The sequence below is a fragment of the Phaethon aethereus genome (assembly GCF_964289735.1).
Source record: "Phaethon aethereus genome assembly, chromosome: 6".
Classification (NCBI taxonomy): Eukaryota; Metazoa; Chordata; class Aves; order Phaethontiformes; family Phaethontidae; genus Phaethon; species Phaethon aethereus.
Window position 1 is genome coordinate 10,888,536 of NC_138580.1, and position 121,896 is coordinate 11,010,431.

General features: G+C 44.5%; 6 protein-coding genes across 7 annotated transcripts in view; 4 read left to right on the top strand and 2 right to left on the bottom strand.

Moving 5' to 3' along the window:
- The window catches only part of STEAP3 (STEAP3 metalloreductase), a 23,208-nt gene extending 1,059 nt beyond the window's left edge, over positions 1 to 22,149 (top strand). The window contains 4 exon segments of the mRNA XM_082001480.1: positions 11,463 to 11,946; positions 12,358 to 12,885; positions 14,479 to 14,643; positions 20,988 to 22,149. Of these exon segments, the coding sequence (XP_081857606.1) occupies positions 11,463 to 11,946; positions 12,358 to 12,885; positions 14,479 to 14,643; positions 20,988 to 21,278 (1,468 nt within the window). The 3' untranslated portion in view covers positions 21,279 to 22,149.
- Positions 22,150 to 31,617: 9,468 nt separating this feature from the next.
- LOC309406362 (UPF0538 protein C2orf76 homolog) lies at positions 31,618 to 40,434 on the bottom strand (the record flags this gene model as incomplete). 2 transcript variants are annotated; one of them, XM_082001500.1, is made up of 5 exons in its annotated part: positions 31,618 to 31,727; positions 34,717 to 34,798; positions 34,928 to 34,965; positions 38,506 to 38,556; positions 40,302 to 40,434. In XM_082001500.1, 5 exons carry the CDS (start codon positions 40,432 to 40,434, stop codon positions 31,651 to 31,653), a joined length of 381 nt encoding a protein of 126 aa, XP_081857626.1. In that variant the 3' UTR covers positions 31,618 to 31,650. The 2 variants fall into 2 exon arrangements, with proteins under 2 accessions (XP_081857626.1, XP_081857627.1); XM_082001501.1 differs by lacking the exon at positions 38,506 to 38,556.
- A 2,431-nt stretch (positions 40,435 to 42,865) lies between these two features.
- DBI (diazepam binding inhibitor, acyl-CoA binding protein) lies at positions 42,866 to 45,903 on the top strand (the record flags this gene model as incomplete). Its single annotated transcript, XM_082001502.1, has 3 exons — positions 42,866 to 42,920; positions 44,792 to 44,854; positions 45,615 to 45,903. The coding sequence occupies 3 exons, from the start codon at positions 42,866 to 42,868 to the stop codon at positions 45,686 to 45,688; spliced, it is 192 nt and encodes a 63-aa protein (XP_081857628.1). The 3' UTR covers positions 45,689 to 45,903.
- A 12,598-nt stretch (positions 45,904 to 58,501) lies between these two features.
- TMEM37 (transmembrane protein 37) lies at positions 58,502 to 59,976 on the top strand (the record flags this gene model as incomplete). Its single annotated transcript, XM_082001168.1, has 2 exons — positions 58,502 to 58,522; positions 59,362 to 59,976. The coding sequence occupies 2 exons, from the start codon at positions 58,502 to 58,504 to the stop codon at positions 59,974 to 59,976; spliced, it is 636 nt and encodes a 211-aa protein (XP_081857294.1).
- Positions 59,977 to 67,080: 7,104 nt separating this feature from the next.
- SCTR (secretin receptor) lies at positions 67,081 to 88,328 on the bottom strand (the record flags this gene model as incomplete). Its single annotated transcript, XM_082001831.1, is given in 17 exon segments — positions 67,081 to 67,318; positions 68,337 to 68,378; positions 68,562 to 68,700; positions 68,796 to 68,887; positions 71,584 to 71,653; positions 72,197 to 72,257; positions 72,348 to 72,501; positions 73,721 to 73,853; positions 74,805 to 74,902; positions 75,175 to 75,278; positions 79,268 to 79,378; positions 84,041 to 84,167; positions 88,101 to 88,151; positions 88,155 to 88,202; positions 88,205 to 88,255; positions 88,257 to 88,286; positions 88,290 to 88,328. Coding segments are annotated over 17 exon segments (1,527 nt in total). The 3' UTR covers positions 67,081 to 67,141.
- Positions 88,329 to 88,566: 238 nt separating this feature from the next.
- Positions 88,567 to 117,607, top strand: CFAP221 (cilia and flagella associated protein 221; the record flags this gene model as incomplete). The annotated part of the gene is made up of 25 exons (XM_082001171.1): positions 88,567 to 88,832; positions 95,180 to 95,316; positions 95,765 to 95,865; positions 96,882 to 96,968; positions 97,074 to 97,169; positions 97,646 to 97,746; positions 99,995 to 100,098; positions 102,215 to 102,374; positions 102,902 to 103,025; positions 103,112 to 103,223; positions 103,438 to 103,543; positions 104,104 to 104,191; positions 105,907 to 105,996; positions 107,361 to 107,456; positions 108,928 to 109,018; positions 110,303 to 110,430; positions 110,876 to 110,956; positions 111,968 to 112,075; positions 112,219 to 112,395; positions 113,871 to 114,029; positions 114,442 to 114,536; positions 115,083 to 115,172; positions 115,367 to 115,486; positions 116,837 to 116,866; positions 117,484 to 117,607. The coding sequence occupies 25 exons, from the start codon at positions 88,567 to 88,569 to the stop codon at positions 117,605 to 117,607; spliced, it is 2,871 nt and encodes a 956-aa protein (XP_081857297.1).
- Between the last annotated feature and the right edge of the window lie 4,289 nt (positions 117,608 to 121,896).

The window sequence follows — 121,896 nt, forward strand, 5'->3', positions numbered from 1 at the left end:
CCCGCGGTCCGCTCCGCCCCTGGGCTCGGGCAGCGGGGTCCGGGCCGGCCACGGGAGCGGCCCCCACTCACTCAGGGCGGTCTCGGCCGTGGCCGCCTCAGTGCGAGTGTCGGGTTTGGGGCTGGAGCCAGCTCCCGGCCAGAAATTGCCGAGAGGGCCGGTGTGTCCGAAATCCGGGTGGTCCCTAGGAAGAGGCCGGTGGGATGCTCGTCCCCGGGAGTTCGGCGGGGCAGTGATGAGGGGTGTCGGCAGGAAGCGCTTTCCCGTGGCTGTCTGACACGTCCGTGCCAGTACGGGAAACCCCCTGGCATCGGGCACAAACCCGCCTGAACCGGGGCGGGTGTTGCTCTTCCGAGGAGACCCGTGGTGCGGGCCCCTGCGCGTGGCGGGGTGCAGGTGGGTGCAGCAGGCAGAGAGCAGTGTGCGCTTAGGTTTCACTTTTTCATTCTCGGCTCGCCACATGCTTTGAGGAAATGAGTGGCTTCTTCCAGCGAGGGAGTAATCAGCCCCGAGATATACCAAAATCTTGGGAAAAATCTTGGCCAGAGCCCACGGTCCCTCAGAGGCACGTGGGGAGCGGCCATTCCTCTACCGACGTGGGGGCTTATAAAGGGAATGAGGGTTGGATGCTCTATTGGGAAGGACTTCAGCATTTGATCCGTGCCGGAGTAACAAAGGATGAAAGCTGTGAAGGAATTGGAGAGTTGACTTTGTGGTAGGACCATCCGGCAGGTGTTGTGGCCTGGGGTGGGACTGTCCCTGTCCTGTGACCCTGGCTGGGGTGTAACCTCTGCCCGGGGGGTGCGTGTGGCCGTGATGGCCCCTTTGCTGAACAAGGGAGAGCTCGGGGGAGCGTTCGTGTTTGTAACGCCTGCACCCCGCTGAGCTGAGCGGAGGACGGGTGGGTACCGAGGAGCCCAGATCATTTCCTTGGTATATAAATAAAATGTCTAAATAAAACCAATGCACAGAAAAATGCCTCCCGTGGCAAGAAACCCAAATTGAGAGACCGCAGGAGAGGAAGGCTGTTGCCTACAGCATCAATGCTCCTGTGGGCTGAGGAGATGGAGGACTAACAAGATTTAAACATTGTATCAAGCTTAAGTTTTCTCTTTTGCAATCGCATTTGGTATGAAACAAATGCACAGTAATACAAGATCCCGTAGTCACTGCACATATTTGATTTCCTCTGTAACTGTAAAGAAGAAAATGTTGATGACTCAACAAGTCTTTGTTTTTTAAAAAACACACCAAACCCCAGGAAAACATGATTTTGAAAGCATAATAATTTTTTTTCTTTGTTTTGCTTTTTATTTTTGTTTTTGGTTTGTTTTGCTTTTTATTGTTAGGAACTGTGCTTTGACTGTGACCTTGTAACATGACACCCATAAATAGCAGCAGGTTTAGATTCAGGGGAAACACATTTCTTCCGATGGTGGAAGAAGTAGGCCAGCCACGCCAGCTCTCTCGAGAGGTGGGAAAGGTACTGGCAGCTGTGGTAAGAGATGTCACATACCAAGAATTAAACCCCACCAATTTGTTATCTATAAGTTTACCATCGCTGATTAGAATCAGCTTTCCTGTCAACCCCACAATGGAGGAAAATTCTAATTATTTCCAAATTCTACGTTACTGCTTCTTCATAGGGTTGTTTTCCCTGCAGCCCTACAGTGGATTAAGCACCTTCCCATCTTTGTCTAGGTTTAAGTGAAATGCAGCTTAGCTGAAAAGATAAAACATTTTGAAAGCATGTCAGTGGCGTGGGAGCTTACGTCTCGTTTCCAAAAGCCCTTAGGTAATTTGGGGCCTAAATCACTTGAACATTTTGAAAATTTTGCCCAGGGTTTAAGGAACTGAGACAGAATTTCCTCCCATCCTTTTTCCAGGTTCTTAGGTTTTCAGTGAGTCTTTCTGAAGCTTTGATTGTGGTAACACTTGCGTATGCGTTTCCATTTAGTTCGTATGAATATACCACGGTAGTCTTTGGAAAAGATGTCCTAAGAGCTCCCCATGGACTTCAAGAATTAGGGTCTGTTGGTAACGTGTCCACCACAAAAGTATTCACTGATCATGTACAAGCACTAATAGAACCAACATGCATCGCTTTGGGTACGTAGAATAAATTAACTTCTCACTGCGAGGGTGTCCTTGCCAAAGGTGGGTGCGGAAGGCAGCGCTCAGCAGAGCTGGCTTTAAAAAACACATTCAAGACTATCAAAGAGGGATCGCAGAAGGACAGAACTGACCAGGCAGACAGCGTCGGTTCCCTCTGCCGCAGCCAGCGTAGCTTGGCGCAGGATGGCCATCCTGAGCGCTGCTGAAATACGTGGTATTTGTACTCCTCCAGCACACGTGGGTCTTGCTAAGCCGTTGGGGTCCTTGGGGAAGGCATGTTGTGCATACGTGCGCTCACATGCACCAGACTTCCTTCGCCCTGGAGAAGGTACCCCTGAGTTGGAAGCTTCTGCTGCTGCTTTATACCGAGGTGTTCTCCTTCCCGGATACCCCTCCTGCCCACCACAGCCGCTCAGCACAGCGGGTATGTCCATGGCGTGCCTTGAGCACACCCCCAGGAATATAGTGCGCTCAGGCAAAGCAAGTGCTTTATTCACAAAGCAGAGTGACCACCACAGTCATCGTCCTTCTGTGGTCTTTTCCTGGTGAAGCCACCTGCTGCCTTCTCTTGCTTTTCCTCCAGCTCCTCACGGGTCAGTAACGCTCCCTCTTCTTCCTCCTTTCCTGTTGGTCTCATCACCTGCTTGAAGGAGTGAAGAAAAATAGAGAGAAGTGTAAAATAGGTGGCCAGAACAGCAGCCACACAGAGCAAGACGTTAGCAGCTTGGTGTCCCTCCACAGAAGGGACCAGATGAATTCGCCTCCCCGGGCTGACCAGTGACACCCCTGCCAGTGCGGGGGAAACAGTGAAGCGAGCTGGCTCTGCTCTGCGGGGTGTGGGGCCAAAGGCACGGTTCTGCGGGGCACCGGCAAGCGGCCGGGGTAGGAAGGGGAAGGCGGAGTGCTGTGGGGCCCCAGCACCTCAGGGCAGTGGGTTGACTTCCAGTGGAGAGTATCTCTCTCCCACCCATCTCCCACCCATCTGGATCCCAGAACAGGACCATCTGTCCAGCCAGTCACGTTTGCCCCACGTCTCCCAGTAGCTTCCCAGGAGCTGCTGGGAAAGGCAGACGAGGCCCTACACGACCTTCGTTGCCTTTCCTGGCTAGAGCACCCCGTTTTCAGGGCTGGCTCAGAGCTACCTCTGTGCACTCTGTGCCGTGCCTGTGCTCCGAGGGAGGAAAGCAAGAGATCAGCAGGAGCCGGGCTGACCCCATGCCATAGGTTGTGTCTTCCTTCCACCCCAACCCGCCTCCCGGGCCATCTTCTCCCCTCATGTGGTCCTGTGCATCCTCTGAGTCACCAGGAGAGGCAAAATCAGAAAGGCGAGGGAGTGCTGATCTTGGAGACCCTTCTAACAGGCACTGCAGCGTTGGAATAGCCAATCCAAATATTCTCCTGTGCACGCAGCACAATTCCTCTGCGTCTTTCCTGGAAAGAAATAAAGAGGTTTTAAAGAGCGGGACCCTGCCAGCTCCCTGCGGTGACTGCTGAAGTCAGGTCTCGACATCTCCAAAGACCTCGAGCTCCCAGCAGAACAGCACACACCACCCGGAGGAGAGCGGAAGAGATTTTCCCCAGCTCGTTTCAGGCAGGAGCACCTCCTCCCACCGTGTCTGGCTGCAGGGCAGTATTAGATCTACCTGAGAAGCCTCCAGCACCCAGGGTTTTGGCCGCTTCCTGCTCTCCCGCACTTTGGGGAGGGGAAGGGCTCAGAAATGGGTGAGTCACTGTGAGATAGTTGTTAACTTGGTAAAAGCAGCAAGCGAATTCAGACCCCGAAAGAAAGTAAGAGAAGCCACATAAGACTTAAGTGTAGCACCTGAACTTCTTGTAAACCATCCCTTTTGCCACTTAAGAACTGTGAGATGATGAGCGGGGAAAATAACCTTCTTATTCAGAGTCACATCAGTCAGATAAAGTCCTGTGTGCTATGTCAGCATCAGCACTGCTCTACCAAAACCCCGTCTTGCTTCAGGTCTGTGCTCTCCACCATCTTACCATGAAATGCCTGGGCTTTGCAGACTTTCCGATTCCCATTTTATGAAGTTTTATTCATAAAACTTCTCAGGCCTCTCATTACTCTATCAACACAGCAGGCGCAGGCAGCAAGGTCTTTTTGCAGAAGAGCAGAGGAAGCTCTTCAGACCAGGACTTTGCTGCAGAGAACTGGTAACTGCAAAGGCGGGACACCTGCCTTCGGAGACAAATTATGGCAGAACCTGTTGTTAGCTGTGCTTTAAAGTACATAGTTTTGATGAAAAGAGCTGGCCAAAAGTTTGTTTTCCAGTTCTATACCGTAGGCAGGTGATTTTTCTGCTCAGCATTAATGTTGCCTGTTTGACCTTGGGAAGAGAAATTGTCCCTGCAAAGTGACCACAGGCTGATGTTTTTCTATAGGAAAACTGTCTGAGCTTGTGTGGGAAAAGGAGACTATTTTGCCCCGGCAGCAAATTCTTGTAGCCCTTTCTTCTCCGCTTTCCCTTGTTTTGAAAGATGCTTTTGAATTTTGGTCACGGTGAAGAACATCCCGTGGTCAGGGACATTCCTTTGGCTTCATCACTGGCTTCCAAAAACAACATCCACAATATTTATCAATGTTTCAACCGGAGGGTGTACGGAGTGGGAAGGGTCAGAGCCTGTCAGCCCGTGTCTTCGTTAGCGGGTGATGGAGTAGGGAGGCACGTCCTTCATTTGTAGGTGACACTAAGCTGGGAAGGACTGGAAACGTTTTAGAGGAAAAGCTAAGAATTAAAGATTGTGACAAACTGGAGAGCTGGTCTGAAAAAACAGGGCAGGTGTTATGTCCTGTGTGGTAGGACCGACTGACCTTATGGACACCGGGTGAGCGACCGGCCAGGCAGTGGCTGTGGAGAGCCAGAGGACGGGGTGATGGGCACTGCGACCCATGAGTCAACAGTGTCACGCAGTTGTGCAAGAGCAAACAGCCTGCTGGGGCGTGGAAAAAGAAGTGGCACATTGGGGAAGCGGCGTCTCTGCTCCAGCCGGTGCCTTTTAGGGGCTCGATTGGAAAATGCAGTTCTGGGCATCCTCCAAGAAAAATGAGAGCAAGGAAGAGAGACTGAGTTGTCGGACTCCCAGCAAATAACAGCTCTGAGGAAAGAGTTGGGTTTCACTCGTGCAGGAAAAACAACGTGAAACGCGTTCTCAAAATGCAGAATGTGTCTGCAGAGAAGGAGGGGGCAGATCATTTGCCATGTCCTTTGGGGGGAAGAGAGGAAGCAGGGAAGTTAATTGGATCGAGGGAGAGAGGGGAGAAAGATGGGCTCTGCAGGAGCTTATGGAAGTGGTTTTAACGGATAAACACCTGATAAATGGGATAATCAGATAAACACCTGCCCTGGGCCAGGGGAAGGGATGAGGACCTGTGAATGCAGAGTGCTGTGGGGTGGAGAATGGTGGCAGGGGGACATGCAGCAACCCCAGGAGCCCATGTCAGGTCCGGATCACGGCAACCCCATAGGTCCCACAGCAGGTCTGGGGGCACAGCAACCCCGTGGGTCCTACAGCAGGTCTGTCCCCACCATATCGCAGGGGACAGCCTCAGCACTCAGCAATGCCTGCTCGGGGCAGGACCGCTTCCACCAGGGCAGGTCCCTGTCCCACCTCCCCGCCCTGGCAGTGCAGGCGTGGGGTGAACAGCCCCCCATTCCCCATCAGCGCTCCCTGCCCCATGGGTGAAGGGGCTGAAGGACGGCAGCGCGGGAGCCTGGCTCCCGGCGTTTCCTCATTCTGATGGCCTGGCTGGCATCCCGGGGAGGTTTGCAACATGGCTTTTCTGGCTGAAGTAATACCAATGGGTGATTTATTCCCTTTGCCAGTTCCTGGTTTGCGCCGTTGGGGAGTTAACTCTACCTTGGAAGGAGAAAGAGGGAAAGAGGCAGCAAGCCTGGTTTCCCCCCGCTCCTTCCCTCACCTGCAGAGCAGAGGGGTTGTTTCCCGTCAGTCTGGGCAGGACTGAAACGTCTCCTGGAATGTGCATCAGAGCTGGGGTTAAAGCAGCTTTGGATAAGCCCTTATTTAAATCTGTTCCAGCCCCAACAGGTACATGGTATTTGCTGTGCTCCTTGGAGGGACACTCTGGGTGTGGGAAAAAGACTTAAATGTTTTATTTTTCCTGGAAACAAAGCAGCTGTAGCCAAAAAGTGAGTATTTCTGCTCACAGCAAGACCTGAATGGAGACTTGAGGTGCTGAATGCTCCTCTCCAGCTGGGGCTTCCTGAGGGTTAATGCAGCAGGAGATGCCAGCAGGCATGGCACTGAGCAGAGGGCTCTGCAAACAGAAGCTGTAGGGCTTCAGCTTCATGGTTCAAAGGTCCCTCCATGCAGATTGAAAGTCCCTGGGGGCAGAGATCATCCCTGTCCCTCCAGTGTGTGTGTTTGTGGGACCATGCTCCATGGAGCTGGTGGCCAGCCGCAGCCAGCAGAGCCCAAAGGGAGCATCCTGGCACAGAAAGCAGGACGTTCCTCTGCAATGACTTGTCCAAGGTCTCTGCTGCATCATTTGAGTCCTCTTGTGGCTTGCTGGTCTTTCAACCCATGTGCTCATCAGGGGATGTAGATAATAATCATGTGTTTTATCTCCAATAATGCCCAACACAGAAGCTGAAGCACAGAGGAGGCCGTGTGATGACCTGCACCAGGTTGAATCCACAGCTACTCCAGACTCAGTTGTGGTCAGTCTAAACAAAGCATGACCTCGGGGGAAGACACAAAAGAGACTGTTTTAGCAGAAGTACTGCTGGCTTGGAGTCTGTACGTGAGGCTGGGCTCAGAGGTGAGCTTTTGTGCAAACAGGAACCAGTTTGGTTGCACTGGACAGGACCATTACTTGGAGCTCCTTATGAGATTGCTGCCGTGTTCTGCAGCACAGTTTGACTCAGCGATATGTTTAAGACCTTGCTGTTTTTCTTAGAGTTATTGTAAAACTAAGTTGTCTTTTATCTGATAAGTCGGAATACCAAGGCAGTGAAATGGGTCTTGATTTTTTTGGCCAGAACTGAAGTGGAGCTTGGTTCTCTGCCACCGCAGGTCCACCCTTCTTCAAGGTTTGCAACTCAAACACAGCCAGACTGCGAGTTACGGGAACCAGCTAGGTTATCCTCCCGTAGCAGAGTAAGTGAAAGGGGCCCAAAAAGATGGTCTCATTGTTAAAGACATGGTCAAGGATATCTGGGTCTTCCCAGGCAAACTTGCTGGAGTCCTGTTATCGTTAGTATCTCGGTCCCCCACGTCTGTCAAAATAGGATAACAACTGAGCTGGCTCCTCGTTAGCGGTGGGGGATAATCTGCTTGGCAGATTGACTGCTGTGAGCCCAGAGACACCTGAGCGGGCTCCTGCAGCCCAGCTCCGTCCAGAACGGCTGCAAAACCCGAGCGAGGCTGCTCAGTGTGGGCAGAGAGGCAGAAAAACCTTGTTTGCCTGGCACTGAGCCTAAGCTAACAGCCTCTGCCAAGCCTCAGGTGCAAAATACATGGAATTATCCATGTTTTTCTTCTGTGAGAGCCCCTCCCTCCCTCTGCCTGGGCAACAGAGATTTGACTGCTTCGTTTCACCCAGCTTTTGTCTGTCTGATCCCATTCTTTGGGGCAGGAGTGGCCTTCTGTCCAGTTTTGGTAGGGTGCCTGGCAGAGCGGGGCTCCCCATCTTGCTCGTTACCCATCACTGCTATTGTCCTGCAAATCATAGCGGTAACTGCAGTGCCGTCGGTGAACTGCACACAGGGGCAAGCGTGTCAGGCCTGGACACAGCATCCCCATGCAGTGATATAAGGGTGTCATTACTAGTCTAGCTGAAGGGCAGCTTTACATTGTATTAGATATTTTAATTAGGGAACTGCTTCCCGGTTAGGATTGAAGCTAGTTTATTTCCACTGGGCTGTGCTTTAAATTATCTTGCAGCTTCCTCGGTAAGAAACCCATCTCCTTGAATTGCACATGCTGTAACTCAGCAGGGGTGGGGTTTCCTTGATAGGGAAGATCAATAAATGAGGTTTATCTAAGGCTGCAGCATGCTCAAGATGTGTCTGAGCACTGTGGTGTTCACTCTTGGCCGCCTCTGCCTCCGGGTGACTCCGCAGCATCCCGGCCACGGCGCTTTGCACTGACTTTGGGTGGGTTGACCTTGTACATCTATCTTGCCATGAAGAAGTAGCTTTGGGAGGGAGACTTTTAAGCAGGTAACACATTGTTCATGGGTGCAGAAGAAGCAGCGTGGACACGGTAAGTCAGGGGTGGCGGCGGGAGCGAGGGGTCTGCGTGCTCCGCAGAGATACAGAAGTGAAGAAAACTGTTGCCTAATCAGACGCTCCATTTCCAGGCATCTGCTAGGCAGAGACCACAGCGGCGTTTGTCTCGGCAAAACGTGTTTGTGGTGAAAGAGGGATTTTCTCCTCCTTCCTTGGGAGGATTTCGGTGCGTGGCTTTGATGGCAGTGTCACCCGTGGTGGCAGACAGCAGCCGGTGGTGGGGACCGAGCTGCCCTCCCAGCAAGGGCTGTGCAGCGGGGATGGGTCCTGCTCCAGAGCCCCGACAGGCAGAGCACGACGGAAATAATCACACCAAAATCTACAGAAAACATTTTGAGGCTTCTTACTTTTTGACTACCCTGCTGACTTCAAAGGCCATTTAATTCTGTCATCCTTTTTAATCAAAATAACTGGAGACAGCGAAGCTGTTTATCTCCGAACATTGCCAACATCTCTCTGCATGTTCAGTGGCAGTTACAGGACAGAGAAAACGCACTACAAGAAAATTTGCTTGCAGCAAAATTCGCTTCCCTGTGGGAGCACGGCGAGAGCTTTTGAGGTGCTGTAGATTGATTACAAAATGAGCGTGCAGGTAACGACTGCTTTGTCACCCTGAATGTTGATTTCTCTCCACTTGGCTGAGAGCCAGAGATGCGTCTCTATTTCGGGATAACATGTTGTGCGTACAGGTGGTGGAAAAGGAGCGGGGGGGCTGTCGGAAAGAAAGCTGGTTAGGCTGAACAATAGCATTGGCCATGGAATAAATAGTTCTGGACGTGAATAAATTTAGGTGGAGCAAGGAGGCTTCTAAAAAGTAAAGCAGTGAGCTTTTGATAAAGTGTCTGGTAAGAAAGGGCCAGGAAAAAACTCAACATCTTTTCAGATAGAGCTGCTTGACTTCACACTAGGAGTTTTGCAGCACGGCTGGTTGTGGACAAAGAGGACTGGTGTTGCCACGTTGCTCTCCAGCATTCCCATTGACCTGAGCTCCACTTGTGAGGTTGCTCTTCACCTCAAGAACCCCAGCTGGTTCCTTCTCCCTCCTCACCCATGTGTTCCTTTTCCAAGCTGACAGCCCTTGTCAACCCTCTCACTCTTTCCCTACAGCCCTCCTCTAGGTTTATTCCCTTTTTATTGCAATAGAGTGAGCAGAACTGCAGCATGCTGTTCAATCTATGGGTTTATAGTGGTATAGAATAAGCAACACCATTTTCTGTGTTGTTTTGTATAAGTTTCCCACTAATTGCTGGATGAAACATCCTAGTGACTCTGATACACGTGGAATATACCTAAGGCAGGGGCGTGTACACAGGCAGCAGCCTGGGTTAACCCAGCTGACACAGCCAGCATCACCAAATCAACCCTGTGGCACACAAACTCTTCTGCAGGTCTGGAACAGAAGCAGAAGTCTTCAGAGTGCAGTATGAGTAATTCTGAGTTTAACAGGACTCTCTTACATACCCAGCGCGTGAAAGAAAGTCTGTGATGTGATATGTGGGGAATGGGAGAAAGGTGTTACTAAAGGGGAGAGGTCATCGCTTGCTACTTAGGCACTTTGAATGAGGAGATCCTCCTGCAGATTCTTCACAATAAAGACCGACTGTCCTAAACAGTCATCACCCACAAGCTCCCTCTTGTCAGTATTCGCTCCCTTTCCCAGATCACTTATGAGCATGTTGAACAACGCAGATCCTCAGGGAAATCCCTTGATAACCTATTCCCATTATGAAAATGATTTATTTCTTCTTACCCGTTGTTTCCCGTTGGTAACTATTGATGCAGAAGTGCCTCTTCCCCTTTTAATACAACTGCTCCAATCCCAGAAAAGCCTTGGCTGAAAGGCAACTCCAAAAGCCTATGGAAAACACAGCCTGCACCAGGGACCAGGTCACACCATCAGAGTGGGCACCTTCACTTTGAAAGAACTTGACTAGCTATAAGGCAAGACTACAGTCTTGCCAAAACTAAGTTGTCTTGGTCCCCAATATATCATGGGTTTGTTAATTATGGTCTTCATAAAAAAAAAAGTTTAAAAGTTTTTCATTCCTTAATTAGACTTTTAAAGGGCTCAGGAGATGGCCCAGGGAATTTACACACCAGGACATCTGGCTTTTGTATTGGGCACGCTGGTAGAGATTATAATTATATTATAGAGATTATAATAAAGGAATCTGCCATGCCTTAAGGGCAAATTTGCCATTCCTTAAGTCATGAGGCGGACTTGAGCTGCTGGTGGCACAGCCCGTGAGCAGCCTGGTAGTTCCCTGCCTGAGTTTTGTGTGACCTCCAGGTCTGGCTGGTGTGTTGCCTGTGAATTTATTGATCTGCTTAAAACCTCTCCGTGGCCTCAATATCTAATCTGTTACAGGGCAAAATTCATTAATGTTTGTACAGCTCATCAAGATCTTTCATGAGCAAATCCCATCATGTTTTAATGTTTTTTTTTAAATGTCACAAGTAAGTTCTCATTACTCATTGAAGAGCTGAAGCAAACAGCGCTTGCCAGACCCAAATACTGGAACAGGCAAAGGCTGCAACTCTCTTTGTTTGCCACTTTTAGGACACTTCCATTTCAGCTTAAACTCCCTGCCTTGATTCTGCTCCTGCACATCAGAAGGACTCCCCCGGCTTTTCCAAAAGTTGGCTCAGGGATCCCCATGGACCCTTGGCCCTGGGCTTTTAAAAAGATGCCTGGTAGCTCCACGGGGGTCTGAGAGTTGCTGGTCGTGGTCACTGTTAGTGACCCTGGCTTTGCAGTGTGAGATGCCAGCATGAAGAACACCAATGGATGGATGAGTGTATCCAGCAGGTGTTGGATCACACAAACCCAGGCAACCTTCCCAAAACCCTTCACCTTCCAACCCAGCGTGGTGTTTTGTCCCCCTCCAATGGTGCTTGTACATTACTGCACACCTGCTGGTGGGTTTGGCAGTCGGGTCCTGGGCTACTGTGACCAAAACCACGTGCACTTCTGTTCAAGTGGCCTAAGTGGCATTTTTCCCGATGATCTCACATGTGGTCTGGGCATCCGTGGGAGCTTCACAATGAACTTGCATTTCCCCTTGTTTTTCCTGCCAGGATGTCTGGAGGAGACATGGCCAAACCCCTCCTGGGCCATCGGAGCGTGGAGGGTGACCCCAGCGTCACGCCTGCGGCCGGCCGCACCGTCGGAGTGCTGGGAAGCGGGGACTTCGCGCGGTCGTTGGCCATCCGCCTGGTGTGCTCTGGGTTCAAGGTGGTGGTCGGCAGCCGCAACCCGAAGCGCAAAGCTGGCCTCTTCCCTTCTGCAGCAGAAGTCACCTTCCAAGCTGAGGCAGTGAAGAAGACAGATGTAATTTTCGTGGCGGTTTTCAGGGAACATTACTCCACCCTCTGTGACCTGGCTGATGTGCTGGTGGGCAAGATCCTGGTGGACGTTAGTAACAACACCGAGATCAACCACCACAAAAAATCCAACGCCGAGTACTTGGCTTCCCTGTTCCCAGCTTGCACCGTGGTCAAGGGGTTTAACGTGGTTTCTGCATGGACGCTGCAGTCAGGTGCCAGGGATGGAAATAAGCAGGTATTGTTTCCTTTTGACAGGGGCCAGATCCCAACTGCTTCAGCAGCTGAGGTCTGGCAGCATCAGCAAACGGCCTCAGTGGTGGCCATGGCATCCAGAGACCACCCTATAGCTTCTGTGTTTCTTTGCTCAGAAATGCAGTACCCTCACTACTTCACACTTTGGAGCCTTTGGAGCCTCTAAGTGAAGAGTGTTTTTTAATTGTCTGTTTATCTAAACACAGCCAGTGAAACAAACTGGTGGTGCACACGTGAAAGGAAACCTGTCGTGGTACATCCCCGTCAGTGCGCCTGCCGGGAAGCGTGATGCTCAGTGGATAACGCAGGCTCCTGTTAGCACAGCATCTCTCCCCGCACACTAGTTCCAAGCAGCCTGATCTCTGCCCTATGTGTATGTTTCTGTTCGTTGCAGGTTCTGATTTGCTCAGATAACCAAGAAGCCAAGCGTACCGTAGCAGAAATTGCTCAAGTCATGGGATTCACCCCTGTGGACATGGGCTGCATGTCGTCAGCCTGTGAGATTGAGAACATTCCCCTGCGCCTCTTGCCAGCCTGGAAAATCCCCATATTTTTGGCTCTGGGGCTCTTTCTTTGCTTCTTCACTTACAACGTGATCCGGCAGGTCATCCACCCTTACATCAGGGAGCAGAAGAACAAGTTGTACAAGATCCCCATCGAGGTGGTCAACACAACGCTGCCTTGCGTGGCCTACGTCATGCTGTCTCTCGTCTACCTGCCCGGGGTGCTGGCAGCTTGCTCGCAGCTCTACTACGGCACCAAATACAGGCGTTTTCCAGATTGGCTCGACCAGTGGCTCCAGCACCGGAAGCAGATTGGCCTCCTCAGCTTCTTCTGTGCGGCTTTGCATGCCGTGTACAGCCTCTGTCTGCCCATGCGCCGCTCCCACCGCTATCAGCTAATCGAGACGGCCGTCAAGCAGGTACTGTGGGTACTCCTCGGGTCGGCACCTGTAGTAATCGTGTACACATATCCAGATGTTGGGTAGTGGGCTTGATATCTTGACTTTTGCATTCACTTTCCAAAGCATGTGTGGGACGGTGGGAACAAGCTGTACCCATACAAGCACTTCTTCCACGAGGCAGCTGCCCACCGCGTACCAGGCACGCGCTCAGCCACGCCGAGGACCGGCCATCTTAGCGGGGTGCTGCCCGTGCATTTCCAGCCGGGGCTAGGATCCAACTCCCCCGTGCCGTTGCTCCCCAGAAGCACAGGCAAGCGGAAGCCAGCCTTGCCCGGCACATGGCGTGTCTGAGACTAGGGCCGAGGCAGGAAAAATGCCAGGAGAGGAGAAATCCAGCGGTGGAGGGGAGCAGAGTTCCCCTCAGCTTTTCTCCCTAGGTTTTGGGAGATCCTCGTTTGCTCACGCTGACGTTCACAGTAGGTGCGTGCTGGAGTGATCAAGTCATAACGCGGGGAGGGGGTTGTTTCGTAGGAGGTGTGTCCTCATCACAGTGTGCATCCAGGAGTTTAACAGAGTGACGGTGAAGAACTGGTCATAGTCTAAGAGAACGAGGAAATAGAAAAGGACTGTATTGCCTTCTTGAGACTCTCAGCAGTGTTTATCCAGCGTGAGATTGCTACCTTCAGGCAATTCAGCCAGCTCTGTAACTCGGCAATGCCTGGGAAAATGTGATCCTGCCTTTCTCCTGCACCCGGCTTCTCGCTGCTCCCCCCCGCTCCCTCCTGGGCTGGCACAAGCTTTCCACAGCTGGGTGGGGAGCCAGATTAAGGAATTGCCCCGTAACCAGTCTGCTTTCTGCACTGAGATATCTCCCCAGTGCTTCCAAATGCTTGTCCCAACAGAGGGGAGGGAAGGGGCCGTGGGGCGGCGGGGAGCAGGACGGCTGCTGTCGGCAGCAGTGCCTCTGCAAAGCATCCGCCAAACGGCATCCCCAGCCTCTCGGCTCCAGCCTCGAGCAGGTCCTTCTCCATTGCCAGTCACTCATTAATCTCAAGCGAGCATCCTGTGTTCATTTCCCCTCTACCTCCTGTTTTCTAGCAACATCTTTGTTTAGTAAATTAAACCCATTTAATGGGATAAAGAGGACGGTTCTAAATGTTGCTCTTTGCCATGCAGCATAAAACCCATCTTCCCTTCCATTAGCATGAACAATTTCCCCCCTAAATGCACTTAAAATGAAGGTTATTAGGAGACTACTGCATATTCAAGCATCTGTATTTGTTTTCATGGCTTTAAACTGACTTCTCATTCTAATTGTCTTTCCAAATGCAACTTTGGGGCTTGCTGCTGTGGTTACAGGCTGTGGGGGCTGAGAGCATTCAGCAGTTCTTCCCAGCAGGCTTCAAATCTGGTCTAGCTTGGCCAAACAGCAGTGGGATAAAAGAGCATTTTCACACCTCCCAAAACACAGGGCCAAATAGCTCTGGAGGTGTGAATAGGACCCAGTGTTCATCCAAGAAACTTGCTTCTAAAACCAAAACGAATACAGATAAAATTCAGTTCCTCTATTCCTAAGCGCTCCGTTTTAACAAACCTTCGTTGTCGTGCCAGGCTGTGGAGAAGAAGATGAATGTCTGGGTAGAGGAGGAAGTCTGGAGGATGGAGATTTATATCTCTGTTGGAATAATTGCCCTGGGCTTGCTGTCGTTACTTGCCATCACTTCACTTCCATCCATCGCAAACTCTCTCAACTGGAGGGAATTCAGTTTCATTCAGGTAAAGTTGACATTTGTGATGCCAGAGAGTGATTTTGCAGTTGGATCCAGGCCCTCACGCAGACCACAGAGGGCAGAGGTTGACCTGCCGTCCCAGCACATCCCTGCTCCGGCACGACCACCACAAGCTGCACACCGGTGTCAGGGACAAACCCTGCCACTCCGCACCCCCCCCGCACCCCGGAGCCGTGGACCCCCCATGCGGGGGCGGGGCAGCGGGATGTGGCGTGTCCCGGGGGGGCCGCGCTGCTCTCACGCGGGGCTCGCCCGGCCCACCAAGGGTGCTGCTGTCGCAGGGGACAGGGAGAAAGTAATGTGTCACGGGCATCCACGTGAGGATTAGCAGCAGGCTTTGCAGCAGGGAGTCTTTTATGTGTTGGCTGAAGTTCTTTCTCAGCCTGCATTTAGCATGTTTAGAGATCCTGAGAAAAAAACAGCCCGGGCTTTGCCCGCGTGCCACCCCCTGCAGTTTTCCTTTCCCCCTCCGTGCCCGGGAGCAGCGCTGCCGTTCACAGCTAAAAACCGCCTGAAGTCACACATGGTAGCAAGGCAGAAAGCCTTGTGGTCATTTTGAGAGCTCAGGGTTGTTCCCTTCCACGGGCAAGATGGTCCTTGGGGCCGGTCGCGTCTCAGTCATGCACGACGTGTCAGAGATGCTGCGGGGAGTTTGCCCCAGGCTGGGGAGGGCAGGCAGATAACCAACCCGCCATGGAGAGGGCTGGCTGGGGGACACAGATCTGCCCTTATATTTCAGGGAGAGTGAGCTCCTGAAAAGTTCACAGTTAGGAAAGCACCTGGGAGGAGAGTTGAGGGGAAGGTCAGGTTTGGCAGAGCTTGCATGCACCCAAATATTGAATAGACAGGTTCAAAAAGCCCTAGATTGGTCTACAAAAATGCCAGAGCTTAAGAAGCCCAGGCAGCTGTGTGGGACTTCAATGAAGAGTCCATGTCTAATTCTAAAAAGTGAATTAGCAGTGAAATTTTTCTTTCTCCAAAGTCATTCAGTGGTTTAGGAGCCTTCTTCCCACTTGCAGCGATGTCCAAGATCCCAAGGGCCAAATTCCCATAGTGACCTGAGTCCACCACCTGGGACATTCACAAACCCCAAACTCAGGGGCTGCAGCACTCTCAGGGACCTGCTTGGAGCCAGGCTTTGGGCTAACTAACGAGGATAGCAGGGAATGAACCTTCAAGTATTCCCCGTTCTTTAGAGCTCATTTTGAGGTCAAATTCCACTCACCATGTCACTGTCATATCCCATAACGCTAAAACCCCTTGTTACTTGTGTTCCTTCCACCGCTGCAGCAGCATGCACCGGGCTTCAAGTCCCGCTGCAGTGACCCACCTGGCACCCCGACACGCGTGACCCCCCGTGGCACCCCGTCCCCCCTTGCGGAGCCTTCCCGTGCATCACGCCGGTGCACACCTAACCCTTCAAAAGGGGAGGACGGGGTTCGAGGATGTGGAGGTGAATATCTGTCATCCAGGCTCTCCTGTTGAAACTCTTCAATGGCATATAAATAATTCAGTATTCATTAGAGCGGGAGTTTGAAGCCTGCTTCCCCCTGCCCCAATCACCAAACGAGCAAGTCGGTTTGTCTTTTCTCCTCTCTTGCTGTGGGCTAGCGAGTAATTATTTACAAGCCTCACCAGGAGAGCTTGATCCCAAGAGATCGTCCCCCAGGGAGAAGGGAGACCTGGCTTTAAACCTCTTTTTTGGATCAGACAACGGGAGCATATTAATTCACACCACCACGTCTCAGGGGAGGGCTGCAACCACTGGGACATTGGATAAATCGATCCCGGCTTAGGCATCTCATACTAGGAATCCCAAATGAAGGGCAATATTCCCTTGCAGCCTAGAAGGAGGCTTTGAAACCCCCCGCATTTCCCTTTGGCTCCCCAGGGCAGCCCTCCTGGAGGGTGCTGGCCATGTGGCATGCGATATATACGTTGTCACGGCAGGTAGTGCCACCCTCCGCTACCAGTGCACATAACAGGACTGTCGCACCCGCCCTTCGGGACCCCTTCCCGTGCCTTTCTAAGGGTATGTCAGCGCCGGGACCAGATGAATACATGACTCCAAAATAGCTCTTGGCTGCCCCATATGGGAACTGGCTGGCTTAGTTCATGGAAAGATACTTGCACCTATTTCTGTCCGGGTGGGATAAAGCACGACGGTGCGACGCAGCTGATCGCACGCAGGAGAGGCAGGGCTGGTATTGTGCCCTACTGTGGAAATGTCATGTGAAAAGAGCAGGTTACAGATCTCTTAGCATGTTAGCATCCATTTTTATCCTTTTTAATGAGGACTCATTTAAATTACTCTTCAGTAAGTCGCTGATGCCTTTCTTGAGGAAATTAAAAGCAGATACAGCTACCTCTCCCGGGGTCCAGAGGTTAACATTCACATAGCACAACGTGATCCTCCCTAAATTAATGCACAGCAGCACGATGTATGTGTGAAGCACAAGGCTGCTTTCTCAACTATTTGGGATGTCTAGCACTTGACCCTTTTACAGTGCATCAGCGGTATCGTGGCTTCCCGTACCCGGGAAACGTGAAAGAGAGGGAAAATGGGGAGCGCCGCTGCCCCAGCCGGACGTCTCCCAGAAAATGCGGCAGTCGTTGCCATCTCAGCTGAACTGGCTGGTGTGTTTGAGAGACACTGTACCAAAAGCCATATCTGAGAGAGGGCTGGGGCTTGTTACAAATCCAGGAGCTACTTTAGTCCCTTAGCCGGCGCTTCCCAAGTCTGACATTTTCCAGCATTTTCTAGTGCACCTGCATTAGTGTTATGGGATACTGCCACGCTCTTAAAATACACATCTATTGCCTGACAGGCTGAAAATGCCGTTTGGATTGTTGCTAAGGTTTTAGGAAAAAAACCCATTTAATAATAGTTCCTGCACATATACAAATTTCAATTAAATATAATTAAATAGGATACACAGTTCCCCTATATGTCTGGTTTTGATTAACAGGAAATGTACGGGATCTAGCCACTGGATAACAGGAATGATTCTTATGTAATTCAACTTATAGGAGACATTTTTAATGTTCCCCAGTGATTTACAAATCAACTCTAACTGGCTGAGAAGTAAAAATGTGTATGATTGCCTTTACCTTCCCACCCTGAGAAGTCCTCCTGGAATCTGAAGGTTGAATTGACCTGGTTTCTTTCTTAGCTCGTGTATCACAAGAGTCAAAGAATCTGTCATCAGACCTTTTCTAACCCTCCTGTCAATGAAGCGCAAGCCAGAGCCACTTTCATGGAGCTAATGACTGCATGGGACTGGCGGCAGCTGAAGTCAGAAACATCTTTGGGTCAGGAAGGGGCTGTTTGCTTTGGATGTTGCCCAGACATTTCTAAATGAGCCGCACGCAACTGAACCACCTTCACTGATGCGTTACAGGGAGCCTCACAGACACCAAGGAGATGAGGGAGATGGAAGAGTTAGTACAGAACGGAAGATATATGCAAAGCCTGCATTAGGAAGATACTATCTTCATATAACCGTCTTGCAGAGAGCTTTAACGCCTTACATGGGTGGTGGCCCCATATTCCCCGTGATGTGACAGTGGGGAAAAAAACCCTACTGTTTAAAACAAACAAACAAACCAAAACCCAAAAAAGCTTCATAGCCAGAAACTGCGTTGAGAGGATTAACGAGAGCAGAGCTTCAAAACTCAGCGGGCTATCAGGGGTAAGGACATTGGCAAATCAGCCCCAGTGGGGTGCTCGGCAGGCTCTGCCTTGTTCTATATGGAGTATATATTGAGCTGTATATCTATATTGCTGATTGCTAAGCTGCAGTCAGCAAAACTTTTGTTTTTCATGCACTTACAGATCAACCTCTTCCCCGCTGCCAGCTTGTCTGGCAGGTGCAGCCACGGGGCCCTGCTGACCCCAGACCCCTCAGCCAGCATCAGCACCGGGCCACGCGGGCGCCCCGCTCTGCCCAGCGCCCGGCTCTCACCAGACAGCCCCTTCTTTGTGGTACAAGCGGATCAGCCCATCGCTGCGGTCCGAGGAGCCGCCGCCGCCGTTTCCAGCCACGCATTTTTTTGCCAGTTAGCTTTTCTGTTTGATGTGCCCCGCCGTCCGCACGCAAAGGCGGGTGGCTGAGCGTCTGTGATGGTTTGTCGCCTTTTCTCCTACGGGTTTCCACTCCTGCTCTCCCCCAGTACTAGCAGCAGTTGAAAGAGGAGCCATAGAGAGAAACAAACTAATCTCCAGCTCCGACATCTCTGCCGTGCACACAGCCCTGCTTGGCCCGACTCCGAAAGCACCTTCCACCCAGGGCAGAAAGCATCTGCTGCCCTTGGACTTCACCCTGTCCCCTTTCCCCCACCCTGCTTTACATCTCTGCTCTGCCAGACGAGCCTCAAGCTGGTACTTCCAACCTTTCGCCACCCATGGGATTTTTTTTCCTGTTGGAGAGAAGCTCAGAGTCGATAAATGATGGATGAGCTATGGGTCCGGTCCTGCTGTTAGGTTCAGCTGTGTTCATGGCATATTCCAGCAAATTCCTCCTTAATTTTCCAAGTGAAGCCAATCTTGACCCCGTTTGGGTTTGCTGCTCGTTACCACTTTGGCTTACGAATTGGATGTGGCTTTTGGAAAGAAGGATGGCTGGCCCTAGAAGAAAGGACGGGTGCGGGGATGGACGCAGGGTTAAAGATCAGTTCACACGTCTGCTCCCGGCTCCTGGCACAGCCTTGAGTAATGCTCAGCTGCAACGGTCCCCTAACCTGGCTGGGTGTCGGACAGGTGAAATCTTGGCAGGACTGGGTGACACCCCCATGACTGCCCGATGGGTACCTAAATCTGGTAGCACATTTCAGAGCTCTCCTTCCCTGCCCAGTCCTCTCAGCTGCCTGAATGATTAGGTCTGAAGGCTAGAGGAATCTGGATCGAGTTTGTTGGCAACAACATGGTCCATTTTCAAAAGTTGTCTGGGTTTTTCAATAGTTGCCCAGCAATCAAAAGTAGGAAGGGATGCTTTGAATTGAGTAGTTTTCTAGCTGAGATTATTTTTTTCAAGAGAAAATTAGGAGCCTTTCCTCCTGTCTTGCCCTGGTCCCTTATTTCCCTGCTGTGTCCTCTTTCCTCGACATACCTTCAGGAGAGCGTATTTCTTGCTGATCTCTGACTAGCTGTACCAAGCGAGGTATTTTCATTTGTAAAGGCTTCCTTCACCAAGTTAGGTGAGGGGACCAGTTTAAAACCCCTCTTGAGAGCAACCCTCAGAAGGAGGTGGAAATATTGAGGCAGATATCGTCTCTGTGGGTGCTTGGTGTCGCAAATGGATAATTTAGGCTGCTTAAAGAAGCACTGCCAAAGATATCAGAAAGCAAATGATTTTAATATAAATTTGTGAAGAGCATGACTTAACAGAACTCGATGATGAGGTTCACTCTATTACATATTCAGCATGGAAAAGGTATAGAGAGAAACCAAATTACAATTAAATTGGAATGATTTACTCATGTATCGAATCGAGCTAATGTGTATGTATGTTGAGGAGAGAAAGCAGGAGAGACCCTCCCCTTGAGTCACAAGGTTCAGAGTGGACCGAAATCCATGCTTAGTCCCAGACTTGGTCAACGGTTTTTGACCAAGGTTAGGTAAGGAATGTAAAGGAATGCCCTCCTGTTGGTCACGAGGTTCCTTAGGCACGAGGTGCCTTAGTCCATCCTAAAGCCAGATAGTCTGGCTCACGAACCAACACAGATCTCTAGGAGAGAGCAGGAAACCCTTCAGGGCTGCTGCTCACCTCAGGCCAGAGCACTTCTGTCTCCACAATCTCATTTTCCTGTAGACGACAGCAGTTACCCGAAGGCGTCTTTGCTCTGCGCGAGGCCGCAGCTTCACCGACTTCTGATGGTGCCAACCGCTGCTCCTGAGCCGCGATGCTGGTGCTTCACCCCACCGGTCGGTGGCCTCTGGCCAGCCACGGACGGGCAGGCGGCGGAGCTGGCAGCGGCGGCTCGGGACGAGCGTTTGTGAGCTGCCTGCGGGTACGCGCTCAGCAGGGGCTGGGGGCTGCTGCTCCGCACGGAGGCAGGAGCCCACCCCTCAGCCAAGTTGGCAGCATCATCTAGGAAACTCCTGCTGAGTTTCTAATATCACGCTTAACCTCTGATTAGAAAAAGAAAAATGCGGTCTGGCACGCTACCCAGGAAAGGTTTCCAGTCACGTTTTATTCTGTCCAGGAAACGCAGGAACACTCATTGCTTTCTCTGTGCTACGTACGCTTCCAGAATAGAGTAAAAAAAATATAGGAAAATAGGCAGGCACGAGGTCCTCTGCTAACTGGCCTGTGTTTCTCTTCCTTTTAGTCCACCCTTGGATTTATTGCCTTGGTAATCAGCACTCTGCACACACTCACGTACGGCTGGTCCAGGGCCTTCGATGAGAACCAGTACAAATTCTACCTGCCTCCAACCTACACCCTCACCTTGCTCGTCCCATGTACTGTGATCCTAGCAAAAATCATCTTCAGTTTGCCCTGCATCCAGCAAAGACTTCTGCGAATCAGGAGGGGCTGGGAGAAGGGGAGATACGTGAAGTTTGTTCTGCCCAGTGCAACAGGGGAATATTCAAGCGGCGAGACCTCCAGCAATGTCTAACAGAGCCCCAGCGGTGACAGAGGATTTCAAAGCACTATCAACATTTCTATAAAGGTGTTTCTTTTTCTTAAATATATGTATGTTTTGGTATAATTGTATTGTGGGTAAATAATAAAATTTGGTGACTTTAGAAAATGGATGACCATGAAACTAGTTGAGACAGTAGTAGTTAAATTATATTGCTGATTTGCTAGGACAATTATTGCCTTAAAAATGACCATGAAAGCTGAGCTAGCAGCACTAATATACATGCGAAACTGTTGGACTCTGTCAAATCAGTCACTTGAGGTTCTGGCTGTCAGCTGCCCACACCAGTACTTCTCAGTTTCTTCCCCAGCTGCTCTCAGAAATTCCAATTTTTTTTTTTTTTTTTTTTTTTTTTAACATGAAGTAGCACAGATTTTCTGGGGTTTATGACAGCAAAGATATTCTGCCTCTTGAGTGTCTGGATCAGTCAAGGCAGTGAGGTTTAGAAATATGAATTGTCTCTGGTTTTGGTCTCCTCAATGAGCTCTACAGAGAGGTAAAACCAGCAATATCCATCTTATGTAGCATCTGCAGATTCTACTAAAAGCATCCAAACATGACAGCAAGTCCAAGTATCCCTGTTTTCTCAAACTCAGACAGCACTTCTGGTCCTGTAAGCTGTGCCTGGTGCACGTTTATCAGCTACAGAAATAAAGCACCTTTTCCAGCAGTATAAAAGCATTTCAGAGAGATGTCCCTAACATCACACGCCTGGTCTGCACTGCTGGCTCTGAGATGACAGCTGCTGCTGCTGCTGCACGTTCTCTGTTTTACTAAACCAAAGTCTCAAGCAGGATTTGATGGAAATAGAGCGAAGATAATTATTGGAAAGACCTGCTGCTTCACAAAATTATATGGAGAAAACCAAGGCCTTCCAGCTGGCCTTACATCAAATAATAGGGTGAAGCTTTCAGAAATCATTGTCACCTGAACACGCCCATTTACGCAGACAAAACAGCAGCTCTAAACCCATTGGTTTCACTAGCAATAAAAAGAACTACAAACAGTCTTGCAAAGGGATCAGCAAGTCTTGACGACAACAGGAAAATACAGCAGCTGTACATTTTGGGCCCAGTCCTTCATTGCCTTGCACCTTAAAAAGTCACTTGCTAGATCACAGAACAGGTACCAAATGCTTTTCTGAGTTCACACCCGCTAATATAAGTGGGGGAAAAAATTATCAACTTCAGGGCGCATAAGCCCTTCTACCAGCCAACATTACTTCTGTAACTTGGATGATTTCTACACAGACAGAGGATCTTAAGAATTCCTTGTTTAGCCTCAAATAACTACAGTGAGTAATATTCTCCAAACATTGCTCACAGTCCCAGTGATAATATTGAGGGATTTCAGTTCTTGCCTAAGGCTTACAGTAAGGTCTCCAAACACCACTTTTTTTCACCGAATAGAAAGAAATCAGCATGAGGGAAATGCCCAGATTTCACAAGCAGATGATTTTTTTGTTTTTCTTTTAGTAACACAGGGAAGTTACCATTCTTTCCCACTGTTCCCTTCAGAAAGCTGCGGTTATTCAGGTTTCCCCATCCACCTCCACAACCTAGTCCAGATCAAATCCCTCACCAAGCAGATTGATTACCCAGCACTGTTTATTTGTGGTTGAACGGTAGGTTAAGTTCCTGCAAGGATTTGAGACGGTTTCACCTGTGTATAATTCCACGTACTCCAGTTTAACTCACCCCTGAAGGAAAACTGGATTCAGTGAGCTTGTTCTTTTAGTCTCCTCTTCCATTGCATCATCAAGCAAAGTCAACATAAAAGCACCAGTTTACACATTTTCTGGTTACAACAGTGTATTCCAGTGTCTCTTTTCCCCACCTAAGCTTCTTTTCACATCTTTAGGTCAGGGAAGACTGCTGCCTGGTGGCAAAAAAAAAGGATTAGGAGGCAGGGAAAGAACGTTACACAAACTTGCTTTGTCTTCAAGGAGAAAGGTGTGGGTTTATTGCGAGTTGCTGCAAGGTTAGAGACTCACTCTTCTGCCCAGCAGGAGTAAGGTTTAGCACCTTTGCTTTGTTTACATGACTTTCACACCCACATACGCTTTCCCATCGATGGCAAGGGACAGTTTTCATGAGCAGAAGCACAGTCAGGCACCTGGACCTACCTAAGGAGGTGGCTCTAGTGAGTCAGCACGGTGCTCTTCAGCTGGACGCAAGCCCAGGTGGACAGACGAGCCAGCTCCAAATCCCCGGAGCAACCACAGCTCCACAACATCTAAAAAAAGGCCGGTCAAGTGTCTCCAGGTAATGCCTGTGCCAACATACTGTCCAGCCAGTCACCATCCCTTTTAAAGACTGAAACCAATTGCTGTAAATGCAGAACGGCATTTCCAGTGGGGCCCTCTGTAGGCGTCTGGTCCTTGGAACCTTTGACCAACGGTTTGAGTAATTTCTTCTGATGCTGGAACGCTGAAAAGCAGTTTGAGGAATTTTTCATTTGTCTTTTCCCTATGAATTTTTTGATGTGGATAGGGGGCTTAGTGAGGTTAGCTTAAAATTTACCAATTAACTGGTTTTGTACTTGGAGTTTCTCTCTCTGTATATATGTACACACACATATATATATTATTGCAGAATATATAGCTGGAACATAAATTCTTTAGATTTTTATTTTCTGTATTACCTACTACGTGCCTCTGGGATATGTAAGAACCAACTGAAAAGCTGTAAGAGTAAGGCCAGTTTTAATCACTGGCATCTGTAGTTACATAAAAGATATTCTGAACAGGTCTATGTAATTCTATCAGAACTCGTTTGGGTCTTTTTCCCCCTCCTTCCCCTAAACAATACCATTACTTTAATGGCAGTAGTAGAGAGCAGTGTGATTATCCAGAATTTAACCACTAGGAAATAAAACCCAGTACAGCCAGCAGCTGGTAGAGTCTCGTTATCACGACAGTAAGTGAAAATGCTCATTGCTGTGACCCAGTGCACCAGAGCCTCTATTACAGAGTTGCTATGCACTAGGAAGGCACAAGCATGTACAGACCCACGTTTCATTACAAGAGGCTAGTGATAGTACACATCAAACAAGCTGAATTCACTAAACAAAAAGTGCTGTTGATACAGAAGTCAAGGAAGGGGGAGTTCCAGATGAGGGTGTATGGGACTGGAAAGAAAAAGGGAGTTTTAATACTACCAATTTGGTCTCCGTTTCTGAAGTCACTTCTTAGAAGCAGCATGCCAGATCAACCAACTTCTGGATCTGCAGTGTTGCATTTTAATAAGCTAATTTGTAAGTTGGTTTTAATGAGTTCATTTAAATTCCTGTGCTGAAGATTAACCTCTGCAGGTACAGTTCTCTCACTCCTCCTGTTTTATAATACAAGGTTTTTAACAGTGCAATTGGTTTCTCGCTCTTCCGGGATTTACTTACAAAGTGATATATCAAACTACAATTAAATCTTTAGGGGGATGCACTTGTTGCACCTCTATGCAATATATTTCCTCCAGTCTCCAAGATGGCCAGTGCAGCTGCATGACCTGCTACAAACAGCAACAAAAGTCTAGTGTTATCCTTGAGCTCGAAATTTCACACACAGAGCTAGCGGGATCTGTGGACTGTGTCTAAGGTTTGAGGAATTAAATCTGTTACACTAGGACATTTTCTTTTATGTTTATTGTGCCTTAGTAAGCAGCATCAGTTTTGCAGAATTTCTGCACAAGGTTTTTCAGTGCAAGTCAGAACCATGCTTATTTTAAAGTTGAGCATGCAATACACAGCAGGAAGATACCATCTATACTTTGGGACAGTTCTTGTTAGCAGAGCGTGTGCAGGACTTTCATGATCAAAGACTAAAAATAACCGGTGTGTGTGGCCAGTCAGGAGGATCACGTATTACAAGCCATAGTATTACAGGAATCTTTCAAAGACCTCAAGTGGCACTACAGCACTCCTCCTAGGAAGATAATCTGCTTTAGATTTAAAAACCTCAGCAGTAGAGGATCCACTACAGCTGCTGCTCCACTGGTTAGTTACTCGTTAGCTGTCTTCTGTATCTGATGTGCACTGCTGCAGCAAGCCAGCCTGGGGGCTTACAGAGCTAGCTACAGTCAGATGTCTGTGTTGAAGTAGCTGTCTCATCCAGTGCTCTAGAAAACCAAGTGGCTGTGCAAGATCCAAGTCTGCTCTCCACAAAACCAGGTTTCTTTGCTTGGGAGGGGATGGGGCAGGGGAGTAGTGCGAAAAAATAGCCATGATACTAACTGCTAGGATGTAAGGCTTTCACTTCTAGATCGCTGCTTAGGCTCTAAAACCAACTGATGTCCTCCAGTTGGATGGGCACAAATACATGCATAAAGCCAAAAATGTGACCTCAAAGTAGTGTGAAAAACAGACTGATACCACACCTTCCATTTTAAAAATCTCAGTTCACTGAAGAGAAGGGGCTTCCCAAACTGGCCTTAAAGAATACGTTCCCTGGGCTTCAGGTTAGAAAGCAGAACTAAACCTTCCCAAGATGTGGAATGAGAGGAGACAGCATTAGTTCTTACAGTACTTGCTGACATTCCTGTACACAACACTAAGTCACCTTCCAAAGAGCAGACATGGACATAAAAAGGTAAATTCTTATATTAATCTGTCATACTGAGCTCTTGAATATATTCACTACCAACTGAAACTCACACGCTTCTGGGTAGCTGCTTTTGGCCCACTTCAAACGAAAGAATCTATTGCTATCAGAGAGAATATGCTAGCAAACGAAAGGTACAATCCATATTTCTCAAAAATACCGTATCTATAAGAAGATGAAAGTTCTATGTCCCATCTTCACACCCACTGCATCACCAGCCCAAACACCCACCTGCCCTCTCAGCTATCTGCCAGGCATGCCATGCTTCAAGAGGAGGTCCTGGTGCCCAGTGAAGCAGAACTGGGTGCTGTGCAGAAGATAGAGGAGTGAGACTGACTGCTTCCAAACAACCACCGCCGTGCCAACTGCACCCATGCACACAGCGTCCTTCCCCTACAGAGAGGGCAAGACTGCAGAGCTGCAACCTCTGCATCACCTCTGGATTGTGAAGAGTGTTTGAGGGGTATAGTGATAGTTTGGAATCCATTAACTGGTCTCATACACAGCAAGCTGTGGTAAACCCTTAGCATGACACCAGTGCTACGAGGCTAGAAGAAAGGAACTGGAGAAGCAGCCTGAAACAGAAGGAAGGAAGAATTTAGGTCACCCAAGGCTCTACCTGCCACTTTAACTTCCCTCTTTTCAATAGTCTCCCTGGCATCTGCAAGCTGCTGCAAGAGAAGTGACAAATCTCAGCAGAAAGCTCCGTTGCACCGTGTCCCTGTGGAACAACTCAAATCTACCCTTTTAACCAGGCAGCATCTATGCACACTTCAACCACTGACAGGATAAAGCTGTGTACGGTGCTTGGGTTTGGGCTCCAAAACTCATATCTGTCTCAGTTCATCACAGCTCAGAAAGCATGGCCTCGAGAACGCAGTGCCAGGTTCTCCTCAGCCCTTGCACTTTTCTTCACAAGGAAGAAAGAGTAGGAGCTTAGGGTCAGAAGCATGGAGGACACATTTGTTGTGTGTTTAAGCTGTGTTGCTGAAGATGATTTGCTCTGCTTTGCATGTGTGTCTCTTCTGGGTGGTTTTCCTTGTGTTTAAAAAAAAAAAAAAAAAGGCATACTTAAAGTCTACTTTACAAAACCTCAGCAAATTAAGACTGATCTTTTCCAGACAATTCTTCAAATGAATGTTCTGCAAATGCCTCCTCACAGCATGCAAAGATTTAGACACGCTGGAACTGGCTCTGCAAAGGATGCTCTCTAACAACAGGAATTTAAGCACTGATACCAGTTTAATTTGCCGCTTTTTGATTTTAATATAAAAAGAAATACTTTCTGCAAGAAAAGATTCAGCTTTCATCACCAGAACCATAGTACAGACTTTGCAGGCTAAACCAATTCAAATATAAGCACTTTTCATAAACATTACATACCTCTTGGCTCACACGGGTTCTGGAGAATGAAAGAACAAGCTGTGCTGACATCTGGTGGCTTTCTCTGCAGACAAAGACAGTTTATGGCAATAGGTCTTGGCTTTTCGCTGCATTTTTTTTTGCATTCCTGATGAAACTTCTCGTTTCCTTCCAAGATAGAAAGCATTATAGTGCTGTCCTATGCGAGTCCTCCTGTAAAGCAACCAAGGTCCTTCGTTGTGCACTATTAGGGACAGTGAGGAAAAGGTCTCCTCTTTATTTCAAAGCATATTATTTCTTCATGAATACAAAAAAAAAAAAGTACATTCACTGCCACAGGAAATGCTGTTGTTGCATAGCAGATGAGGTGCAAACCTAACTATTAAAGCACTGCAAATCAGCAGAGGTAGCAGCAAGACGCAAACGGAAGTGGCTGGGAAAACACACAAAGGTGTGTCTGTTTCTCTAATTCAACAGGAAAGGTAGTAAGAAAAAGTTAATATCCTGATAATATGAAAAGTAGCAAAGATGTCTACTGGGCATCACTGCTTGATTCATTAATCTTTTGCAAATCTGTGCCAAGTAGTACTACAAAAAGGAAGTCAGGGAAGGAGGATCAGGTGCCAACCAGCAAGACTGAGCTCAGCCCAAACTCTTCAAGAAGCGAAAGTGTGCACTTGCCTTAAGCGTTTGTAATGCCTCCAGCCGGCTGACGTTCCTCCAAAGCCAGGATTGTATCAGTCATATGAGGCAAAGAATGAATGAGTATCGCATGTTCTGATCTCTCACTCTTGATCTCTGGACACTCAAGGTTTCTGTGGCTATTGGCTTGCACAGACAGGACCACGGCTGTCCTGTCATGGCTGTGGTACCTCTTGGACTGTTACTTGCAGGCTCATTTTTAAGTAAATGATCTCTCAGGGGATGTGCTGAATACTCCCAGTGAGTGAAAGAGAAACACCACACCTTACAACTTATCTCTGGATCACCTCTAAGACAGAATGTTTACTTCAGATAAAGCAGTTCCCCCAACTTTAACAGAGGTGCATATCAGATCTTTGAGGACTCCTTTATGCCATTGGCAACTGTCAAGATTTAACTCAGGTATCTGTGTCAGCAGTTTTCTTAGCTCTTGCTTCTTCAAGAGGCAACATAACTACCTCTGGACAGAAAAATATACAAAAACTGTCACATGCAGAAAGTATAACGTGACAGGGCCTGAAAAAACAAAATGCCTATTCCAGCAATTTACAAGCTTAATTCCAAAAATTATTAAAATGCATCACTTTCATACCATTAGTGGTGGAAAAAGCAGCTGTACTCTAGTATTTCTGTGCCAGGAATGTTGTAAATTCAAGATTTTGTGTGCTTATTCAGTTACACTATTATCTCCTCTTCTTCTTGGTGACTCCTAATTTCCTCTCTTCTCCTTTAGTAGCTATTCTTCCACACCTCGTAGCAAAACCCCCTGCCTCTCTGAAGCAATTTTCTTTCTCCAAGAAACACCCAAGCCTCACACACTCCCTTGGCTTCTAGTTTGAGTGCCTTTCCCTGCCACAGTGCAATAACCCAGGAGAAACGGCCTCTTACGTCAGCGTCCACTCTGGATGCTGTTCTTTTTGTCGTTTGTTTGTTTTTTTTTTTTTTAAAAAAAAAAAAAAAGCCTGGTGGAAGGCTCCAAGGACATCATCCAGACAGATGAATCCTTATTAACACCACAATGACTAAGAACACTAGCAAAGCTATATGATTTACCCCACTACACATTATGGAGAAGCCACTTTGAATAACAGTAATTGTAAACCAATGCAGTTCATGACCTCTGCCAGGATAACAAACCATGGTACCAACTCTGTAGGTGGTTTCCTTCAATAGGAAGAAAATTTCATAACATGGGCAAAATCATCTCAGACTCTAGTAATTTATTACCCAGTGTTCACAAATTTCATTCAGTACTCAGCAACCCTGGTATCAAACCTACTTTGAGACAAGGCTTTACCATATCCCACCAAAAAATTTGGAACAGCATCTATCTTAACAAGTTGCCAGTTGTTATCTATGGTTTTGTGGGGTTTAGTTGAAAGAAGCATTATTAAAAGCCCAATTAAAAACCTACACAGTCGAAAAACACTTCGGGAAGAATCCAGTTTACAAGTACGGCCATTGAGAGCATTATAAAAGGCTCTACTGTGCTGCTGCAGCGAGGAGCCAGTAAAGTGCCATTGCCAGAGCTAACGGAGCTCACAAAGCAGTAGTTTAACTCTTCCCTTGGAAAGAGAAGCTAATCTGGAGTGCCAGACACATCATTCTTGAATATTTGCATTAAAACATTTACTGTTGTCTCATCAATGCTGTAGAATTGCTCTTTCACTGTGCCACACTCAATGTGACACTGAACTTTTGTAACTGTACTAGCCCAGAAAGGACAATTGTGAAAATGTGGTGAGACTCTTTCAAACACAAATGCCTGAGAGGAGAGAGATCACAAAAACAATCCATATCTGTCTGAAAGGGCTGGATACCAAATTCAAATCCCCAGAACAGGAGGAAGAGAATGATAGTGTTTGCTCACTTTGAGAGCCTGAGTGTGCTGACAGACGTCATCTACATGCCTTGGTAGGACAGTCTTGAGACATCGATCTCTCTGGTATGCCATCTACTTCTTACAAAGTTACCGTCATTATTGTAAATTTGGATGAACAAAACTGGTGTACTCCAAAGTGCAATGCATTAGCTTAAACTGTCTGTGAAGACAGGTACAAACTGGTATTAGCCAGATTAATCTGGCAAACATGACAGACCGTGTAAGAAGGTAGTTGGGACACGAGCCCATGTTTGGGGAGCAGGTACCAGCAACAGGAAGGCAGAGGCAAGTGGTAAGTTCTCTTCACAAATTCATCAGAGCATGCATAACAGCATCTAAATCCCAAGAGAACACAGGCGACTTCAGTGACACAGGACTCCTCCTTACAAGGTGAAGATACAACCACCCTTTTAATCGCAGATGACAAAGCAGTAGACTACTTTCACAAGAGAATAAAACTATGTTTGAAGCAAAGCTGTTGGTGAGTAACACCAGCTACCAAAACCAGCCTAAAACAGAGAGTTGTCAGGAAGGATGAAGAAAATGAGGTGGGAACAATACATAAGAGGTTTCTTTGGCCCTACATCTGAAGTAAAGAGAACTTTTATTTAGATACTTTGGAAATCACACATCTGCTTTCATTATCACATGTCAATTAAAAAAAAAAAATCAACAAAGCTCTAAGAAATGGTAAGCTTATTTCTCTGGAAAGTCAGAGCTGAGGGTAGATGTGCGGGTCTAAAGCTATTGCACATGAGGTCTCATTTGATTTAGCAGAGCCCATGCCCAAAAAGCCTGCTAAGTCAGAGAGCCAGCATCACTTCTATTTCAGTGAAGGAGTTTCATAAGCAGTGTCTATCTAAAGGTACTTTACTGGATGCACAATTATTTTTTCTTATTCTTGATTTGGTTAATGTACTAGGAAAGCCTGGAATTACCAAGAACTAACAGCAACAGAGTATTTGGCTCTTGGAAAGCAGGAAAGAATCAATTCCAGTCTTGAAGATATGTGGCTTGCAGACTGGGCCTCTCCTCGCAAAAATGCAATCATTCAGGTTTTATTCTTAAAACTGAAACCAAGAGCTTGACTTCATTTGGAAAAATGCCAGATTCCTACTTATGCACACTGATGTCGCGGCAGAACTCAGGTTGCTACCTCGTACGTGAAGGTGGCTTCATGAAGTAAAGCTAGAGACAGGCAAGCTGGTCGTTGAACACAAAAGCCTCCCAGCAGGCATTTGTACCTTTCAGCATGCTAAAGAGGGCTGGAAGAGAGTATAAAGGAAACTATTCACCAGTGAAAAGCATTAAAAACTTGCCAGTCTGCACCATTTAAACAAAAGAGACCAAACATAAAATGAGACATGTAAAGCTATGACTTGAAACAGAGAGATTCTCTTCTCAAGCTCTCTAAAATACACAGTAATTTGGTGACAAAACATTCCCATTTTCATTAGAAGTTAGTACTGTGATGGGATCTTACTGGGCATTGTGTAATCTCCATATGTAGCTAATGTCTGCTGTAGGATCACACCAAGAATGTCACAGGTCAGAGATTGCATTGCCTGGATCGTAAGAGGAAAGCAAAGGAAAAAGAAATGCAAGAAAAAAAAAGACATTTATGTCCCCCAGTTTTCCTTCTCTCAGTCTAAGCATATTAACAGGAATTAATTTCTATAGGAAGGGAATTGCACTGTTTGCAAAGCAACCCTCTAGGATTTATTGATCTTTAAGAAAAATCTCATTAAGCAGAATAAGGAAAATTTACAACAGGTATGGGAAAACAAAACAATCTCTTGGGATCTTCACCAGGCCGAAACAGGATTAGCTTTGTAGTTTCTGTAATCTTCCTCACAGAAGAATGCTAATTCGGTCTCATTTGCTAGAACGAATAAAAAATTAAATATTTAGCACATCAGTAAATGAACCACGCAACAGCCAGCTATTTAGAATCTTAGAAGACAACTGGCAACTTTTTGTTTAAAGACATTTATAAATCACCACACTTTTTTTCCCCCCTCACATTTTTGCAAAAAAGATTCCAGTATTAAAGATATTGTTTAAACTTGTTAAAAAAAACCCAACAAAACACAAGAACCTAGATATATAGAAGTAAATATGTACACAAGACCACTCAAGGTTTAACACAGCCTTCAGAACTGTTTGTATAAGCATTCAGCAAATTAAGTGACTGCATTTCTAACGCCTTCAAATGCTAGAAAAATAAGCATTATTTTCTCTTTTTTTTGTGCATTTTTCTGTTAGGAAAGGGAAAAAGAAACTATTTTTTCCATTAAATTAGCCTGTAGGTATAATAATTTAATACTTAGAGGATCAGTAGAATATTTTACAGATCACTTTACAGTCTCCCTTGTGACCCATCAAAATATGTGTCTGAAGAAGTTAATTTTTTGCCCTGCTGATGACTAATTCATGAGGCTTCAACAATATGCAAAGTGAAAGACACAAATTGGCTTCTCCAGCAATACCTTCAAATACCTCTAATTATTCACAGGGGATATGGCAGAGCTAAAGGACCCACAAAGGTTCAGAGCAGTCACAATTCTTTCAACCCAGTAGGTCAAGGACTTCCTCTTCTAAAACAATAAGTCAGCAACATTACTAATTCAGAACAGAGACAAATCTGATGGAAAGCCTTCACAATTATTAAACATGGAATTCTTTAAGGTGCTGAGCCAATAAGTTCCACATTCGTTTTTTAAATTAAACCTGAAGTTAATGAAGTCTGCCTGTGTTAAAAAAAAAAAAAAAAAGAGAGAGCAGAAGGGGTTTTAGAATCTCAACTAGAAAACAGACAAGACTGACTGCAATGAATACTGAACACTTTATTAACATACACCCTTGCTCTTAAAAAAAACAAGTAAGCATTAACTTTGCTGACTAGATAATAGCTGTAATAATAATCACTACCACAGAGACTTTCCTGAGGATACTTATCTAATGTCCTTGTAATTTATAACTCTCTAGCCCAACACTGTGAAGTGCCAAGGGCAATCAACTGCAGCTTAGAAAAAATGTTCTGTGTGTCTCAGAATTTCCCAGATTTTCTAATGGTAATTCTCTGTTCTATTCTAGTAATTCTTGTCAAGACTAGATATTAGAAAAACATAATATGTCAATAGGAAACTTCAAATATCAGTGATTGAAATTAAACTGTACAAAATGAGGACTAGTGGTATATGCTATCATACTTCCTTCATTTACACTTTTCCGTTTCTTGTTGAAGAAGGAGGGACTTCTTCAAGATTTTACTACAAAGACCCCACTCCTAACTTACCTAATTTTCATATCAAGATACGCTGGAACATATCAAAATTCAAAATGGTATAATGGCACGCTGTATTTTACAAAGCAAGAGTTTTTCTTTTCTGTCACAAATACCCACTACATACTAATGACTAACAGTTATTCGGGGGCGGGGGGGGAAGCAGCTTTAAATTATTTTCTGCCCCAAATAAGCCACCCTGGGTGAACAGGCTGGTCTATTGTGATTTCCTTTTGCTATAACATTTACTCTGATGTTTAGACACCTTTTTCAAGATCACATCCAACTGTTTCACTGTTGTAGCTACAAACCTAGTTTCAAAGATGGGCAATATACAAAAATATTTATCAGTACCTTTTTGAAAGAAGGCAGCTCTGGACAATATCATTTCTAACTCAACATTTGGCACTGTCATCAGTCCCTGTCCTGAACTGCATTGCCTCTTATGCCTTAGGTAAATAAAAAAATCATGCTTAAGTGAATCTTCTGCTAACTAAATTACAAATCTGTCAGACTTGAGTGCCAGTAATCCTCCTTCCTGAGGAACCTTTCCCCCCGCCTCCATATAAAAGACCTGGTTTAGTGCAAACAGCCAGAGAATAACCATCACTCATACCATAGGAACACCCAAAGATCTTTAGGAAAGGTATACTGAGACCAGCTGCAGTGCACTCGAGAGAAAAACATTAAAGAGACATCCCAAGTCACTTAAAACTGGGAAGTAAATGGCAGGAAACAAAAGAGCCAAGAACCCTCTGAGAAAGAAATCCCATTCACTAGCTGGGGAGCAATCAGAGGACATCAGGAACAGGACGGAGCTTTCTCTGCAACACCCCTGCACTTAGAGCGCAGGCAGTTATGCGTTCCAGCTAGGCAAATCAGATTCAAATGAGTGAATGTCCATACCAAGGTGGAATGCAACTACATCCCTTAAGTACCCTGCTGCCACAAAGCCATTCAGCCGCATTTATGAGAAGCCCAAAGGACATCCAGGGACCATCAATTTTATCATGACAGACATTTCTTTACATTATTACCAAAAGACATGCCCTATATGTAGTCTCCTGTCAAAATGTGAGAAATCAGGTCAAGTTTCAAGTCTTTGCTATGTTCAGCACATTCTCTAAATGGTACTGCTTGAGCTTTCCTGAGCAATCTGGCTATCAAGCACTGTATGCTGCACATTAAACAAATCTAATCTTATTTCATTATTCCATGCTGGTTCCACTACTTACATTTCTAACCAAAACATCAGTTTAAATGTTACTGATAAGACTAAGCAGACACGGTACTAATAACCTATCTGTCAATCATTTAAAATTACTCTCAGCAGAATTATAAGCATACCCTCTAAAAATCACAATTTGCATTCTGAACATTTGGAGTGCAGATACCCGCTGCCCTCAGTCCAATGATTTGAATGTACATTACCCCCCCTTCTCCCCTGAATAATTATCAAGTAGTGTAAAGAGCATCAGGAATAGCATTTACTTTTCAGCAGGCTATCCAAACATAATCAGCCAGTTATCAGTTTAATGACAACCACAATGAACAGCACCTTCAGTCAATACAAATGTACTCCTACCTACTCCAGCTGCTTTCAGCGTACTGTCTTCTTTCAAAATCAGTTTGTCATCATCTTCCAAACTCACTACAAGTTCACCAGTCTACAAATCAGAGAACCAGAATACAAAGATGAGAGTAAGAACTGTCTCTGCCCCAGCCTTCTCTGACAGTGCAGAGATATGCCTGCATTAAAGCATGTAGAAGGGGAAGAATACAGCTAACCACCATACCTTAGATTTGTGTGCTTGGTGAATAATCTTCATTGTATCTGAAAGAAAATACAATGTTTTCCTAAAATAAGGCTTAATAGGCAAGTAACACTGAAAGCTGTACTTGGGGAAGGAGAGACAAAGGGGTAAGGTTCAAAATCTTTCACTAACAACAATTTTGATTCAGTCTAAAAGAGGAAAAAATGTCTTAATTTTCCAGTCCTGCAGCCACAGTCTTAAACCAGTCAATGTAACAGTAAGGTACCACATCCTATTTGGCTTTCGTCTGCTGGCTGAATTACAATAACTAACTAATGACTATCCCAATTGTCAGTAAAAACACATCAATTTAAATGCCAGTTAGGGCAGGACAAACAGCAGTTAGGCACTGTCAACTACTACAACTAAGTTGATAGGCAGCAAGTGATGAAGATACAATAACCTGACTACTTCAGATCAGTCCTTGAGATTTTCCTTCTCAGGAAGAAAGCACCCATGTAGAAAGTGAGTTAAGTCCATTTTCCATGAACACATACAGCCTCTCCTCTTTTTAATGCTATAACCTCTTCAATACTAATTATCTCTGACATGTTTTCACAGTGTAGCACTTTAAGAAATTATACTATACAAAAAAAGAAATATTGTTTTCCTCTGGCAATGTGGGCAGGGCTTTGTTAACAGAAGTGAAAAACTGGGGAAAATAATGTGGTCACTAAAGCAACCAGCAGAGTGCAAAGATCCAGAGGGAACGGAAGTCAGACAACGCCCATGCAGCACTAAAAAAAAAAAAAAAAAAGCCTCAGTGTTTGAACAAATTCAGAATAACACATCAATCCCTTCCCAGCAACGAGGCAAAAAACTGTTCTGTTGTCCTGCTCATTTTCTGTTCTAGTTTGGTTTTGTGCATTAACTGAACACAACATCTTGAAATAGTCTCATAAGAGAAGGATGCACGAAAGTTAAATATATGCTAAAACAACTTTCAAACTACAGAGAGCAAGTATTCAGCTGTTCAGAATAGCAGAGATCACATTCCCATTCAGTAGTTTGCTTCCACACCACTCCGGCCCATTTTGAATGTTTTATTTAAAACATTACAGAAGGTCAAAACTACTCTGTATTCCCACTGCAGAGGTCACTGAAAAGGCAGTCTTGGCATGCTGTACTCAATTGCAGTATTAGAAGCAAGACACATTGCAGTTCCCAGATCCATCTTGCATAGAAGCATTGCAAAAAGACCAAGCAATCACAGCAAAATATATTGCAGTCATGAAACCTTTCTACCACAGCAAACACAATCCAGCCTCTGCCTGTTAGTTTTAAGCTTCTCCATCTACTTTGTCACATCCCCTTTTCCCTAGTCTTTGCTCAGTCATTCTCTGAACTATTGTCTCAATTTTACTTCTTCACAGCTCCAACACAGGCATCCAGCAGTTTACCATGTCTTCATCTGAGCTATTAGTTTCCCTAACTCTGTTACAGAGATGAAACTACAGTCTCTTCACATCCTACCTAAAAAGGCTTACATGTCCTCTCAATTGCCTTTGCTATTTCATCCCAATTTAGTCCCACTCAATCATATTCCCAGATTTGTTACCTTTCCTTTTCTGGTAATAGATCTTCTGTAACAACAGATAAGAAATCACTTTCTAAATCAGATTCTGTGAAGTATCTAGCATATTGCTCCACATTCATGGAAAAAATAAATAAATTGAGAAGCAGCTTATGAGACAAGTTGGCACCCAGGCTTCCATCATCAGTGAAAAGATGGCAATGACAAGTAGGAAGATGAGAAGATTGACTGAGAAGACTTCTAGACCAAGGACAAAAATGATGTGTACAGAGAAATGAAGAGAAAATGGAAGTCATAAGCTTTGAGATGTGAGTTAGAGCACCAAGCCAAGAGGAAAAATGTGATGGAATTATAGATGATACCAAGAGAACAAAGTGGTGCTGGATTCTGGAGAGAAGGATGCCAAAACAAACACAAGGTGAGAGACAGACAGGTCCAACTGAGATTTCTGGTGCTGCCAAACAAAGCATAAGGAAAAATCTCACTCTTACTAGCACTAATCATGCAGAAGTCTCACTGTGCTTTCATCACCAAAACATAAGAAAGACAGTAGAGCACATAAGAGATGCCAAAAACATGAACCTGGATGATTCACAGCCTGAGGGGAAGGTGAGGAACTTGGCTTTGATTCTTCTGCGTGAAAATTTCCAGACAGCTAGCACCATCCCACTAAAAGTACGCGCCCACTTAACTGGTGTAACAGGTTTTAAAGTTCTGCACTGTTTTTCACCCACATTATGCTCAGTCCTACACAGCATAATCAGGTGCTCAGCCACAACATATGCCTTGGAAAAAACTACACTGATCCTCTAAGTCATGAAAGAAACTAGCAGCAGGGATAGGCAGCACCAGGAATACAACTGATAGCAGCAGTCATCCATAGGGACCCCCTCATCTAGCCAAAGCCACAGATACTAGGAAGAGGAATGGCACCTTCAAATTCAAACTTGCAGTTACCTAGATTTTAAGACCTTAAGTATATACTAAAAAGAATAGTAAATTCAAGTCCTTGCCACTGATGCATCGTAAACCTTAATCCCTAACTCTTTTTTTCCCTGCTTTCATTTTACACTTTCTGTTTCACCATAAGCAAGAACACAGAATGAAATGCTTGGCGCTTTTTTTTTTTTTTTAATAGACAAATAGAGTCTATTACCATTCACATGTATTAAGTAAGTTCCTCATGCAATTCTTTGAATCACAGTAGTGGAAGGAGTTTGTCAACTCTAAGAACATGAGATGAAGAGGATCACTTGCAGCAAAACTCCAAGGGAACTTTCAGCATTGCCAAGTTTAGGAAAAGATACGCTACTGACATCCCAGTTAACAAACTCCAAGCAAGGAAGTAATTTAGTCTATTTTGAAAGTAAATTCTGTCCTAAACAGATGAATTGCACATGTTCAAATCTTCACAGAAAGGAAATATACACATAGCTTTACATTAGAGGATAAAGTCAGCCTGAATTTCACACCAGGCTATTCTATTGCATCAGCTTGTATTTAAGAGCTTTCGTATCTACTTTGAGCAAAGTTCTGCTGCTTCTCTTGTCGTGTAAATTATTTAAGTATGTAAGTCTTAAGCATTTTTCATTTATTGCCTTCAGCTCCCACCTCACCATTCTTTCTGACTTCACAATTAGTAAATAGATACTGAAATACATAAGCACATAAAGAACTACAATTTCAGATCACAAGCTGTTCACTAGAATAAAATCAGAGTTAAAAGGCACTTATAAAACTAATAAAAAATTGATACCAAAACCCATCAGTACCAATTAGTAAATAATGTATGTAGCCTAATTCAAAGATTAATACAGAACTTCAAAATAATGGTCAACTTCTGTAGACGTGATCCCAGTGGCATAACTCTGGCTACAAGAGCTGGATAGAGTTGCAAGTGTAGGCAAGCACTGTCACCAGCATGAGTATTCTAGAGCAGTTGTCTTCTACATTGTATAGAAACTGGTATAAAATATTATGTCTGTGTTTTACAGGAATTAAAACAAGGAAAAAACCAAACACATACCATAGTTGTAATTTTTGAAAGGAGGAGGAAGTCCTGTTCTTGAAGGCACATCTATTAAAATAAAAGCACCAAGTTAAAACAAAGTTGTCTTCCCCCCCCGTATTTTATTTTCCATTATTTCATGCATACATTCTGAGCATCCTTGACAGCAAAATAAATCCACAAGACAGGAGACTTGTTTGAGCATTGAATACTAAAACACAACCTTTGGCTCAGATTCTGTAGTTACTCCGTATCTGATTAACTTCACTTGAGCATGAAGTCCCCCTGAACAAAATGACACATGAGGACTGTGAGTCGATGCAATCAGGATATGATCACGGGAGTCTGATCCTTCAGAAATCTGCCAGGAACATCCTGTCAATGGTTTGCACAGCATCTCTTTCCACCTTACAAAAACAGCTGACAACTGTCATTCATAACTGAATTGTTCAGTAAGCACAACCATGTGAACCAGCCACAAAAAAGGAAGCCAAACTGTAGAAAATTAACTCTTTAGCCCCATGCAGGACACAGCCCATAAGCCGCTGCAAGAACAGTTACACCTTCCTTGGTGCCAGTGTTCCCAGTGACACCCAGGGATTTAACCAGGGCCTTGAAAGGCCCAGCCACTTGTAGGGTGCTCAGCAGCAAGACAGCTGAAACCATAATTTCATCAGTAGTTTAACAATTTGTCTCAAACTCCCCCTTCAAAACAGATTACAGTAAAGGAAGGAACCTCGCTGCTTTTGGACCAGGAACAGCACCATACATCCATGTGTGGAATGAAGGTTCCAAAAAGTCTTGTTCAAGACACTAGCATTGTCTCAAATAACAGTGAGTTGCAATACTGCATACATCAAAAGCAAGTTTCTTAGCATTGTTTTGTATTTTATTCTTCATAACAGCAGCTGTACCATATGTTCTGAAAATGCTTGTAGTATTTTAAAAGCATCCTAAGATCTTGCCATGCCTGTCACTGTCTAGAAGCATGGAAGTTGCTGAAAACACAATACAGCTGTTGAGGCCCTGGGCAATGTCCTAGGAGTTGCTCAAATATTATCAGCTGTAACAGTTTGAGACTTGTTTAAGCTGACCTCATGCAAAAAAATCAAATTATGTTATTCTGCACCCTTTGAATGTCTCCATTTAGGTGTGTAGAAATACCCCTGCAAGATTAGGGTAACACCCTAACTACTGAGTCCCTGCGTGGGCTGGTCTCCATTAATTAACTTTTAGATACACTGTCACTTTCAACCAGGCTTCTAAAACATAAAACCCATAGATGAGTAAATCTGCACCACAAAGCTCAAGAGGGAGACAGAAACTCAGAAGCAAACATGCACAGTGAGACCTCACAGTGTCCAAAACAATTTTTCAAGATCCTCTCTTCTCACAAATAACAGACTTGTGTTCCCACATTCCACATATTGGTGCAGTTCCTAAGGATCAAAGGCTCTCTAAATTCTATTAATTTACTCCTGTTAATTTATGAATAGCTGCCTGACAGCACCACTCAAGGAGCCCGAGGCACTAAGCCAAATGCAGCAATGCTCTGGTCTCTTTTTGACTAAACACAGGGATTTGGGCAGGGGGAGTAGTATTCCCAAATTTAGGCATGGCACATTGACCATGGAAGCCCTTATTAACTCCAGACCTCTCATCCAAGGGAGGAGAGCACACAGGGGAGGTAAACACAAATCTGGCATCTCTAACCAAAGCCACAGAATTCACATTCATTTGCTCCCCTCCACTTTCTTTTGCAGAGACAGCAACACATGGGACTGAAACGAATGAATAAGACAACGGCCCCTTACCCTTCTGCACAAAAGTAATGAACTGCTTTACTGTCTGATCCAAGTTAACGCCATGATACACCACAGGTCTGAAGTTCCGGTGTTCAAAAGAGCGAACAAGACGGACTGTGATGGTTGAGCTTTCTGCTGACATGAGAATTGATTCTGAATAACCTGGAAAACATTAAAGAGAGGAATTATTGCCTTTGTGTACAAGCACAGCTAGAAAACAAGGTGCAGCTGGGCCTCATGCAAAGATTAAAACACGGCAAGAAATTCAATAGCATTTTGTCTTTCGGGACTTCACTTTTAGTATTTCTATAGAAGCAGTAACAGGATCTCAAAACAAACAGGGTTACCTAGGATATTATTGATACTGCACCCCAAATAGTCCAGTATTTGTGCCTGTGCTGTGTACTACAGCACCAGACTCCATATTAAACACACAAAAATGTTATGGAGAAATGCAAGTATGCTGTTCGGGTTTTAAGTGACTGAAGACTTCACCTGCTGGGTGAGTGACCTTGTGCTCTAAAAGAATGTACTAACATGAACAAAACCTTTTTAATATACTTGTGTTGTAAAGAGCATAATACCCTGAAAAATGCCTAAGCTCTTAGACAATGCTCATTTTCACTTCCCTACAGAAAGTGGAAAAATGTCCCCCACATACACATGCAAATAATTCTCCTGGTATACTACTACATAATTAAGGGGTTTAATTTAATTTATAATAGTAGGTCTCTAGAATGGCTCAACAGGGCTTATAGTACTTTAACAGAGAGCAGAACCTACAATGGCATCGCCTTATCAAACCGAGCCCCTCTTCAAACAAGCCCAAGCATTGTGTCATTGGGTTCTTTCTCTCCACAGGAAAACGAGCTATTTCCTACCTTGGCAATCTTCTCTGTTTTTGGTGCTGGGTGTTCCTCAACAACGTTGCTTTCTGGTCACATGCTAAACCGCCATGGCTGCTGCAGCAATGCACAAAAATGGCAGTCTAAGTGCTACAACATCAGTCAGGGGCACAACCTCTACATCTCCTATCCCTTAGCAGCCACTCCAGTCACCACTTCCAGTCCTGCAAGGGATTCTCTTATTTATTCATCCCTTTACATTCTTTTCTTGGTGTCTTTTTCTTTTTTTTTTTTTGCCTTTCTTGCTGTGGGGTGAGATTATTTTAGTCCCCCACCATCATGCAGGTATCAAGGTACCTTCCAGTCTTTGCTCTATTTGTTCTAGCTGCATCCTGACAAAGTAAACCTGCAATATTTTCTTCGAATACTTTCTGCAGAATGGGGACACAGGCCTTCCACATCACAAGGCAACTTGCTTTTACATCCCCTTTGTTAATAATTCCGAGCTCTAATTCCATTTTCATTGTAAATAAGCTGTGATACACAAATAAAAGATGCCAATCAAGAAAAGCATACTCCTCTGCATCTGAAAATAACTAGATTTGTATTAAACGGAGAAGGCAGATTTCTTTTTTTTTATGCTATTCCACATGGGGTCAAGATCTAGAGGACATAGCGCAGAGTAAAGAAAGGGAACAGCGTTCAATTCACTTTCTCCTCAGCAGCATGGAAGAACATTGTAGGAATATAGATTTGGGAGCACTGACAATGAGAAATCGCCGTTTTTCCCATTTATTGTCCTGACCCAACAGACTGATCCCATCTAGGGCTCGGACAGGCGCTACCCAGCACCTCCTCAGGGACAACATGGCAGATTCTCCTCAGGGCCGGATCAGAGGTGCCGATGGTCACTATCTTTTGTGAAGAAAAACCTCCCCCGGGCCTGCCCGGCTCCTGCCTGCCGGCAGCAGCACCAGGACCCGCGGCGGAGCGTCGACACACCCCAGCACATCTCCCCAAGACCGAGCAGCCTCCCCTCAGCCCTCACACCGCCCCCGCCCCGCCCGAAAGGGACCGATAAGGGCCCTCAGCCTTACTACCGACTCCCCTGCCGACACTTCCGGGTCTTTCTCTCCTCGCCCCGCCTCACACAGCCTCACCAATCACGTCCTTTCGGTCCTACCTCCACCGCACCGACGGATTGGCTGACAGGCACCCTGTCCCCGCCCCCTCCTCACTCCTGGGGCAGGGCGGGGCTGCCCTGCCCCCAAGCCCTCACTTCATTGGGTAACGTCCAAGGCCCACCCCTCATGCTGACGAGCATCGAGCCCCTCCCCCCGAAACCCGCCCATCCCGCGCCGCCCTCTCATTGGTCTTTTGCCTGGCTTCTCCCCGCCTCCGGCAGGCGCCGATTGGCGCCGTGTTGCCCGTGACGCTGGGATTGGCCAGCGGGCGCTCTGGCGAGGGGTGAAGTGGCCGAGCGGCGGGGGTGGCGCGGCAGAGGCTAGTGGTGTCGCGATCGCCATCGTGCTGGGCTCGTCGCCATGTCTGAGGTACGGGCTGTGCTTGGGTGGGTGGGGCGGCTGTGGAGAACTGGGGGGTGGCGGGCATTTCCTTTCTGCGTGCTCACCCCCGGTCTGCCCGGGGTCTCCCCCTTCCCCCTAGGCCGCGTTCCAGAAGGCCGCCGAGGAGGTGAAGCAGCTCAAGACCCAACCCACGGACCAGGAGATGCTGGACGTTTACAGCCACTACAAACAGGCCACGGTGGGCGACGTGAACACGGGTGGGTACCGCCTCGGTCCCCCCCGCCGGGCGGGGAGGTGGTGGCGGCCGGGCAGCACCGCCCCGCTCGGGCCCTGCGCCCCCGGGGTGGGGGCGATGCGGTTGCGGCCTGAGGCTGAGCTGGAGGCACTTTGGAAGGCGAAACCTCTTCCCTGTTGCGTGCCTCGCTTCCTGCAATCCCGCAGTTTAGCAAAAATGACTCGGTACCGGCTTGGCATGGATTTATAGGCAGGCAGGCATAAGCCGACCTGATAAGAGTTTGTGCAACTTTGGGTTTTAGGTTAACCCAGTCTCAGTTGTCTAAATTGTGTAGCAACAGTCTGAGAATCCTTTGTGTTAGCTTTGTGCAAATATTGGGTTTGGGATTTTTGGAGACCTCTTGACCAAGTAGCAGCCTAGGTCAAGGGATGCTGCTTTAATGCAAGCACTTCTCAATTAAGCTGGCTTTAAAAGCAAGGCAAACTATACAAGTGTGGAATTGCAATACCTGGAGGGGACAGTTTAAACTGGATTGGCTGCTAAAAATAATATTGGAAAGCCAAAACAGAAGAAACCAATGCAGATGTGTGTAACAGGAAGAACTTTTATGACAGCTGTAATTATATATCATATCTTGGAAGGACTGTAGCAGAAACATCTCCATGGGTACACCATGCAAAATCTCTCCTGCTCCTTCTGTTGCTATACTGCTGTCACTGGCAGCTCAGCCTAGGAATAACATTGAGAATGAAGCTTGTCTCTGTTGACCTTGTGTAACATTTGAGTAACTAGAATTAGAAAGGAAAAAGGTCATTTGTTTTGAGTGCTGGCCTCCTGACCCAGTTGCTGGTGAAGTTTATTGGGTGTTGATTGGCTTCAAAGTTGGCAGTGAAGTGTATGGGGAATGGTAAGTATGGGTGCTTGCAGTTTCTCTTTCCCAAGATGGACAGCATTGAGGGAGAAAAGAATTGACTTTGCTTTTAAGAGATGATCTTTTGGTGTGGCTGGACCTTACCATTATTAATATTTGCCAAAGTGAAATGGTGCTATAGAGCTGTTAATATACCAACATTTCTGTAGGTCCCTGCATTCTTGTGAAGCAGTAGCTAACGGGAGTTGGCTAGAAAAGCAATCTGTGTAAGAGTGAGCTAATAGGGGTTTTTGTTGGAGAGAAGTGGAGCTGCCAACTAGCTCTGCAGGTCACAGTGCCATGTGAGTAGCGTAAGGGTATTTTTGTGGCTACTGTACAGGCAGCTGTCCAGTTCCATGTTAATCCTAAGAATTGTCCTTAAGGAGACAGAGAAGAAGTAAAAACACAGAGGGGGCTTCATGTGAAGAATAACCATAAACACATCCATATCTCATTCACTCTTCTCTCTTTGGCTACTATGTGGCCTGTAATGGAGTGAGTTAGAATTCAGTGCTTATACCTCTAGTGGCAGAACAAATGAAGAACTGTAAATTAGAAATATAACATTAACTTGATGATAATGAGTTCTAAGCTCTTCTGTTAACTTTTGGTTTCATGTCTCTGTGTGTAATGGACCTTAGGGCATTTCTGCTTTACTTCAGAGCTGATGTTCTTTAATCAGATAGCTCTCATGGAACAGCAGTCTCTTCAGAAAGTACAATAAAACCAAATCGTGCTATTTGGTGCTCTTCTGCTCAAATGCTGCTGTCTTAAGGGAACTTGACAGAGAATTGCCACTCTGTTGCCACTGACAGCATTCCAACATGCTCCCTTCAGCATCAGAGGTGATCTCTTGACTACGGGAGTAAGAGCTGCAGAGGTGAACCACTGTATTTTATTGTAGTTAAGAGATAAATAGCCTTCAGGAAAGGAGTAAGTATTACCACACAGACTAATTCTGCTGCTTATCCTTCCTCTCTCAGACCGCCCTGGTATGCTGGACTTTAAAGGCAAAGCAAAGTGGGATGCCTGGAATGCATTGAAAGGTAAGTGTCTAATTAAAACATAAAAATGAATTAATAAAACCACAGGCAAACTAGTAAGAAAAGCGCATGTGGTTCAGCAAGAAATAAAATAGCATTGCTGTATCAGACAAGAGTTCTAGGAGTTCAGAATGCCATGACAATAAACTCTTACTTTTGATTACCTCTGCAAGGCAGAAGTAATTGTGAAAAATGTAGCCTGTTGTGAAAGGCAATTAAGGTGCAAAATTCCCAGATGGCCCAAGATGTTACACAAAGGAGAGCTGTAGCAGCAGCGGAAACCGAAATCTGTTTTCTAGGTCCCAGCTTAGAGCCCCAGAGAATGAGCTTTCTCTTGAGTTGTATTTCCTCTAAAGTTTTCCTAACTGGAAGATGCAGCTGGGTTGTGCTTTAAATGAGGAGCCAAACAAGTGGTCCAATCTATGAAAATGGGTTTTTTCCTGGTGTTTTAAGGAGCCAGGAAAAATACATCTAAATGCAGTCTAAGTTGATTGAATGACTTTCCTGTAATAATGCTGAATGGGCTTAATAGAACTAATATACTATTTAGTTGCTGTTTATACAAATGTAACTTTTCTTCGAAACACTGTTTTCTCATGACTGCTGAACACATTTGTTTAAAACTTAATACTAGATTCACAGCCAAGTGACTTTCTTAGCTCTCTGGTCACATGTGGCTATGTACAAAGACTTGTGACTTTCATGCAAAAGGTATTTTAATCTGTAAAAGGTGTCTGACTGCTTCTTGTGCTATATCTTTCAGGAATGTCCAAAGAAGATGCAATGAAAGCTTACGTAGGAAAAGTGGAAGAACTAAAGGGCAAATACGGCATCTGAGGACTGGATATAGCAGCCACTCACACACCTGAAACATGCCTTATTTCTAATACTGTGGAAAACTGAGAATAATTTAAAATACTTAGTATATTATAGTCGGTTCTCCTCATGCCTGTAGTTCAGGGGGAGCAGTGTACCTGCCTAATGTACTGACATGTTACAAATTCCTTCTGGGAGCAAAATCTGGAACTCATTAAAGTGCATTTGGTACTTTAGCTGTTGTGATGGTCATCCCTTGGAGATTATTCTGAGCTCATCCCTTAATTGCCATGCTGCAGCTGTCAAACACTTCTTTGTAAGGTGCAAGCTGAGCTTTCCAGTCGTTGTGCCACTAGAGGGGGCTCAATAATCTGCATTTCGTGTGCTGCGGGCACCAAACCGGTGACACACGATGGTGCTTTGTGTCCTTTCTCATGTAGATAAATGGCAACCCACAGAAGCTGGAGCACCACAACGATTCTTGTGAAGAGGCTAGGTCTAACGCTGTGTATACTGAGAACAAGGTGCTTGATATTTGTTGCCTGGGCCTTTCAGAGACTTACTCAACAATTGTCAAATCATCTTTCATAAAGCACTTCTTGGAGATGTTATTCCCCAACAACGTCAGGGTTCTGGAGAGAAGGCAAGTGCTTGGCAGCTGAACACAAAACGTTCCCTGTGAAAGAAAAGGCTCTGCAGACAGCAGAGTTGTTAATGCCCTTGATACTTTATTGGTGTAAATACAGAGTGCTGGTGTTGCCATGTACTGAGGCTGCAGTGAGGGGTGAATCAAGTATAGACTGGCTTAACACTTACAAGGCTGTTCAAACAGGAAGACTTACAGTGATCATCAGCAAAAGCTTTATACAAAACACAGTTGTGACCATCTCTAGTAGGCCTTGAGCTATTTCAGTCTGCCTAGCATAGTCTGTTAAGAGTTGCTGAGACTAGAAAATGAGACTTTGCTTTTAAAATGTGGCGCTGAACTATTCCAGATGGGACTTCATTCTCGTATGCTCCAACCTTATATGGGGAATAAGGCATTCTAATTCCCGCTGTACTGGTTAGCATCTGAACAGGTGAGGACTTCAAATCAAATGGTCTTCAGACATCCTATTGATTTATAGAAATACGTAGGGATGAGACCTATCATTATGTATCTGTCTAGGTAAATACATAGTTCTGTACTAAGTTACAGGGGCTTTGCTGTGTATCTAACTTGTATTTTCTTATGCCACTGGTAAAAGGTAGGGATAACTTTACCTCACATGCTTTCAAAAACTGTAACTTCCCCCTTTGCTTTTGTAATGGAAAATGCTCTTGCAGCTAGTTGTTCACACTTTAAAATGTGTTAGGATGAAAAAGGGCTTGTTCCCTGTTTTCATAATGAAAAAGCTTGTTTATTCTTGTTCTTATGGGTAAGTAATATAAGCATTTGGGGTTTTTTACCTTTTCTTGTATCCTCAGTTAGTTACTTGAGATTGTTAATTACATTCACCTTGCAAAAGGGGCGTAAGAGCAGATGTTCAGCATAAGATATGGTTTTAGCTCTTTGCCAGCCATAAATCCCACAGCCAGCTCCATCTTCACAGCTATATTTTGTGAAGCTGGTTATTCTTGGAGGATTCTGGCAAGCTATAGCAGAATGTAGCTCATACTGGCAAATGCTCCCACTTCTGCTCTTATTTGCTGGAAGCTGATACACTGTGAGCATGCTGTGCTTTGCTAACATGCTTTCTGTCAAAACAGGTGTTTCCAGAATTTTTGACTGCCAGAGCAGTGGAATTGGATTCTGTCTAAAGAGCGGGCTGGGAATAGCAAGTTCTATATCCTAGTCCTCATTTGGCTTTATTTCCCCTGTGAGACTTAACTAATTGTTACAGTGCTGCTCTCTTTTCTTATACCTGTCTGACATTAGGAAAGCATCGCTGTGTACACAGTGTTTATCCCAGAGAGGGCTTGGCCAATCAGGCTTTTTTTTATTGCCTTTTAATTACAAATAGTGCCAGCCTGTACAAGTGACTGAGAAGTCTATGTTGGATGTCTTTATTTGGGTACTTCATTACCTTCCTGCTTGCAGCTTCACCTTCTTAGGAAAGTAACATCAGTGGTCTTACTATTTAGCTTGCCCTTTGAGAATGACTCTCCCCTTCAGAAATCAACTGTGCATTTTGGGACTAAGCTGAAAAATTCAAGTTGTGGAAGAGCTATGCAGTAAGAGATTGTACAAAAGGCACTAAGGCAGAAACAAAGGTACTGATGTCTGTGCACAGTGTTCGTGATGAAACAGTGACACAGAAGTTGGCTGCACAGCCATTAACTGTTGGTGTTACCACTGCAGGGAGAGTGTTGAAAAGGACTGGACTGAGTTGGGGGCTGGTTGCTCAGCAGCAGGGTGAATGTCTGTAAATGCATGGGATGTTGGGCGGTCTGAAAATGGTGCTGACTTACTGACCACATAATTCTTGCTGGTATAGAGTATGAGACTCCTGGGCTGCATAAATAATACTTAGGCAGTAGTGATGACAAAGCAGTGGTGGCTTAAGGACATCTACAAACAGATTTGTAGGTAGAGGTAATTGCTTTTATTAAACTAATAAAGTGGTAAAAATAGGCAACCATTAAGGTATATAGCCTTGAGATTTGAAACAGAAGCAGCAAGCCTTGAACTAAAATAACTTCAGAACCATTACACTGCCTGTAATAAGGTAGACTTGAGGAGGGAACAGATGCCTTTGATGGCTGGGCAGCGCTGCAAAACAGGGGATTGTTCTGATACCCGTTCAGGGAGTTGCTGCTATTTCCTCTGTGTTAGATCAAAGAAAGGCCAGCAACATCCTGAGCCTTGCAGTATTTGTGAAGGGAAAAAGACGTGCGCTGAAACAAGGCCAACGCGCAGGAGGTCAGAGGCCAGCTGGCACGCATGCACTTGGGTCTGGTTTGCTGAGTTTGCAGAGTGTGCAGGACGGAATCTGGACTTTGGATATGGCAATAATAAATGTTAACTTGCGTCTGTGATAAGACAATGTTCCTTCTATCGCACTTCTACTATTAGTTCTTGCAGAGAGAAACTAGTTGATTGGTACCCAGTGCAATTAGAGATAAGCTGGAAATGGGGTGTTGTTTTCCTTGTTTTTTTTCTTGTGGGTTTTGCTTGCTCTTAACAAACATATGTGAAGGTGCAACACCCCTAGCACAGATTTAACGAATCAGTATTGGTGTGCTGCTTAAGGCCCATAACAGAGTTTGCAACCCTGCGAAGTTAATTTTTCTGTTTGACTACAGGTAAATACATAGTTCTGTACTAAGAGGCTGACTGCAGTGTGCAACTGTCTTTCTGTCAAAATTCTTCTGTCCTCATCTGGAATGATCTTGTTTCACGATGCAAGTATTTTAACCTTTGAACTTATTTGACCCTGACGATACTGTTAAAATGAATGACAATTGTATTTGCTGCTGTTCAAAATATTTGCTCTGCCCCCCTGAGTGTTCAGAGCAAACAATATTGGGCAATATCAGTTTGGGGTGACTAGGCATGTGAACTGTCTTATGCGATTGGTGGGATTGATTATAAATCGGGGGAGACAAAAAAGAAAATGCATTTTGGCTTAAATAGGTTTAAGCTGTCAGCCAAAAAGGGTTATGCAGACTTCCAAGTTGTCAAAGATGCTTAGGGGTAAGACAAGTTGATATTACATAGACATAACACATTTGAGTGAGAGTCACAGTAATAAACTTGGAAGCGTCAAAGTTGGTAGAATAGAACAAAAGATAGAATCTGATTTTTTTCCCTTACCCACAAGTATATGAAGTATCTTCAGACTCGGATAACTGGTCTATAAATTAGCCAATCTTCAGCTGCTCATTTAAAGTGCAAATAACACCAATCCACTCTAGGCATGAATCTGTCTTAATTTACAGGATGAGCTTGCATTTCCTCTGGAATCAGCATATCTGTGAAAGTTAAACACAGCTTGGTTGGGTTATTCTAGAATAGAGAATTCATGTGGAGCTTGGCTGCAGTGGTCTTTCCACCCGTGGCTATTGGGTTTTTGGTTAGTCCCAGTACACATACATGTATTTTTCAAGGTAATGCTTGTTAGAGCTGATTCATCTCTTACAACTATCCTGCCATCCAGTGTAGTTTTAGAGCAATCCTTTGCTATCTCAGGAATACCTGGAGATGTACAGAGCTGTTCTCAAAATCATTCAGTATGTCTTGCCTCTAATGTTTGAAAGCCTTCCTGTACTTTAGACTGTCCAGAGTAATGGAGAAGCCATTCAAAAATTCAGTGTCATTAATGAGCATGGGCCTGGGGAGGAACAGCTGGTCAAAATACCTACAGCTTGGTAAGCTTATGAAAGAGGTGATACGAAAAACTGCCTGGAACTTGGTATCAGTGGCTCAACAAATCCTTCTGATCCTTGTGTTAGCGAGGATTACTTTAGCTCTTAAGCACCGCTACTGCAATGAGAAGCTCTTTATTGGTGTGTAAAAGAGCCCAAAACCCTGGCACACTGGGATATTTTATGATCTCTCTGCCCAGTGAGTTCTAAGCCAGGAGCTTGTTCTGTTTGCCCAGAACGCCTCGTGCAGGTGATTCCACACCCTGGAAAGAAAGAAAATTACATTATTTGGTTAATGCAGCCGGGGAGACACCTTGTTTGTCTCCACCAAATTGTGCAAAGACACTGACTTGTACTATGCTCCCCAAAAGGCTGAGACAGTGGTATGGCATCTCCTCCTAACAAACACTGCCCATGTCAATAAGTTCTGAATCTCTGAAAGGTAAGCTCACCAGTTTAATGTACTTAGTCTTTTTAAATCTGGGTATTTAGCTGCGTTGATCTGGGTATTTACTGAGAGAAGAAACATCTATGACAGCTGAGAAATCAAATAATGTGATTTTCCCCCAGCTTATATAGGATTGAAATATGCACCCAAATGTTTCTAGTAGTGCTAAAAGGGCAAAAGATTTCTGTATTGAATGTATATTTCAAAGCATCAATTTGTCACAATGGACAGATGCAAGTACTTCGAGGTATGTCCCAAGCCAGCGTAACTATTGCCAAAGTTCCCTGAAAAGGGCTGAATCCAAAGCAGAACAAGCGAGCACCCCGTGTTGGGTCTCTGCAATGTGAGGCTGAGGTAGGTCCAGAAACTGAGCAGGAGTGGAAAAAACAATTCTTTCCAGGACACAAAAGGTGTTCCTTTAAGCCTATCTTTCTGCTTACAGTCTCTCTTATTATTCTTAGAGTTAATTGCGGTGGGGGGTAAAGTCACTGTAACGAACTGGCATATTATCAGCATGTTTCTAACCCAGCCATGAGCGCCTTAACAGGTACTGTTTGATTCAGAGGAACAATAGGATCCCAGACCTTGGCAGCGGGTCTTCTGTCCATGTCTGGCAGTGAGTGGAAGAGCCTGGGGCTGCAGGGACACGTGGTAGCCTTCCAGTGTGTAGTCTGCCTTCCAGTGGCACAGGAGAGGTGTCCAGGCAGGAGGCAAAGTGGAAACCATCTGGCCCAGGAGCTTTCTCTTATTTATGTGCTTAACTGCATCTCTTCTACATGCTAGGATCAGGCTGTTTGCTTGGCTGCAGTAGCGTGCAGTGATGGGAGGAAAATCATGAGCTAAAGTAGTTGTGATAAGGGGCTGGTCTGAGCTGTGTGAGCCTTGGTAGAACCCAAAGCCCCCTCATGTTACATATGCTGCCTGGGGCCCTATTCTTTGAGGATGACAGTGCCCGTGTTCCCAGAAGCTGCCTGTCCTGAGGAGCTTGCCAGCAACTTGCTGACTTTTTGCTCCATTCCAGAAGCTCTGTTTCAGTCCAGCTAGGCTGAACACAGCCTGAGCTGAACACAGCTTCTTCAACTTGGATTTTCAATCTACTTCTGGGGAAAAAAAAAAAACACCAGCCACAAACCTGCGAAAGGACAGTGTCATGAGACAGCTAGTCTCTTCCTTCCTCATAATTTTCTATATGCTCACTTTTTTAGGAAGATGCAAAGAAAACCATTTTGTCCCTCATGCAGGCCTTGGGCATCTCCCAAAGTCTCAGTCTGCAAGATACTGAAGATCTATTCGTTTCCAAAAGCAGGTCAACTTCTGTCTGGAAAGACACCTTGAAATAGGGATGTGATAAAAATGGGAGGTTAAATAGCTAGCCAGATCAGTTGCTATGCCAAGAATTAAAGATGTGATCCAAAAGAACTTTATTCAACAGACAAATGCATTTACAGAAGTAACCAAATTTTTGAGACTAGATGAACCTGGACTGGTGGTGACTCAGTCACTTGTGTTCTGCTTTACCTCGAAGTGAAATACTTCATTGGGTAACTGTTCCCTAAGCCCCTGGTGATTCTCAGACTTCAATCCTGAACCTTCTCCAGGCTTCTGCAGGAGAAAAACTGGAATGGATTCTTCAGTGTTAAACTTCTCATGGTTTTAAATGAACCAGATGAAACTATTTCCATGTTTTACATCAGTCTCTGGTAATTTCCATTATTTATGAACACACTTCCCTGAAAACTTTCTCTCCAGGGATAGGATGTGAAATGCCCATTTAAACAATAGAGAAAAGGGACTTTCTAAACAAAATAATGAAACTGGCAATACACCAAGAACTCTACATTAACACAGCTGAACCAAAAATACATCTGAAGTTCTTCAAAGGTCATTTACCATGTTGTTTTCATGTAGGTAATGTATTTTTCAGGCAAAAAAAAAAAAATCTTATTTTTCCTTTTAAAGAACTGAGCTCTTTTTAAACGCTGCTTTCACACACGATTTTCCAAAATAATAATCTTGAGGCATTTTTCCACAATTTCTCTTTTCTTCAAGCAATTCTGTTATTTTTAAAAGACAGAATATATTTGGCTTGTTTTGTTATGAGACAACGAAGATAAACCCATTTTTTCACTTTTAAAAGGTGCACAGTTCTAGCAGGCTTAAGTCCAGACATCTTAACCAGAAGGTATCGCCAGCCAAGCAGCAGCAGAAACGAAGTGCTAATGAACTGTTAGTAACTGCTCTATTTACCTACCATCGTCCTGCCCTCTGTGACTTCAGTTAAGAGTGAATCTGAAGTGCTGATATTAATTACAGGTTAAATTTAATTCTGGTGTATATCTTATATTTGGGCAAACTAAATTAAATACAAAATAGTAAAGCAATTTTGTATTTGCAGCAAAAGTACTGTCCCCAAACAATCCTTTTCCTCAATGAACCAGCTTGGCAAATAACTCTGTAGCTACTGAAGGATCCAAGTATGACAGGGAGCAGTTTTGATTTCAAAAGTAACCACTTTTAAGTTTCTCATTCTACAAAGCTTTTTATGCACGTGTTTACTCATGTGAGCCATACCACAGACTTTTACAGGAAAACATTATGTTGTTCAGCACAATACACCTTTTTTTTTTTTTTTTTAATTGCTAAAGTCATTAGGATGACTCACATGTTTCAAAGGCAGATCTATGCTTAATAATTTTGCTAATTGGGGGCCAAATTGCCTAATGCTTTGCAGGACTGAGCCTATGTTACAGAAAGCGTAAGTCATGTGAGGCTTTTGCCAGATAAGCGTTGGTTATTTTGTCTGGCCTGAGCCTGCATTTGCTTAGTACGGTGCAAGCAGCGTTTGTTCAGTTCACGCAGAAAATGAGGCAACAAGACCTGCTTATGCTTTTTGAGCCAAAAATGCATAAATATTGTTAAATTTGGAGCTTAGAAACAGAAGGGTGTAACAGCAAATGCATGTGATCGGTCTGAACAGTGTGATAGAGAAATGCTGGTTAACCTGTGTAATAAATATTCCAATATGTTTTTATATGCATAAAATATATATATTATATCCAAAATATTCCAGTATATTTCAATACTGGTTCAGAGCCTGGTGTCACCAGCAGAATTTTGGGGGGTTTGATCATGGGTTAGTTTACATGATACCAAGCCTGCTGGTAACGGACAGGGTACACCTGTCTCAAAGAGGGAAAAGGATCTTTGCACAGGACTTAGCAGGGCTTATTGAAAGAACTTTAAACTAGATTTGAAGGGGGAAAGAGACAAAGCCAGGCTCGCTGAAGATTAAGCCTGGGGGTGGCTCGCCAATGTTTGAGGGACGGTGTGCTAAGCGAGGTCCTTCGGTTTGCCATGTCAGTGGAGGTAGGGGATGGAGATCCATGGGGCAGCAAAGATGCAAGGGTTATTGATGTGTTAGAAACCATGGAAGCAGCTGATGAATGGTCATGTAGGAATTAGGGCTTCTCCTAAAAAAAAAGGTGGCGGGATCAATAGCCCAGCTGAAGTGCATCTACACCAATGCACACAGCCTGGGCAAGAAAAACGAGGAGCTGGAAGCCGTTGCACAGCAGGAAAACTGTGATATAGTTGCCGTTACTGAAACACGGCGGGGTCACTTGTACAACTGTAGTGCTGCAATGGATGGCTGTGAAGTCTTCAGCAGGGATAGGCAAGGAAGGAGAGGCGGTGGGTTAGGCCTATATGTTAGGGAGTGTTTTGATTGTCTCGAGCTTAATGATGGTGATGATAGGGTTGTGTGTTTATGGGTAATAATCAGGGGGAAGGCCAACAAGGAAGATATCATGGTGGGAGTCTGTTATAGACCACCCAACCAGGATGAAGAGGCAGACAAAATATTCTATAAGCAGCTGGGAGAAGTCTCACAATTGCAAGTAGTTGCTCTTGCGGTGGACTTCAACTTACCAGATGTCTGCTGGAAATACAATACAGTGGAGAGGAAACAGTCTAGGAGGTTCCTGGAGTGTGTGGAAGAGAACTTCCTGACACAGCTGGAGCATGAGCAAACTAGGGAAGGCACCCCGCTGGACCTGTTGTTTGTGGACAGAGAAGGATTTGCGGGTGATGTGACAGCTGGAGGCTGTCTTGGGCATAGCAATCACAAGATGATAAAGTTTTCCATTCTTGGAGAAGTAGGGAGGGGGGTCAGCAGAACTGCTACCTTGGACTCTGGAGGGCAGACTTTGGCCTGTTTAGGAGACTGGTTGACAGAGTCCCTTGGGAGGCAGTCCTGAAGGGCAAAAGAGTCTGGGAAGGCTGAACATTCTTCAAGAAGGAAATCTTAAAAGCCCAGGAGCAGGCTGACCTCGTGCCGAAAGATGAGCTGGCAGGGAAGAAGACCGTCTTGGCTGAACAGAGAGCTTTGGCTGGAACTCATGAAAAAAGGGAGAGTTTATGACTTTTGGAAGAAGGGGCAGGCAACTCAGGTGACTACAAGGATGTCATGAGATTATGCAGGGAGAAAATTAGAAGGGCCAAAGCCCAGCTGGAACTTAATCTGGCTACTACCATAAAAGACAGTAAAAAATATTTCTATAAATACATTAGCAACAAAAGGAGGGCTAAGGAGAATCTCCATCCTTTATTGGATGCAGGGGAAAACAGTGACCAAGGATGAGGAAAAGGCTGAGGTATTCAATGCCTTCTTTGCATCAGCCTTTAATAGTAAGACCAGTTGTTCTCCAGGTACCCTGAGCTGGAAGACAGGGACAGGGAGCAGAATGAAGCCCCCACAATCCAAGGGGAAATGGTTAGCGACCCGCTACACCACTTGGACACACACAAGTCTATGGGGCTGGATGGGATCCACCCAAGAGTACAGAGGGAGCTGGCGGATGTGCTGACCAAGTCACTCGCCATCGTTTATCAGCAGTCCTGGCTAACCAGTGAAGTCCCAGTTGACTGGAAGTTAGCAAAGGTGACGCTCATCCACAGGAAGGGTCAGAAGGAGGATCCAGGCAGCTACAGGCCTGTCAGTCGGACCTCAGTGCTGAGGAAGGTTATGGAGCAGATCATCCTGAGTGCCATCACATGGCACGTACAGGACAACCAGGTGATCAGGCACAGTCAGCATGGTTTATAACAGGCAGGTCCTGCTTGACCAACATGATCTCCTTCTCTGACAAGGTGACCAGCTTAGTGGATGAGAGAAAGGCTGTGGGTATTGTCTATATGGACTTTAGTAAAGCCTTTGACACCATTTCTCACAGCATTCTCCTGGAGAAACTGGCTGCTCATGGCTTGGATGGGTGTACTCTTCACTGGGTAAATAACTGTCTGGACAGCTGGGCCCAAAGAGTTGCGGTGAATGGAGTTAAATCCAGTTGGCAGCCGGTCACAAGTAGTGTTCCCCAGGGCTCAGTACTGGGGCCAGTTCTGTTTAACATATTTATCAATGGTCTGGACTAGGTGATCAAGTGCACCCTCAGTAAGTTTGCAGACAACACCAAGCTGGGCAGGAGTGTTGATCTGTTTGAGGGAAGGAAAACTCTGCAGAGGGATCTGGGCCAGCTGGATTGATGGGCCAAGGCCAATCGTATGAGGGTCAACAAGGCCAAGTGCCAGGTCCTGCACTTGGGTCACCAAAAACCCTGTGCAACACTACAGGCTTGGGGAGGAGTGGCTGGGTTGCTGCCTGGCAGAAAAGGACCTGGGGGTGCTGGTTGGCAGCCGGCTGAACATGAGCCGGCAGCGTGCCCAGGTGGCCAAGAAGGCCAACAGCATCCTGGCCTGTATCAGAAATAGGGCGGCCAGCAGGAGCAGGGAAGTGATCGTGCCCCTGTACTTGGCAATGGTGAGGCCGCATCTTGAATACTGTGTTCAATTTTGGGCTCCTCACTCCAAGAAGGACGTTGAGGTGCTGGAACATGTCCAGAGAAAGGCAATGAAGCTGGTGAGGGGTCTGGAGAACAAGTCTTACAAGGAGCAGCTGAGGGAACTGGGGTTGTTTAGTCTAGAGAAAAGGAGGCTCAAGGGAGACCTTATTGCTCTCTTCAGCTGCCTAAAAGGAGGTTGTGGCGAGGTGGGTGTTGGTGTCTTCTCCCAAGTAACAAGCGATAGAATGAGAGGAAATGGCCTCAAGTTGTGCCAGGGGAGGTTTAGATCGGATATTAGGAAAAATTTCTTCACCAAAAGGGTTATTGAGCACTGGAACAGGCTGCCCAGGGAAGTGGTGGAGTCACCATCCCCGGAGGTATTTAAAAGATATGTAGATGTAGAGCTTAGGGACATGGTTTAGTGGTGGGCTTGTCAGTGCTAGGTTAACACTGGACTTGATGATCTTAAAGGTCTTTTCCAACCTAAATGATTCTATGATTCTATTTTATGAGTCTATAAATAACCCAGGATGTTCATAAAACTATTCTATCATGTGATGAACCTAAAACAAGAGGGATGTGGCAAGCATCAAGTCTGCAAGCTTGGATATCATGTTCAGAAAACAAAAAATGTTGCAGACCACAAACCCACAAAAGAAGTTTTAACAACAGACCTTGCCAAAATTTGCTGTGTTGCAAAAGCGGAAAATCCCAATTCAGTGTTTGATAGAAATATAATCTAATAATGTATACAACTTTGAAGAGAAACAATTCAACAAAAGTTTTTGCAGGAAGAGAGAAAGAAAAAGGTCAGAATTTATCACTAAAATGTGAAGTATGAAAACTGAAGTAAACATATTGTTCAGAACACTCACTCTTACTAGAAATAGTGTTACAGAAAGCACGTCCAGTTAAATCATAGCAGATCTAGATATATATGTATTTTTAAAGGAAACAGAAAGCCCTCGTATAACTGTGTAGATATTAAAATAAGGAGAAAATCTGTATGAACAACTGATTTATTCAGAAAGGGAAGCTGTTAGGAGGTTAAAGTTATGATAACTTCTACAGCCCCATAGTGGAGAAGGACACCCTTCCAACTCCCATCACTAGAAAGGGAATGGTCAAATTCTGCCCCCATCGCTGTATGAGGGAGGCCCAGGAACAAGGACCTGAGGAGTGCATCTGCTGGAGCCTGCGGAGTCACTGCAGACCTCTCCACTGGAATCTAAAGCAGAATTTGGCAGTAAAACAAGAGTTTTTGATGACACAGGAAAACCAGCTTCCTTGGGTTTTTAAGCCATTTCTGACACCCCCCCCAAAAAAAAAAAAAAAAAGAGTAAAGCAATCAGTAATTCATTAGAGGATGGCAAAACACGAGCAAGAAAAAGAGCAAGAGCATAAAACTTTATGAGCAGAGGTGTTTTTGCTGACGGCACAGGTAGAGATACATAAGGTTAAGTACGCTGGTAACAGATAAGAGTGCGCACGCAGCCCAAGGTGAGAGGCCGAATTCACAGCGGGCAACGCGGAGAGCCGATGTCCGAGCGGCTTTGGGAACGCAAACACCGGGAGCAGATATGGCTTGGCAGCTGCCGGGGAAGGGCAGGACGGGGTGTTAACTGTGTTCTGGGGCTGGGTATCGCTGTGCCCAGCTCTGCAACCCCAGAACTGTTCCCGGAGCCGTGCAGAAGGGCTCCTTTGCAACAGGCTTCTGGAGGAGCGCAGTACCCGCTGCCGAAAGGGCTGCGGTCCCCGGGGCTGGACGAGCAGGTCTCGGGCTTGTTCCCCGTCCCGCGAAGGCCCGGCGTCGGGGCCAGAAACGCCGCCCCGAGAAACTCAGCCCGGCCTTTCCGGCAGCCGGTGGTCCAGAGGCACACGGGGAGGGGATAGGTCTGCAGCGCGGCCGGAGGGACCGCTGCTGCCCGGCACGCCTTCCCTCAGGGCGGCCGTGCTCTCGACCGGGCCCGGACAAGCCCGTGTCCCGGTCCTTTCCCCGCCGGGCCGGGCCGGGGGTGGGAGGGGGCGCCCGGGCCGGCCCCACCCGTCGGGGCCGCGCTGCTGACTCAGCCGCGGGGGGGCCCGGAGGGCGCCCCGGCTCCGCGGGCGGGGCAGGCGGGGCGGGCGGGCTGCCCGCCGCCCTCCGGAGAGATAAAAAGCCGCGGCCGGAGCCCGCCCGCGTCTTTCGGCGCTGCCGGCACCATGACGGCCATCGGCGCGCAGGTACGTCGCCAACCGTTCCCACCGCCGGGCCGGGGCAGAGGGGGGACACATGCGGGGGAGGCTCCGGACACCGCGGCCGTGGGGCTGCCGCTTCAGACCCGCGGGGGGCCACCGGCCGGATGTCCCCCTCCGCGGGCGGGCCGGCCGGCAGCAGCATCCCCGGCTGCCTGACTCTCCCCTCCCCACCGGCGGGCCGCAGCCCCTTGCCCCGCCGAGCACCACCGCCTGCTGCGCAGGGCTGAGGGTGCTGCGGGGGGTTTAGCTTGCCTTTTAATTAAATTTCGGGTCGTCTTGGAGGGTTTCTGTGAGGAGGGATGTGCGTCGCCCGCGCTAGCCCGCGGGGGTTACAGCCAAAGACACTCCCCTAGCCCCGGGGAAGCCGAGCCGTGCCGGGTCCTGACCGCTGCTGCTGCTGCGGGCAAGAGGGGAGAGCCCGGCGGGCTGAAGCCCGGGAGTGCTGTGGGAAATGAAGGGCAGTGCTGGTAATGGGGTGTCCCCTGCCCCGCTTCTGCTGCCGCCTCCGTCCCAGCCGTCGGCCTTTAGCTTCCCAGGGGCCGACGGGTTCCTCCAGCTATGCCAGAGCCGGCGGTTGTGCCGTGGGGCAGAGATCCTGCTCAGCCCGGAGCCTTTGCAATCCCGAACCCAGGCCTTGATGTGGGAGTGTTGTTCGTGCAGCTGGGGAACTGGGAGAGCTTCACCTACCCTTCCTGTCTCCAGCGTACAGCCTGGAACTGCACTGCCTTCCCCTGTGAGAGGGGGTTTGATGTGCACAAGCAAATCCCTTCAAACACTGGAGTCCCACAGCTTTGTCCCTCTGGTTTCATTTCACCCTAGAGTAGCTGTTAACGCTGGGTTTTTTTCCCCCACCACTATCCCTTAAGGCGCAAAGGCTGCTGGCACACCGGAGACCACGGAAATCCTTCTTTGAGACGCTCATCAGGAGCCTGATCATCTTGTGCGTGGCGATAGCGGTGGTCTTGTCATCCATCTCTGTCTGCGATGGCCGCTGGCTCTTCACGAGGGGGCAGCTCTTTGGACTGTGGCACTTCTGCACCGTTAGCAATGGCAGCGTCCTGAAGTGTGTCACTGACCTCAGCCTGGCCAACGTGGAGGGGCTGAGCGTGGGGGTGATTCCCATAAGAAGCATGGTGTCCTTTGCCGTTGTGGTTGCTATATTTGGCCTGGAGCTCCTGATGGTGTCCCAAGTCTGCGAGGATGCCAATGCAAGACGGAAGTGGTCTATGGGCTCGATCCTCATCCTCAGCTCATTTTTGCTGTCGGCCACTGGGGTTCTGAGCTTCTCCATCCTTGTCAAGGATCACCTCACCTTCATGGGCTTCACACTGACGTACTGGTGTGAGTTTGTTGCTGCCTTTCTCTTCTTCCTTAATGGGATCAGTGGACTTCACATCAACAGCCTCACACAAGCCAGGAGCAGCATAGGCAAAATCTAGGTGCAAAGGGTGTAACTCTGCCTTTGTGTAATCAGCTTTGCCAATTAGACTGGAAAAAAGGGAGTCTAATGAAGTTTGAAAAGGACACCATGTCTTAAGTTGTGTGCAAAGAGGGGAAGCATGAGTCAGTCTTGATGCCTGTAAAAGACATACCCACCCACTGGTCAGCATGGAGGGCTGCGCAACACAAGCAAAGCAGAGTCTGGGACTGGCTGCCGCTGCAATGCATTTTTCTGGAGGAGTGGTTTAAAGAAGAGGGTGTCCTGTTAAACACACGGAGGGGTGGCAGGCCCTACACATGTGGGCTCAATTTTGAGGCTTACACAAAGCCTGTACTGCTGTGGGATTGATGTTGCTGGGCTTTTCCCCCATACTCTGGAGCCTGTGAAGAGTGTGACGCAACTTCGGTGTGTCTCATGGCTTTGCTCTGTCTCAGGGACAGATGATTTGTGCCTGGTCATGCTCACTGGCATGGAGTATTGAAAATCTTCACTGGATCTCACTCCTCCATTTCTCTTCCAAGAGAGAAGGCACAAAGATCTTGATCTGGTCACCAGTTTTATTTCCTGCTGGCACATTCTCCGTATCTGTTCTTTCCTTGTGAGTTTTTTGGGGACACCACTGACAGAGGCACAGGGAGATGTAGCTGCCTGTAGGACATGTGCCAGTAAGTCACCCAAACGGACTCCCTCACAGTTTTTGCAAAGTTCATTGTAATGGGGCATTGCTCTTCCTGGTTTTTTTTTTTGTCCTTTTGGGGCAAGAGGGACAAGCTCTGCAGCGGCTTTAGGTGGGCATTGTGGCTGGGCAGACCATGCTGAGACTACCACACCTTCTGGGGTGTGTTTTGGTTGTCAGAGTTTTCTGCTCGGGCAACGGGAAATCTGCTCATCCTGTAGCTGAGAGTCTGCTGTAGCGTTTCTTCTGGGAGGAGAAAGCTCTAGATTCTCTTGACCAGACCAAGTTCTTTTTCTTCCTCCCATTAACAATGTGCCTGGGAGGAGGAGAAACCCAAGATTGCCTAAGGAGGGGCTGATGGGGACAGCTCTAATCTGTCACAGCTGTTGGGCATCCAAAGAGACTTGGCCAAAATTATACTAAGGCTGGTCTTCCTCCTGCCAACTCCTGAGTCAAGATCTCTACAATTGCTGCAGCTTTGAAGTTCCCTGTGGTGTCTGATGTAAAATGAGAAAAGACCTCGGAGGCTGGGTTGCCCCCACGTGTATCCTCCCCACCCAACATACAGCACTCCATTGACCACAGATAAAAAAGTCTTCAGAATATTTTAGAGTCTCTGGTTTAATGTTTGTTTTTGTATCCTCTGGTAAGACTGCTTGTATTTTTGTGTTGGGACAAATGTTTCTGTATGTTTCATCTCTGTAGCTTGTCTGATAGCTGTTGAGCAAGGTTTTCATTTCCTGTGCAGCAAGTTTAACACAGTTTTTCACCTGAAACAAAAGCATCATAACACAAGGGCCGAGAAGGCTGTGTAGGTGAGCCACAAGTAAACAGCTTTGTCTTTGAAAGCTAAGAAGCCTTCCTGATTCTAAAAGGCTAAGTCCTGCCTAAGCATACATCCACACTCGCTGGATGTGCTCCTGTGGACTCACTTGCCTTCATGAGGACAGTCTCCATTCCTTCTCAGATTTCTGTAACTTTTTAAGACAGTGCTCCTAGGCCTGTTTTGTGAAGCATTTTCAGACCAGGCTTGCTCTGGACAGTGCCAGTTGTGCTTTTGCACAGGAATTTGACCATCTTTCTAGTGAGATCACGCACAAAGCTGTGCCAGCCAGCCAACTCATGAAGCTCTTGCAATGTTTGAGGGTCTGTCAGGGTTTCTTGACCTGCTCACTCTCAAGGACAAGGACTTGTGCCCTTAACCTGCCTCGGGAAAACCACACTGTGATCGTGTCTTTGTGAAGGTGCTTTTGATTTGCTGAATTGCACTGTTGAAGACATGCTAGTGGGCTGAACTTGCAGATGCTTTTGTGGACAGCGTTGGCTTTAGCAGAGCCATTTACCCCAGAGTTATTCTGCAAGGTCCAGTCCCAAACTGTTGCACTTTGGTGTTACCAGGTGATAGAGTGCCTTAACGAACCGATAAATCAGTTGTGGTGCCTAGGGGTGCCCATACCAGGCAGGACAGTTCCCCTACGTGAGGTCAAGGGTGTCCATGGCTTGTCTAGAAACATGGATGTAACCTCAGAGTGCCTTCTTAGTGACATTCAAAACTGGAAATCAATTCTGCATGTACTCCCCTTCGTGCTAGTGGAAGGCTGTGCCTCCAGCCCTTTCCCTGACGAAAGGTAGCCAGAGCCAGACTGAGTCCCAGGCTGGTGCTTCGCAGGCAGTAGACAATGGGCCACTGAGTTCATCCAAGACTTGGGGCAATTGTGAATGATTTTAGGATGCTCTCTGCTAGCTGAAGAACAGGCCTTTTGTTGGGGGTAGGGAATCCTCTAGGGAAAATGGAGTACCTTTTTTTTCCATCTGGCTTTGTATTGTACTGCTTGACTTAATGCTGGGAGAAGATGTGTTTTGATGTCTAAATACTACAGAAGAAGGTTGATTGTCACAGAGACATCCTTATATATAGCAACCTGTGCAGCAATGGGTAACTGTTCATTTTCTGAAACCTGTGGAAGTGTCAAGCAATATTCCTGAAGTTTGTTAAATAAATTTCTTTGAAATAAGATAACTGTAATTTTCGCTTTATATTTAGATGTTGGGGTGCAGATTTAAGGGATGAGTGGGGTTTATGTAATCTCCCAGGCGCCAATTCTGTGTGTTTACCCAGCTAGACCGATGAAGAAACGACTGCTTGGCACTTTGCTGAGCTCTGACCAAGGGAGCCGAAGCTGTTGCACACTCCCCTCTCCTTTCCCCTCCAACATGTCCCCACCAAACCAAGCAGCCAGCACCGCTTTCTTGTCTTGCAAAACAAGAGGGGCAGTCAGCTGTGCTGCTTCATGGGAATTGGAGATAACCTTCTAGGCTCTTAATGATTTCCTGCTGTTGCATGTGCTCTGTTTACCAGCTAAAGAGCTCTTTCCTGTGTCCTTCACCTCCCTTTTCCCACACTGCACCCTGCGTCTGAAGCATCCTTGCTTTTTTTCCCCGCTTGGCTTATTTGACCTGCAGAAGTGGTATCTGAGCATAAATGCATTTATAGAGTTTTTCCTCAAGCTCACTGTACTAACAGGTTTAGTTAAATGTCAGGGAAACAGATTTCCAGCTTTACCACTGAATTAAGCTTATGCAATCTCAAGTAAGTTAATTAGCACCTGGTGTTCTGATGGGAGAAGCCATTGGCCTGTCTCAGATGGTTTAATATCTCTTAAAAGCAGGATAGTGAACATCACCTCTTGTTAAGGAGCTGTTTAGATTTGCTCAATTACTAACTTTAGTTGGAAACCTGTGCACAAACCATTGCTTGTGGCTGAGAATAAGGGAATGCTGGTACAGGGCATGCTAACTAGGGAGATGTCCAGAACTGGTACTGGTATTTTGATTTTTTTTTAAGCCTACAGTACCTTCCTCAGCTGTGCTTGGAGGAGGGACACTGGGTTTGGGGGCTGAGCTTTGCTTGCTTTTGTGAATCAGGGGAAGGTGATTGCAGAAAGATGACTGTCCTCACCTGCCTTCTCTTTCCCTCTGCTGGGGCCTGTGGTAAGCAGGTGATGGCCCTTCTAAACCTTCTGCGTCAGCTTGCACGTGTAAGAAGGGCCTCTCTCTTTTCTGGGTGAAAGAAGCGTCTGCCCCGGGGGCTGTCCTGGAGGGGTGTTGGCTGGGTTCCTGGGGCCTCTCACCTTCACCTGGATCCAACCGCTCTGAACCAGCACCCCCCCCCTTCTGAAGCAGTTCACTTCAGCACCCCCTCGCCCAGCGAGGTGTTGCATAACGTCGTTATTCACTGCACAACAATACTGCCTTTGCTGGGAACTTCCTTGTTGCTGTGCTGGGAGAGAAAATCCATTAATCACTTCCTCTTAAATTCAGCCTTAGGTCTTAGACAGCCGATGTTCAGGCTGCTGGAGCCGCTGCCTGCACGGCTGGCTTGCAGGGCTGCAGCTGGCTTCGCAGGGGACCTGGAGTGAATGGCCAGAGGCTGTCACCAGTGTCCCAGAACAATAACAACTACTTGTCTGAAAGATGGTACTCAAGTCTTATTTACCGATAACAAACGCCTGCTTTACATTGAATATCGAGGATCAAGTATAGAGAAAGGGAAGTTGGTGAACCCTGAATATGGAGTTTTGTGTTCAGCCTGTGCCGGCAGTTTCAGGCCACTGACGGTGGAGTCCGCGTGCCTCGCACCCGTTCATCTCCTGCTTTTTGCATTGCTCGCTGAGATTTACTTCCCTGTTCCTCTTTGTCTGCTTTATAAACATGTCAGCGTTCCCAGAGCTAAGTAACCCTTTTCTTTAGTATTCTTCAGGACAGTTAATCAAGAGAGATCCCCAGCAGGGAAGGGTGCTTTTGCATCGCCTGTGCAGAAGGTGGGCGAGGTGAGAAGCCATCCCACTGTGGTGGTGTTTGGCAGCAGCTCTCTACCTCCAGGTCACAGCACCGTAAGGCCCTGGGGCCGCCTGCTCCTGGCACCCACCTGAGTGGGCTTGCTCTTCCCAAAAAGCCAAGGACTCCGAATGCCAGCTGACATCCGAGGGTTTTTAATGGAGCCTCAGCTCTTCATACAAACCAGGCCAGCTCTCGGTGCCTGAAGCAAATGTCTTTTTGGTTATTGCAGGCAGGTCAAATAAAACCAAAATGGCCATGTAAAACAATAACTTATGCTAGAACTTTTTTTTTTTTAAAATACAAAAACCATCAGAATTTTATTTTGGGGCATGTGATTTGCCCCTGTTTCAGCAGGACTCCTGTACAAATAGGTATCACACTCAGCCTAGGTCCTAGCCTACCTTGTGCCATCAGTGCTGGTCCTAACTACGCGCTGCAGGGCTGAGCTCTTACACTGGCTTGTGGGAGAGCAAATAATTGCATCAGATCTAATTAATTACATGTTATTGTATCTCTGAATCTATATTTCTTCATTTATGCCAAAAGGCGGCACTTGCATTTAAAACAAACAGCTGCTTTGGCTTGACTGATAAATGTTTCATTCTCAGGCAGGGAACACACAAGTTGTTTCACTCTTCTTGGTCTTGTTTGTAGGACAGGGAGAAAATGAGGCTAAGGGTTGTATTTTTTTTTTAAGTATCTGACTTGCTAAATGCGCTGGGACAAAGTGAACCCCCGTGAAGGTTGGAGGCTCTGCATGGCTTGGGTAAGTCAGCAAGAAGTGAGATCTTTCACCCAAACGTGCATGAAGAGGCTTTCACTTCTCCCTCGGTCACGAGACTGATCCCGCTTCTGCTCTTCCTTCTACTTGCTTTGGCTGAGTTTTAAAGGACAAAGTCGACTGAAAACCTTGCCATTTCCAAAAAATGTAAGTTTAAAATTAATTCCTGGAAATGCTTGCCAGTTCACTGCTTTATATTTGATTTTTTTTTTCCCTGTTTTTAAAGCGGTTCAACTCTCCTGCTGCTGGGTGACCTGCATCAGCAGGCAAAGCCAACTGGGCAGGGGAGGCCAGAGCGAAGGTGAAACCCTCCCTCTGGCTGAGGTGCCCTTCCTTGCCTGGCTGCCATCAGCAACGCCTGCTTCACCAGGGAGGATACAGGCTGTGCAGTCTGTCAGCACCAGCAGAGAAAAAAAAAGACATTTTTCCTGAATCTCAGAGTTTTAAACAGTGCTAATAGCACTCAAAAACCTGCTTCTGCACAGGTGATTTAACTTTGAAAGCATCCTTTGAATTTCTCTGCATGTCTGCCTTCTGGTAAAATGGCAGAAGTCTACCATGATGGCTTGGTGTGAATAAAAGCTTGTTAGAGCAGTTTTGGCAGAGCGAGTGGTTAATGCCGCTGCATCAGCATTTGACATACCATGCACATTTTGCCAATGTTTTGTAGGTGATCAGGAGGAGGGAGAAGTGCGATAAACGCCACTTGCTTTTGCTCAGTTATCTTTGCCCTTGAAATAAACCAGGCAAGAATTGTCCCAACTGGGGAAATGCAGATACAAAACCAAGTAGGAGGCTTGATTGCATTTGTCAGATGAATTCTTTTATCCCTTTTCCAACTCAAACCAGGGAAATTTGCTTAACAATTTTATCCTTAAGAATGTAAAGCTGTATTAGAAGCTCAAATACCTCGTGGCAGCATGTTACAGTGTGCAGTCTTTGCAGATTTCTAAAATTTTTCATATTGTAGACTCTAAACAGGTATTTGCCAGCCACTATGGTGGTGTTTTTCACAAGATACCTTGTACTGTCCAGTTCAGTTGAGTTTTAAATGTCTCAAGGGCTTTCATTGCTTCCCTTCGGAGACTAGCTGGACAAGTCTTAGAGGTACAGACACAATAGGAAAGAGCCATCTTAGGAATGGCTTTCTTGGCCACCCTTGGAATACGCAATAATGGCTTTTTTACCATTTCCAAAACACACAAAGATCCAAATTAGATCACTGTTATTTCTGAGGTCTCTACTGTTAGAAGAGGCAAAGGGACAAAACTGTCTGAACCTGCCACTGTCACGGGAGCATACCTGAGCAACGGATATGCAGTCAGAGGGGAAACAGGACCTCAGCTGTGCTTTATGTTCTCAGTGTCTATCATCCATCACCACAACAGAACAACTCTGAATCTTGATAAATTTTAGGGATGAATTAATTTTTCATTTCAAACCCATGGGCTGTGTTAAAGAATGGCACGTAACCTACATCGTACAAAATTGATTGTCCTCCCAGCTTCAGCAGCAGAAGAAATAGAGAACATCTAAAGCCCACTGGCCTGGCTTAGCCTGGAACGTGTTGGAGAGCCACATGGAAGATGAAAGTTCACATTTAATGGTAGAAATAGCAGCTGAAAGATATTGGTGCAGAAAGAAACACAAATGACTGTGGCCAGAAACCCAAGGAAGAGCATAATGTTTTGGCCCATTTTGCCTTGCAGAATAACTCTGGTGCTACACAGAATATAAATGAACAGATGTGCTTCAAGAACTGTTGATCTACAGCCAAGTCGTGCTTTTGGATAAAGGCTCCCAGCATGGTCCATGGGACTTAACCATGTGCATCTGAGCATGGAGGTATCCTTCAGGCGTACAGTGTTAAAGCACGCTTGATCTTTGGAGGGTTGCTCTCCTGTGCTCTGGTGGGCTCGACCTCACCATCTGCATCTCCTGAGTTAAGCCACTTCCTCCATTACTCGCTGAGGTGCTGAGATGCTGACGCAAGTGTTTGCTTAAATGCCACTGTCTCCATTTTCTCTGAACTTCCAGCTGAACCTAGGTAGAAAGGTCACAAAATACTTGGTTCAGCTAGTTTATCTTGGAGCCCTGCATTGCAGAGAGCACTATAACAGGAAAAGGAGAGTGGGTTACCTGTGCCAAGGTTTGGATTTGTTTATTTAACCCCCAGTTTAAGGGGTTAGGGTAGGGCCTGTTCCTTGTCACTTATAGTGATACTGTTGTTGCAGCTACACAATTTTCTGTTAACCTGTTTTTCTGTTTAATTGCAGATGAAACTGTTCACAGAGTCTAGCTGGTCTTAGTAAGTGTTTGGTTTAGGTGTTTCCAATATTTTTATTAGTTGTAAAAATGGGACATATTGGCACAAAAAAAATGCAGATTTTCCTTTGAAAACAACTTTTTCTGAACCCTGTTAAAGGATCAGTCAAAGAATTTCAAACATCTCCTCCATTTCAAAGTGACTTTTTCCTCCAGTGTTAGGCACTGAGGTTGGGGCTTTTTTCCTTTCAATAACCTCAGGATGTCCCAGGTTTGGATAAAGTTTCTCCCCATCTCTACCAGCAGCAGCAGCAGCATTTCAGAGTACAAGTTCTAGCCCAGAAGCCTGGGAGTTATCATATGACTACAAAGGAAACGGTCCCTCTTCCAAAAGCTTTACCTTATGAGAGTCCTAATAAACTTGGACTGGATACAGCTTCTGACAAATTCCCTCCCAAGGATCAAGCAAAGGAAACAGCCATGGGATGACAGATATATCAGAACCAGTTGATTATCAGTGTGACCATGTGCGGGATGGTACTCTCACTGTCTGTTCCCAGACAGTAATAATGCTATCATCTGATTTACCAAAGGACTGCAGCAGTTGAAAGGAGAAGTTTGCATCTGGCATATAATTACTTAGGTTTGCCAGGTCTAGGAGGAATTTCACGAGTGGCATTAGGTAGCTGGGAAGAAAACCCTCAGATAAGACATGTAATTCATTGGAGAACATACCCTACTGATTAATGAGGCATGCTTGAGCAATGAAAAAGAATGTTATATACACAAAACTCACCTCACCATTAAGAAAACAATAAAGTACAGCCACGACAAAGCCCTAAAAGATAAAAGAACCGTGGTCACAGAATTAGAACTGCAGTTTCAGCTTTTGAATGGGGATGAGGCATCTCGCGGGAAATCAGACAGCTTGGTTTTGCTGTTGGGCCTCTACTCTGTTGCGGAGTTATATGTTATATCTCTTATTATTATTTTAAAGAAATAATAGCTTGTCAAATATTACCTGGAATGATCCAAGAGCCAATTCAAAAAACAGCTGAATTTCCATTGTGCCGCTGCTTGCGTCTTCGGGGAAAAAAGCGAAGATGATGTAATGGACCCCAAAGAGAGGGATGAGAAGGAGCGTTGACTTTGCAAGTCTCCTGAGAATGAAAACAAAGGGGAAAGCCGGTGTAGAAGGAGCAAGAGGAGCTTGGGTGGGCTCATGTGGCATAAAGTCACAATGTAAGAGACATACTTGTATTGGTTGAAATCACTGCTCCGTCTTTCAGGCGAGCTGAGCTTCCTCATCAAGATTCTTAAAATGCTGACAAAAAGAATGAAATTAACCTGAAAAAAACGAAAGGAAGGCTGTGAAAAAAAACCACCAACAACAAAACCAAATGCCCAGTAACCACTCATGTAACTGCCAGGTTATCGGCAGAGCCAGTTTGGGGTGTTTTGGCTGAACAGGCAGAATAGAGGGGCTGGGGCTGGCGTGCCCATGTCCCTGTCCCCATCCCAGCCTCTGTCCCTGCCTCTCCAGCCCTCCTGGCCACCCTGGGCTTGGCTGCTGGCTGCTTTCCCCGTGGGTTTGCTGCAGCTTTAATTATGGGGACAATCGGGGTTTATTATCCGGGCAAATCCCCAAAGGGCAGGGAGACGGGGTGCATCGATAGGAGCCCTTCTGGCTGCGGGGTTCAGACAGCCTCTGCGCAGTCTGGCCCCACTTTGGATGCCAGCAAAGGGGCAGCACTGGAGCTAGTGCTTGCTAACTGGGACTGCAAATGCCATTTCCCTGCCAAAAGGCACAGCGTGGTTTGGGATGATGGAGGCAAAGCAGTTGAAAGTGGGGAATAGGAGAGTTGACACTGAAGTTCGTTTGCATTTTCCCCCTCTCCAAGGGTGTATATCAGATAAAAATGCTGATCTCCTCCTCAGTTTGGGCTAAGGTGAAGCCAATAGCTGTTCCTGCTCGTTTGACCCTCAGGCAAGGAGTGGGAGTCACAGGGGAGGCAGAGCTGGCCTGAGAGTGCCTCTCTCCCACTGCCAGCGTGTAGCGCTGGGGAGCGACCTCGGTTTTATCTGCCCTTCGCATCAGGGCTCCTCCTGCATCCACACATCCTGCTGACCGGCACCCACGGCCCTTTTGCAACACCCTGCACCGTGGCAGGCCCTTAACCCTTCCCAATGCCTGGAAACATCATCGCAACGGTGCATCCTCTTCACGGTGGCTTGTAGGTGCCTGTGGGTGTTGGAGCAGGGCTCTGAAGTGGTGGGTTTCCCCAAGAGAAGCGTGTCTGCTGTAGATGGGATAGACCCAGGATGTCCCTGCGTTGCCTAAATTATTGGATGAAGAGAGAGCAACTGTTTCTGCATAGCCTGGGCTGCTGAGGAGAGGGCTTTAAGTTTGGGGAGGGGTGAGGAAAGGAGCAGAGCTGGCAGGAGCTACAAGTGGGGAACATGAAGGAAAGACTGAAAGATTTTGGGGGCGTTGAGGAGGGAAAGGAGCTTCAGGTCTGGGGATTCTGGGTTTTTTAACCCACTAGGCGAGGCATGAGCAGTGTAAGCTGAGCAGGACTTTTTGCTGATGACAGCTACTGGAGAAGGGGGGATAGGATGGCGGGATTTCTGCTGGGAGGCATTGCAGGCCGGGCCGGAGCCTTCAGCCAAGGAGCACAAAGGAGTTTATCTGCCCTTTGAACCGCCAAGGGCTGTGTGCCCTGAGGAATAAGGAGATTAGATCTGATTTCTGAAGGACTGGCTGTTTGTTTGTGGCTATGGGCTTGAGAAAAGCCTCTTTTAGGAAAAGAGGCAGAGTCATGCAGGTGGTTCTTGCCTGAAGTGGCTAAGCTAGGTGTGATCAAGATTTTGAGGAAACTTGAAGTGAATAGTGGGTGGTGGCTGTCAAAAGAGAAGTTTAGATTTGTCCTTTTTGCCTTGCAGAATGCCTGGGCCTTGTTTCCATTTAAATATTGCCGAGTGGCTCCTGAAGCGTAATGGTTGTTTCTTTAAGAAAAATAAATGCCATGGCCTCATTACTAAGTCAATCCTGAATCATTTGTGTGGTCTTCTGCTTGTCTCATGGGGATGAAGAATTGCTCAGTGATCAATGGGAGCAGAACTTTAACCCACCATCTCTGCTGCTTGGGTTTCCAAGAGAGCAAGTGTTGCAGGTTGTGTTTTGCAAACATAATGGCTCCTACTGGCAACACAAAAACCTCAACCCGCTCTTGGGTTCTCACTTAGAGTGTCAGTAGGTCACTTGAGAGTCACTAACAGTTTGCGTGTTTCTGTACTAGGGCTTCAGATGGATCATTGCAGAGTGGGCAGAACAACTCTTTCCAAGAAGCAGCGCCCAGCTCCAGACCCTCGGTACCTAAGGCTCTGAAGGTGGGCACCAGCAAATGCTCAACACTCATAGGTGCTGAGTGTTATATGTACCAAACTGCTCTTGACATCACTACTGCCTTGTACTGGGCAGGTTCACACCGAGTTTCAATGCCAATCCTTATTTCAGTGGGCAGTGCCATAATAGTATAATTGCAGTCCACTAACATACGGTGCGTGCAGCCTGTGAGCTGCTTTCATTGCTGAAAACAAAAGCTAATGGTCGTGTAAGGCAAGTTGTTTTTGGCTTTGCTGAGAGGGGCATTGACCGGGAGACACAAAGGCGATTGTACTGAAATGTACAGCCACCTCGTTTCTCCTCTAGAGCCTTCCTTGGAACAGTCCAAAACAAGCTTCCACAAGCCAGCCAAGTTCATATGAAATCAACAGGATGTGGAAACCTGATCTTCTTCAGGCTTTTGCTTCTTGGGAGGACACTCCATCTTGCCTTGTGAACTTAGCTTCGGGGCATCGGTTACTGACTAAATCCCACTGAGCAGAAGTTGCTTAAGCAGTAATTCATGTGTCACACCAGTTCAGGCACATATCTAAGGTCAGTTCATGAACACAACTCTAAAGCATGTTGAGTAGATGATCTCTGACTTCACAATATTTGAAAATACAGTTTGACTCTGCTTGTCCCAGAAAAGACTTACAAAAATAGACAAAACTACAGGACCTCTAATGATCCACCAGGTATTGGCATTAGTGTTAATGTCCCAACACCTGTAAAAATAGAAGGGAAGGTGCAGTCAGTTATGAAAACACTGGTGTCTTTTCAAAGAGGTTTAGTCTGTTTTGCACTTCAGATAGGCCCCTATTCCCTTCTTCTATGAAATTAATTTCCTGTTCTCACTTAGCTGTACAACATTTTGACAGAAAACTGTCCACCCACACGGAGCAAAAGTATATCCTGCCCAAACACTAGAACCACTGTTCAAAATTTTGGAAGGGAGAAGAGGAAGAAACAAAGTTTAACTGATCAGAAAGTCAAATACAGATGCTGAAAACATTGTGCGCTGAATTCATACTTGAAGGCTACCTCCCACCCTTGAAAATGCTCAAATGAAATTTGAAGCTCTTTCTAAGGTTGCTCAGCTGGACCTCTACTCCCACCCATGCTAGGATCCAGACTTGCACCACAACAGGGTGGTGGTGGGTTTGCTTGGCTTCCAGCAGTTAGGAATGAGCAGGACCCTGTGCAGCAGCCTGCATGGGGGCTGCATGCTCCCCCTGCTGTGCCACCTTCTCCCCGTCCATGCAACTTACCCAATATTTTCATGGAGCTGCCTAGCAGTTGCCCATGCGGCCACAAACACAGTTGGAGCACCTGTGATTGGAAAAGCTAGTTACTGCTCCACAAGTCCATCCAAAGGCAAAACAAACCCACAGTTACTCTTACTGAAAGGAGAACCAGTACCCCATCCAAGGGCGATGAACCACCAGAGGAACTTCGTTTCCGAGAAGAAAGAAATAACCAGGAGAGTGTGGAGGTACAGTCCCTCCACAAGGAGCCAGCTGTAGTTAGACATGATGCAATACTGAAAGAAGACCATGGTGAGCTTACACCCAGCCTAAGGAAAGAGAGGATAATTAACTTCTGCCTGGGTTTGTATCTACCTTCTAACAGAAAGTGCGCTGTAAAGAAATCTTGGCAAACAGAGATTTTATAGCAATTAGGGGACTAAACGGGTGGCCTTGAGACAGGCGTTCACATGACAAGAAAGCAGGCCTGGCACTTGTAAATGCATTAATCAACTGCTTCACTAGCAAGAACTGAATGGACATTCAGGTTGGGTTACTGTCTCAGAGGAGTTTCACTATCACTACCTTATTAGTATCAGTAACACTAATACCACCTTAGAGAAGCACATGAATGTATTTGTCAGTCTTTGTTTCTTAAGAAAAAGAGTCGCTAAAGACAAGTTAAAATTTGCTGAAAATGTTCTTGTTCAGCAACAAAAATCCAGCAAAACTGGAAGGGGGGGGGTTTGTGTGTGTGTAAAAAAACCCAAAGCCTTTTTTTTTTTTTTTAATTTCCCTCCCTAATTCTTATCTTTTGGTTTAAAGCATTGAACCTCATCTCCAGTGCTCACTCACACCCCTATTTTCAAGATATTTTGTTGCCAAAAAAAAGAAAAAGGAAAAAACAGTTCAAAATTTGGGAGGTTCCTTTTCCAAGCTCTCTGGGTGCAATCCCATATCTTACTATCAGGTCTCACAATGCAATATAAGTCAGCAATACTTAGCACATTCTTGTACTTTTCCTGCCAGCCCCACATCTACCAGGATCTAAAACCCATGTAACGATCTCTACCCTGGTGGTGTATCCTGTGTTCACAGCCTAAGACACCCATGTTTCGGCATTTCTGGGTCAATGTGCTGAACTCCTGGTGTCTTCTGTGGCCACCTAGTCAACGCAATTGAGATGATGAATGCAGGTACCTACTTCAGACTGACCCGGATGCTCTCTGCTCCAATACTTGTAAGGGCATCTATAGCCAGGAGGAACCACACCTGGGTTTCTGTGTATATGCTCCAGCCTGAGCTGCTTTTGCATCCTCATGCCTCCCTCACCCATGCAGAATACTCCCAAACAGGGAAATCTCAGCCAGGAAAAACCAACACGCAGGACTGAGTGACAGAGAAGGGACAGGGCATACCTCTCTTCTCCCATAACCCCATGTGCTAAATAGAAAGCTGGGATGGAGATTTCCTTCCCTACAGACTAACTACTGCTAGGATCCTACTGGGAAACTGAGGTGTGGAGCAGCCTGGAAGCCAGAGGGTTACCGTGTATGCCCCACAGTAATTTGTGTCTTCAGATGAAAACAAAATGGCATCCTTGATGAAGTTGGATGAGGCTCGCAAAATGAATGATGTGAAGAGATGCATGTGGATGTAGTTCCTCGTACAGTGAAGTCTTCTGTTACAAAAAGAGAGAGAGATCCTGTGAAGTTACATTCCTAGCCAACACAGGTAGCTAGCGGCTGTAAACAGCAGGTTTCAATCCTGATTAATGTAAATTGACAAATTAAGAACGCTGTTTTTCTGTCTGTGAAAGGAAGACTAATGCATTTCCCAAGAGGGATATCCTAGAGAAGACCTTGAAAAGCTAAAGTCACATCTGCTCCGCTCAGTTACTGAAACAAGGTGAATATTGCCAGAAGAACTGTGATTTCATGCCAATATGCTTGTTCTAGCCTCCCTCCTCCTTTCTGCAGTAACATGAACCCAAGGTGTTTATCCACACCTGGGTGGATTTATTTGGTTTGCCTGCATAATGCACTTGTGCCTGCAATGTTTTCTCTATTAAATCTCCACGTAACCTGGATCCGAAGGCTGTGCAACTTGGAGACGACTTTGCAAAGTAGTTGGGATTCTTTCTGCCCAGAGGTGCCTCCCTGACACTTACTGTAAGGGAAGTTCATTTCACTGAATAAGGAGCAAAGTACAAATTCCAGGTTATAAGGATGAGGGAAGATAAGCCGACTGTCAGATCACTGCTGTAAACCCACACCACCTCCGCAGAAGTCAGTGCAGTGGCACTCAGACCAAAGTTTTAGCCACAGTCTCAAGTGGGGAAAAGACACTCTGCCAAGGGACACATAAGTCATGGGAAGACCTCAGAAGGGAGGTGGTGCAAAGACCAGTCTGCAAAATATATCCAGCTACATTTTGGAAAGAACAGGAGAGCACATTATGAGAAACAGCCCCAACATTTTCTAGGAGACAAGACTCAGAGATAATTTTTGTTACTGATTTCTGTGAAGGTTTTCAGGAATACTTCAATTTTTAACTTGCCAGCAGAGGATCTGTGTTAGCTGAGGTGACCAGAAGTCCTGGCCAAATGCAAACCAGAGACACTTCTCCTCACCTGAAAGAGGCCAGGACTGCTAAGGCTATCGTTAGCGTCACAAGAGAGGTGCAGTATCCGATGGTGTACATGGTCTTCAGAGTCATGAAATAGGAACGCTGCAGGGGAACATATATTCACATCTTTACCTTTGACTCTCTGGTAGAAATCAGCCCACACCAAGAGGTGACTCCTCCTATTTAACAAATAAATTTTCTTGTAAAATCAACTGCTGAAGTTTTACCCTGAGCAACCCATTCTGATCACTTGGAGGAAGGATTTATGCTGAAAAACACCTGTAAAATCACAGCATCACTCAGTCTCTCCTTAACATGTTTCTCCCCCAGGGCCCCAAAGCAGCAGATGTGTGGTCACAGGCACTCAGACTCACTCTCGCCTCGTTTGTCGTGTCATTGACATTGTAGCCACAAGCAATATCAGGTCTCGGATATGGGTCTGACCAACCCTGACTCGTACAGTTTCGGTAGACAAAACCTGTGTGGTAACAACAAAATAAAAAGACAAAATTAGATGTGATCATTTCCAGTTGTATCTTTGTTCTCCTCGGGGGTCAGTCACCAATGTGTAGGGTTGCTCCAAGAGCAAAGAGAATATTCTGCCCCAGGCAGTGCACTCTGCATAGCTGGAGGTGAAATGCAGCTGAGCTAATTATGTTGATACTTGCCCAGTGTACTTGTGTGGGTCGTAATATTGTTTGCCAACTCAGGGATGACTGTGATGGATGTGTTTTTATTAATTGCAACATAAATAATACTGTTCAGTACATCTGGTGTTTCTTGGCCAGTATTCCGAGATCAGCAAACACGTGACTTTTTCAATCACGGATTTGTACTCCATGCAAACCTGATACTTTCCTGAATGGTCCCACCTCCTTACTGTGGTCTGTCATGGTCTGAAGAGAACATAAAATGTTAGATGGTCACAGATTTTTGGTGAGATTTAAATGAAAACTAAAAGTCTTGTCCCCACAGCCAGGTCTGGGTTTTATCTTACACTGTTGATTTCTTTGCTTACTTGTAAATTAAAGGCTAGGATGGGATTCACCTTATTTAAGTTAGACTTCTGAAATCTAAATGCTTGAGTCCAGCTGTGACCCTCGTGGCTGTCTTTCTAGTCAGTGGAGAAAAAGAGGCATTTGCAGAATTAATCGCATTTTCAGACAGATATCAGCAGAGGGCAGTCTGCCTGACCCGCTCCTGCTGGGATATCTGACTTTTAGACTCCTAAAGCTGAGTGAGATGGATCCCCAGCAAGTTGCACATAGTTGAACAGGACAGGTTTGAACAGATCCATATTCACGTCTGGCACTAAAGTGGAAGTGGGAAGTCCTGCCCTACACACCTTACAATCTCATTGGAAGAAAATAACCCTAACAGGCATGTAGGTTATGCACTGAAGAGAAGAGAAACTTTTACAAAGAAATAAAACCACCGTTCACTCCTAATCACATGAATCTGTCAGGTAGGAGCCACACTTTAGAAACATGGAGTGAAATCCTGGCTTTGCTGCAGTAATAGCAATACTAGCAAGGACTTAGAGAGGGCCTGAAATCAGCAGCGCTTCTTAGTAGAAGCCTTGCCAAAAGGCACCATAAAGGTCTATTTTTGGCCGCACACTTAGCTATGGGGACTCTAGGGCACCCAGTTCCTGCAAAACATCCCTGCAGTGTCGAAGGAATGGAGAGAGATGCATATGCAGCAGTGTTTGGCACTGGTTTATGCTCTTTGGAGCCCTGCGGGGACTGTCAGGACCGAGTCAGGCCTCCTGCTACCTCTGGGCTAGTTCTGGTGACCTGACAGCATGTCTGGACTTGATTTGAACTCACCTCTGTAAAACTGCAAGGCACATCAAGCACGCCGAGATTGCCAAGTGGGAAGAGCTCTGGGTATGTCAGTATCAGACTATTATCCTGATGCTTTTATGAACATCTTGTTCTGGCTTAGCATCTTTGGAAGGGCCAGGCTTGCTTTTTAAGCTAGGTTTTCTATACCCTGCTGCAGTGCAGCAAAACCAAGAGAAACAGCTCTCCCAAACAGTTCTCCCCAGCCTGTCTTGGCACCCAGCAAGGGAGTGGTATGCTGGCAAATTCTATACTTCAGCTTCAATTATTAAGACACACGTACTTAACTCAGAGCAGAGTGTTGTGCTTGTAAACACGCCTGTAACTGGTTTTTGCCAGAGGATGTTGAAGTGGATCAGCCAAGAAGAGGTGAAGTTCTGTGTTGGTGTGTGCATACAATTGCGTTAGATACAAAGCATGGGAGATATGCAGGGCATAGTATTATATTGATGGACATGAGCACAATTTTAACAATGCTACTTGCTTATGGGTGACACACACACTGGGGAAACTGCAGCATGCCTTGCTGGGAGCAGTTTGGGTGTCTGCAGTGTGTTTAATGAGATCAGTGCTTGGTGTTTACTGGTGCCTTGGAGGCTTTCGTAGCTCCCTAGGCAAGGGGGAACACTGGCTAAAGGGATGGCTGTGGAACTGGGGCCACCAGATGTGGCCTTCTCCTCTGCCTCTGAATCCCCACAGCCATCACACCTTTCCTCATTTCTTGCCTAAGCCACAATGGGCAGGCTTGGATGTGAACTTCAGTTATGTTACTTGGTTCCAGATTATTTTGTTTTTTTGGTCTGTTACAGGAAGGGGCCAGACAGTCTGGGCTGCAAATGCAAGTCTAGATGCCAGCACAAAGAGCAACAGCACGGACACCAGGGTTTGGTCAGAGCTCAGAGTTATCTGTGTCCCTTAACGTATGGGTCTTTGGCATTTGTGGCTGCCCATCTGCTTTGTAAGTGGTGAGGAGGAAAAACCTTTGCTTTTTTTTCAAGCAAACAGATATTTGTTTTTCTTTTGCAAAATTGCTTCAAACAGGATGACTATAGCAGTAATTAAATGCATGAGTCACACGCCAACCGCAGTATAAAATCAGAGAAGAATGTGGCTATGAGAATGAGAAAAAACTATTGCTGACTTTGACCCAAAATGCCAGATGCAGAGACCGCAATAAGATGCAAATGCCAATGGACCATGTCTTGGGTTTCTCTTTTGAACACTGTCACTCTGGTTATTGCTTATCAGAAGTGGTTCAGCTCACAGCTTCTCGATAAGGAGGACAACTAAAGTTTAAAGCTGTTAGACTATCTCCAAGATAGTGCAATGCACATTTGAGATGTAATTATGACCTTTGGATGTAAACTCCTGTTTTCCTCCCCAGTATGAAGGCCAGAGGTAGGGAGCAGTTCCCTCTAGTGGCTGTATCAGCAGGGATTTGATTTAATGCATTTAAGAGTCGGTATCACTATGCTGAAGATTTGTGAGCACATGCCAGATGGATGATTTGTTCAGCGATCTGTGTCTTTGTGTAGTTTATCCTTCAGATTATAGGATTCAATGGGCAGCTACTGTTTGTATGTACAGAAAATAGGACAGTGTTTATTTTAATCTGGATTGCTCATGCCTGATTTTATTTAAAAGGCACTAAGTGCTTCTCCTCTAACTTATCTAATCTTTATTAGACAATCTAATATTTCATCTCCCTTTCCTCCTTCCATAAAATGAATTTCTGCTTTTCTGTCAGTACTGGACCTCACTAATCCATGTGCTATAACCGAAGAATGCAAAACGTTCTCCCGATTTGAATCATTACCTTGCTAAAGAGAAATGTAAATACATTTCTTGGGCATTGTTGAAAAGTAGAACTGAAAAGAAAGCAGACAGAAACTCCTACTTAATGGCTCATGATTACTGTATATCTATTACTATTTCCAGTATACTGGGAATAAATTTCACTTCATTTCTAGCTTAGAAATCCCAGAGGAAGGACAACAAACATTGCCTGAGCTCATTTCTTTTTGAGTACGTTTTTCGGTGAGCCGTGAAACCTGAGTTCCCATGAATCTGTGCCACTTGTGTGGAGCCTGTCACAGCCAAGGGGTGAACCCCCAGTGCAGATTTCCTCTTGATGGAGGCAAAAAAAAGGATCTTTTCCCCCTACCTGGCTGTCTGTTTTGCCAAAACTTGTATGAATGTAATGCTGTGTGAAGTTTTGTCACCATCAAGCTCAGCTGAGATCAGCCACTGGCTCAAAGAATTATTAGAAGGGGAAAGATGGGCAGAAATACATAAACACAGAGTCTGAGTGGAGAAAACTCTTTACTTTAAGAAACCATGATAAAAAACTGCTTTTCAGGATAGCATTTACTTCCTGCACTTTTCTCCACCTGGCTAAGAAAAATAAACATTTAAAAGATTTTGCTACTTTAATTCCAGGCTTTCCCACATTTAGCTTACTGTTGGAAACGGGGCTGCTGAGTGACCATTGGTCTTTAAAACAAGCAGGGACACAATTTCACTTCAAGTTCAGACCTGACAGTGGCATCTTTGAAATAAGACATTTAAAAATAAAATAACAATAAAAAACACCTGGGCAAGAACAGCATATTTTTAGTGTTACCTTTTTTCCCAGTCAGCATCTGGAAGAATTCAGGGCAGTGAGCGTTGACAGTCTGTCCCACGGCCGATGAAGGCCAGCAGCTCATGTTATCCCACATTCCAGCACATCTGCCTGGGGAGGGCAACAACGAAACACCATGCAGCACCTCCCAGTGACAAAACACCATGGAACTTCTCCCAACAACGCAACACTATGAAACATCTCCAAGCAGCGAAACACCATGCAATGTCTCCCAAGGACCAAGGCAGCTACAGGAACAAAGATGCTCAGTACTCTGAAAAGCAAGCTGAATAATAGACAGCAAGTCCTGCTGAGTCCTGTCAAGACTTGGGTAGGACAGAACTGGTCCTCCTTGCTTCAAACCAACCCCAGCAAGCTCCAGGCCCATCCCATTCCAGTCTTTGACTCCACGGGTCTCTACTGGCCAGACAAAGAGCAACTTGGGCCATTGCGAATTTTGCATCAGGCCCCTGGCTACTCATCTGTATTCTGGTAACTATTGAATGTCCCCAGAAAGATGAAGGAAACCAGACGTTAATTTTTTAGCTCACTTTTCAGTCTTTCTAAAGCTTCTACTTTGAGTCATTTGAGTCACCATGACGTTTTCCTTACATGATCCTTTTGTAAACAGAAAAAGATGCAACATGACTAGGAGTTTAAACAGCTTCAGAATGATAGTGGGGAAAGGGCAGAGAGGAACAGTATCCATGTCATCCTCGTACCACCATAAATACTCCTCTCCTTGTTCAACTCTTTCATTATGCCAAGACTGTGCTGGAGTGAATAACTCCAACAGACCACTCGCTGGGCTTGGCTGCAGGTCTCAGTGGCTTTTCTGCTGCAGGAGAGCAAAACTTTGCCAAGCTCTGTCAGTCCTTGGGACTGTAAAGGGAAGATCACCACATTTACAGGCCAGGGCAAGACATGGGTTCACACTAATACGCTGGCATGATCTGCCTGTGCTGTTTTTCTTTCCGAGGCCAGGCCTCTGACGGTGTGACCTGCCTGTTGGAGGACCCATCTCAGAGGTTGAAGCTGGAGGCCCACTGGGCCCTCTGCAGGCACAAGCCCGTGGCTCAGTTGCCCTCCCTGCACCTTCTGCCACCTTCTGCCACCATCAGCTGCAGGGACTGACCGATGCTGCCCAGATTCACCCCATTTCCCTCGGTTAGGTGCAGGAGCTGCTTGCGTTAAGGATAGGCTTGTGCGGTCCCCTCCTACAGTCAGGGGGTAAGGGGGGCTTTTCCAGCTGCGCCCTCGCCTTGGCCATGTTGCCTTCTGTGAGGAGCGACAGAGAGGCAGCAGGGAGCTGACGGCCAGCGGAGCACAGCATGACGCTGATCTCAGTCCTGCTTAGGTTCTTGAAGCCGGCATGGATGAATTTTGGCCTGCAGTGCGGAGCGTTAATAGAGACGACCTCCAGCTGATGCCCCTTGTGCCACAGAGAAACCGCAATCCTGGTCTGTCTTAATTTGCTCTTCTCCTGAAATCGTTCAGGCTGGTTCCCTTCTGCCTCCGCTAACTGTCATTGGTTTTAGCGAAGCCTCGTCTGTGGGTTTTGTAACGCGGCAGGTTAAAAAGGGGCCACGGGAGCGTGCCAGGACCGCCTTACCCCTGGCAGGCCCTGCTGCGTGCCAAAGGCCCTGCATGCTCTCTGAAAGCGGAGGGGAGGAAGTGCTGAGTGTTCTCTTCAAACGCCTCGTGCTTTGTAAGGCCAGCCTCTATTAGCCTGACAAAAACATGTACATTTCTAGAAATTTATTGATTTCCTCCTGCACAGCAGTCCGAGTGCCTGGAAATACAAAGCTTTTCACGGCCAAGGCACCTCAGCTCTCGTGTCCTCCCTGTGCCAATGTTTATAGGACTTGGTAACCATTTACTTCAAAGCAACATTTTAACGGCACCTCAGGTGATGTTTATGCCTAGCCGTGCTGCATTGTTTGGGTTATGGATCCTTCATGCCAACACCACTGGCATAAAACCCCCAGATCAGGCTCAGCGCACAGATAAACCCGGCAAAATGACGATGTTGGGATGGTCCCGGCCCAGGAGGAGAACACAAGAACCAGCAGAGCCATTCCTCTGGCAGGTAGGCTTCTTGCCTTTTCTCGTGGAGCAAAGCCAGTGCCCCCCATCCCGATCTAAATAAGAGCCTCCTGGGCGGAGGCAGAGCACAGCAGCACCTCCCTGACACCCCTGTGCTCTTGGTGACCTTCCTCAAGTAGGAGACAGAGCATTCCCCCAGCAGCAATACATGGTGTCACCATGACCAGAGGTCCCAGACCTCCAGCAGCCTCCCTTCCCCGCTCCCTGCACCTGAGAGAATTACCCCATATTTGCTCATGCACAAAGAAAAGCATAACCATGACTTGGGTTACATCAGTGTGACACTTCTCTCTTCTCCAGGCTAATGCTATCAAAAGGGCAGAGTCCCTTTTTCTTTATACCGCAGGAGGATAAGAAACACTTGCTGCTCAGGTGCTTTGTGTCTGATGCACCCGCAACTAAACCTGTGTGTTTGTGCCGTTTTCACCGAGACGTGAGCACCGCAGCAGAGGTGGCACTGTGGAAGCTTGTCCCCTGCTTTGTCCTTCCTCCTGCTTGCACCGGACAAAGCTTCTGGGGCAGGTGCAGGAAGGGCGGGGTATGGCAGGCAACCTACATCCTGCAAAGCTGCCTTCCCCTCTCCCTGCGTGAACCAGCAAGGACATGCACTGAATCCCCAGAGCTTTGTTTGTCTCTTCTTCAAACTGAAGTCCCTGTACGGGATTTTCTCCACACAGACCTCAGACATGTAGATAATCAAAGGCTGGAGGTATTTTCAGATGTATTATTTCCCAGAATAGAAGCATTACTCCATAATTTATCAAGGTAACAAACCTTCCTTGAGTATAGACCAGCAAAAGGAAATTCCTGGTCTCTCTCTTCGGGAACCATTACTTGGGGAAAGATGTGCATCTTACCCTTGTTTATTCTTCTGGGGTTTCACTGCCACGAGAAGGTGTGTTTGCAGAGTTAGAGACAGAGAGGGCCTTAGTCACTCTGGCCACTTTCACCTTAAAGCTTTCTGCTACGTGGGTAGCCCTGAGCCCCTGGCAGTATGTCTTGTTTGATCTGACTTTTAGTGTTAAAAGAGTAATTTTGACAGACATCGTAAACGCTTTCTCAAAGATTTAACACAATCGGATACTTTTTACTCCTCTCTCTGTAGATTTGGGGAGAATGGCACAGAGGGTAGAATTATTGTGTTTAAAAATTTTGAGCAACAAAAGGTCTCAGGGGAATTTTTAAGATTTGGATCCAACTTAAGACTAGATTAAGTCTCTGCTGAGGAGCTACTATTTGACTGAGATGCAAGGAGACCGTCTGTAAAACGGTACTGCCTGCTAATGCTAGCGCTGGTCCACACCTGCACGGTCCTGGGAAGTTTAACTTGTTTGCATCTTCGGAGCACTGGTGCAGAGGAAATGCAGAGCTCAACATTAGAACCATGTCACAGAATCAAAGCAGAAAAATAGACAGGTTGTCAAACCACCCTCTTCTTCAGTGAAGGGCACCGGGGAAGGAAACAAACACTACTGATTTATTCGTATCATCGAACTTTTTATATGCAATGAGACAGATCTGTATTCTGGAGCATCTGGCAACCTGCCATAAGGTGCCCTGTCGCTGCTACATGGGCGTAATGGCCTGAAATCGTGCTTACACCCATCAGTCTGCAAGGCTCACTGGGTTAAAACAAAGATGGAGAAAAATGCTAGGCATGCTAAGAAACCAGGCAATAGATCTTCCCTCCAAGTCCTGCCTTTGAGCCAGGCCATAGTGAAGTGTCTCCAACAGTCTCTGCTAAAGAGGAAGGCTTTGAAACTAAGAAAAAGCCTCAACTCTTGCTCCACACAGCAGCTTATCTCTGGCCAGTACACCCTGCACACAGCACATCTCATGGGAGCTCCTTCCCTTTCCACACTGGTGGGGACCTTCCCATGTCATGCTCCACACAAGTCACACAGAAACAGTTCAGTCTGCGAGACGCTGTGAAGGACACAAACCTGCCCAGTGGCGATGGCTCGTCACGGACAAAAAATAGTCACGACCGTTGCCTCCATCCAACGTGCGCTGTTGGACAGAGATGCTGACCCAGCTGCTGTCTGAGGGAGCTAACGCTCAGTTCAGGAGCAAGCTTCAATAACTTCTCTGAGAGCCCTTGCACATGAACACACTTGCTCAGCTGTGAAAGGAAAGCTGTCTACATGATGCGGACTCAGTACCACAAGACCTTCCCAGGCCAAAGAACTCCTTTATGATGATAAATCCTCTTTGAAATGCCAGAGCTCTGTTACGTGACAGTAAGTTAGAGCAAGGAGGAAGGAGCGAGGACCTTCAGGACATGTGATTTAAATGTTGGCTGATGATATTCATTGACTTTGAAGGCAAATATAGTTAAGTAAATTTGCACTTACTGAGCTGACTTTATAAAAATATCCTTGTCCAAGATGAGATGAATTCCAAATCTTCTGCAATTTGCAAGATTTTTTTGCTGATACGCTCGCTAGTTGTGAGGACTGCAGTTGAGCAGCTGAGTTAGAAGGTTCCTACAACCCTTGCTGTCACAGTAAGGCCAAAATCCCACTCTCGGAGCCTTATAACAGATCCTACCCGTTTCTCTGCTCCTATGTGAGAGATGCATACAAGGCACATGCCTCCTATGGGATTTTGAGGCCACCCAGCTCATCTGAGAGCTGTTTTTATCATGCACATTCATCCAGCCTTTACCTGAGCTCAGGAGCAGATCGTTTTCGGTTGTTCTGTTCTTCGCCTCCAGGGAGAGGGTCTCAGCACAGTTTTCTTCCTCCTTTTTCAGGATGCTCAGGAGATCGCAGACAGGCGGGACAGCTCTGATCTGCAAATTTTAAAAGCAGTGGAATCACTGTTCCTCTTAAAACTTATGTCCCTTGATGGGATTTACCCTTCTTACGCTCACATTCCTTGTGCAATGCTATCAACTGACTGCGGGCAATAATTCCTTGAAATACCGTCAATTTTCCTAATTAAATCTGCTTTTTTATAGTAGCAGCAGGCAAGCACAGGCTGAGTTTCTGCCTTCTCCCTTTTGCTGACATTATTGTTATTGAGAAAAATATGTTATTCTGCTAAATTAAGTACATGAGCAGGATGCTCTTCCAAAAGACTGCAGAAACACCCAGGGCACTGCTGGACTCTCCTAGAGCAACAGAGAATTAATTACTCACTCCTGGCAGTGTGAAACCATAGACCTGGCAGGTCATTTTCCCAGGCACAAGTGATCCAGATATGCCCACTGGCTGCAGACCACCCAAGCCTGTTTCACTGCTGCTGGTCAAGAAGCTGCAGGAGCCTGCCTGAAAGCAGAATTTCACCCAGATTTTTGCGATAACCTGGATGATAATTTGTTCTAAGGTGATTTTCTCACCTTCCCATCTTGCCCCATCCTTCTTTCTCACAAAGCAGTGTGGAAATGTTAGTCTCAACTCAATCCTGATGTAGCAATGAAATATGTAGTTCATGTTACATGTAGCTGGACCAAAATGGATATATAAAACAGCCACCGACCATTAAAATAGCACATATTAAAAATCATTGTGAAATGATTTGCAGGATGAGGTCCCCATTGTTATGCCTTGCAGTAAAAAAGTACTTTTACTATTTCTATTATTTTACCAGTTTCTATTATTTTTTACAGTTAAAATACTGAATATAAGTGGATTCCCATTATAACAAATTAGATAATTTCTCCCTCATGAACAAAATAAAATGTCTTTATAAATTCCCACTATGGAAATTATATGTGTGTGTGTATACATGTGCATATATACACATATATACACACATTTATGTGTGTGTGCATATATATGTATATACACACATATACTTAAAAGATTAAAAGCAAGTCATCAGCATGTATTATTTCAAAAGTATCAGATAGATAGAACTTTTTATGTACTTTGTGCAGGAAAAGTTAACCCGGCAGCATTATATTACTACTCAACTTGATCAAGCATTGTTGATCACTTTCAGATTAGATTTAGGAGAGAGAATGATCACTGAAAACATTGTAATGAGAACTATTACTTTTCTACAATTAAATTTTAGCCTAACAGACATCAGAGACTATATTGCTGCTCATTTGGCTGGAAGTATTCTGGGTATTGTTTTTCTGAACAAAGTTTGACTGATCTTTTCAGCAGCGTATCATGCCTCATCTATTTGGTCTGTTGTGTTTAACTTCAGCATCTTTCCCCTTGTCTTTGTGCATCATGAAATAAATAAACTAAAAACCATTTGGTTTTGCATAACATAATGAATTTTCTGGAATCACACATGCAAAGTATTCAGATGAAATAAATGGTCCTCTGATGCCAGGATTTAAATGCATTTTTAATCCATGTAATCTTTGAAAAAAATATATTTTAAAAATCCATTTAATCTTTGAAAAAATAGAAATATCTGACTGGAGTAACGTGTCTAAAGAAATGTAACTGCGTTTAGTAGTTTCAGTTGTTAGCTGAAGACTGAATTTCATAATTTCTAAATATTGACAGATTTTTAAAATGCGCATTATTTATCACTCTATATTATCTATTTGATTACTAATGGTAAAGCAATTTAGTACATTTTCAGAATTCACAAGTACAAATGTGACAGTTAAGACCCACAAGATACTTCTGCTGTAATATTTCTGTCCAAAGTTGCCTTAAAAATATGTTAAAACACAATATTAGTGCTGAGCATTTGAAGTGGCCAACAGAATTGGTCTGGTTCGCATGCGGGTCGTTCAAGACCATACCGAACATATGCAAAAATGAATGGTAGCAATCACGTTAGTAACGATCTCAGAAACAGGAAAATTCTTCATCTTAAATAAGCCTGTACATCTTGTGGGCACCATTTTCTTTTAAGAAATGTGGGTCCTAAGAAATTTTTTGTTCTAAAAAGGGATTTAAAGCTTATGCTGTTTCTTTATGGCTATAATGAGGCCACATGCTTTTAGCACATTCAGCTGTGAAGATCGCCCTGGTGCTCTGATACAGCATTATTTTCTTACATAAAACGTGTTGCTCAAGCAGGAATATGGTGTAGTTAGTGCCTTACAGTTACTATTTTACCCCGCCAAGTGATGTCCACCCTATTCTGATCAGGTAGATACCGCTGCCTGGTAATAGACAGGTCAGTAACAGGATTTTAAAACCAGAGAAAGCAGGGATCCTCCAGGTGCTGGTTTAAAGACCTTGTTTTCCACAAATGCTGTCCCTCGGTCGGTCTTTGCCAATGCCGGCATCCAACGGGGCAGGCTGGGCACAAGCGGGGCCGTCGCAGGTCCGGCGCGGCTCTGCTGAGCAATGCGAAGTCCTGCTCCTCATGCCCCGGCCGGGGAACCCCGCTCTGCTACCGGCTGCGCTCCGTCTCGCTGGTGTTTACTGCCTGCAACTGGGAGCAAACAGCCTGCACCTTGAAATCAAGGGGGAAAATGGGCTCCTCTACATGTGGTTTCTTCGTCTCTTCCTTTCGTCTTCAGTTTGCTGAAACAGCTCCCAGCTCCCAGGCTGTCAGATTTTGATGAGGAGGCAAGACATCCTCATATTTTGTTTAGAAAAAATATAAGATAGCAAAACCATTCCAAAGAGAAATAGTTGTAATAACTAGATGTCCAGAAAGGGCAGAAAGCTGCAGTTTGTGGTATTGATAGCAACATCCAACTATAGTTTTTAACCTGTGAAATGAATGGATCTAAACACTATTTAATATAACTAATATTTGCAGCCACAGAATTCACAGCCATTTAATTTGAAAGTAAGTGGGTTTAGTTTAATGAGAGGATTTAAAGGAGAACAAAGGATGCCTGGCAAAAATCAAAATAGGTATTTTTAAGGATTAGAAAGAGAACAAGTGGAAGGAGATGCTCTCAGTGGAACTCTGAGCAGTGACATCTACTTACATAGTCCTTTAGGTAATACTTAAGCATAAGAAACCAAAATAACAAGAAAAACATCATAGTCACTGTTTTTATTGTGGAAGGTGATCAAAAGGCAGAAAAGTTTGCAGATTGCATTCACTCTGCAATTAAAATATCTACGTAGAGCTCAGGTTTTCTCAGAGTTTGAAACAAATCCTCTGCTGGGGCAAATAGATTGATCTTTCCATTAGTTGCAATGAAACAATGATTTTTTACATTTGCTGAGAATTTGATCCTTTCCCAACTTCTCACACCCAGGCTGGACATATTTCAGTCTTGATTTTATATGCTTTCAAAATCTGAATAAGCTGAGCAGCACCTGGAGATCACAGCCCAGGTTCAGTTGTCCTTCCCAACCAATCTGAGCACTCGGAGCTCAGCAGTGACAATCTGCCACATAAATTCCCAGTAAAGTAATAAACCTAAAAGAAAGAAACCAAACTTTGTGGGTCAAACATCGCTTTGCATTCCTTCAATCTGAGTCATCGGAGGCATTGGTAGTGGTAGGCGTTCCCCCTTAGGGGATTGCTTGCTGCTGTAAATTAGCAAAGCTTCTCTAAATGGCATCAACTCTTTACTCCTTCATCACAGAACCTGCTATGTTTACCAAAGCAGCTGGGTAACATTGCTGTCTTTATATAGGTGGGGAAACTGAGGCATCCAGCATCTAGCCGTCTGTCAATCAGTGCAGGAAGCAGCAGAAGCAAGAATAAAATAAAAAAATCTCAGGTCCTACACAGACCTTTTTAAACAAAGACACCACGATTTCATGGAACAGAGGTGCACTTACTCAGACAAAATGTGATTCCATGCAGTTGGGAATAAATAGCTCTGAGCACCTACCAGGACAGCTGAAATCCAGAAGATGATCACCCAGATGGTCCACATAGTCAATCACAGTCTGTTTCCTTCATCCCTCATGCACCTGAGGCCACTGAGCTGTCTGTATGCTCTCCAGCGTGGCTCCTAGCTCCTTTCACTTCATCCCTTTCCCTCCTCACTTTTTTTCCTTCTCAGCTTTGACCATCCTTAGCCAATGTTTCTGTCCAGCTTCTGAGCTCTAGAGAGCATCAGCAATGACAGGACACCCCCCCCCGCCCCGTCCACCCGCCAAGCTCTCCTCCTCCTCTGCAGAAGCCTCCTGTCCCAAGAATAGCAGCACCTCTGTTGAGCATGTCCCTACTATCGTCTGCCTCCCTTCCCGGCTATTATTCACTGTTATCGACGGGTGCCGCTAGGGAATGATCATTCCTCATGCTCCCATGATAAGGGACCAAGCAGGATTCCCGTGTAAGATGCCAGCCCCACAATGGCAGAGGTGATTAATCAAGGGGAGATACAGCCCTGGAATAAGTGCCCTGCTGAGAAGCAGTGTTTGAGGAATGTGATTCAGGCTGCCTGCACTGCTGCTGCTCTCGGCAGCTCTGCGCATGCCTCCTGCAGTGAGCGCAACGTCCCCGAGAGCCAGAAACCAGGAGGCTGGCAGAGCCTGCTGCAGGAGAGCCAGCTGCCTGCGCCTCCCGCCCAGCCCGGGCGAGCACCGCTGCCGCAGCTGAAGACGACCTTGAGTCTGGGGTAGGCACCAGAGAAAGGGCAAACAGGGGATCTGCTCTTCCTACCCCTTCCAAAGAGGACTTTAAATGCTCCCCGAGCTTCACCCTCTCCTCCAACATCCAGAGAAACAGCCAATCTGCATTTCGTCCCGATGCTAGAGCTTGCAAGATGTCAATGCGTTTGGATCCCTGCGACACCTCGTTGCTGGGATGTAGATTGCAGCCTGGGCTCCCCCAGAGGCAGGTCCTCAGCAGTACCCTTCCTTTTTGTTTTTCCAGGTTTTGTTTCTGTGGCAAAACTGTTGTAAAGGGGCTGTGTGCTTACTCTGGCTGTGGGCTCCCAGCTGCCAAGGAAGGTGCTCCAAACCCTTGCTTGCCAAGTTCACTGGTAGCAGAATAATGAACATGGCTTCAAAAAAGAGCCGAAGTTTGCACCGTGCGCTAGTGCTCTTTCTCAAAGTACTGCAGTCCTCAGCTTGGCAAAGTGTCTCGAAACATCTCTTACCACCTATTCCAATTTACCACCGCCCATCACCCCAGATAGGTCAAACATGATGAGGGGCTGCCCAGAACACAGGTGTGCTCCAGATCTACCACTAAAGTCCCCTGCGAAGGGCAAACATTTCGGTCTTCCTTGCCCCTGCCCACACTAAATTTATAGGAACTTTCATTTCTTGAAGAGCTCTGCTTTCCCACAGAGTTCAGTTGAAATTGGTCAAAGGGTTAAACAAATTGTTAAAAGGGGGATCTGAGGGGCAGCCAGACAATTACTGCAGCCTGAAGAAACCACATTGGCAATGCTGTATCATCTTGGTGGGGTGCCAAGTCCTTCTCTCTCTTCCTTTGGCCCAAGGGATAGTTTATTATTCCGTTCACAGTGTAACAGTTGCCCCTGAAAGCCACCACTCTTGCTCACATCTGTGAAATCGAGGGAGCTTTGCTCCTGAACGTACTTCTGAACGTGGGGCATTTGCTGAAATAGGCAATGGTTGCCCAGGAGTTTCGGAGAGACGATGTTGGATTTAAACACCAATGGTGTGAATGAAGAGCCTAATATTTTGTGACCCTCCCATTATATTCATGTGCCAACTGAGCATTTGAAACAAGCTGGATGCAAAATAAAACCTGGAAAATTCTCACCTGTGCAAACCATTGCTTGACTTGCAGCACAGCAGATCTCTGTGCAGTGAGACAGACACCGTAGGCTGGGAAATCTAGGGGTAGCAGCAGACTACAGAGAACTATTAATAAGAATTCACATATTCTGAGATGAGGCTTGTTTAATTAAACAATGTAGCATTGCACTTGGCTGTGTGCATCTACCTTCATTCCTATTCAGTATATCCATTTTAAATTAGTCACAGCTGCAATTTCTTTCAAGTCTGTAATCTAAACCAGAAATTAAACATCAGAATTTGTTCATGCAATCCTGAAAGAATTTCAATTGTAATTTTAGTAGTAAAGAAATTATTTTGCTTTGCATTACTCTGATTGTAGGATTGTTTACTTATCACACTAACCAACATTGGTATTCAATATTTATTTGTTAATACTTAAAATTTCCATTAGTACTTCAGTCTAATAATTCATCTTCCTCCCTCCTTTGCTAAATAATTAAATTGTTTGCAATGCCTCTATTACAGCTTGACAATCAGGCCACGCATTTTTTATGAGATGTTTGGAATATAGAGATAAAACTGATGTGAGAATCACCTATTTAAATCCTAGTTCATAATCTTTATTTATACTAGTCATCCCAAGGAAATCTGCAGATTTGCTGGCTGATAATCCCCTCTTTTCACCTACCCTGTCCACTGATTTGCTACCTCTCAGGAAACCTTACGGAGTGCTTTTCCAGAGGTGCATCATATTCAGCTCCTCTGATGTAGAAGTGGAGATGGATTCTGGTTTACACTCAACTATCACTGTCCAAAGAGACAGATGTACACGCGAATTGTGTTTCTGTGGGAGGAGAAATATGTAAACATGCTATTTGCTATATTATGTTCCTACAGCCTTTTTCTTGGAAACAGGAACAAAAACCCAGCAAACCCATAGACCTAAACAAGCTCAGCATGGGACACTGTGATTAAGCTTTCGAGCTGGCAAGTCTTATTTTCTTTTGCCAAACTGTGCCATGCAAAAAACGTAGCATTTTGCAGAGACATCTCCCCTTGTCCTGATTTGGGCAGCCCAGCCCCCTGCGAGGGCTCTCCAGCAGATCCATTCTGCAAAAGAAAAGAATTTCAACCATCTCCCCAGCTTGTCAGGTGGAGAATAAACTGTCTGCCTCGGTCTGTTTACTCAGCTGAGGAGAATGGGTAGTTTGGAAAAGCTTTCTCCCCTGATGGTTGAAATGGTCAAAGCTCCACCAAAGGCAGATAGCCGCACACAAGGGGCTACGAGGAGGAAGAGGTGCGTGCACCCAGGAGACGAAGGCTGAGACAGGAGGTTTGGCAGGCAGGAGGTGTTTGAGGTACCCCTCTGGGGGGTTACGCGCCTTTCGAGTGACGTAGCATGCCGGAGCACACACAGAGGTGAGGTGAGGACCAACTCCGACAGAAAAAGTGCCGTGAAATGGTGCCATAGTGAGCTGCTAGAGTTCTCTTCCACTTCTGCACTTCACTGGTGGACGAGCTGATCCTGAACATTCTCCCAAACCCAGCTTGAAAGCTATCCTCACTGGGCATCTCTCCTCAGCCTCATCAAGGGTGCGGGCATCATTCTTTCCTCATTAACAGCAATTACATTTCACTAAGTATGGGAACTACATTCTGGGAGCCGGATTTTATGATCTGAAGTTTCTCTTCTTTTTTATCCAAACTGAACACCTCACTGCTTCCGGTCACATTTTACCTCTGTGTTAGAAATGCTGAAAGAGGAGAATTTTATTCTTAGACTATGTAAGAAAAAAAGTTCTGGAAATATTTCTGGCTTGCTATATTGAGTGTCCTTGAGACATCACAAAAAAAACCATCAGGGCTATGAACATGGATTGTCCCAAATGCACATTCATGCCCAAGACAAACGTAATACACCCATGGGAGAAGGAGCTGGGGCAGCCAATACTCTCAAATGTATTTTTGATGCTACCTAACGCAGGATATCAGTGCAGGTGACTTTGGTGTTAATCCTCCTCTATGGCTCCTCCACCGACTCCGTCGGGAGTCTGGGGAGGGCTTACAGGTTTGGGTCAACACTTACAAAGGATGCCAGGGTGTCTGCAGCAAAAGAGGTTGTATCTACCCCAGCCAGCAACACTGCTGTGCGTAATTCTGCATTTCTGGGTCTTGTCAATCTGTCCAGATCACCTGTCTGAAGGATGAAAAGAAAAAGAAAATTGTGCTTTCCCTTTTCCCCTGTACCCATGCAGGTGAAAGTAAAATAATGTATGATAAGAGCAATACACTGAAAAATATTTTCAGGATCATGTTTCAAGGAAACTGAGAATATGTAAGTAGTGGGGAAAAGCGATGGTCTGTTTTAAGCCGGCCCGGACAGACACCGCACAATCCCAGCCAGCTTCGTGTTTCTGACCTCAGAGAAGAACCTTTATTTGAGCCTTACAAAGGAAGAACAATGTATACGTTAACAGACAACTGTTTTTCATGAAAAAAGCGCCTCTGCGGCCACACTGTGGATCCTGAAAACGACGCTGACTGAGGGGGGCTGGGGGGGGTGTGTGTTTTGTTTCTTTTTTGTACTTTTGCCGCCAGAGCCAGCCGAACTCCAGCGCTTGCTCCGCACCCTCCCGGACGGGCTCTCCCCCCATGCCCCGAATCGGCGCGCCCGAGCGCGCCGGGTGGCCGCAGCACCAACTCCCCCCGCAGCCGCGAGTGGTGCGGCCCAGTTGGGCTGCTCCGTTGCCTAGCAACCGGCGCGGCCTGCCGCGCCGCTGAGGTGAGGGCCGGGCTGCGCCGCGCCGCGGTGGGGGAGTTCGGCTGCCGCGTTGCCTGGGCGGTGGGAGCTGCTATGAGGGGAGGAGCGGGGTTAGCAGGCACTCCCTCCGGGCCGGGAACACGCGTGGGGCGGAGTGGGGTTAGTATGGGCTCCTTCCGGGCCGGGAACACGCGTGAGGCGGAGTGGGGGGGTTGTCTCGGCCTGCGTCGCGTCGCTCGCAGGGGCCCGAAAGGGGTTGGGGTGGGACGTCCGGCTCCTCTCCGACCAGGCTGGAGGTTGAGGAGGATGCGACACCGGGAGGGGTACGTGTTGTCAAGCTCTTCTGCCCGCTAAGAAACTCTGCTAGCCTAATTGTGTCGAGTGGACCTTAAAAGCACGTCGATGCTTTTGCAAATCTCACGCAGTATGTAATAGCATTAAACAGCATCCCTTTCTGGTGCTGAGGTGTGCGAGGAGCTCTGTGAGACACAGAGGGATTAGAAAGCCCAAGTGCTGACAGAAGAAGGGTGATACCCGAGCCTGAGGGAATTTGGGGTGAGTTTTGCCATTGCCTCCAAGGGTAACAGGATTTCACAGCCCCAGAGTTCTCCTGTTGGTGGCTTTGCATAAAAAAAATGATGTTAAGGATAGACTTAACAGGTGTCTTGGAAAGCTTAAGAACATCAGTCTGTCAGTCAGAGGTTCCAGGACCATGGCACGTAAACATTCGTCCTGTACTAGTCCTTGGAGGAATACTGCAGTGGTGAGTGGTGATGGTAGCATCACTTTAAATTACTGGTAAGATTACACCAGGAATCCTTTGCTAATATAAATCTGTCTACAGCTTTTCAAAATTTATATTCCTGAATATGAATGCTGACCAAGAGAAGGAGGATGGCCGTTGCCTGAATTAAAGTGGAAAAACACAAGTGGAAAGAATGTAAGTAAGTCTTCTGTTTAGAATTTTTTTAGCGTGTTTTTGTTTGAGTTTGGTTGGTCTCACTACCTCAGAAGAAATTTACCATTGTGCACAGTAATACAGTTCTTCTTACAGATTTTCTGTTACAAGTGGAAAATTTGTACTTGGAGCCATGGCGTGGAAAATATTATTGAGGCCAGTGTGCTAGTAGCACATTATTTTAAGCTTCTTATTTATTATTTAATACTGCACAAGGCCATAAATCAAAACAGCACTTTATAAGCTTAAAGCACCTCTCAACTTCTGCTGAAAGATCTAAAGCAGACTAGAAAACCAAACAAATACCGGAGATGAGACCATAAAATGTAATGGGGGAGGTGGACCTCTTCAGTCCTTAAAAGTGCTGCTCTAGGAACGTTGGGCATTGCTTTGATTCCCCTCTGCCCTTCTTCCCTCAAACTTTTATTGATCAGTGTTAATTTGAGGTTGGGGCCCTTTAAGGTCATTCAAGCCAGTATGAGTGTTAAAACAACAAAACAAACACAATACCGCCCCGTAGTGTGGATCATACAACCGAATTCTGTTGTCCAAACAGCTAATCGCCTTTATGCCACTGCTGCAGGAGCAGGAAGGTGCCTTGTGACAGGGAGCCTGGCAAGAGGAATCCATATTGTCTAGCACTGGGTGTGTTCAAGTGTGCATGAGGCACCATCCTGAGCTGCACACCCACCTTCCCGTTCATGAAGAAAAAATACAAAATGAAGGGTTTTCAATCCCCTTCTTGAGGGTTGAAAAATCTAGCATGGCTTTTGAACTCCATACTTTTTCCAAAAGTATCTTCTTTTTCTCCCTGCAGTTTTCTGGTTTGTAGGAGAGCCAAGGGCTATATTTATGAAGATAATTTCTTCTGGATGGCTTCTGGTGTCCTTATTGTGTAATATTTGCACTTGTCATTAGAGAAGCTTATGTTCTGATAACTGTGATTACTTAACACAGGATCTATAATACCCATGGCCTTCTGGGTTTACAGTTATCTTCACTAAAGAAATAACCCAGATGGTGCTATCCAAACAAAAGATTGAAATGTCAATTTTCTTATCCCTTATGTTAATATTTAAAAGTGAAAAATGAATTGGCAAGTTAACCACCCAAACACTCAGGAGAGATTGGAAGAACATCTCTGCAGAAATCAGTTTGATAGTGGAATTACCAGAAGAACCTTCTCTCCTTGTCTGTGCTGAGGGACATGAAGGAAGAGAGGGATATTTTACACAGTCCTGAAAGCCAAGTGTCCCAAATAAGCCCTAGAACAGATGAACATGCTTGAAGTGCTAGGGCTTGTGCTCGGAGCAAGGTTTCCTGGAATCACTATCCTTGTACTTAGCACACACAGAGTAATCTTCATCAGCAGGAAAAAAAGGTAACTCCCTCTCCTAAACATTTTTAGGCAGTTTTAGGCAACAGATGTTACCAGTGCAAGGGAAGACACTTTGATCATTATGTTATATTTGATTTGCCCCCAGGTGCTGAGGAATTTTAGTACCATTCCAACTCCATTTCTGTCCTAACAGGGACGTGGTTCAATCGGCCTCCACAGAAATCACAATTACTAAGAAATCCTTCAAGAAAACATCCAGTGTCCTTCTGGACAGCCTAGTGGAGGAACCTGAAAAAAGACATGCTGTCCCCAATCACCTGCTGGAATCAAGTAAGCTTCTACTCTCTGACTGTTCCCCAACCTTGGAGCAATCCTAGGAGGCACTTCACTATTATTTTTTTCTGCAGCTCACAGGCAAAACTCCCATCTTGTTGTTTAAATTGTGTCTTGAGCCCAAATCATAGGAGAGGTAGTCAGGAAAGAAATACTGGCTGTAATGATCCTAGCTGGCCCTAAAGTTTTGAGGTGGCTTGTTGAAGCCATGATGCCAAGAGATAAACTGGTAACAGGATCATAGCTCTGCGGTGATATTAGATGCTGCCTTAACTTTCCATTTAAAAAGTTGTGCCTTCTTAACAGGAGAAATAATCTCTGTTTCATTTTTTTCTCTATAATACATTGGGTGCAATATAAATATACTAAATCAATGTAACTAACAATCAACACGTGTGTTTCACCAGGTCTTCTTGTCTCCCTGTTTTATTATCTATCTCTGTAGAGATTTATTCAGAACTTCATCGGAGCAAGGTTATACAAGCTGAGCCTGCTGTTCTACACTATGGAGGGTATGAAGTTGGAAAACACCACCAACAGACGCTGGTAAGTGTCAGAGCAGGGATCTTCTTGGGGCTCGTAAAAGGATAACAGAAACTGAGCAGACTGCTTGTGGTCATGAGGCCTTTTGCTCTGTGGAGTGCTCTGAAAAGCAGCACTTAAAATCAGTGGCCCTCCGGTAACAAAACAGATGGGCACCATGCTGTGTGCATCACTGTTCTTTACAGTCTCTGTTTTACCTTTCTGTTTCCCATGTCTGCGAGCAGTGTTAGTAATATGTGACTTGCAAGTCATGAATGAAGGATTCGTGCTTTAACTCTATAAGAGACTGTTTTCAAAATGTACTTGAACCATCACTGTGTCTGCAAACACATTCACTGGTAGGAAAATTTTGAAAGCACCTCTGTCCTTCTGCCAAGAGCAATTTAATCTAAGGAAAGAAACTTAGGGCATAGGTTTGATTAGCTTTCCTGTGAACACCTTGGGTATTTCCTTTTCTTCTCTCTGTTTTCCCTTTGTCTGCCTTCTTTATGCATGTGGTAAGTGTTTTGAGGTGGAGGTTGGGTGATTATGGTGGACTAGGTCCTCCAGATATAAGGAAAGTAAACCAGATGCAAGATGCTTTACAGGCTGAGCTGTCACCATCCAAAAGTTTGTTGCTTTGTGATGCAAAACAAAACTATGGAATATTACATCATTTCTGTTGTTTCAGACCTCTGTAAAAGCGAAGAGAGTAAGTTTTTTAATTTTATGTTCCTTTTGCACATAAGCAAGACAGGACCAGAATTTGATTCAACAGTAGCGTCTTTGTTAGCAAGACTCACTGGTATTCTTCAGTAAGGATTTGTGACTTGGTTCCAAAGAATAAAAGTGCAGGATGCAAGGTTTACCTAATGTTCTTTTAAATTCAGAGCATATTCAGAATTATTTCTACTAAAGTAAACGTTATTACTGCTTGTTTAATACAGCTTCTTTGCTGTACAAAATGTACAGTTGGCATTCTCAGTTGACCTCTTGTATTGTAAAGTGTTTTGTGGTTTTGGTTTTCTTTTGTTCTACAGAAGCTGATAAATATTTCTGGCGATGTAATAAACCTTCACATAATACCACCCCAGACAAAGTATTTTCAGATCAAATACAACAAAACAGTAAGTGTCAGAAAGCCTTTACATTGCTTTTTGCATGCAGCACTGCTTTTGTGTCATATAAGCGGCTTTTACAAGCCTTCTACCTTATTTTGGGTCATTTTCTAGCACCGGCTTGTCCCTGGCTTGTCATATGTGGTTACTGTTGATTTTTGTCCTGATGAGTGGCGGTATTACTATGACTGCATCCGAATTCACTGTCAGGTGAGGATTTATTATAAAACATACTTACAGTTTTAATGGAATGAAGCAATTATTAGGATATGATGATAATCATAAAGTTATAGTTAATCTCCTAGAACCACATGGGTTTATTCCCAGTATGTCTGGATTGGAGTATTTAATTTTAAACATTTACAATTTTTCTGTGTATAAACATCCCAGAGCTGTGGGTAGAATATCTTCCTTATGCTGTTATTCTTTGCCAGTAGGTCAGTCTTTGTGCCATACTGGTGTAATGTGTTAGCTGAGCAGGTTCAGAGGTTCTCTGGGTAGCTGCTGAAAAGTATGGAAATACAGATGGATACTGAAAGCAGGTAGACTATCAATATCCTGAGGAGCAACAGAGTAATGTTCTTGGAATGTTTTATGCCCACTTACTGGCCAACTACTACAGAAGCTTTTTCTTTCCGTAACATTTATTCATTGTAAGAAATATTTAAACCCTTTTTTTTTTTCAGGGAGAAGATACATTAATAGTTCCTGTGCATGCTTACCCTGCTGTGAATGTTGTAGAATTTCCATCATTTATAAATCTATCTGATGTACCAGTTGGTAAGAGGTGAGTTCAGGACATGACGTTTGTCCACATTTTGTGACACATGCACAAAATCTGAAAAATCTCATTTTCCTCTATTTGTACAACTTAACATCTTGGAAGCTTTAAGGAAGTCAGCTACCATCTGGACTGCAAAATAATTCCATATTTGAACTGTTTTGGGAGCACATTGTCAGGAAAGTAAATGCTGCACAAACTAAACAAGATGAATAGATGGAACTGGGGTTTCAGGTAGTCTAAATTGGTGCTGACTCACTTCATTCATCCTATGGTGAAGCAATAAGGCTGCTGTTCATAATCTGTACACTCCCAAGTGCTATGTCTTTTTAGCATTAATAAGTCCTAAGTGAATGGATCTTCCTTTTGAAATGAAGGTTTCTGGAAATGAAGGATGAGCTGCTAATGGTAGTTGTAACAACAAATAGCTTACCCTAGTCCAGAGGCTGATCAGTCATTAGATTTGCTTCTTCTATTTAAAAATATTTAAAGTGATCTTCTGATGTGGAGCTCTAAATGGCATAGACTTCATCTTAGTCTGCCTGCAGCATAGATGTAACACTGACTGTTCTCATGAAGTGATCGGTAATAATTGTTAATAGGAACTAGGAATGGAAAAAGGAGAAGAGAGATTCTGTTGATTAGGGTCTAGTTCTGTAGTATATTGACGATATTAGTCGTAACTTTGGTGATTTGTGTTAGTGTAAAGATTTGAGTGAATTCTAGGAACTGAAGGTCTTAGCAGCTAGCTTGTGTCTTAGCCTGTGAGTTGGAAGTAACTAACTCATGAATTTTACTGAAGCACAGAAATATGAATAGGCAAGGCACGTACAAGGTTTTACTGCAAAATTCTGCAGCAAAAATGAGCCCAGCATTGTAGAATGAACATTTGTGTCTTTTTGTTTATTTGTTTTTCTAATCCCCCTTAATTTGTTAAAATTTAGTGAATCTGTCAGAAGAGACATTACAGCTTTGTCACAGGACTGAACATAACTCCTGACATTCTAGGCATGATATATCATTCTATTTGCTCTATTTTTAAAACAAGTGCTGAAGTTTACAGAATATTCATACTCTCAGAACACCAAGAAGAGATTAGGCAGAGTACAAAATACAATTTTAAATAATGGGAAAATTTTGCAACACAACAATGTTGCTCAGAGACACCCCTGAAGGAATTTGGAAGAGTTCTTGAAGAGAAAACTAATGGTTTCAAACCTTAATTTTTACCAGTAATTTTCATCATTAGGCTATTAAAAATTTTCTTAAAAACTTAGGTCCAGAAGGCAAGGCAACAAGGTGGCATAATTGTCTTGTTTCTACGGCACTTTGGTTACTGTAGAAGCTGCACTATATCTATTGCTTCCCCAATCTGTTGTTACATCTTCTTCATGAACAGGTCATATTAAGGCAAAGAAAAAAGGACTTTGCTATTATTGTTTATTTCCTTAGGCATTTCAAAATGTGCTTTCCAAAGGAACACTGTGTATAACATGCATTCTTTGCTAATCAGCAGGCTAGGATTTCAGTCAGTTTACAAAAAACAGACGTAAGCCTGGGTAAATTGGTCTTGATTTGTAGAATGATGGATGGTGTTACACCAGTGCTTTTATATTTCAGTTTGGTGCATGAAAATAGATACATACAAAAGCAAGGCAGGTTGAAAAGATGTGTGCTAATACCCCTCACATAACCAGCGTAAGACATAAAAGGCTTTTATGAAAATCAGGCCACAACATCATTATTTCTACTGTGGTTGAAGTCCAGCTATTCTGATGTGCTGGAGTTTTCAACATTTTTGACGGCACAGTCTTTTCTCGTCATATTCCACAAGGAGGGCCATGGGAGGAGGCTGATTTCTGGTTCTGTACTTATTGTTGCTCCAATTTGGATTGTTTGTACTTGCTAGATATTGCAGTTTGTAAGATTGTGAGGGTACACATAAATAACTTCTAAAATGTAAATTTTATAAATTTTTCTGTAATCAGATTCTGTATGGGTAGGATAGTAAGTCAAGATGTAAAATATCCAGCATTCAAATCAAGATTTATTTCTCATTTCCTTACAGAGTGAAAGATAAAAAATATTTTGCTATTTTGGAACAACGAGGAGTGACTATTTTCACATTAATAAGTAACCCATACCTCTGAACACAGCTAAACCAGTGCATGTTGTGTATAATGTGATTTTCCAGCCTGTAATTGATGATCAACTGTAGTTTCATTAATTTCTTTCTTCCTTTCTCTCTTTTCAGTAAGGAGTACGTTATCCCATTGCAGTGCAGCTGTCCAATAGATTTTGAATTCCACATTGATTTTATTCAGCCTCACAGAGCCTTCACTGTCCAGCCAACATTTGGTAGATTGAACTTATTTAAAATTCTAAATGTTAAATTTGTATTTATTAAGTGTAGTTACTTGTGACAGTGTATTCAGTGCTGTACAGAAAAAGCCTTTGCCTCAGAGTGTTTCCAGGTAAATGCAGGCTGATAAATATTAGTCATACGCAGCTTCATGGCAAATAGCCCTCTGTGGCTGGTAGAATTCTTTTCTCAGCACCCAGCTACAGACTTCTGGCTAAATATGGGACGTCTCAAACAGTCCATCTGGCCTCTGTCTGCTGTCTTTGCCGGTATGGCCCTTGGAAAGGAGAGAGGCAGGAAGCCCAGCATTCACCTCTTTATCACACCTTTCCCCAAGGACTGTCTGGCTCCTGCCCCATTAAAGGAACAGATACCTTTCTTTGTGGAATAGGTATGCATCATGTTACTTGGTTGCGGGCACAGAGGAAATAAAAGGTGACCTCTCCTCTATCAAACATATCCCCATACCTGTTTTTCCCTAGCAATCTGGAAGAATTGTGTAGAATTGTGTCTGTTGCTTCAGGAGCCATTGTAATGATGGGCACAAAGCACAGCGCTGCAGTTGTTTCATGGGATGGCAGTGGATATTAGATTCAGTCTAGACCTCTGCATATAGGCTATACAAGAGGCAGGGACTTTTGGCGACAGTATGCTCAGCTATTTTCATGCCTAATACTGGATAGGGCTCTGTCTTCAGGCAGACATAACTTTACAGGTCAGATGCTATCATTGTTACATTTGCCAGGTGCCGGCAGAAGCATATAAGTTCTGAGAACTGTGTGCTCTGACAAAAATGTGTAAGTGAATGAGACCTGGCTGTATAATTCACTTAGGCAGTCTGGTCAATTCCATGAAAATACATAAAGATTTAAATAAATAAAACCCTGCATAAATCTGGCTCTTAGTGCTATTTGGGACACTGGAACTTAAACTTTGATTACTTATGCACTGTTATAAAAGTTGCTGTTGTTGCTGTATGTACAAAGATCTGAATTTGCCCTGTCTTGTCAGACAGATTTTCATTCTTCAGAGGTAGTAGTTGGATTCCATCAGATGTGTGGTTCACAAAGATAAACTATGCTGCTGCCTTAGTTCGGGTCATTCTTTCAGAATAATATTCTTTCTTACTTTGTGCTTAAAGAAGTTTTAATATATCAAGGGAGGAAAGGAACAATATTACAATTGAGTAAAACTAAGGAGGAGGTGTAAAATTAATCAGAAAGTCTTTGGTTTTTTGCACAGTCATAGACAAAGTGGCTGCTACTAGTTCATGCTTTCTAAGTTGGCTTAGTTCTTGGGAGAGAGTGGAACAAAAATATCCCAGAAAAAACATCAACTTAGTAAAAGTTAAGTCAGAAATTTTGGTAGCTAGAAACTCTGAGGTGCTGAAGGCCATCTAAGAAGCACTAAAAAGTTTCATCTCCTACTCAAGCCATTGTGCTCTGAGATAAGTAATGATGAAATATTCTAACAAATTACACACACACACAAAACCCCCCAGTGAAACTAACTGGTGTTTAAAACTACAGGGGGCAGAAAATGAGGCAATGGTCTCTGTAAAGAGATGAGAAATTAATATTTCTCATAAGCTGAATAAATTCCTGTTGCAGAAATGCTGAGGAGCATCAGAGCCTGTTTAGGGATATATGAAGGGTGGCTAAAGTGGTTAAGATAAATAATGAAATAGGTAATAAGGAAATAAGACCAAGTAGAGACAGGTAATGCATCAAATCCAGTTGATTCCCCAAACTTGGAAGAACACAGAGGAATATGTTTATAATGCTTTGCTCATGAAAGCAGGAAGTGCCAGAGACTTAAGAGTGGCAGGTGCAATTGAAGAACTTCTGCATGTAAACAGTCAATAATTTTCACAACAGTAGAAAATGTTATGCTCTTACTGTCAACTCTCTTTGCTATTGCAAAATACCTCCCATTATCTGGCAAATGATAGTTCTTTAAAGACACTTTGAGAGCTGCAATATTTTCCAGGCCTACTGCCATCCATTCAAACATTAATATTGTTTTAAAAAAATGTAGTCCAGAATCAATTTCAGCATACTTAAGTGGGTTCACGTTAGATGGATTCTTACTGGTTTTCTCCTCTAATCACAGGAATCATTCCAGGCAATGGGAAAGTGGAAGTAACTGTGAAATATTCCCCACTTGAGTACGGAACAGCACAAATGACAATACAGTTACAGATTTCACAGTTTCACTCAAAACCCTATGTATGTGTATTCACGGGAACATCAACACCGCATCTGGGTCTAATGTATGTACGGCTGACTGATCTTTGAGTATTTTTGCCCAGTGCTAAAAAATACCTATGTAATAGGATTTCATGCCATTTTGCTGTAATGATTTTAACCATTTGTATCTATGGAGACTTAAAATGCACTAATGTAATTAGAGTGTTAGTACATGTACCTGCTGTCTTACTTCATTTTCTCAGAATGCCCTTAATCTGTATGAAATGAAACTGTACCAAAATAAAAATAACAAGAAGTTACATATCCTTGAAGAAGTGTTGAGCATGCTCAGCTTCTATTATGCCTGCTCTATGTTATTCTTCTTGCTGAGACCTTGCAAGGTACAGGGTTTTTTGAGTAGTAACGTATTTTGGGCTATACTTAAGTTTTTTGTGAACTCTGAAGATTAGAAAGTTTTGGTCCAGTTGTAATTTGGGAGAGAAATTTCCACTCTCCCTGTAGATCTAAAGGGGATGTAAATGCATGTCCTAGACTTACATGCCATTTACAGAGTACCTATAAGAGCAATATCTGTCCTTCTGACACCTAGAATAGAACATTTTGACAAACAACGAAGTCGTCCAGAGAAAAAAGCTGTGTCTGCAGGAAAATCCATGGTGTGGAGAAGAGGCCCATTCAGCCAATCACAATCGAGGCCTATTCAAAAAGCAAAGGTGTGAAGACATAATAATCACAAGTACTTTTCTGGGCTGAAAATCTTTCTTGTTTCTATTTCTTCCTATTAATTTATATCTTGCAGGAAATAGAATACCAGAACCTGAGATTCCCCACAGACTTGTCGAATCCACATGCTGTAGCTACTGTTTTGAATCAGGAACCAGGCAAGTTGAAGATTAAGGACTTGAAAGAAGGTAATGTAATTAAGCAGCATAAACTTGGTCTTAGCATTATTTGTAGGTTTCAGATGAGGAACTCAGCTTCAGAATTGCTGAGGTACTGTGATTGTAGTTTCTGTAAGAAATCTCACCTTAGCTTTATATATTAATTTTACCATAATGGGTGGATTTCCCAATTAAAAATTCAATCTAGTTTGGGGTGTGACATGGCTTTCTGATATTCCTGCAGCCCTTTGCCAAGGCAATGAAGGGATAAAAACAAGACAGATGAAGGAGGCCATATTTCAACTAAAAGTCAAAAATATTCAGGAAGAGGAAGGAAATCATCTGAAGTGGTAAGTGTCAGTTAACCACATTAACAACACTAGGGTTTGCTTAACTAAGGCCTCTCTGAATGATGTATGCAATATCCGCTAGTGTATAATGCTGCCATTTCACATCCTGATAGATTTGTTTTACAGCTAGGTTACTGTTGTTTTACTTTCATTTTTTCCCTCTTCTGCGCAAGAGCAGTCTCAGTAGTAATCCACAGTAGTACCCAATAAGGTCTTTGATTGTGTTATAGTTGCATTCAGAAAGAAACCTGCTGAAAACCTTGTTCTCATGCATCTCATCTTGTGCCCTTAAGGCAAAGGAAGCTTTTGGCATGGTTGTCAATAAATCAAGACTAAAATGTGTAATGGAGTGAACAGAACTGCACATGTACATCAAATGGCATAAAGCAAAACACATTTGTGTGTGTAAGCACACCGTCGTTTCATTTACAATCCATAAATCTGCTCTTATGGTGAATGTTATGGACCTGTAGAAACCTTAGGAAGAGAAGAATCAGTCTGTAAATAAAGCAAACTGTGCATTAAGTAAAGCATTTTTCTTGCCTCCACTGTAAATGCAGGCAAGTTCATAAAGGCAAAGATCCAATCTCTGTGGAATTTAAAAAAGAGATTATTGAAAACCGACAGAGGGAAGAAGAGCAATACAAGGTTAGTCTTTGCAGTTTTTTCTATAGATTTAAAATCAAACTTATACTTTCAGATTATGCAGTGCACTAGTGACTTGTACCAAGCTCTCTACATCTTCACTTTTTGTTTATACGTGAATGCAAACCTGTACCAGCTCTACTTCTTTCTACAGTTACAACTTTATTATGCCTGTGTATCACTGTTTCTGAAGTGGTTTTATCGTGCAGGTAGACAGAGAGAAGGGTAAGTTATTTGTGGAAATATAACTAGATATTTCCCCAACCTCGTAGATTTGCACTCAGCAACCCAACCACATCACAGTGCAACATTGCAGTGTAATCCTGTCAGCACCATAGATGCATCAAACCTTCTGTTTATATTGTACTTCTCTGAAGAGCTGATGTCCTGAATGGCTCACAGTCAAAGAGCTAAACCCCGTCAGTACTCTCACGCAGAGCCGTGGGGAGATAATAATCAAGTTCTCCTTCTATACCTTCACCCTCCCTCTCTTCGGTTTCTTGCAGTCACCCCAGACTGCGGATCATCTTCCACGGAGGTGACAGCAGCAGTAGTTGGTGGCAGGAAATATTTTTCCCATGTGGCACAGTCCTCAGGGACAGGCTTTTCCCTTTTATCCTGCCTCCTGGATATTCAAGTAGTTTCTGACATCCCACTGACTTCCAAGGAGCTGTTTATGGGAGTGAAATTATTTATAAATAGGGTAAAGGCTTAATTTATACACTGAATTAGGCACTGTGAATAAATTCAAACATTATATTTAATACTAACAAAGAAGGAAGTGAGTAAAAAGAGGATCTAAAATACGAGATTGTTGTATCACTGAATTAGATGTATGTTAGCTTTAGAAATGTTTAGAAACCTTTTTTTATTTAACTGTTGGCCATAGGGGCTGTGGAGATCTCTAGCTGGTTTCACAGTTGCCCCCATGACTTTCTGACAGAGGCATATTTTTGCTCATGCTGTCAGTTTGTTCACCTTGAGTGCCATTAGGCCTCACAGAGCATTTATTAACCCTCCATCATTTGCTCAAGTGGCCACTAGGTTATAGAGCCTGCGAGTGGCTGTGCTGGAGACCTTTAACTGTCTGTCTTTCATTGTCCTTACTAAAACCTCAGTCCATGAAAATCATGGGAGTTTCACTCTGCAAAATAACCCCAAGGCCTTTGTTTAAGACATAATTTTATCCTGGAAATGGAATGATAGGTAAGTAGGACTGGGATGGAAGAGGCACAATGAAAAGATGCACTGGTATTCATCCAGCATGCCTGAACTCTTTGAGAGGATCTCAAAGAATTGAAGTAATATCAGTAGCAAACTGTTTCACACATGAACAGATTAAAGAGCTGGCACCATTGACAGAGATGTTCACAGAACATGGCAAAGCTGCAGGGAATTCCGTAGTGCTGTCATCTGGGAAGATCTGTTTGGGTGCCAACTTATCCGGTGTTGGTTCTGTAACCCCTCTGGCTCATTCTGGCTATGCAAAATGAACTGTGTTTCATTGGGGCAGGGATCTGTTTGAAACTCAGACCAAAGAAGACATTATTTTACTTTGTTTGACTTGCTCAAGTGTTACAATCTAGGGAGTGAAGTCTGTGTTTTTTCAAGCACCTCCAGAATGGTACATTTTAAGTGAGTTCCACTAATTGTAAGGGAGAAGAGAATTCACTGGATGCTTTGTACTAATGTGATTGTTCTTCCTGGTTACAAATTAGATCCAAAGAGGACACCCTGTCCTGGAACAGGAGTTTCAAAGGAACGAAGTAGAAGTTTCTTTCAGACGTGTTATCCGGCATGTTGACCAGGTTTGTTTACATGTTATTATCACCTACTAAGCTAACAAACAGTCATAGATATTTGGCACTGAATACTTTTCCTCCTAATATTCCCATTTCTGTCAGTATCTTATTTCCTATGTTATTTTTAGTACAGTAGGACAAGCACTGTGCTACATGCACAACTCATCTTCTGATGATCTAATATGAGAGACTAGTGGAAATCTGCAGGCCTAAACTGAGATTCACATTCTTGTTTCTGAAAGTTCTCTCAGGAGTAGCTTTCTCAATGCTAAACATATGGTTAAGCTTATCACAAGATTTTCAACCTTTACCTGCAGGTCAGATTGACAAGAATTTTTCTGGTACTTAGGTTTTTTTGTCTTTCTCTGTGGTGTGAGGTAGTTCCTAAGATCCATTTCCTAGGATTATTGGGAGCTTTGTTTAATAGATACCCTGCTACTGAAGGAACCTTAAATGTTAGCAAGACAAAGGATCCTTGCTGCTGCCTTCTTCAGGAACATAATAGCTGTGGGAGCTGGTCCTTTACTATACTTTTAGGCCTGTTACAAAGTGCTGAAAATTGTTTGGTGAGGTATGGCATGGGGTTGTGTGGAGTTGGTGTTCTGAGGACCTTTGTAATCTAAACGTTGGTTGAGCAGCTGCCCTCCTGTTGAGAGGTACTGTACTCTGGGGCTGCTGGAGTCTCTTCTGGTGACACATTCTTCTGTCACATCAATTCAAAACTGGAGAGGAGATTAATGCATTAAGAAAGAGATATACTTGTGTTCAAAGAGTATTCTGATAATTTACGCCATTAAATATAGAGCCATCACCTCTGTCTGAAGAGCCAGAGATCACTAGATGTGGAGAGGTTATTCTGGGGAATTGTCGCTCTAAGTTTACCCTCATCTTTCACCCTTCCGTGGGTATGTGCTATCAGCCATTATTGGAGACCAGAATACTGGTTTTGCTGGGTCCCTGGTTTGAGCCCTGACAGCTATTACAACTTCATGTCTGTGCAAGATGAAGTGTGTACTCAGTAGGGACCTAGTCCATTCTCTCCACTGTCTGACTGCCCACGTATTGCACTTAAGTTGTAGTATGTGGTTGTCATTTATGTGTGGATGCAGACCATGCTACATTATCTCTGCATTCCCCATACTGCATTTGCAAACATTCGGTGATTACCTCCCATTAAGCTCTGCAGCGAAGGCTTCTGGCAAAATGCCAATACTGCAAATGTTTTCACTTGACTTAATGTCAGTGTTTGGAAATAACATATGGATTCAGGCCAAGGAATGACTTGGGCTGGAGAAAATTCCTCCCTTGTCTAGTTGTAAAAGGGGTGTCCTTTTTCTTTTCTTTTTCTTTTTTTAAAAAATACTGTGCAGCATCCAAGTGCCCATCCCACATTTGATTTGCTCCGTAATGACCCTTGGGACAACAGAAACAGGATGTGGAGGAAATTCCGACAAGCAGTGTACAAGGTAACGTGAACAACCAGAATGGAGTGTGATGGCAGGATGCCTTGGAAATATCACAAAAGAATATGCAAACTAGCATGTAAGGAGTCTTCACAGCTAGCCAGGGATTTGGTAGTTCAATAAATATATCCCTACTTCACCAGAAAATAAGGATCTGGATTAAGTTTTGTATTCAGCTGGTGCTTCTGCTGGTGCTTAGTATTGCAATCAATACTAAACAAATGCAGATGAATTTAGATTTTTGTTAAAAAATACTTTTGAACAAAAAAGAGAAGATTTCAAAATGCATATAGAATACTGTGCCCAGTTTTGGGGCTCTAATACAAGAAGATATCCGTAAGCTGGAGAGAGCTCATTGTAGAGCCACCAAGATGGTCGGGATCTGGAGCACTCACTCTGTGAGGAGACGCTGTGAAGAGGCACTTACTCAGCCTGCAGAGGGAAAGTGGGGGGAGAGGGCAGCACCTTCCAACACCTCTGAGGAGGTTATTCATGATGGAGCCAGGATCTTTGCAATGGTGCGTGGTGGGAACATGGGAAACAATGGTCATAAATTCAGGTAAGAGAGGTATAGACTGTATATAAGGAAAGCCTTTTTCACCATGAAGACAGTCAATCATTGGAGCTCATTGCCCAGAGAGGTTGTACAGTCTACATCCTTGGATGTTTTCAAGACCAGACTGGACTCTGAGTAACTTGGTCTGATCTCATTGCTGGCCTTGCTTAGAGCAGGAGGTTGGACGAGGACCTCCTAAGATCCTTTCCAACCTGGAAGCTAAAGACTAAATCTGTAAAATAGCTTATCTCATTGGGTTTACATATTATCTTGCATCTCCACTACTCATTTCCCAGTAAATCTAAATGCAGCAAGCAATATGGAAATTTCCTGCTCTCCTAGTATCCAGTTTGGATATTTATCCCCAATCTATTCATGATGTTAGGCTCAATACAGAGGTCCTGAAATGCTATGCTCTTTCCTGTATTGTACAAATAAGGAGGTGGCTGAATGGCCCCTTCCAGTATTAAAACTTAGGACTCTTCATTATTACCCTGTGACACATGGTGAATTGCACAGTGCTGGTTACTACCTATTCTCCTCTTTCACAGAGCCACACGTATTCATATAGCCCTGATCAACTGACTGTTTACCCATTGTTGGCAATAGACACAGCTGAAGGATTAAGACCTAGCCAAAATAAGTCTAATTAACCTGTAAAACTACATGAAGGTTTGAACTGGTTTTGTTGTTTAATGTCACTATAGAGTTGAGATCCGTTCTACATGTCTCCTTCCCCATTTTCTCCCTCCTGAATAGAAAACTATAGTAAAAGTTCTGAAATAGACATGTCCGAGTGAGCTCTGTGGAATAAATACAGTTGTAGTGTACATATATTTCTATAAAGTACATATATTTCTATGGATGTAAATCTTAGAGTGTTCAGCTTAATATTAAACTTTAAAATCATTCTCTCAGATTGTGATTCAGATTCGGCTAAATCGTTTACTGGTTCTGTTCCGTGGGCTAATGAAAGAAGCCAGAGGTTTGGAGGAAGGCTCTGTGTCTGGTAAGGAGTAGAAGAACAAGTTGGCATTTTGGCCATGAATTGTGATACGTCAGGTTGTAGTGCAGTGTGCCAGGTGCATTACATATATACTGATATGTAAACATAAAGGTGGATTCCCTGCAAAGGAGTCTTCAAGCAAAAAAGATAAGTATGACAAGATAGAAATGGCTGTAGTCAAAGTATTTCTATTTTTCATGCACATTGCTTACCAGATTTAAAAAATGTCATCAACTCATCTTAGGAGCCTTGCAACTTATCTACCTAATAATGGGGCAGGAGTTGTGAATGCATTGGAAGTGTTCCAAGTCAGGTTAGACGGGGCTTTGAGCAACCTGATCTAGTGATAGATGTCCCTGCCCCTGGCAGGAGGGTTGGACTAGATAATTTTTGAAGGTCCTTTCCAACCCAAACCATTCTACGATTCTACTTATAGGCCTGAGGAACAAGGAAAGGGCAGATGGGACTATATGAGAAACACAGGAAGGTAAACAGGTCAGGTGGAGCCCAAGAGGTTAGAGACATAGGATAAGAGGAGCTTATTGCATGGGGGGTGGAAGAGGGAAAGACACCTGAATGTGATGAAGGCAAGATATCTGAACTCAGTGAAATGAGATGGTAGGAACCATGAGATACATGGCTAGGTATCCAGTACTGGGTTGAGTTTTTGTCCTTATCATTTTCTCATACGAATGCTTTCAAGCAATCGCTTTTCTTTATAGTGAAATGAAAGTGCTGGCCTGGAAAAGTCATAGAAGGAAACTGCCCTTGGATGGGAGTTGCAGTTGGGTTTACTGGGGACAGAAGAGAATTTGTGTCTCTCATTTCCCACTCCCTCATACACACACACAATTTGACAACTGCTGAAACACCTTTCCATATCAGGCCTTTTTCTGCTTCTACAGGTAGGTGCTTTTAATTCCCAGTATGCAGGAGTTGCAGTCAAAGGCATAATGGCAGTTAGTGTGAGAGGCCTTCTGACTTGTTTGTGCCTTGCTGAGCAGAATGAGATAGAGGACCATGCTGGAATGAGGGGGCTATCATGTCCTTTTAGAAAAGGGGAAATTAGATCTGTCTGCTAGTCAAGGTATTGTGCCAGGACCTGCTGTCTTGTAGATGTGGCATTTAAAGCCTTTAGGAAATATTACCTTACTTTTTATATTAAAATGACTAGACACATCCTGTCTTAAGAAGATGTTAAATATATTTTGTGGTTTGATTCTATTTGTGAAACAGTGTATTAAGATATATTACAAAATCTTAATATTTGATTTCCGTTCATGACAGAAAGCAGGAGTTTCAGCAAACCAGAGAAAAGTGAAGAATGTAAGGGTGTTTCTTCCAGCATATCTGAAGATCGTATATTGCCTTTTGAATTCCCTTTTTACAGTTCCCATGAATTGCACCGTGATTTGGTAGGTATAGTAACTGAAAAGGTAGCCAATACTCAAGATAGATAGAATTTTGCTGAAGGCATTGGCCCCAGGCCCAGTACTGCCTTTAGTAAAATTTCACAATGTGATGGGTGTTCTGGGGTTCCCGCAAATTAATTCAGGACTTCAGTTTTACTAAGGGTGCTGCTGAAAACAATTAAAAAAACCAACAACTTTGCATTGCCTTAATTGAATTTTGAATTCTGAATAATACATTAATGATTAGAGTTAGTTAACATCCATGATTTTGCAGAAGAAATGAAAAATAACTGAAATTACAAGGTCCAAGAAAGGACAGGAGAAATATAAAACAAAACGTTTGCATAATTATTTCCGTATGTTTTAAGTAGCTGTGCTGATGGATTGCTGCCAATGCAAAACAAAATGCCCACCATATTGCTGGATTTTAAATACTGTATTCTTTCAGGCACCTAATGCTCTTGGCCTAGTTCCTATCAGATCTGTAGATGTGAAAGTCAGACACATTCTTCCTTTTTACGACTTGAAGGTGAGTCAGTACAGCTCCCTCAGCTGTATCATGTTTCTGTCTTTCATGAGTCCAGTTAGCTATGTTTTCTGCCTGATTCAGTTACTCCATTGTGCATCCCAGTAGAAATATTACCTTAATATGTCTGTGTGATTAGCATGCTTTTACTAAAAACAAATCTTGCCTGTTTCCATAAGGAACAAGCTTATAGTCAGCAATAGTCCCCTCTCTCCAGACAGAGATATACATCACCTCAGCTGAAATTATTGTATCATCTCAAACAACAAAATCCTTCTATGAATGAGGATACTGCAAGCTCTGCATGCCACACAGTTTTTCTTTTGATTTTAGAGTTTTATAAAGATGACATTATAGAAGTGTCCTTCCTTTTAGAAAGTAATGGAAGTCTTCTGTTTATTTGGCATCCAGTTCTGCATGGTTAGTTCCTTCATTCCTGCATAGGAAATGCAAACATCTCATTCTTGAAATATATATGTTTTTTCAACTTTATGAGTACGGAAACATTTTTTTTCTCCTGACTCCTAAACTCCTTTCTTTCCAATTTTTGAATATCAAAAGATCAAATTCTGCACTCCATCAAAGTAAAAATATTTCCTCAGGTTCAAGTCAATGTAGATTTTGGCTCAATGTCCACTTCCTTTTTTTTGCAGGTGGTCTAGAAGCTAGCTTCAAGTCTAGAAGCTTTCTTGTAGCATCTTTTCCCCTTATGACACATTGTTTCCTCTATCAGTGTTACATATATTACTTACACAGCTTTTCTCCAGTATATTTGATCAAGAAATGGTTAAATCCATGATCTTTCACAGAAAAGCAAGAATGGAAGTATTCCTTTATGCACTCGTTCAGCTTGTCCTGTTGAAATGTGGCTTCTCAAGAATAGTGATCCAAGTATCTTTTACCTCAGAGATGTGATGTGTCCACAACAAAACTGGAATGTTCCATTCCACCTATGAGTTAATCAAAAGTAATGATTGTCATCTCCTGCAGCACACCTTTTTTCTTTGTACTTAGGTTCCTCAGCATTTCAGCATTATGAAGTATCAGCCATTTTGTACACACCATGCAGCCACAAGTTACAAACCTCGAAAACTTTCCCGACCACTGAGGCAGGGAGCCCAGGTAACAAGTCATCTCAAATACAAAGTTTACTGAAGTCACTCCCAACTCTACATTTCTACAATTATTTGATTAATTTTGTCTCAACATTTTATACCAAAAGGCTTACTACACTCTGAAAACCTTTGATGTCTGTGTTTTTCAAGGATGAGTTGATTCGAGTAGTTGCTTCTCCCGAGGGACAGCTTAACCTGGTCTCCCAGAGGACGGATTTTCACAAACCATCCCCAGAAGAAGTAGTAGAAAGGGATATTGGCCTCTTAAATCTGGTTCCTCCCCAAGCTCTAGTCTACCCTACAGAGAGCAACCCACTTCGCATTTTTGTAAGTAGAAGTTGACTTCCACAAAGAACCTAAGAAAGGAGGGAAACAGGTGTTTGTTTCATCAGAAGCCTGATGTGGAATTGGTGGGCAATTCCTTTACTCAGATTGGTATACGAAACTATCCAGAGTGAGAGTAATCGTTCAAAGTCCAAGCCCTGGTAGGTAGGAGTCACAGAGCTCATCCCACTAAAAGGGGCACCATTTCACTTTAAGGTGGAATTTGATCAGTTTAGGGAGGTGTTGATAAGGCAAAGTTGCCAGTGGTGGCAGAGAACTGGAGATCCTTCCAGTCTCACATTCTGCAAATGGCCATTGATCCCAGGATTCCCTGGAACACCATGGGGCCCCTCCCTTCTTCTCCATTAGTTTCCCTGTTTGGATGTTTGAAGAAAAGCCATGATCTTGGCATCTCAGTCGTTCTATAACCTCATGCTCTTGCCCAGGTAGGTAGGACAGGTGCAGTCTCTTCCTTCTGTTAGCTAGAGGACTGCAGTTCTGCCCAATCCTTAGGTAAACCGAGAAAAGTGAAGTCAAACTCTTTGTTCACATTGCATCCTGCTGCCTTAGAGTTTCCAGTAGTTCTCATGTCACCGCAAAGCCACATTTCCAATTTATTGGGCACAGAGATTAAAAAAATTACAACCATGTGCATGGGAGGACTGTTACTTAATTGTCATGTACATTGTGCTACTTGGCACTGGCTACAAAAGGTATTTCCTACACAGTGCAGCACAGCCTGGAGGTCCCTGAGGTGTCTCTGAGCAGGCAGAGACAGCTGTATAGCTCAGCGAAGTGCTGCGCATGGGTACAGGCAGCATCCCCAAGCCAGCATGGCACTGTGCCTGACTTGGGTGGCTCTGTCTTTCAGCATTACTTAGCTGCAATGGCCCAGAGCCCAGTGTGCTAGTCTGATAGTCTTGGCATAACATATATGGTATAGACTTGTCCTCACTGCATGCAGCCAGTACTCCGGTGGACTTACTGATGAGATCCTCTGTGCATGTCTTTCATCTCTCTGCATGTTGGTGTAAGAGCCAGGCACAACCTGATCCCACACTACCCAGCATTAGACTTGATTCAGAAACAGATGCTAGTGCAGTGAAAAAGATGGCAAAATGCTCACTAGCTTCCACCACAGCAAGGCCAGTTCCCATTCTTGGATTCTGAACTGTTCAGAGAATCAGCAATGGATTTTGGCGTAATCAGGCAATAGTTTTTTCTTCCAAACTTGGAAACAACACCTAAATTGCTGTGTTTTAGACACCAGAGAGCATGGATAAGCCAGGCAGATTATGGGTCTGTGATGAGGGGAAGAGGAAGGAAATGAAGGGTCACACTGAACACAACAGTCACAATGAGACAAAGGTGTGAATCTGGGGGGACTACATTAATTGTAAGAACTGAATTTTCATCAATTTAGTTCTTTATGGTGCTCAGAATGTTTTTTTAAAAAATAATCTCCTTTTTGTTTTTAGAACCCCACTCCAGGGTTAGTTCCAGTTTTACCTCCTTTGGCCTATTCTGAAACAAATATTGAATATCATCTTTGTCCTCATCCAAAATATACCTTTACCAAGGAATGCCCCAAAGGATCCAGTATTCCAGTGACACAAAAGAAATTTCTGCATCACAAGGTATGGCCTTTTGGGTTTATTGTATGAGTACCTGGCTTGGGTATGTTCTTGCTGAGAATTTGCTCCAAGGAATCATAAAGGAAGATGAAAAGTCATCCTAGATAGAAAACATTTTCAAATATAAATAATTAATGCAAGTGAATAGTCAGTACATGGGTCAGAATAACTTGTTCATATTAGGCTTTATCCATGTCTCTTATTTATCCCTGAGTATCTCTCTGCTCTTTCCTTCTTTTCACTGTCTATTGTATTTTCATGACCTTGCCGGGGAGAAGGCATCTTTTAAATGCGGGGAACTGCAGCTCCCCAGATTCAGTTCTCAGCCAAGAAGTCAGATGCTCTGTCGTGCAAACCTCTCTCCCCACTGCATTATGTGTTAGAGGTCTGATCACTGTAGCACTTGTCATTTCAGGAAGTGATTTGTGGAGTAATGGAATGGAGAAGATTCTTACCAGTGGTGTATTCCACCTTTTCTAACGCTCCCACATTGACAAGTACAACACCTAGGTAAGAAAGAATTTGAATATACAGTGCCTCTATCCTTCACCAGTTTCTGCTGTCTGTAACTACATTGACCAGTAAATAGTCCCACAGATGAAAGTGGGCCTACGGGGGAATTAATTGCTGCTCAGAAATCCAAAACCAACAGGGAAAACCCCTACTGACCTCCTTGAAGTGTGGGTGAAGAACAATATCATTAGAGGGAAAACTAGCCCTGGAAGGAGAGTTCCAGTCTGGACTTTCAATAACCTCTCTCCTGAATGCTTTTTGATTCAGTGCTAGAAGACCCTGGCAGGTACAAACTCTGTCTGTCCTGTAGAAGTATGAATGGTAAAACCTTTAACGTATGGGCACCTGCACCCAGTGGTAGCAAACATCTCTCAGGCTCACATTCCCTCATATCACAGCAGTTTCTGGTGTACTCAGATTTTCCAGGAATATTTAAAAGTACATCATCTTCATGGTAACTACAGCTACTAAGAAGCTTCAAAATACAAGCATTGAGTGCAGTTACTCTCTGCCCATCTTAAACTAATATCATTTCCATCACAGGGATCCTTACAGTTTAGATATGCTTCCGAGGGATGTACCACCAGTGCTATATGACTTACCTGAGAGAGACAGGGAGGACATAATTGAACAGTAAGTTTCTCCTCTATTTTGTAATCGTTGTGATTGATTATGTCTTAACCACTTGTATGGATGTGTCTAAACCTGTCCCGAGAGACACTCAAAGGCAAAAGCACAAAATCCCTCTTGCATAAAACATACTTTTGTTTTTGTCGGCTAAAAAAAAAGGATAAAGCCTAATTGTTCTTCATCTTACTGATTTTTAGTGAGACAGATGAAACTGAATTCAAAATGATTCTTACTCCAGAGATGGTGAGAGCTGAATTTCCACAAATTGGGCAGCCGCTCTCAGAAGAAGTCAAAGAGAAAACAGCAACAGAAGAAATGTAGGTATAATTTGAAATTAGGGGAGAGGAATAGGAAGGAATCTGAATACAAGCATCCACTTCAGAATTGCGTAGAAAGTCATACTGAGATGCTGTAAGTGCTCCATCATGAGTGGGATGCAGATCTGGTACTTTGAGCAAATTTGCACTGCAAATGTGATCTCTGGGTTGGACTTCAAAAAGCAGCTGTGAATGTGGCTCACTGACCTGGATGTCTCCGACTTCAGTTTTATCAATATGATCTAACACTTGAGGCAGTTTTCTTGCATTCACAGAGCTATTCAGTGTTGTTGGACCCGTGGCTTTTCTTTTCAGTGACCTTTTTGGTTAGATATTTATTAATGCTGGCAGAGGAAGGAGCCCTTAGAATTTCCCCCTGGCATGGTGCTGTTTTCTCAGGCTCTTCCTGGGAGTGGATCACGTTTGCTCTGCTGTCAGAGCTTCACACTCGACCAACAACCAACACACATTGTGTTTTAGGAATACAGCACAGCATGTAAAATAACTTACATTCATAAACACAGAATTATCTGCTCCCTAAAATGTTGTAAACTGGCCACTGTAATTCTGCCTTTTGCCTCCAGTGTTGTCAGGCTGATGTCCTGAGTTTGCAGCTCAGCAGAGAAACCTTGAGGGGGAACCTGAGGACAAGCAAAACTCTGAGGGACGAGTGGGTCTTTGATGGAGTTGATGATTACCACCACGGTTTCAGAGCAGCATTTCAGAGCTGCCTAGTAGTTCTGTGGGGCTGGAAGCAGAAATGGATGCACTGGGTGAAACCTGGGGGTATGTGATGTTGCAGGAAGGATGCAAGGAGGTGTGTGAGCTGGTAAGTGGGACACTGGGGACAGCGGGCTTGAACAGCAGGCAGTATGGGTAGGATAAGTGATTGCAGAGCAACACAGGAGAAAGTGCTGAGTTCTAACCCTCTGTTTTCACAGATACCTTTTGTGAGCTGGAGCAAGTGATTAATCTTTCTCTCCAACAGTTGCCCCCTCTTTAAAGTGGTCATGATGTGCCTTAGATGTCAGGATATGCATAATAGCCTGAAACTTTCAGAGCCGTCAGGAGATTTGAATGTCTCATTTTCTTTAGGGAGAAATGATTGACATTCAAATCCTGTGCATCTGTCAGCCATTAAACCTTAAAACAGTGCTGTGTATTATGAGCTTTCTGACAAAACACTGATTGCTGTATTGTGATTACTACAGCATTGATTGAAAATAATTTGCTGTAAAAACACAGGTGTGTCTGACAGCGCTGCTTTTTGCATTTTATGACACTCTGCTTGTTGGAACATGGGGATTTGGGATACCTTGTGTAACTAAAGAATGACCTTTTTCTCCACAGTGATACAATGTTGGATGGTGCTTTTTCTGGGTAAGTAGTTTTATAACCATAAGATTAATTTTTTTCAAATTTTTAGATGTTTTCTTCAAAAATTAAAATACTTTTCTGTATTAAACACCTCTTGGGTATTGATATTTACGTGTTGAAAGCTTCCCTATTTGTTTGGCTTTATAAAGAGGGAAACAAAAATTTATTAGCAAACAATGAAGTCCCAATCCTTTCTTTTGTCACTGGAAGGTTCTTTGTTATGATCGATGGGATGGTGTTTCACTAGGTGACAGAGCACACATTGCTCCTCTACAGCAGTTTCAGCATTTTATCCTTAAGGCAAATCAGTTTTTCATGTGTATGCTCTTGTTCTGGCCATTACAGCATATGTTCCTTCCTAGATAAAATGTAAAACTCAGTCTAGTATGTGTTTACCTATCAGATAGTTAGCTGTCCTAACTGGCCAAACCAAGAATGAATGTTCTTTTCACAGTTTCACTCCTTTTACAGTTCTGCATAAATAATGGAATACCCTCTGTGTTCATTATTAAAAAAAAAAAGAAGTTATGTGTGAGTGTCTCTTCCTTTGTTTTTGTCAGCATGCCTAAGTAGCTCCCCTGGCTATTATAAATACAAATGACTCTTTAAACTTCTTGCAGAGACCCGCACAACCATCCAGATGGACATTTTCAACCCCAAAACAACGATCTCAGAGAGAAGGTTCAAAAACATGTGGAGAAAATGAAGCTGAAAGCACTTAATAAAACCCTTATTCTGGGATAAGAGTAATTTTACTAAGTCCATGGCTTGGCACTGCTTAGCCTGTTAATGTGTGAGGCCTTCTACGTCCCAGCTACATGTACGTATATTCAGTGAGGTCACCAACTTCTTTTCATGCAAAGAAAACAGAACCACCAGTAATACCACCTCTGTCAAGGACTCTCACTGTGACCATTACCCCAAGCACAGTAATTGCTCCAATGAGAATCCTCAGCTTCCTCATTTTGTCCTGGTGTGAAGGACCATAAAAGCACAGTACTACCATGTAAATAGTCCGGTAATTAATATACAGCCTACTGTTTTCAAATAAAATGTGAAAAATCCTCATGACCCATTTCTTCTGATTTTGTTTTTTTAGTTATGACCTGTCCTTGAATTTTTGCAGGTAAGTCACTAACTCTCAGACTTGACTGTAAATCGTACACTTGAGATTTTTAATGAAAGGGAAGACTTGAACACAGTTACTCTCCACAAAGATAATGTTCAAGCAGATTTCATTAGCTGTTCGGGGGTTTAATTCAATGCACAGCTCTCTTGGCAAAAGGGTGTGTGGATTGGGGCAATGAACTGCAGAGGGGAGTTCACAAGCCTTGGGAGGCTTGCAATGCTCGGGGTATATTCTAGGAAAAGAGATTTCTCAGCATATCACCTTTCAGCTGAGATGTCTCCTACTTTCTTGTGGGCAAGCTGGACGTCAGGCAAAATTGGTTTTATCCATAGTGAGTTGATGGCTCATTTTGAAGAGTGGTCCAGACTATTTGTGCTGAAAAGCACATATCTTTTGTAGGCATGGAAAATACAGCAATACATACTATATTCCTAGGAGCCATACTTCTTTCCAGACATACTTAAAACCTCTAAGAAAAGAAGTTAATTCCAGAGAGAAGATATCAGTGTAGACAAACTGTAAAAAGCCCAGGGAGATACAAAATGGGAAAGCAAGGTGAAAAAAAAGCCACAGAATAGCCTTTATTAGACTAGCTACATACTATCTCTGCTCACTTCAAAGAAATAAAAACCTGTTAAGTTCCTGCTGTCTAATTGACAAGAGATTGTTCAGAACACAGGCTTGGATATCTGCAGAGTTCCTCTGGCTATGAACAACGGCTTAAATATGTACACATTGCTTTTTTCTTTTGCAAGTCCTGAGGAAAGCAGTTGATCTTTTGAGGCACACTAAGACTTGAGCATGTTTCTTAACATGACCATGACAAAAACAGTCTCACAGTTTACAGTGAAAGCATTCACAGTTCATAAGTCACAGCTTAGGTTAAATCAAGCACAGATAATTCTTAGGAACTGTTATCCATCAGCTAAATTTCAGTGTCTAGTAAAGATGCAGTAAGCATTCAGAAACAATGGTGATTAACCAGAGCTGATATCTTTTTTTTTTACAGCAGTATCCTCTTTCCTCCCTTCTCCAAAGTTTCCTGGTCATCCCAATGGAAATTAGTCATGCTTCTCCATTCTCCAGTGGTAGACTCCAGCCTTCAAAGAAATGCACCTCCTTTCTATTTAAATGATCCTCCTTTCTGTGCTTTAAGGCTTTTACAGGCCAGGTTTCAGTGTGCAGAAAAGGTAAGAAAAAGCTGTTACCTTGCCCTAAATTGTTCCTAAAATACAAAGGGACTGTTTTAACAGCTAGTAAGGCACAGACTTCTGTGCATTATATTGATCCAAGATACCTCATAATACGATGTTGACTATTCTCAAGGTGATAAGCTATCGGAGGCAATCCAGCTGTGTCTAAGAACATTAAATTTGGCTAAATAATTAGCAGCCTTAGATTTTCATGTATGAGGCCAGTTAAGTATTCTCCTGGTTGGCTACAGAACACTTTCAGAAATGGGATATAAACCATAAGAATTATAACCTGCAGTTGGTGGTTATACACACTTGTATGCCTGTTCAGTGTTTCATGAAGAGGACTGAGGTATTACAGAAAATAAATCGGAAGAAAAAGGAATGATGTAATGGAAATTGTGCTTTTGGTGTAACATTATCCAGTGCATTGGAATATTTCCAACAGTTGTTTTTATCAGGATTATAATTTATAATGTACTGAACCACAGCATAAATTTTGCAGTGCATTTTTATGTATAAAAGACTTAAGACATATAGGACAACATACAGTTGTCCAACAGACTGCTAATACTTGTTAATAGACACTTGGATGCTTTATAGGGTTGTTTTAAAGGATCAGCTAGCAGGATTCAATAACACTTGTGTGAAATGTCAACATTCAACATCAGTGCTGTTTAAAACAGCATTAATACAAAATTCAGCCTTAAGGCTGTGTTTTTACAAACTGTGGAAAACAGTTTATTAAGGCATCTTTTAATCTGCTTTCTTACGCCTCCACTAAAGATGCAAATCATGCTCTTTGGAAGGAAATGTAGCATTCAATACTAGATTAATCCTATGAATGTGCAGATTGAGTTCACATAGAGATTGCAAACTAAGGTCAATTATTATGTTATATATAGCCATATTTCCATACATTCTAATGTTAATTTGTGAATTCCCCTATTTTGTGAAGGGCTGCATTCTTACTGATGTAATTGGGAAAGTAAGAACGGCTAAATTGATATGCAGAATATAACAAGTTTATTTCCATTCACTGCAGATAAAATTGCTGCTGCTTCCCTTGTTTGGAAAGGATTAATTGGCTAAATGACGATGGAACGGTTTTACTAATTAAGATACATCCATCTTGCCTGAAAAAGCCTGTTTTATTAAGAAGGTTAATAAACACTGAGTCACTCTTTAGCTTTTCTCCCTTTTATTACGTAAGAAATGAGCATTAACCTCCAAATCAAATGAAATGTGCATTTTAAAAATTAAGAAAGTGTTTTTATATGGAAATGATCCATGAGCTTAAGTGCTCAGTAACTGCATTATTTATCTCACTTACTGTTCCATGATGAAAGGAAACCCATCAAGGTCTTTAAAATGTAATTTAATTATATTTTATAAGAAGGCTGGGAGAAAAACAGCAGTGTGTGATGCAAAGAAGTGGATGAAATTATATTTTCAGCTCATAAAAATAGTTTCATGAACCCCAAACTAAAGAAACTTTGTTACCTTTAGATTTGTAACGCAAAGTTCAGTTATTCCACTCCCCAGCTGAAGTTTTTCTTGTGGTCTGGGCATTTATTTGTTCTCTCTCCTGCACAGGTTTTCTTGTGTCTAGTAAGAGCTATGCTGACACTGCATCCTTTGCCTTATGGACGCTCTGTGACGGCTTCTCTCCAGTTGTTTAACTGCGGAGGATTTTAACTCTTGCTAAGACCTCTCCCAGCAGGTTTAGAATTTATCAGGTGAGATATACACAGTGTAATTTCCTTAGAAAGCTGGATAAAGGCAGAGAATAAGAACTTCTCTGTGTACTAGTTTGTGTAAATTTCTTTGTACATGTAATAATGAAGTGCTGCTCTGCAATCAGTAAGTGCATAATTCGTATGGTTCCTGTAGAGACATCAAATAGTTGATGTGCTGAGGGCTTCTATGACCTCTGAAAACCATATCTGTCACTGATGTACCTAGGTTTTGCATAGAAGTTATTTTAAGGCAGAATTGGTTTTAAAATTGTTTTTTCGTCCTCTGTCTTCTGCTTCTGCTGTCAGCCTGTGCACTGGGTACCAACACTGATTGCTTGAAATAAGTTCTCTTCTTCAAGTGGTTGCAGCTAGCAGTATACAGTGATAAAACAGCCTTCTCAAAATCTTTGTAGTGGTTTTTTTTTTTGAAATGTAAAAAGCCTTCAGAGAGGACTTTTAAAGCAGTGAGCAGTGTCTAGAGTTGTTTGGTCTGGTGGCACAGGAATCAGCTCTGCTAGCCTGAGCAGCCTCCTCCAGCTCTGCCTGCTGCCAAAGTGTGGTCAGTGGTAGCTGCTTTGGTGTAGGGCCTGGAGAGCCACCTGGAGGAATACAGTGCTACAGTCACATACAGTTCTTCTCTGGGCCTTCTGGTGTGGGGTATTGTCAGTAGCAGGGGCACAGCGTGTGTTCAGAAGAGACCTCCTGTCATTCCCAGGAATGGAGTCCCATTCATATCACTCCCACAGATTGAAGGACTTGGTCAAAATCCTTGTCTTGTGATTCTTCATTTTTATGGACATCTCAAGTAACACGTGTCATTTCTACGAAGCTGGAATTCATCAGAGGTCTCCTAAAAATACTGCTGTACTGAGCCATCCTTTCATTAGCCATGTCCCTCTGTGTACTCTAAGAAAGTTGATTTAATCAAAACCAAAATCAGTGCAATATCACGGCAATAACTTCAACCACAAA